The sequence below is a fragment of the Eriocheir sinensis genome, chromosome 28 (genome assembly GCF_024679095.1).
Source record: "Eriocheir sinensis breed Jianghai 21 chromosome 28, ASM2467909v1, whole genome shotgun sequence".
Taxonomy (NCBI): Eukaryota; Metazoa; Arthropoda; class Malacostraca; order Decapoda; family Varunidae; genus Eriocheir; species Eriocheir sinensis.
In genome coordinates, this window is record NC_066536.1 from 1,125,356 (window position 1) to 1,268,664 (window position 143,309).

The window sequence follows — 143,309 nt, forward strand, 5'->3', positions numbered from 1 at the left end:
TTGCTCTCCCTCCCTTCTCTCCCTTCTGCTACATGTCCTCCTTTTCTTCTCATAACATTTCCTTCTTATCCCTGCCTTCCATCCCTTTAAGTTGTGTCTTTCCTCGAGGTCTGCCCTACCTTTATTTCCTACGTAGTCTTAATTTACAGTATTCCTGTTGACTAACCGGCAAGCTGCTCCCTCCTTCCGCTGCACCTGCCTCTCCTCATCTTAATAAAAATGTAGAAAAGAGAACTGCGATGATGATACGAAAGATAATAATAATAGCAATAATAATAATAATAATAATAATAATAATAATAATAATAATAATAATAATAATAATAATAATAACAATAATAATGATAATAATAATAATGATAATAGTAATAGTGATAATAATAATAATAATAATAATAATAATAATAATAATAATAATAATAATAATAATAATAATAATAATAATAATAATAATAATAATAATAATAATAATAATAATAATAATAATAATAATAAGGATAATGATACTAATCATGATTATAAAGGATGTGAATACATAGCAATTACAATAATAAAACATGACACAATAAAAATATATAAAAGAAATACACGTATATACGTACCCTCTTTCATCATCACCATCCCCCCCACCACACCACCACACCACCATCTCTACCTCCACCACCACCACCACCACCGTCGCTTCAGCTACAAATGTGGAGAATGGCAGTGCAGTTAAATTCGTTAATCCAGATGCAAATTCAATTTTCGACTCGCAATACAAATTTATTTTACTCTAGTTAAGGGATTCGCTTGTCCATTAAAACACTCCCTCGTCTTAAATTGGTTGCAATGAGGCGCGCGAGTGTGGGTGTTGCTGCTGCTGTTGTTGTTGTTGTTGTTGTTGTTGTTGGGGTTCTTGTTGTTAATATTGCTGTTGATTGTGTTTTCATTGTCTGCTTTTGATATTTTCATAGTTGTTGTTGTTGTTGTTGAGGTTCTAGTTGTTAATATTGCTGTTGATTGTGTTTTAATTGTCTGCTTTTGATTTTATTTATTTTTTTTATTTTTTACGTTGAGGCCTATTGCGCCGGTAGGCTTCTTCCCGGTGGGTCCTGATGGTCGGCCCAGCCCGTTCTGGCGCAGGCGAGTGTTTATAGTGGCGCCATCTTGCACTGGCTCATGCTGCCCTCCCGGAGCTCATCTTTAATCCTAGAATCTAGAGTCCGGGTTGATAGGTGGTCTTCTGGACAGCATGTGGGTAGTTTTAAGCCACTCGGCGGCGGTTGAAAAATCCCAGCTTGGTGGCACCGGTCGGGGATTGAACTCGCGTCCTCCTGAACGCGGGGCCGTCTTGCTATCCATTCAGCCATTCAGCTGTTGTTGTTGTTGTTGTTGTTGTTGGTGGTGGTGGTGGTGGTGTTATACGTAGTTGTTATGTGAATTATTTACCGTGCACCCATTGTCCGGGGTATTAACAATTTTTTTTCAGTTGCTGTAAGTACTTTTTGAACGTTACCACTGTTAATCGCTTCTACACATTTGAAATACTTCATGCAGGTCACATCTCACACTCCTCTTTCTCCTCCTCCTATTTTTTTCGTCCTCCTCTTCTCTTCCTGCTCTTCTTCCTCCTCCGTGATATCACCAAGCGCTGCCCTCTTTTTTAATTGACGTGAGACCTTAACAATTTTGTGGCCGTGTTAGGGAAGGAGGGTAGGAAAGAGGCATCGCAGAAGAGAAAGAAAGAGAGGAGAAAGGGAAAAGATAGAAGGAAGAAGCAAGAAGCAAGGGAGAGGATGGATAAAACTTAGACGAAAGGAAAGGAGAACGTTACGCGTCTTACGTGCTGCTCATAGCGGCTCTTGAAGGCACTCTTGAGGGACCTCTGGTGCATAGCACGAGCCTGTTAGTGGCGCATGTGAATTTTAAGTTGCTGGCGTGATATTTGACTTGCGTGACCCATGCTGACTCCCGGTGCTCCTCCTAATCAAAGTCGCTGAAGCTAGGGTTGATCTGGACAGCAGGAGGGAGAAGTGAGGAACGATTGAAGTGAGGAGAATTGCTCCATGAGGAAATTGTTTATGTCAGTGTTTGTCAGGGTCGAAATTTAGACATTGCTCATGGTCATGAGGCAGGTGTTTCTCTGGGCCATAACGCAGCTGTTCCGCTAGCCGTAATTTAGATGCTCCGTGAGGCAGGTGCTCCACAGTGTTGTAATGCAGGTGTTTGGTGAGGCAGGTGTTCTGCAGGGCCGTAACGCAGGTGTTCGCTCCGCCACTGTTTTGTCAGTTTTGCAAAAGGCTGACTCGTATTTGGAGTGAATATTGGACACGGAAATTATTGACAGGCTGTGAGCGCCGGGCCACGCTCAGCCCCTCGTTGTGCGCCCCCACACATGCCTCCCCCTCCACGCTTCACCCCTGTTCTCCCACGCCTCCTTCACTCCTCACCAACATTATCCCTCCACCCCCTTTGTTCTCCCAACACCCATGCATTCCTCCCTTGCTCGTTCCTCCATGCCCCCCATCTCTCCCCCCATCCCCCATGCACAAGCAACCCCACTCCTAAACGCCCCATTCTGTATATACTCCTCTCATACACGCCTCCCTTGTACCCCCATCCTCGTTTGCCTCGCCCCGCACGCACCCATTCACGCCTCCCAGCCCCCCCTCCCCCCCTCCCCTCGCGCGCATCGTCCCCGGCCATGTCGCTGCTGCCTCGCCTGCACGACACAACACCAAATAGAAATTCATTGGCTTTTCGCTTTTATGCTTTTGTGAACATTTGTCTGTGTATGTTTTCCTTTCTGAGTGTCGTGTGACGCAATTTCATATCCACTTTGCAAGCGGTTCTCAAGGGAGGGAGGGAGGGAGAAGGGAGGGAGCAGGACAGGGCTGATCATGGACACAGGCAGCTGACCATCCCCCCCCCTGTCCTCCCTTCCCCTTCCCGCTGTCCCATCCTCTTCATTTTTCTCTCCTTCAATCCCCTTCTTCTTTCATGCCTCATCCTACCTACCTTCTCCTGTCTTCCTTATCTATCTCTCCCACTTAACTTATCGTGCCTCCTCTCTCTCCTCCCCTGCTTACCCTCCTTCACTCTCCCTCCTCTCTCTCTTCTCCTCCAACCAGCCTTCCTTGTGCCCTCCACCCTCATCCTTCCTTTCTACTCTCCCACTCTTACTCTCTCAGTTTTCATCATTCCTTTACTCTCCCTCAGTTCTCTCTCCCGTCCCTCTTCTTGCTTCTCCCTCTGCCTCCCTTCCCTCATCCTGCCTCCCACTCGATCTTCCCCTCCTCCCTCCTCTCCCTCACCCTGCCTTGTCCGCCCGTCCGTCCACCCGTCCGTCCGCCCGCCTCTTTTATTCACAAAATGGGATGCCCGCGACCCTGCGTCCGGCCAAAAACAGCGTCAATTTGCTGGAAAATGACGAGGGTATTGACCATTAGAATTACGGGACACACACACACACACACACACACACACACACACACACACACACACACACACACACACACACACACACACACACACACAGAGGGAGAGTCAGGCCACATACAGATCCTCCAGCCCGGGTCATTAGCGGTCCACTATGTTTCTGTTTCCAATGAGTTTCCTTGCCAGCGAGTCTCTCTTTTATGGCTTATGTCTACTAAATTGAAAAACATACACGGGAGAGAGCGAGAGACAGGGAGGGAGAGGGGACGAGGGATGGAGGGGAAGGAGGAGAGAGAGAGAGGAAGTGAAAAAAAGGACATGGGGGGGGGGGGGGGGGCATAGAAAGGGGGCTACAGGGAGTGAGGGTGAAAGTTAAAAAGGGAGATAGGGAGCAACGGAGAAAAGGAGGCAGGGAGGGAGGTCGTATAGGGAGAAAGAGTGGAAGGGAGATAGGGAGAGACGTAGGAATGGAGAGAGAGAGAGAGAGAGAGAGAGAGAGAGAGAGAGAGAGAGAGAGAGAGAGAGAGAAAAGAGCAGCTTAATAAGGCAACTGTCAGAGTGAACACACACACACACGCACACACACACAGACACACACACACACACACACACACACACACACACACACACACACACACACACACACACACACACACACATGTATTTTTTTTCCTTAAGCTTCTCTTCAGCCTGCTTCACAGGCTAACTCCCAGCCTGCCTCACAGGACAACTTCCAGCCTGCCCCACTTAACGTTTCTCTTCCTGCTTCACAGGATGTCGGGTTCCAACCTGTAAGGAATGGAGCCAAACCGAAGCAGGCAACCAAGGATTTACTGACCCCCACTACCTTCAATAGGTTCCAGGTGCTGGCTGACACCATGGAGGATGAGTTTGAGACTCGCCTAGTTGGGGACTCTATGGTGCGTGGCCAGGTGGTTGAGCTCTGTGGTCGTTCATCAAACGGCCGCAGAAAACGTTGCTGGTATCCAGGTGCCAGACTGGACCTCAAGGATCAGTACTTGGCCCCATGCTCTTAATTTATGTTATTGATATTGATGATGGGCTCACTTGCAAAGTATCAAAATTTGCTGATGACACAAAAATTGCCAGTAAAGTAACTGCGACACTCGACGAAGAAGCTTTACAATCAGATCTACATAGATCGACTTGCACGCTGGGCCAATCAATGGCAAATGAAATTTAACGTTGACAAATGTAAAGTGCTGCACATCGGAAAAAATAACAATCGCGTTCGGTACGTAATGAATGGCCAACAACTTTCTGCAGTAAGTAAAGAAAAGGATCTTGGAATCACTATTTCAAGCAATTTAAAGCCCGGTCAGCATTGTTCAGAGGTAGTTAAAACTGCAAACAAATTGGTTGGCTTCATCGGACGAGTCTTTAATAATAAATCGGAAAAAGTAATATTAAAACTGTATAATTCGTTGGTTCGACCCCGTCTAGAGTACTGTGTACAGTTTTGGTCTCCCTATTACAGAAAAGACAGAAAAGTTGGAACGGGTTCAACGAAGAGTAACAAAGATGATTCCTAGGTTGAGAAATTTATCATATGAACAAAGGCTTAAAGAAGTAAATTTATTCAACCTATCAAAACGAAGAAAGAGAGGCGATCTAATAGAAGTGTTTAAAATGTTTAAAGGATTCAGTGATATTAATGCGGAAGATTACTTTACAATTGATCGATCAAATAGAACAAGAAGAAATCACAATTTGAAGATAAGTGGTAAAAGATTCTCGTCGCACGAAGATAAACACTTCTTCAATCGAGTTGTTAATGTTTGGAACTCTCTACCCTGTGATGTCGTTGATAGTACAACAGTTACGGCCTTCAAGAATAGATTAGACAAGTATTTTGAATCCAACCAGCAACTAAGATATTACTCATTGTCGTAATAACGTTAAGTTCTTTCGAATACTAGTGTCCTTGTCCGCTTTTATCGCCCGGTTAGTGGTAGCAGTAATGGTAGTTCTTTCCTCTTTCCTACAAATTTCCATGCAGTTTTTCCATGCTGCATGGTTCTTTTTCCTTTCCTGCCAGCTTTGGCTGGAGGGATGGGGGGGTGGGGAGGAGCCTTCGCCTTTGCTGTCGTTCATCTTCCACCTTTGATTCGACAGTTAGTGTAGCTTGTCACAAACAGCCTCGTAAGGACCAGCAGGTCTGCTGTTGTTTGTTCTTCCTTTGTGTTCCTTTGTTTTCCTACACCCCTACCCATCAGTGACCCTTCCTTTATCCGTGTTTCTATCCTTCCCCTGACCCCATGCCCGTCAATGACCCTTCTACTATCCTTAGCCCTACTTCCCCATCAATGACCCTTTATCCGTACAACTATCCTCCCCCCTACCCGCTGCCCGTCAATGACCCCAGCACTAGCTTTACTCCAGTCCTCCCTGACTTCCTGCCTGTCAATTACCCTTCCACTCTCCTTATTCCTACTACCCCTCCTTTTCCCCTGCCTCTCAGTGACCCTTCCGCTATCCTCCCCCTTATCCCCTGCCTGTCAATGACCCTTCCACTATCCTAACTTCCCCCCTGCCCCCCCCCCCTTACCCCAGCGTTGGCAATACCCGCCGCAGAATTATATTTCACCGAATTCGCAGGCAATTCAGGCTTTTGCCATGGACAAGCCAATCTCGCCATGGCCTGCCCGCTGTCCCCCCGCACCGCGCGCGCACACACACACACACACACACACACACACACACACACACACACACACATACACACACACACACACACACATCACTATACAGGCCAAGGGTTAGGGTTAGATTCCTCCTTTTTTTTTTCCCTCCTCCCTTCCCTCTCTCTCTCTTTCTGCCATCATGGTTTGATACCAGACTGGGCGGGGTGGCGAGGACAAACACCCACAGTCACTTTCACTCACTTGGCACCTTCCTTACCACCACCACCACCACCTTATCACCCTTATACTCCCTCCTATCCTTTGCTCGTTTTTGGCCTTTTCAATACCACTTTCAGTACCATCATTATCTCTTCTCCCACCAGCAATACACAGCCTCTTTTAACCTCCTGTACCAACCAAGCCTTTGTCAGTCTGGGTTTTCTTCCCCACTACAGTCATCAACATCATCAACTCTTTAGTCTGTCTACACCCCCACAATCTCTATCACTACCATCTTCAGCATCCAGACCCCTTGCTTGTGCCTTCATCTCTCTCCATCTCTGCTGGTTTCCCTCTCCCTGCCCCTCCCTTCTCCTAGCAGGCTCTCATCTTATTCCGGGATACACACACACACACACACACACACACACACACACACACACACACACACACACACACACACACACACACACACACACACACACACACACACACACACACAAACACACACATGATTTAAACGCCCATTACCTGCCGGTTTCCTCCTCCTCCTCCTCCTCCTCCTCCTCCTCCTCCTCTACTCCAGCACTGTCTTAATTGTTCCTGCTTCCAAATAATTTCTCTCCATCCTCCCCTTCCACCCCTTGACCACCCTTCCCCTTCTCTACCTCTCCTCTCCCTCTCCTCACAATTCTACGTAGGAGGAGGTGGAATTTCAGGTAGAGGAGAATTAAGCACATGAGCAGGAGGAAGATGAGGATTCTACGTATAGGGATGAGGTAGAAGTGCACAGGTTGAGGGGGGTGAAACAGGAGGAAGAGGAGGGGAGGATAAAAGAAGAAGAGGAGGAGGAGGAGGAGGAGGAGGGGAGGCAGGGTGACACCAATAAAACAGTCATGTGTGTAATCATATAAAGATCGTGGCGGAAAAGTATTTCATTATGTCATTCTGGGATTAATTGGCCATCGCGCAGCCGGCCATTTCAAAATATCCGTCTGTTTGTATCTGTTTCCTTACCTCTCTCTGTCAGTCTCTACCATGCCCTGTCTCCTTCCCTTTCTGTCTGTCTGCCTGTATGTCTGTGTGTATGTATGCTTTTTCCTATCTTACTGTCCCTTACATTTAATTATTCTATTTTGGTATGCCTTTAAAGAGTTATGGCTGTCTACTTTTCTGTATGTTTATCTGTCTTTCTTTGTCTGTCTATACTTGTCCTGTTTCGCCACTTGGTCTGGTCGCATGCTTGTTTATTTCCGTCTTTCTGTTCATTTATCTGTCTGTCTCTGTCTTTCTGTTTATCTGTGTATGTCTATCTGCCTGTTTGTCTCTGTCCGTCCGTTTCTCTGTTTCTCTCGATATGTTTTTTTGTCTGTTTAGTTGTTTGTTTGTTTGTTTGTTGGTCTGAATCTATTTGCCGTGGATCTATCGGTGTCTCCTCTTTTGTGCCTGTCTTCCGGCTTGTCTGTATCTGTAAATTTATCTTTGTGTATATGTCAACCCCTCTCTTTGCCTGTCTTTGTCTGTTGCATGTCGATACGTTCTCCGTTTTTGATTGGACATCGCCTATCTTAACCATTTATCCTCTCTCTCTCTCTCTCTCTCTCTCTCTCTCTCTCTCTCACCCCGTCCGCGCCAGTTTTATACATATTCTAACCCATAGCACCAAAGGAAAGAGAGAAAAAATAAATAGAGGACACACTGTGAGGGGAAAAAAATATATAGTGGAACACGATAGGCGTTTTTATTATTTTTCCTGCGAAGTCACGAAAAAAAAAAAGAGCGGGAATAAAATATAACAGTGAACGAGCGTCTTTTGTTGTTGATTGAAAAAGAAAGATAAAACACACGCACATTTAAAAACAAAAAAGTTATTGCGTGCGAATACGAAAGGTGAGCGTACGATGTGTATCTTGAAATTAATCTAAAACTTTGATGTATTGTTTTATTAACCCGGTAGCAGCAACGGGCCAAATTTGTGGCTTTACCGTGTACCAGCGACGGGCCACATTTTTGCCATGATATAAACCCCCCAAAATAGATGATGCATAAACTGATCACAAATGCATTGATATATTATGAAAAGGTTTGCGTGAGTGATGATTTTTTCTCATTTTTCTCGCTTAGAGGAGCCTTTAAGAAACATGATCCCTGCGGCTACCAGATTAATATTATTGTTATCACTATTGTTATTTCTATTCTTGAAGTGGTGAGGCGGGACACGACGCCAACCATTTTCAACTTCGGTGCTGGGTAGTTTGCAATCAGCCTTTTTAGTGACATTCTTATTTTTATTCGTATTATTATCATTATCAGTATTACAAGGAGTGTGCTATACCTCTTCTGTGGGTTTGTGTGTGTGGAGAAGGAGGAGAAGCAGGAGGAGAAAGAGGAGGAGGAAAGTTAGAGGAGGAGCATAGGATGGAAAAATGAAGTCGAGTTAATAATGGATTGGAGGTAGGAACGGACGGATGGAGAGAGGGGAATAGTAAAAGGTATGTATGGATCGCCCCTACGCTACCCTTCCCTCCCGTGTGCCGTGTAAACAGGTATATATACAAATAAATACATAAATAAAACAAATAAATACATTTAGGCAAACACAAATACAGCATATAGACCCATAGCTTATCACAACACACACACACACACACACACACACACATAACGTATAAAAATGTGCCTTTAGTCATTTATCTACCGATCCATCACCTCCCCTTCCCTCGTCTCTCTCTCTCTCTCTCTCTCTCTCTCTCTCTCTCTCTCTCTCTCTCAATTTTCTTTTTATAATATATTCCCACATATTTCACACAGTCTTCACACTCTTGTCTCCACGCTATTTCCCTTCATTCTCTCCTCTCCATCTCTCCCTCTCCTCCTCCCCTGTCCACCCTGTCCCTATTCCTTCCTGTTAGCCATCCTCCCTCCCTCCCTGCCCTGCCTTTCCTCCCCACGCTCTGTCTTTACATCCATCCTTCCTTTCTTTGTTCCTCCTTTCTTTCACACCGTCCAGCTTTTCCACCCTCCCACCCATCCTCCCTTCCTTCCTCCCCCCCTCGTTTCCTCCGTCCCTCCTTCCTTCCTACCGTCAACCCCTCGCTCCCTTCCTCCCTCTCTTTCTCTCTGCTTGCCTACTTCTTTCTCCTTCCTCCTCCCTCCTTGCCTCCCTCGCTGCACACCTACCACCCTCCCTCCCTACCTTTCCTCCAGGTGAAAGACGTGACACTCATGGCCAGTTTGTTCTCCTCAAGCCACTACGTTTTTTCCTCCCTCCAAGCCAAACCTTTTCCTCCCACCGACTCGATCCGTTTTTTCCTTCTTCTCTTTCTTCCACCAACTCAAATCCTTTCTTTCGCATGTCCCTCCGGAACCCCACGTCCAGTATTTCCTAAGTTATGTCTCATTTTTTCATTTTATTATTGCTTTTTTATTTTACATTCAGAATTCTGCATTTTTATGCCATTTCTTTCATACAAGATCTCGATTATTTTTTTGGGGGGGGGTACGTTTACCAGTGCGTGTGTGTGTGTGTGTGTGTGTGTGTGTGTGTATGCTTGGTTGTTTGTGTGTGTGTGATGTGTGCGTGTATGTGTGTGTGTGTGTGTGTAATTCACCTCTTGGTCTGCTGCGGGTCTCTCTCGAGACAGCCAGCGTTCCCCTACGGAAGAGCACAGAGATCGTAGTACCGATCTTTGGGTAGGACTGAGACCACTCACACACAACACACCGCGACAACGAGGTCACAACTCCTTGCCTGACGTCGCGTACCTACTCACTGCTAGGTGAACAGGGGCTACACGTGAAAGAAGACAAACCCAACTTATCTTCACCCGGCCGGGGAATTGAACCCCGGTCCTTCTGGTTGTGAGCCAAACGCTCTACCCCTGAGCTACCGGGCCGTGTGTGTGTGTGTGTGTGTGTGTGTTCAATATGTAGTAGTTTCAATGTAGTTTACCCTCGCAGCTGGTGTAGTCAGTGACCCAAGGATTTATGTAAAAGGTTCATGTCAGGCAGTACAGTTTCCTCATTTGTGTGTTTTGGGTGTGCTATTCAACTTTTCCCTGAAATGGCGAAGTGGGCGAAGCTTTTTTTGTGGGGGTCTTATCAAAAACAGAATAAGAAAAATAAAATAGAATAAAATATTATTTACTAACAAACATACAGACATGGGAGTTAATATGCGTACTACAATATATGAACAAATGTTATCCACGTTTGTATTCATGCATACAGTTACTCAGTTCTATAGCACAAACACATATCTGCTAACTATCGTGCAAGTCACAAGGGTAGTCTCGTAGAAACCTGAATTTTAGGCGCAAAAGGGGAATGTAGATAGGCGAGAGTGTAGGGGTAAAGTAGGGGTGAGTGGACTGACTAGGGTATACTAAACTGGATTGTGTTGGTGGGAGCGGTGGGGTGCTGTAATAGGTTGAGCGTCCTTTGGGTAGGAGTATGAAAGGGTGGAGACTGTAAGGGCCAAGGTTGGTGGAGGAACTGTGGAGTGGATGATGGTAAGGATGAGGGAGGGGGGGGCTGGAGGAGCTACGGGCGTCAAGTAATTAACGGCAGAAACATTAAGTAAATACACAGCGCTGGGAGGAATTAGTGAGCAGCGGAACGTGAGGGTGTTGGCGACGGGAGACACGAGGGGGGGGAAGGGCGGGGCGTAGACACGGGTAGGAGGTTGGATGGGTGGGAAGGACAGGGTGTAGACTTGTGTGTGTCGGGGTGTGGGGGGGTGGGGGGGGAGTACAACAGGACGTAAACAAGGGTAGGCAGTAGGTGGGTGGGTAGGTAGGCAGTGACGAAAAGAAAGTGAGGACGTTACCGACAGCACTATTACCTGTGTGTACCAAGGTTGTAATATTTAAAGGCCAGCGCCAGGTAGCCACGGACACCTGAAAGGGCTGAGTTGCATGGTGGGCAGCAGCAGAGGAGTAGTAGTGAGGACGTTACTCAAAGCATACTTACCTGTGTGTGTGTGTGTGTGTGTGTGTGTGTGTGTGTGTACCTTTAAGCGTAGGGAGATGGTACAGCTTTCGAGATAATTAACAGCAACAGAAGAAAAGACAACCTTTGTATGTAGAGTGACGATACTTTTGGGCAATCAACACCGGCGTAGTCAACGAATATTTAGCCAGGAAGAATATCTTGTCTATCTGTACGGTAAATATTTTGATTAGCAAGCATCAGGTGGCAAACGATTGATTAGCCAAATAGAACTGTCAGTTGAAATATTTATCTACACACATTTGGGCAAACATTTACATAGATAATACCAATAAAGACTTTCATATTGAGCTGCAAGAGGTATAGCTCTTTAAAGTTTCCTTTTCTTTCAATTAGCGTGGTAATAAAAGAAATACCGCATTAATGTACATCGGGCTACATGATAACTTCCCTCCTAAGCAGCCTGCCGGATGGTAATGCCGTAGTGCTAATACATATCCAGATTCGTGTTAATATAGCAGTCGTGTTAATGAACGAGTGTTTGAGGGATCAAAGTCAGGGTGGGAGGATGAAGTTTGGCTCACCTGGAGTTGGTTCTCGCCACTGAAGTCATTTAGCAGACCTGCAAGGGGGCTGATTTGTCCCTTTTGGCAGTAATGTGCGAGGCAGTTGTTAGATCAGGTAATGTCAAAGGACTGGATATGTTTTAAGTCTTTTTGTTGATTAAAGATATTAAATGGAAACACACATGCGAAATCTATATCTATCAGTCTGTCTATCTATCTGTCTATCTATCTATTTATCTATCTATCTATCTCTCTATCTCTATCTATCTATCTATCTGTCTCTATAAGTCTTTCGTGAATGCGTATGTATGACAAAGATAATTATGAAGAAAACGAAAAGAATAGTAGGCAAAGAACAAAAAATAGTGGCATCATACTTGTGCTCCTCCTCCTCCTCTTCATCATCATCTTTCTCCTTCTCTTCCATCTTGAAATTCTGCCTTCTCCTTTCTTGCCTCTCCTGCATCTCCCGTTCTTAATGCTAAACCTTCTTAAAAATCACCAGCACCACCACCACCGCCCACCCATCCACAGACTCACCCACCCGCCCGCCGCCCACCGCCGCGCGCCGCACACGCCACCCACCCGTGAAAACACCCAACAAAGGCCTTTTTATGTCCTGGTTCCATAAAATCCCGAGGCCATTAGGTTGAAGGAGACTTTTCTGAGGCTTGGCGGATCGACCGGACGCTGGGTGGATTAATTCACTTTTTTATATATATTTAGACATAAGATCAATAAACGCTGAGAGGGAGGATAGGAAAAGGATGAAGAAGCAGAATTAGAAGTATGAGGAGAAGAAAAAGATGGAAGGGAAGAAATAAAAAAGAAGAAAAGAAGAAGAAAAAATATATGTAGAAGATGAAGAAAACGGGCAAGAAGAAGAAGAAAAAGAAGAAGGAGAAGGAGAAGAAGAAGAAGAAGGAGAAAGAAGAAGAAAAAGAAGAAAGAGAAAAAAAAAAGATGGAGAGGAAAGAGAAGATGATGATGGGGAAGAGGGAGAGATTGGTGCATTAAAAGATAGGCAGATAAATGGAAATGTATAGAAATAGATAATTATACTGATGGATAGAAAAAGATTGGTAAATATACATATTGAAGAAGACAATTAGGTAGATAGATTTTTATTGATAATTGGATCGGCTAATAAATAAACAAATAGACATAGAAAAATAGATTACTAGACAGATGGAATGTAGATGCGATGGATAGATAGATAGATAGAAATAAAAACAAGCGGCAGATAGACCAAAGAAATAATACAGTGACGGATGATACTTAGATGGATGCAGATATGGATTAAAATTATGTTTGAAGACAGAAAGATTTCCCTCCCCACACAGTAAGCCTCAATGATTGCCGGAGAAATGATGATATTGAAGAGGGAGAAAGATGTAAGAGAAATCGTGGAAGACCGGATGATGGGAGGGAGCCAAGGAGGAAGGTAACGATGGAAGAGACGAAGGAGGGAATAATCTTGTTTTTCTGTGACGGTTCATTGCTTGCGCTTTGGAGTTGTGGATGAGAGCTGGATCGTAAAGGTGATTGTAATAATGATCGTAGGGAGGAGGAGGAGGAAGAGGAGGAGGAGGAGGAGGAGAAGGAGGAGGAGGAAGAAGATGATAAAGAAGATGCAGAAGGAAAAGAAGGAAAAAAAGGAAGAAGAATAAGTAAAAGAGGGAGAAAAAGAAGTAGAAAAAGATGGAGATGACGAAGAAGAAAGAAGAAGAAGAAATAGAAGAAAAAGAAAAAGAAGAAGAAGAAGAAGAAGAAGAAAAATAATTATAATAACAGCAATATATTTCTTATGCTCCCAAAGTAATCTCCTCCGTCAGTAATGTTGTAGGCTTCTGCGTCTTTTCTTCATCTATTTTTTGTACCTAAAGTCTTTTATCCCCTTCCCTCCTTCCCATCCTTCCTCTCTCCCTCCCTCTTCTCCCTCCCTCCCTCCCGCTCTGTATCCATCCCTCCCTCCTACCTCCTTCCCCTCTCTTTAGAACATAAGATGATCACAATGAATTTTGTGACTCGGAATAAGCCAATGAGAAACCGACCTGATGAATGTGTGTGTGTGTGTGTGTGTGTGAGAGAGAGAGAGAGAGAGAGAGAGAGAGAGAGAGAGAGAGAGAGAGAGAGAGAGAGAGAGAGAGATCCGTTAGTTATATCATCTCCCGTTCCCTTCACTTCCCCTGCGCGCTGGTTATCATGACAGCAAGTAAGTGAAAACAGGGTGACGGGACCGTAGAGTTCCTGCCGCTGTAGAGGATTTTTGGCTATTGTTTAGATTTCTTGGGACCTACTGTAACGGAGAAGGAAGAAGAGGAGAGAGAAGAAACAGAAGAGGAGGAGGAGGAGGAAAAGGAGGAAAAGGAGGAGGAGGAGGAGGAGGACTAGGTGGTGGAGGAGGAAGAACAGGAGTTGGAGAAGGAGGATTTCCTTAGAAAGTGCAATGGTAGTTTGTCACGAGGAGTAGGAAGAGTAGGAGGAGGAGAAGACGGAAACGAGCAATAGAAGGATTAGGAGGAGGAAGAGGAGGAGAAGCAGGGAGAGGATGGAGGCGTAGTAGGAAGAAGACGGAGGAGGAAGAAGACTGAAGAGGAGGAGGTGGTAGAGAAGGAGGAGGAGGAGGAGGAGGAGAAGTCTGAAGCTCAACAAGACACGATAAATTCACAACCAATCTACGAGACTTTGGAAATGTTACCCCGTTGGAGAGGAAGATCCTACAAGAGATAGTGGATGTTAGAAGAAGGGGAGGGAGAGGGGGAGGAGGGAGAGGAATAGCTAAGCAGACCGCCGCCCTCCGAAGCAGCCCCTCGCCGCCCTTGATCCCACTCTAATGTTTACGGCGTCCTCATCCCCTTACGCTCGCCGATAAGTCCAGAGTGCGGGGAAGTAACGCGATCGAGGAGGAGATACGCGGCGAACTGTGACAACGCGGTAACTGGGCGTAGTCGTCATGGTGGTGGTTGGTTGGGAGGGGTCATAGGGTGTGGTTGGACAGTGATGTGGACGTGGTGGATAGTTTGGTAGTTGATACATCTATTATAGAAATGGGTCAGATGGATGGCATGGTGACTGGATGAAGTGGTCGTAGTGATGGATGTCGTAGTGATGGTTGTCGTAGTAATGGGGTGTGGTGGGAGGCCTAGTAGGAGGTAGGCCTACTACCTTGGGTACTAGGAGGTAGCCCTTAGTTAATGGTTTAGTAGATGACACATTTATTATAGCCATTTTTCTCGAGGGCAGACGAAAAAAATGAATGAAAGATAATAAAGGATAACAAGAAGGAAGGAAGAAGAAAGAAGAAAGGAATGAGGAAAGAAGGAAAGGAAGGCAGGGAGGAAAGAAGGAAGGAAGGAATGAAGGAGGAGGAGGGTGAACCTTTCATAAGAGTTGCTCAAACTTGCGTTCTTGGGTCTAACGAGGCGGAGCCAAATACTCGTTAGCAGCGTCTTGAGAAACTCTTTAAGAAAGTCTCCGTTAAGGGAGTAACGAAGTAAATGAGGTAAACGACAGGCGATCGTTAGGAGAGAAGGATTAATATACAGGTACAGGAAGGAAGGAACGAAGGAAGACAGGGGAAGAGAGAGGAGAAGGAGGAGGAGGAGGATGAAGATGAGGAGAACACTCACCGCCTCCACTTCCACCCTTACCTCCGCCCGTCACAAGGCTTGATACGGATCCTCCTTTAGATGCGATTTTATGCAAGATTGGCAATGATTAGATTTCCCAAGTTCATTTTCTGAATAATTGCCCGATTTCCCCGACATCAGAGGAAGGCAGGCGGCGGCGGCGGCGACGGCGGCGGCGGTGGCGGTGGCGGTAGCAGCATCTTCGGCAAGACACGAGGCGGAGGCGATACTCGTGAGAAACACCTTAGATGGCGGTGATTATTGCATGGCGGGCACTGGTGGCAGGGATGGTGTTGGTGGTGTTGGTGGTGTTGGTTGTTGTAGTAGTAGTAATGACAGCAGTTTGGGTGGTGTTGCAAGTGATGGTATTGCCTACCTCGTAGTGTCTTAGAAAAAATAAATAGGCGAATAAACTGATCAAGAATAAAAAAATAAAATTCATACCGTCTCCACGTTCCAAAGAAGATTACTCCCTTCTCTCTCTCTCTCTCTCTCTCTCTCTCTCTCTCTCTCTCTCTCTCTCTCTCTCTCTCTCTCTCTCTCTCTCTCTCTCTCTCTCTCTCTCTCTCTCTCTCTCTCTCTCTCTCTCGAAAAGTGTGTCTGAGAGTATTTTGCGCCTGTCCATCTGTCAGTCTGCCCATCCGTCTGTCTGTTAGGTTTAGTGTGTATCCGTCCACCCATCTTGCTGTCTGCATGTATGTGTTATTGTCCGTGTGTGTGTTTGTGTGTGTGTGTGTGTGTGTAGTTGTCGGTATGTCCGTACATATCGGTGTCTGTGTGTCTGTGTTTACTTGTTAGTGTCCTGTTCATGACTATGTGTGTGTATATAAAGGTGTCTGTATCCGAGTGTCTGTATGTCCGTTTCGGTGTGTGTGTGTGTGTGTGTGTGTGTGTGTGTGTGTGTGTGTGTGTGTAGATCCGCGTCGACGTCTGGGTGTCTGGCTTTCCTAAAATCCCTTGTAAGTAGCGCCAGGCAGCCAACTTAGGAGAGAAGGCACGTGGGGAGCATCAAAGACGGACGGTAATTGCGGTATCCTCTCTGAGCACGATGCAGAAAAATGATTTGCAGCTCAAACAGCCGACCCGCGGACCGCACCCTCGCACACACACACTCACACACACACACACACACACACACACACACACACACACACACACACACGGTAGTAGCAATGTAAGGAATGTACGTACGAATGAAATAAAAACAGCTCCGAGTCGCGTCTGTGTCCTTCGTCGACGTAGAGTGAAATGGAAGAAAAGAGAAGAGGACACACGCTTTCCTCTCCCTCTCTCTCTCTCTCTCTCTCTCTCTCTCTCTCTCTCTCTCTCTCTCTCTCTCTCTCTCTCTCTCTCTCTCTCTCTCTCTCTCTCTCTCATCTCTTCCTCCTATCAACCATTCCCGTATTTACCGTCCGTCTCTTCTTACTCTCACTCAGTCTTTTTTTACTCCATTTTCTACTCCAGATTAATTTTCTTCTATTCCCTCTCTCCCACTCTCTCCATATTGGCTCTTCCTTTCATAGATGGTGATAAGGGAAGCATGAAGAGGGGCGAAGGTACAGAATGCGTCGTGACTGATGAGGGTATGGGTGAGGCTTGATTGGTGATGATGGTGATGGTGGTGATGGTGATAATGGTGTTCGTGTATTTTTTTTTTGTTCTTAGATCTTTTCTTTCCTACGAACTGATATCACATTGCCCATCTCAGACCCTCTTTCTCCCTCCCTCCCTTTCAACTCCTCATTCATCATCCATGTTCAATTCCTCATTCATCATCCATGTTCAACTCCTCATTCATCACCCCTGGTCAACTCCTCATTCATCATCCCTATTCAACTCCTTCCTCTCACCCCATCTAGTCAATCGTCTTCGTCCAGTCTCCAGCCTTTCATGATTCTCTTCTATTCTACTCTTTATCATTTTCTTGTAAGTGTGTATTTACCTCCACTTCCTCAATCCATTCTTCTCTCATACATTTACTTCTTCTCCTCCATGTTCATTGTCATCTCCTCGGCCCTGTATCATCCGGTCTCTTCTTCTACCTCTCCAATTTATCTTTTTTCCTCTACTTCCTCTACCTTTTATTAATTACTCGCTGCCTCCAACTATCCAATCATTTTATATTTATTCCATCCATCTGCTTTACCCTATATGTTTCACCTGACACCTCCTCTCCAACCTTTATCCACCCCTTTATCACATTCCACTCACATATATCAATCATCCACCCCTCAACTTTGCTTCTATCGCCCATACTACTTTTTTCTTATCAGTCTCCGCTTCCCTTTTATCTGTGTCTCCATCTCTCCACCGTTGTTCCACCATGCTCCCATCCTTTCCCCCCCTCCTCCTCCGCGCGTCTCCTCCACCCTCCACTCTCCACCACCCTGACCACATGACGCTTCTGCTCAAACAAATCCTAAATACACACAGACTGGTGAATTGTGGTTAGTGGTTAGTGGAGAGAGAGAGAGAGAGAGAGAGAGAGAGAGAGAGAGAGAGAGAGAGAGAGAGAGAGAGAGAGAGAGAGAGAGAGAGAGAGAGAGAGAGAGAGAGAGAGAGAGAGAGAGAGAGAGAGACCAGAGGCTCAGATGTTTCACCAATTAACATTCGCACAGAGCCCGAACACTATTGATCACACACACACACACACACACACACACACACACACATGGTGGCCGAGTGGTCAGCGTGCGGGCGTGATGAGCCGGTGTACCTAGGTTCGAGTTCCATCGAAACTCCGTGATTTTTCAACAGTTGCCGAGTGGCGGAAGATTAGCCCCATGCTGCACACACACACACACACACACACACACACACACACACACACACACACACACACACACACAAATGCACACAATACCTAATCAGAATATATGGCATTTGTTTGAGGACTAGGCGGTGACTGAGTGGTTAGCGTGCGGGCGCCGCATCCAGGAGTACGCTGATTCGCCTCCCGTCCGCCCCCACTAGCTGGGATTTTTCAGTCACCGCCGAGTGGCTGTCTTGAAGACCACCTATCAACTCGGACTCTTGATTCTCTTTCAAAACAGAGGATCAAAGATGAGCTCCGGGGGGTAACGTGAGCCAAGCAAAATGGCGCTACTGTAAACACTTGCCTGCGCCATAACGGGCTGGTGCCGATGATCAAGCCCCTCCAAGAAAGCCTACCGGCGCCATAGGCAGAAACGTTGAAAAAAAGAAGGAAGCTCTCCAAGACTATAGGAATGTATGTGTGTGTGTGTGTGTGTGTGTGTGTGTGTGTGTGTGTGTTTACTTTCAGTTAACTCTCGTCTTTCTTCCGCCTTATTATAGATTACACTCAGTCACAACAGCGGCGCACAAAAAAAAATGACGAAGAATCGCAAGCCAATCGTACCACTTCTAACCATCGTGCCGGGGTCAGTTCACCTTTTGTTTATAAGCTGAGGGTGTATGGCAACATTACTTTTGCAGGTGTGGAGATGCGAGGAGAGGGATGCCTCGGGGCCTCTCCGTTATTTAAAGAGAGGCTTGTAGTGGGAGGCGATGGTGGCGGTGGTGGTGGCGGCGGGTCGCGGGGCGTGGCGTGAGCTGCGTTTTGATCTTTTCTTGCTGTAACGAGACGCTGAATGAAGGCAATACCGGGGGCGATTTCTGTGCTGTTGTTATCTCTCTCTCTCTCTCTCTCTCTCTCTCTCTCTCTCTCTCTCTCTCTCTCTCTCTCTCTCTCTCTCTCTCTCTCTCTCTCTCTCTCTCTCTCTCTCTCTCTCTCTCTTTATAAATATATATATATATATATATATATATATATATATATATATATATATATAGAAAGAGAGAGAGAGAGAGAGAGAGAGAGAGAGAGAGAGAGAGAGAGAGAGAGAGAGAGAGAGAGAGAGAGAGAGAGAGGTTAGCCACGGTTCTAACCTTGCATTGAACGGCTAGATAATAATTTTTTACAATGTGTGGGGGAGATAGGTGTTGGTGAGGGAGGGGAGGGGGAGTGGCGGGGGAGGGGAGGGGAGACATGCAGCTGCTGTACCGTGCGTAATTACAGCAATTCATAATTTTAAAAGAATTCATAATATATAATAATTAAAAACACCACACATTCCCTGCTTCCCTCCCACCCTGTTTCCTCCCATCCTCCATCCCTTCCCTTTCTTCCACATTCCATCAGCCCCCTCATATCTACCTCCCTCCCTTCCACCTGCCCTTCCCTTCCTTTCCCTTTCATTTTTTTATCCTTACTATAACTTATTCTCCCTTTCCTATCTTCTCCTTTCCTGCCTTTTCTTTTATCTCATTTCTACATTATTTTATTTCACTTCCCTTCATCTTCCCTTTCACTTTCCTCCTCTTCACTTCCGTTCCCTTATCTTCTATTCCTTTCACTTTTCATTTAATTTGTCACAGCATCTTCACTTTCTTTTCCTCTCTCTTTTCTTCCCTCTCCCTATTTCTTTCTCCTCCCTTATATCTTTCCCTTCCTTACCTTTCCTTTCCAATCTCTCTTTCCTTTCCTCTCCTTTCCTTTCCTTTCCCTTCCCTTCCTTTCTTTTTCTTTCCTTTCTTTTCCTTTCCTTCCCTTTGGTTTATCTTCTTCTCCCTTCCCTTTTCTTCGCTTTCCTTTATTTCCCTTCAATTTTCTCACCTCCCTTCCCATCCCTTTCCTTCTTTTCCCTTCCTTCCCTTCCCTTCCCTTTCCTTCCCTTCCCTTCCCTTTCTTTCCTTTCCTTTCCCTTCCCTCCCTTTCCCTTCCCTTCCCTTCCCTTCCCTTTTCTTCGCTTCCCTTTCCTTCCCTTCAATTTTCTCACCTCCCTTCCCATCCCTTCCTTTCTATTTCCTTCTTTTCCCTTCCCTTCCCTTCCCTTTCTTTCCTTTCACTTCCTTCCCTTCCCTTCTCTTCTCTTCTCTTCTCTTCCTCTCCATCCAACACACCCGTTAACCATCACTCTGCCAAATGCACTCACCCTTTTCACTCTTTCATACACACCACCGAACTCTCATTTTTCCCCGTCAAATACTACCCAGCATCACTCCAAACCAAATGAAAAAAAAGTGCAGGTCTGATAATATGGACCTATTGCCGCTTTTCCTCCCCTCCCACCACCTGCCTGCCCCCTCCCCTTAACCCCTTACCGTCTCCCCTACAACTCAACCCCTGCCCAGTTTTGCAATCAACCCTAGTTCTCTTGCGTATGCCTCTTGCTTCACACTCCCTTGCCCTCCTACCCTACCACACCCATCCCCCTTTTACCCTTCCCCCTCCCTTCCCCTCCCCTCTTGCTTCACGCCCCTTACCCTCCCACCCCACCACCCCATTGCCCTCCTCCCTATCCATCCTCCCTTTCCCCTTGCCCCTCCCCTTCCCCCTCGTTCTCTCCCCTTCCCTTCAGTTTAATGGGGAATGATGTAACTTCGATCGTAACACAGCTTTTATGTTAGTATTTGCGCGGAATCGTTAGCGACGGGGCATCAGGCTTCACCTAGTGTTAAAAATGTATAAATATGAGGAACGGATGCGAGAGGGGGGAAGGGAGGAGGACGTGGAGGGTGAGGGAGGGTGGGGAAGGGGTCTAGTATGTTTGTATGTATGTCCGGAGGTTAACATGGGGAATATGCTTGTGTGTGTGTGTGTGTGTGTGTGTGTGTGTGTGTGAGAGAGAGAGAGAGAGAGAGAGAGAGAGAGAGAGAGAGAGAGAGAGAGAGAGAGAGAGAGAGAGAGAGAGAGAGAGAGAGAGAGAGAGAGAGAGACGGGCAGGCTTCTTAACTAATATTACGTAGATAATTGAGAAACGTAACTACCTGAGATTGCCATTTACAGGAGAACAAGGAGTTAGTTTCTGTAGCTTTTCACTTTCCATCACCACCACCACCACCACCGCTACCTCCCTTCCCTTGCCTCTCCACCCACATTTTTTCCCTTTTTTTCTATTACCCTTGCAACCGCCATCCCATCCATTGCATTTCCCATCCATTGCATTTTCTCCCCTTCATTTTTTCATACCCTTACTCTCTTACCTTTACCACCACCACCACCACCGCCTTCCTTTGCCTTCTCATCTATTACATTTCCTCCCCTTCTTTTTTATTTACCCTTACCACCACCACCATCACCACTACCACCACCACCACCACCACCACCACCACCACCACCAAGACCACCTCATTTCTCCTCTACGATCTTCGAGGCGACATTTCCCAATTCCATTTCCATTTCTCAGCAGTAATTTCCCTACATTCACCCTTCCTTCCCCTTGTATAACCCCTTACCCCCCTCTTAGCATATGAAGTCACCCCTCCCCTCTCCCCCGCACCAACACCATCACCGCCATCTAGAGCAACCACGACCCTCTCACAAGATGCAATTAGACTGAACCATCCATCTCGCCCATTCCAATTATAGCATCGGAACGCCGCTAACTTACATACATGCGGACTCACACCATCACGCGGGGCATACTAATGGGCAAAGGGCAGGCAGCAGGAGGAGGAGGAGAAGAAAGGGGTGGATGGGGGAATGGCGTGGACTAAAGAAGAATAGGGGATATTGTGTGGCGAGAAGCTGAGAGAGAAAAAAATGGGGTAGGGGGAGGAAGACTATCTGAGAGGAAATGGAGAAGGCGAAATGGGAGAGGGATATCGGGAAGTTAGAGAGAAGGAAGTGAGGGACAAAACGCTAATAGAAGTAAAGAGAAGCGAGACAGGATGAAGGAGTACTGGAAGATGAAGGACACGGGGAGGAGCTAAAAGAAAAAGGAGAGCGAAAGGGTCACGTAGGGGAGAGGAGAGTTGAGGCATGAAAAGTAGCAGCAAATGAAAAAAAAGTGAGAGCTTGATGGAGATGAAAGGACGTGGAAGGGTTCAGAAAGGGTCTCGGAGGAGGTGAAGAAGGACAGGAAAGGGACGAGGGGATGTTAAGGGAAAGGAGAACGGGAGAGAGTATGAAGGTAGAAGGAGTAGGAATGACGAGAAATTGTGAGGAAATGAATGCAAGAAAAAAAAACCCGACCAAGAAGAATGGGAGTGTAGGGAGGGGTAAGATTCGAAGTAAGGAAGGCTGGGGTAAGGATGAAGGGAAGAGGAATAGGCGAGGGAAGTGTAGAGTAAGGACTAAGTGGGTGCAGGATGGGAAGAGAAATGGGTGAATAAAGGATGCGACAAAGGTGGAATATGTATGGGAGGCAAGCATAGAGTATTAAGAAGAATGGACCTTGAAAAGAAAGATAATTTAGAGAGATAGAAGAGAGGAAGGACATTTTCAACAAGTTCTTGAGTTTGATAATGTTTTTTTGTTGTTGTGAGTATACGAGGAAAAGTGTAAGTGATCCTAGAGGTCGTTCAGCTTATTGTCATCGTGTACAGTTCTGTGTCTGAGGTTCACTGCGCTTTTTATAGTCTTGAAAACTAAGGACAATAAGCCTTACCCCAGCCCCTCTTCAGTCATCTCTATCCCTTTCCAAGAGTCGTATCTCCTTAAACTTGTTCCATCTCTCTCCAATGCTTCTCCAGCCCCATTCTTCCCTCGTCCCTTGTCCCATCTCTTTCCAATGCTTCTTTAGCCCCATTCTTCCCTTGTCCCTTGTCCCATCTCTTTCCAATGCTTCTCCATTCCCATTCTTCCCATGTCCCTTGTCCCATCTCTTTCCAATGCTTCTCCATCCCCATTCTTCCCATGTCCTTTGATCCTAGCATCTCTCCAAAGAAAACTACCCCACCCTGCCCCGCCCCGCCCCGCCCTTTATAATATCAGGGTCGAGGGTGCAGGGCGACACGAGCGTCCCGGCCTCACATACGCGCCAAGACAGAGACAAATAGAGGGAGGAACACAGCCGGCGCCTCACAATAACGCCCTCGGCTGGGAGTTAATTGCGCACCAGCACCACCACCACCACCACCACCACACATGCAGATGATGCCACCTCCATCACTTTCTCCCTTCCTCACCCCCTTTCCGCCTCCATTACCATCTTCCCTTCACGTTTCATTTCATTACTATCTCCTTCCTCTGCCGTCTGCCACCATCTCTTCGCATTCCTTTTCATTATACCAGCTTCTAACTGTTCTTCTCTTCTTTAACTGTTCCCTTCACACATTTCCATTCAGTAGCATTCTCTTTAACTGTCTCCGTTTCCACAGTACAAGCTCCCTGATTTTCATCCGCATTGCCTTCTTAAACTAACATAGTCCCGGCCCACCAGCTTATTCACTTTTATATTTTTCAAACATTTTTTCCTATTTTGTTTACCAATATATCACTTCCTACTCTTTACACCCCCTTTCATCACCTTAATCCTCTTTCCAGTTTTATTTAGTCTCCTATTTGCGCATCCTTTCTTCCCGTCATCCTTCCCATGTCTCCAGCATTTACACTTGCCTTTCCTTCCCTGTGTACCATCGTCGCTCAGCACTGGTACCTTCCTCCTTTCACGCAGCCTCTCCAAGGGTTTGATTTTCATATTTTTTCCCCAGCTCGCCAATCGTTAGGGTGAGAGTTTGACATGTGGCACGTGTGTGTGTGTGTGTGTGTGTGTGTGTGTGTGTGTGTGTGTGTGTGTGTGTGTCCCTCCCGTCTGGGTGTTCCCCTTCTGTCCCTCCGTGTGTGTCCACGTCTATGTGTGTCCCCGTCTGCGTGTGTCCCCGTCTGCGTGTGCCCCCGTCTGCGTGTGCCCCCGTCTGCGTGTGCCCCCGTCTGCGTGTGCCCCCGTCTGCGTGTGCCCCCGTCTGCGTGTGCCCCCGTCTGCGTGTGTCCCCGTCTGCGTGTGTCGGCGTCTGCGTGTGTCCCCGTCTGCGTGTGTCGGCGTCTGCGTGTGTCGGCGTCTGCGTGTGTCGGCGTCTGCGTGTGTCGGCGTCTGCGTGTGTCGGCGTCTGCGTGTGTCGGCGTCTGCGTGTGTCGGCGTCTGCGTGTGTCGGCGTCTGCGTGTGTCGGCGTCTGCGTGTGTCGGCGTCTGCGTGTGTCGGCGTCTGCGTGTGTCGGCGTCTGCGTGTGTCGGCGTCTGCGTGTGTATACTTCAATATCTCTAATTATTAGTGTCTGTGCCTTTGTTCCTACTGGCGGTATATTGGGGCTATGCAGAAATACCGTGCTGTTAAATCTTTAATAATTTGGAATAGATAGAAAAAACGTGAAAACAGCTTATCTCACCTGCCTTTTGTAGCTTTAAATAACACCTACACTTTACCTCATAATAATAAACGCGTCGCTCTAAAACGATAACAATACGTCAACAATTAACATATCTACAATTAGCTTTATAATATTTTCATTCATACGGCATAATAATTAATTAAATAACTTCTGCATTGGGTTACATACGAACATATAATCTATTCTATATTAATTTTGTCCTTAAGATTTAAAATAAAGATGCGATACTAACAATTAGCGTCTGTCTCTGACTACTATACCGAACAGTGCAAATTAGTCTGTGAAGCAGCCATCGTCTGTAGAGCGTGAGCACGCAATAAACTGACTTTTTCCAGACCTGAGCGAGAGAGAAAAGGATAGCAATGTACGCAAAAAGTGCCCAAGCGGCGTGAGTGGGCGGCCCGGGGGGAGGCTGCCGCGGCCCCGACCAGCCCGGCGCCCTGCTTGTTGTTGGACTGTTATAAACTCATGTTGGACTTGGTAATGACTTCAGGCTGGACTTCCAGACTCGAGTTAGATTTGCTGATCACAAGTTTGACCTTAATGGATGACGGGAGGACCCACGACGGGAGGACCCGGCCTAAAGTTGGCCTCTAGGATCTCCGCGTCCTCCCGCCTCCTCTCGTTACAGGTCTCCTCCCGGCACCAGGTCCCCGCCAGAGCTAGGTTGATGGACACTCTGCCGCCCTCCTCCACACACACCCACACGTCCACCTCCTGCCTGCCTGGCGCATGGTACAACCCTTCCTCTGCGAATCTGAAAGAAAAGCGACAAAAATCATATCTATAAATAGTTACGCTCGCAAAAAAGTTTATCAATACTTCCTTCATCGTGTCAATACTTCCCCCGCTAACTTTTCAACACTGACCAAAAAAATCCACGGTTGCTCTCTTCAGTATGAGAAGACTTTCGCTTCAGAGTGTCATGCCTGAGAAACTTACCTGTGGACCCCCTTTTGGGTGAATCGAGTGATGTTGCCGTGCTGCCCCACCGCCAATAGGTAGAGAGGGCCGGAGGGGACGGCGGCGAAGTGGGCTTGAAGTGGCATTATAATCCTCAGTGTTTGTAGGTGGACGAGTTGGTTTGGGAGGTGGCGGCGTGTTGAGTACAGCTTCTCCGGGGCGGGGGAGGCAGCGGGTCGTGGGGCGCCGAAGTACGGGGACGAAGAAATATCGTCAACCTTCAGCTCCACCCTAAAAGAAGAAGCGAGTGAGTGTGGGTATGTGAGCAAGTGAGTGTGTGTGTAGTAATAATAATAATAATAATAATAATAATAATAATAATAATAATAATAATAATAATAATAATAATAATAATAAACGGTTTATTTAGTTGCGGCAGCCGTCAGGCTGAAAATTTACATATTATAAATACAATTTTATTTCGCTAATGAAACAAGTCCAAAAAGAAGGGGGGCGCGGAATGGGGGTCTGATATGTGTGGAAGGGTTGGGGGACAGAGGTTGGGGTGGGAGAGCGGGGGAGGTGGGGGGAGTGCAGTGTGGTGGTGCCGAGAGGGGGGGTAAAGGTGCGGTCTCTTCAGATGACGGTGAGGTCAGGTTACGTGTTAATCCTCAGGTCAGACGCTGGGTTCAGGTGGCAGTCGATGGTGGGGGTGCAGGTGGGCAGTTTATAGGGCGGGGGATCACTTAGGTATACCCAGGCTTAGTAAGGAGATGTTAAGCTCCTGGGGCGGCGAGACACTGGTGGTGGGTGCTGCCCGGCTAGTTGATGTAGTCGTGGGAACAAGTGCACAGCGTTGATATAGTTGCCGTACATCTTGCTCCAAACCTGAGTGACTTGGCCGTCACACTGCCTGCCACCTGAACTGACCTTCCCCTGCTGCTGGGTGACCTAGATGATGGTATCCTTCGGATCTTGAGGGTGTCGGCGGGGACGCTGTACGTAGATGACGAGGCGTTGGCGACACACAGCTCACTACCCTTCCAGCACCACTAACACACTGCACTCACTGTATGTCTAAGTTACAACATTTCACAAAAAGTTCTTTGGAGTAATGAGTTCCTCGAATGAATGAGAAGGGGCGGAGAATGGGGAACGAAGGAAAAGGAAAAGGGTCAACAGGCTGACCTTGTGGCTGCTATGGGGAGCGCCATGTGACACGTCTTGACCCCGTGAGGGTCAGGACAGGTGAGTGAGTGAGTGAGTGTGTGTGTGTGTGTGTGTGTGTGTGTGTGTGTGTGTGTGTGTGTGTGTGTGTGTGTGTGTGTGTGTGTGTGTGTATATATATAATTCACCACGGCCTGATCACGAGTTGGACTCGCTTTCGCCAGCAGGTACCCTCCCGACGTGAGCAAGTGCTCATTATCGTCAATCTCCGAGTACTGCCAGGACCTCACACACCACACACCTCATCCCCGTTGCTCAAGGGGGGACAGTAATCACTCCTAGTCAATGGAAAAAATCCGGCCTGAGTGGGGCTCGAACCGCCGCCTGTTTGGCTGTGAAGCCTTGCAGCGCGGCGCTCTAATCGATTGAGCAACCGGAGCGGAGTGTGTGTGTGTGTGTGTGTGTGTGTGTGTGTGTGTGGGGATTAGAGTAATGTCATAACTTTTTCACGGTTCCTGCACTTCCCTCACCGGTATACAATCACCCTGCCCGTCATGTCGCCGCTGAACGCCCGGGTCACCGCCACCAGGAAGAGGTCGGTGCCATGTGAAGTCATGTCCACCCACAGCACGCCTCGCAGGGCCTTCCTCTGGCGGGACGGAACAGTACAGTGGCTTATATAAATCTCACGAGACATTACTTTTGTGTCTTTTAAAGACTTTGCATCCTCCTCCTGCCCCTCCCAGCTTTACAGTTACCCTCTAATGCTAGTTAATTGCTGCCGGTACATTTAAAATAAGAGATTTGAATAAAGATTAGGTAAAAACTTTAAGATCATGTGTGTGGATTGAGAGAGAACGGTGTCTTTTTCAATGGTCGAGGTTAGTATAAGGTCTCTACACTTAGTCTTATAATAAATCACTGACCTAGAGAAATTATGCTCTACAAACTTAAGTACAGCTCTAAAAGTCTTAAAATAATGAGACTACAGATATTGAAGACGAATCTCTAAGTAACAAATTTAAAACTAAGTAAAGAAACAAACGCAGTATTACGAGGTGGTATTTTAGTTTGTTACTGGGTCACGTGTCGCCACCAGTTGTCGCAAAGAACGAAGGCAAGCACTCACCTGCACCAAGAGGAACTCGTCCTGCTCGGCGTCGTGCAGCCATAGCGAGAGGGCGTCGTTATGCGGGTCGTGGTGGACTTGTCCCGCTACGGCCACCAGGTTCACCACACGTCCACGGGAGTCCCGATGCTGCACAGCGGACACCTGCCGAGAAAGAAGGAAGGTGGGACACGTTAGGTGAGACAGTTGTACACAGCGGCGGTAACACCAGGCATTGGAAGGGTAAAGAATAACACAACGGACTGGAGGAGGGAAAGTTATACACAGCAACTGAAACATTGAAGACAGAGGGAAGGAAGTGCACAGTGGATTGAATGAAAGTAAACTGTACACAGCGACCGAAAGCTTGAAGACAAAGTGATAGAAAAATATGATGGAATATAGGAAAGAAAATCGAACACGGCAACTAAAACACTAAAGCTGCTCCTACTTTACATATTTAAATTTCTCATCCCATTTGAGTGACTTTCATCCCTCTCAAAGGAAGTTATCTCCTCTTCCTTCCTTCCCTCCCTTCCTCCCCCTACTCACCTTGGCGGAGCACCCGGTGGCCAGCCGTCTCGGCTCCGAGAAGGCCCCCCTCATGGCGTCCCAGCAGAAGATCAGTGTCGCGTTGCTCTTCGAGACTGCCACCACAAGACACACGCGCTCCCCAGCCTCCGCCACCTGGACGCCGGATGTAGTTACAAACATTACTACCCTTGATTCTACAACCATTACTACAGTTTTTTTGTATCATTTTACCCTTCATCATTTATATATCAATCTCCATCACTGCTTTGTACTATTACCACTGCTGCTACTACCATTGTCACCATTTTCACTACTTCAATAACATACAGTTACAATTTCCATCACCCTCCAAATCAATAACTATAATAATTTTTGGAGCCAAATCTATCATTACAGCACGCAATCAATGCCTTTGTGTTTAATACAGACCCAGGAACTCTACCATCACGACCGTAACACAATCACTGCCATTGAGACGAATTGATTAATTAAATCGCAGTAAAAGTACAGTGCAAGAACAGCCACCACTAATTCATTTGCCATACTGCTACAACCATCATCACCCCCCTCCACCATTATACCTTGACGTCCGTGGCACCAATAGGGATGCCTTGGACCAGCTGTGGGCCACTTGTTGTCACTCGCCACACCTGTACAGCCTCCAGTCCATCAGCCACCTGTTATCAGTCACCGCCACAAAAGTGTCGCAGAGTTAATGTCAGAGTTCATATTTTAGATAGTGTTAGAGATAAATGTCACAGTGTCAGTTACATACGTGCCACAGTGCATGGCGTATAGTCAAAATCATTGTTATGTGTGTTCCCAGCGTCGTTGTAAAGGAATGATGGATCAAAGTAGTTACTTTCACTCACGGGCCCATACAGATTGCCGTAGGGGTCTGAGGAGTCATCAGTGCAAGTATGTGCCGTCACCACATGGTCCTCGCCGTCCGCCCTGTACCCTGCCACTGCCCTCACGCAGCCCCCACGCAGCACCACTCCTGAATGGGAAGAGTCGGCTCCAACATACTGCATGATTGTTTTTGGATTTCTAAACCACACGATCAAATCAGTCAGTGAGGGCATACGCCGGGGGGCGCGTCGCCTCACCCACCCTACGACGCCATGCCCGGGGTCCCGCCGGGCGAGTCTCCATGCAGGCTCCCTTCCCATCCTGAGTACCTCCTGGCAGGATCTGTCGACTTGCTCAGGTCACGAACTCCGTGGGCGTCCCTTTGGCCTCCTCCACTCGGGATTGTCTCTTACAGAGACAACCCGATGAGCAGGATCAGCTTTAGGGTAACGTGCCACGTGCCCGTATAGCCGTGCCACGTGCCCGTATAGCCGGAGTTGGCGTTGACGGGCTGTGCAGGTAATATATGTCGATCAGTCTCACGGAGTAGTCGCCGGTTTGACACAGTCATTTCAGCGATATCCCATGATTCTGAGTAGATATTTATTACCAAAGACAACAATCCGCCTCTCCAAGTCCCCATTTAGTGTTCATGTCTCACAACCATAGAGAAAGACAGGGAGCACAAGGGACTTGAAGATCCGGATTTTTGTCCTTCTGCACAGGTATGGACACGCTATATACTCGTGATGAGCGAGTCCATAACACCGTGGATTTTGGTCAATCCTCCGTAAGACTACCTGGCGAGACTCACCGTTGTTATGAGCTACGCTACCAAGATACGTGAAGCTTTCCGAGATCTCAGTGTCCTCGCTACACGCATGAAGACAGTATTGTTTCATCTAGCAAGCCTCCTAACACCTGTACCTTGGTCTTGGCCCAGGAGACCTGAAGTCCCAAGGGCTTCACCTCCTCGTGCAGTGCCTCGAAAGCCATCACCAAAACCTCCAGCGACTCTCCCAGGATTACTGCATCATCGGCAAAAACAAGGAGTGTGACCCTGTTATTGCCAATGGATGCTCCGCAATGACTCTGGTCCATAACTCTGCCTAGTACCCAGTCCGTACAAGTGTTGCAAAGTGATGGGACAAGGACACAGCCCTGCCTCACTCCAGCAATCACGGGAAAGAAGCTGGAGGTATCCCACAGTTCTATAGGGTCCTCCAGGGTGCTGAACACATCGAACCGATTTGAGACTGTCACTGTATACTCCTGAGCACATGCCAGGTCCTTCAGCCTCTCGAGATGGAACACAGTATTGTTGCATCTCGAGATTCTTCTTGACCTGAAATGAAGCTTGTTGAGTGTTGCAACAACAAGCCTGTGGTCAGTTGCAATGAACTCAGCATTCCGGCAAACCCTGCAGTTCTGAAGGGTCCTCCAACGAGTACTTACGAGAATGTGGTCAGTCTCCTTAGCTACCTTTTCGGCATCGCTATACCAAGTTCAGCGGTGCAGCTCTGGTCTCTGGTACCAGGAACCCGCAATTCTCAACCTCCTGGATCTTGCAAAATTCAAGAGGACAGAGCTGTTGATGTTCCTGGTACCAGAACCATGGGTAGCCAACCCTGTCAGTGCCAGTAGTAGCATTGAAGTCGCCCAGGACAATGAGTGTGTCCCGAGGAGGGCACTGGTCTAAGTCGAGTTTGGCGTAGAACATCTACTTCTCTTCAGTTTCACGCATCTCGGTAGGAGCGTACGCTGCAACAAGAGACATGAGAGGCTCCGGACGTTCCAGGAGCCCACACGCAGAGCCCTCCGAATTTTAACCCCGGGCCTGGTTTTGCGGGCGGGCGCAGCCTCTGCACCCCCCCGGCCACCCCCAAAGCAAAAAAGAGGGGCTAGGGGCCCTTCCTCCTTCGAGATGCAGGGGTCCCGTGGGCCGTAGGCTTTGCCCTGCACCCGTCACTAACGGCAGGCTCCCCGGGTGCGGATGCATCGTGGAAGCATGCCGCGCGGTCGGGCCCCCTTGCGAGACCGGACCGGGATCGAGGCTCGCACACATACTACATCCCTAAAATTCCCAAATCAGGTAATGCAGACCTCTCCCACGCACCTGTGTTCCTGTACTTCCTTTGACCATCATCGTAGATTAGGAGTCTTGCGTGTCCTGTACGAGATAAAACAACCAAGTAACGTGGGCAGGACACAGTGTTAAGGGGTCCGCCCACCATACCGAGGGGCACCAATCGTGCTGCATGGCCTGGGAATGCCTGTATGTTCCTCCACCCCCACAGCTCACTCACTGACCCTGTAAGGAGAGGGTTCCTTGGTGAAGTGCAGGCCACCGATAGTTTAGTCATTATGGAGATCAAATAAAAGTGCTTCCACTGAATGCAGGAACAAGACCGCTCAAATATTCCCCATGGCACACATGAAGTATAATATTCACTGACCACCGACTGCCAGTGTAGTGTCCTGGGAGAGGTTGTCCAGGTAATGGAACCTCAGGTGTGGCAGCCCTTTCAACCTCTCAGAGCTCCACGGCCGACTAGCGACGTTCTGGAAGTTGACGAAGTCCTGGAAGATCACTGGCTTCCGCACTATTATGTCTTGGTCACGTTGGAACTGTTCGGGGCGAGGAGACACTATAGTACTGTGCTGGCATGGCAATGACAAGGGTTTACAGTGTTGCAGGATAGTTAGTGTGTAAATAGTCGGATCAACGATTCACTCACCCCGCGTTGCCAGCGCTCACTCAGATTCCAGCCGTTGAAGAGGCCGTCGAGAGCTTGGAAGGAGGGCGCCGCCGCCACCACCACCCCTGCCGGCATACGATACCCGTCACCACTACTACCACCACAGGAGAGGCTCTCAGATCGCCCAGTCACGCATTATTTTATTGAAATTATATGTGGGGCTCACTCATTATAAATACTGAGCACTTCACTTACCCTCCTTGGCTTTGATGGTCAGCTGCCCCACCATGACCTGTGCACCGGAGCTGGTGAGGAGGTCCTTGGAAGTGACCTTAACCTCGTCCACAACCCCGTGCACCCTATGAGAAGCAAACGTCAATACCTTTAGAAAACTTAGACGTTTTAGTTCAGTAAGAGAACTACGTTAGCTCGAAGTTTGAACTATCTCACCCTAATAAAGTATAAGCTCTGCTGTCTGATGGCACGCTACAGCAAGCACTGCTGTGTGATGACACGCTACAACAGGAAAAATAATATTGCCGACTTCAAGATGATCGTCAATCACAATCAACACGAAAAACAACACTGCCACAGAGTCCTCGCCTGGGGGGGGGACCATAAATTCTCCCAGGGAGGACTCCCCTTCTGGCTGCCGACTTGAGAGGTGTCATAACTCCTCGAACCTCCTCCTTATCAATTTCTGCAACATTCGTGGTCTTCGTTCTAATTTTCATTCTGTGGAACACCATCTCTCCTCCTCTAAACCTCACCTTCTCTTCCTCACCGAAACACAGGTTTCTGCGGCTACTGACAGCAACCTCTACTCTGTTCCCTCCTACTATCTCTATCCTAAATTTCAATCCAAAGCTGGATGTTGCGCCTACGTGCGCAACAACATCACTTGCTCTCGTGCCCACGACCTTGACTCTTCTGAATTTTTCACCATCTGGCTAAGACTTCATTGTCATTCTATTACTAAATACATCTGTGCTGTTTATCTCTCACCTAACTCTGCTAACTATGTAAAATTCTTTGACTATTTGAATTCTAAAGTGGAGCACATCTTGTCTCACTCTCCCTTCGCTGAAATCTCCATCTTGGGATGGAGGACCGGAGGAAAAATGATTAAAATCAATTCAGACGTCGATAAGAAACAACTGTTGACAGCAGAAAGATAAAATTGGAAAGAATTTAACTTCGACAAAAATAAACCAGGTTACTCACACGAGATGGGAGACAGTTAGGTTTCCAGTGATGGTGGTGAGGCCGGGCACTGGACCGCAGGTGGTGCTGGTGGGGACATTCCGTAGCTCCTCCGACACATCCACGCCCTGCACTGTACTGCGGAGTTGTAGAAACATTTTACCATCACTGGATACTTTAGGTGTTCAAAACAACCTTTTCCAATTGTAATTTTCTTGTCCAGTAAAGTGATTTGTTCCCTTGAATACAACTTTCCATTCACTGCCCATCGTTCCCACTACGTGGTTCACTACACGGCGCTTGAGGCGCCACATATCTCACTACCTACGTACAAGACATGACAGCTGACGAGAAGATTTTATCTGCCCTACCTCCCGGCCTGGACGTGTAGATCTCCCTTGATGGTCAGGTCACGGGCGAAGGTTTTCTTGGCAGTAATGGTGCAGGGTTTATCGAACACGCACATGTCGGTCATGCGGATGCCGTTGACGCCACCAGAGGTGATCACAGATCCTGGTGTGTGCACCCGCGGGAGCGTCCACCTACCTCGAATAGTCTGATTACCATCACGGGTAAAAATGTTCTCCATGTCACTCACGGGATGGTCGTTCAGCAGAGTGGTCTGAAAGTAAGTTACAAATGCAAGACGGGGTTGATGGCATTTCGAGGTAATGCATTAATCCTATTTCGCATAACATAATACTTTGCTAGAGTCCATATATATTTCGCATGTTACATAATCCTGTTCAGGGAGATTGTAAACGAGACTCACCGCGATGCGGGGGGTGAAGAGGCTCTGCACCACGAGGAAAGCCGCGGAAAAGTTGCCGCTGACCACCTGCCGCTCGCCATGCATGCACGTCCGACGCAGAACGTCACGGGACAGCTTGCTGATGTCCTCTCCGTTCACTAGGTCCGCCTTCACGTGCGTCGCTCTCAGTTCTTGAAACGTAATGTGGCTGGGCAGGACAGCGCTGTGGTTCATTCGCCAATAGCCGTCTATCGAGTCTTTTTCAAGGACGTGGCGGCCGAGGTGCACAACGTCGCTGGACGATGGTCTTGTGAGCTGCATTTCGCCTGGCAAGCAATAAAATTAGCCATTAGAGCATTTTGAGCGTCACGGGATGCCGCCATCTTTAACTGTAGGCCTGTTATAAACGAGGGAACTTAGATAGCTGCTCATGCGTGTGTGTGTGTGTGTGTTTGTTATGTGTGTGTGTGTGTGTTTGTTATGTGTGTGTGTGTGTTTGTTATGTGTTTGTTATGTGTGTGTGTGTGTGTGTGTGTGTGTCGTGTGTGTCGTGTGTGAGAGAGAGAGAGAGAGAGAGAGAGAGAGAGAGAGAGAGAGAGAGAGAGAGAGAGAGAGAGAGAGAGAGAGAGAGAGAGAGAGAGAGAGAGAGAGAGAGAGAGAGACTGGGGGATTTTCACGAACTGTTTAGGAGGATCTAGATGAAAGTTCTGTTTATAAATGTAAGCAACACATGATATATAGATACACGCAATCGCAGTGACCCACAGCTTCGGCAGTGTGTGCTTTTGAGAGAGAAATACACACCGACAAGGAGGAGCCTTTCCATATGATTTCCTCTGCACAACCTGGACCACGCTGCCGAACCGAGGTCCGGGGCGCTGAGTGAGCCGCTCACGTGGAAGTCGCCCACGAACTTCTTTGGGGCTGTGAAAACGACGTCGGAAGAGTTTTGATGTATCGCTGCCGTTGAGAGGTTCCAGCCCTGCACTGTGCCGCCCACCCGCACACTCTCTGCCCACACGTCGCCGCTCATCTTTACAGGCGTGGCCACCACCTTGTCCTCATTTACTTTCATAGTCGCTTTGAACAGGCGATTTATGTCTACGCCTTTAAGTTTAGCCCCAGGAGAGACCGTGACACTCTGGGCCTTCACCTTGGCCAACGCGACGAGACCGGTGAGACTCTGGGAAGACATCTTCAGCAGCCAGTCCGAGTCATACATGGCGGCTGGGACAGAGTCGAAGCTGTCTGGAACACGCAGGGCAAGGTTCGAAGTATTGTGTAAAATTTCTAATTTATAATGATTAGGTTACTATAAAACGAAGTCTTCTTGACATGTATGTTACTGGCAAAGCTGAGAAGATTATAGTCTGATGCACACATTCTCAGATTATTGAAGTGACTCTTTTACACCAAATTATGGTATGCAGCTAATTAATGATAACACTACCGCGGAAGATGAGGTTGTTGACGCCGGCGCTGCCCCTGAGAAGCAAGTTGCCCGTCACGTTTGCATCCTGGTCACGGTACACCACCCGGCTTGCCACCCTTAGAAAATGATCTTAATTACATGGGGTGTCTGAGTATTAATGGTAAATCACGTCACTACTAAGTAATTGACTTCCCTTTAAGTTTACTCTGGCCAATAAAACACAACATACATTTAGCATGGCACGGAGCTATAAACAGATTGCTTCACCTGTCTATACGTAGTGTTTGCGTCCCGCTGGTGTCTGGGAGAGTAAAGCCTTGCGAGGTGGTGACGTTCCCAAGGACATTTAAAGCATTGAATGAGATTGCTCCCTTGATGACCAGCGGCCGACCTGAAGAAAAGAGGAAAATTACAAGCACTGAAGAACATTGTGCTTCAGAGATTTCAGTTGTTGTTGCCCTGTAGCATTTAGACCCTCATTTTACGACACTTCGGGGCTTTTACATACACATTTGATAAGGCTTTCGTGGAGGTTGTGGGTATTTTCGTGGGGAGTTGTGATAGTTTGACATAGCTTATGAACCTTAAACTTGAACCCGACTAACATCCTTTGTGGCGCAGTGGCAGTATCGTAACCAATGAGGTTCATCCGATTAGAAAGCAAAGACTTGTGCCAGACTCTATCGAGAGCTTTTGATATGTCTAGCGCAACTGAGTAAGTTTCACCGAAACGGCTAAGAGAGGATGACCAAAATTCAATTAAGAGAGCAAGAAGATCGCCAGTAGAACGCCCCTTGCTGAACCCATACTGGCGATCAGATAGAAGGTCAGAAGTGGAAAGGTGCTTTTGAATCTTCCGGTTAAGACTTGATTCAAAAGCTCCCTGTTTGCGGTTGCTGGATGCGCAAGGAAGAGCGCACATCCTCCAGATTAAGTTTTCTCACCTGGGTTCTTGGTGAGGGAATTAAAGAAGAGGTCGGTGAGGTTGACGTCGTTGACGAAGTGAGACTTGAGGTCGGTGATTCGTGTCTCTCCTACCCTTACCGTAAGCTGCTTGAAAGTCATCCTTCCTATTGGGAGAGGAGGGTATGACATGGTTGTGGGATATTCAATATATAATATTCATGCTGGGCAGAGAAAGACGGGGATGTCAATGTACGAGAAATAGGGCTTGTCAATAATAGGAGGCAGAGGTCACTTCGGTGCCTTAGCGCGACTCACCCGTGATGGCTGCGGGGCGGTCCAGTCGCACCAAGTCCTCCAGAGGCACGTCTCTCACCCGGCCGTGTGCGAAAACCACGCTGGGAGAAGAAGGAGGGAGTGAGGGGGCGGCACATACCAGCGGCGGACACGTTCTCCTCGCCCACTTGAGGCACTCACCTAATACTTACCTGGCCGCGGACACCCTGGCAAAGGTGACGGGCTGCAGCAGCTTCTGGCTTGCCACTGGGGACGTCACCGCCACGCTCCGGCTCAGCAGAGCCAGGTCAACGCCGCTCACCTCGCCCCGCACCTGCACGTGAGCCGCCGCCGTGACGGAACCCTGCGGGGAGAGGTGGTCTCTGAGGACGCCCGGTGAGAAGCCCCGCGGAGAGGGGAGGACAGAGGACTGTGACAAAGAGCAGCAAGGCAGGGAGAGATTTGTGTTTAAGACGGGGAAAGGAAGAGACAGGAAAATAGGAACATGGAGGACCTATAGTCCGACTCTGCTGTGAAGTCAGTTTGGGCGGGGTCCGCTCGGGGAGTTCCCTGGCCATAGCCCTGCCAAATCTTATTTAATATATACAGGATATCTGATACATAATTTCAAATAGTATTACATAGATGACACATGAAGGAGAGAATGATGTACTGGTGGTGTTGCAGCAGCGCTGACTGATTTCATACTTGTATCTGACTTTACCTGCGTGGAGTCCCTTAGCCTGGTATAATTGTGTGTAAAGAGGAAGGGGCAGGTGAGACTGAACGTAGCAAGAGGGAGAGGCGGCGGACGCCACATACCGTGAAGACGAAGGGCTGTGGCAGCACGTGGTGACCGGCCAGGGTGACGAAGGCGGCGGCGGGCGTCCCATTGATGGCAGACGCCTTCACCGGCCCGACCACCTGCATGATTATTATGTTGATGAAATTTTCTTATCACACTTGTATATACCGCGAATGACGGAGTTGGAATACACCCGAAGACTGAAAATCTGAAACTTCACAGTCTGACAATATTAAATAACTGACCATGATCACAAAAAGAAACTCTCTCTTCCACCATCACCAGTGACCCACCAGTGATGGTAGTCAGGCTATTCCACCCTCTCCCCTTCCAATTTTCAAGTACAGTAACTTCATCAGTTTGGTAAACCGGGTATTCTTACCTGGACAGGGCGGGAGAAGGCGAGGCTGGTGTGGACGGTCGCGGCGTGTTGAGGCACTCCGTGACGCAGCAGGCGGCCCATGTCCACGTTCTGCACCCGTCGCACCCACAACCCGGCGCTGAAGGTGACGTTGTTGATCCGCCCCATGTTGTTCACTACACGGAGACATGGAGGGACAGGAGCATTACGAATATTTGGTCACCCACTTAATAATTCAACATATTTGATTTAGATGGCAAAAAAAAAAAAACACTAGAAGCCTTTAAATATTTCATATATAGTCTACTGCCAAGTCTGTGGGAGACTAACAAATAAAGACGGGAGCCCCCCCTCGTGTAGGGAGGTGGGAAGATGAACGGTGAATCAAGTCTTGCAGCCTGTGTCCAGCCACGCGTCCCAGCACCCACAGTCCATGGGTGCTTGTCGCAGGATGTCGCATGCCGGGGAAAAACTTCTTGCGTGTGGATGGGGGTATCGTATTAATCTCCTTCCATGAGCTGCCGGGCTTTCTGTCACGTGTCAGTGCCTCTCTACCATAGTCCTGTGTGACAGTCATTTCTGTAGCACCATAGTCCTGTGTGACAGTCATTTCTGTAGCACCATAGTCCTGTGTGACAGTCATTTCTGTGGCACTATAATCCTGTGTGACAGTCATTTCTGTGGCTGCTGAGTGCCCATCAGTCCGAACCCGTGGCCTCAAGGATGGAGTGACGCTTGCTTGAGTAACACTTGGCCAGTACCCATCCGTTGCGCCAGGGATAATGGGGCTTAGGTCTGGAGTGGCAGGGGCTCTTGGGGTGGTGATGCAGGTGGTCGTGATATTGGTGGTTTGGGTGAGAGTTTTCCTGGTGCTGATGCTGAGAGTGGTTTCAGGAGTGGTGATGGCAGTGGCTTCGGGGATGGCTGTTCCTGTGAGAGCGGGGGTCCTAGGGGTGGTGGTCGTAGTACTGCCGTAATAATCTGACGATGAACTTGAAATGGTAAGTGGCTGGGATATAATTTGATCAGTTCTCTTAAGCCCGGTCTCCGAGATTGTGCTCCCTTCGTATCGACTTGTGGACCATCTCGGAGAAGTCATGGTCACATCTCCAAAGCTTTGAGATGCGTGCGTGGCTTTCCTGCCTGCAGGTGGAACGGTGGGCAGATTAGTATCCACATCGCCTATGGTCTCTTCATCGCCATCTTCGTTATCTTGTCCTTCCTCCAGTGTCTTGTACTTGCGTTCTTCCCCTAAGCACTGCAGCGCTGAAACTACACTTTCCTCACCAGAGACAGTAAGATTCCTCAGCTCATTCATCTTGACTTGGAATTCGTCTGGCAAACTTTTCAACATTCCAAGATGCAATCTCATGTTTGTACGGAATCTTTCAGACTCAATGATCAACTTTTGCTCATTGGTCTTCAAGCTGTGGAACAAATTATTTATTATCTGTCTTACGATGTGAATGGTATCCTCCACAACTTTGTTGAGTCTTCCCAAAGTGTTTTTTTCACTTTGTTCAGGTTTTACCCGCATTCGGTCCTGAAGTACCAGTGGCTCGACAGTTTGAATTTCCTTTAAGTAAAGGAGGACAACCTCGAGCCGTGCCACGAGGGAGTCCTTCTGGACAGAATCTTCATAGTAGTCAGTGGGTATGTGGCTGCACTCAGGGTCTGACTGGCGAGGTAATGTGGGTGTCTTGGACGAGGACGATTCATGTGTATGTTCAGAATCACTCGCTAGTGTTTGGAGTTCTGGTTTTCCACGAGAGAAAGTCTCTGGATCCTCACGAGGCCCTACACCAAAAGTTCTGCCATCGTATTGTGGATGGAAAGGACTGCTCACGATGGCATTGGACCAGGTTAAGACACTACTCGGTGATGGGGAGATCATTGTGGTTGACATTTGCCTCGTCACCGTTGAGCCTGACACACACACGTATGACGTGCACTCCGTTCCTGGCACCTCAGGCTGGGTTGTATAAATCTGGTATTGGAAGGCGCAGTTGGTACAGTCGATGCTAGTCAAAGAGGATGACATCACTATGGTCAGAGTCTTCTGCGTCACGGTACAAGCTGTCATCCAAGGTGATGATACACGCTCTGTTGAAGGTAGCACAGGTTGAGTTTGAAATATCTGGTACTGAAACATACAGTTTGTGCAGTCAATATTGGTGGTAAGATGCTGTACCACCGTGACTGTAGTGACACCGCTTGCCACACCCGTCGCAAGGGACGAGGCCTCAACTATTGCTTCTCGTCTCCTCAAACTCTTGGTTTCCTCTGGGGTTGTCCAAGGCTCTCCCGTCACATCACTGCTTTGAAAATGGTCTAAATTCAGGGTGGGTGACGATGTACCTCCTTGGGAAGACAAATATGTCTCTGATGTGTCGTCGTGCTGTCTGGCTGAAGGCATAGCCACTGTTGGTACGGCTGTATCGTACAGTGCATTAGAGTTAGTAACTGGCAAAATGTTTGCATATTTATTTTCCGGGGTGACTAGTAACCCGTTAGGGGCAGAAAACTCGTGGTTTTCAATATTCCTTGTCAGGTGTCTCTTCAGCCTGTTCCAGTTGTTGGGGAGTGGCGCAATCTCTGGTGGAGTCATCTCATTCTCCCTCTTTACTTGTATCTGTAATAATGCAACAGTTGCATCTTCCCCCAAGATGGAGATATTCTCATTTACCTGGGCAAGGCTATCAGCCTGTGTTTGGGTAAGGAGAGGCGTAGCTGTGAGGGAGGGCCGACTATCCCATGCATTAGGTGTCGAGAAAGAGGCCTCAAGGGCAGCCGTTGTCTTTCTAACCTGATGTAGACGAGTGTTCTCGTCTGGAGTCTCTCTTTTAAGCTTTGTACAGTTCTCTTCGTTCAAACAAGAGGCATGTCTGGGTTCCTCGACCTTTTCTTTACTCCATACCCAATCAAGGCTAATTAGATTGTCTACAAAATCAAAGAACGAGGGTACTAACTGGGGTTTATTTTGGAGCGCGTCCCCTTCCTCCGCCTCCTCATACGGACTGTTCTCTTGCGACAGCCTCGTAACCTGAGCCTGTGCGTTGCTCGCCACTGCCATAAAGTTTGCTTTAGCCTGAGAGTCACGATTTCCATCTTGTACTTCTTCAAACGATATCATCTTTGCCATAGAGTTTGTTGTAGAAGGAAGTCTTGGTTTACCATCAGCGTTCGTTGACACGTGAGTGGTAACATATAAATTTCCACCGATGTGATATTCATCAACAGATGATTGTTCCAACGCAATGCCAGAGGATTTTTCGTTAACAGCAGATACCCGATTATTTTTAACAGAAGACTGTCCAGTAGTGGATTCTAAAATAACAATAGCAGACGAGCCTGCTGTAGCAGAATCGAAAGATTCTGTTCTGAAATAATCATATTCAATGGTAACTTCTTTAGTAGCGACAAAAGGTTGCCCAATATTAGATTCGACCGTAGAAACGGCAGGAGAGTCTCCAAGAGGTAATTCATCAATTGCAACGCTGGAGTACTTATTTGGAATGAAGGTTAATGAGTCCTCGAGTATAAATTTATGAGTAGGAAACGCAGAATACTCTTCACTAGGAGAGTCTATAGTAGAAATAGAGGAAGATTTTTCAGTAGGAATGAAAGATTCATCTTTAGCAACGGAGAAAGATCCTTCTGGTGAAATCGTAAGTGAAGATATTTCTTTGGCAAGAGTAATTATATTTTTACTAGATCTCTTCTCGTTGGCATTTGAAAAAATCCTATACTCTGATGTTTCTCCATTTTCACCATAATTTAATTCCTCGTCTGCAATATATTGAGGCTTTTCATTTTCGACAAATAATGAAGCTTCAGCTGCAACCAAAGTATATTCCTCAGATCCAATGTACCCCGATCCGTCAGTTTCCTCCGCCACGGGTGGAGATTTATCAGTTTCTGCTTCAATGGTCGCCAGAGATTTTTCATTTGAAATATATACCAATTCTTTAGTTAGAGTAAGAGATGATTCTTCAGTCGCAACGGGTGACTTTTCTGTTAGAACACTGTATGATTGTTGTGTAGCAGTATAGTCTTCTTCAGCTGAACCCTCAGGTACATTAAAGAAGGATTCTCCGGGGACAGTAGATGATCCTTCAGTTTCTGAAGATGTTAAAGGTGCTGAAGGTGATCCTGAAGTTGCTGTGGATGACTTTTCAGTTTCTTCATCTTCAATAGACGATTTAGTATCAATTGGAAATTCTCCAGCTTCAAATAAATTATTAGTTTCATGAACAATTGATTTTTCAATAATAAAATTTGCTTCTTCTGCAAAAAATGCAGGCTCCCCAGAATTTTCCAGCGTGGAAGGTTCCACCCCACCAGAGGCGGCGTTGAGGGTGCTGTGCGTGGCGGGGCTCGGCGGAATAAGAGAGTTTGTGCCGTCAGATGAATTTTTCTCTCTCCCCGCCAGCCCCGCCTGGTCGTCGCTCGAGTTCAGGCCTCCGTCAGGATGTTGCATACTCTCTGAAACATTTGAAATGAACTTAGGGCACATATATTCAATTAAGTTTCTGTTGCTTCATATTTAAATTTAGTCATAAAATTGAAACCATGCGCAGCCTATGATTAACCATGTACATTTACCATCTCTTGAAATGTCATCGTCTTTGTCCATATACGTGGCTCTGAAGAGTAGTGTCCTCTCGTAATCTTCCAGCATTTCTAAGACTACTCCATCATAGTTTTGCCCACGAGGAGTCAGGCCGCAATAGAGGGCGGCGCGCAGGACGGCCAACAGTCCGTCCTCCGCACCCAGGAACTCTACGAGCCTTCCAAGGTCGTGCTGTACAGCCGCGTCAAGCAACAGTTGACGCTGCTCCTTGGACAACTGCATCAGGCCGGATCCCAACACCGGGTAGCGGGAAATTCTCTGCCCCGCCAGCAACGTGAGTGTCGCGGCTTGAGTGCAGTTTGCCAACCCTGCCATTTCGCTCTGTGGTGCGGCACAGAGCCAGCGGCAGTGGTCGGAGCTTTCTGGCGTCATCGTGTAGTCAGTAATAATCAGCTCCGTTAGAATTTTCACTATATTTAAACTGGTACGGATATCACTCACTTTTCGCACTGCCTTACTGACCAACGAAAAACGGTCAGTCCATCTAAACTGAATGCTATGAAGCCAACTGGTCATTTCTGTTATGTAGTTTTCCACTTCTGTTAGCATATTTGTCAAGTCTTTATGGCTAAGCACCATCACAGTCTCGTTGTCCTCATTCCTCCAGTCGTTGGTCACGATGTCAAAAAACATGAGCATGTTAGTGTCTTCCAAGAGAATGAAGGCACAGTTTACATCCATTTTAAGGAGAGTGTAGAAAAGCCAGGTTCTCCACGGAACAATGAATTGTCCTGGCTGTGCCTTTGCCAGTAAATCGCGGAGGTCCTGGGCGGCTGCCACGCCCCGCAGAGCTATCAGCAATGCTTCGCTGCGATCTTTTGGGTTCATCGACTCCCGTGTTTTGGGCGAGCCGCAGATTCCACTAGACCACCGCCGCCGCCGCACGCCGACATGACCATAGCCAGAAGAGTCTCGTTGCAGCATGTGGAGTGATGAGAAGGTCTTGGGAGCCGTCACCTTCTGGTTCCCTGTCAGCAGCAAAATATCCAGGCTGCCTTCAGTGATCTGGCGCAGAACAATGCGAGTTAGTGTAAGAGATAACCCCATCAACCCCCCCCCCCCTCTCCCCCTCACTCCTGCAGCTTGCACCCACCATAAGGAGGGTGGGTCCGGAAGGAACTTTTTATACTGGCATGATGAAAATTTAACATTGACAATAATAACAACAATAACATACTAAGGTATCTGTCCAGGACACGTACATATCCAGGCACAGATGTAGCCAGCCGCCGGGACTCACCGTGATGGTGTTGAGTGATCGGGTCACAGAGAGTGAATCGGCTCGCAAGTTTCTGAAGGCGGCCCGGGGCACGTCGTACGAGTACTGCTTACCGTTGAGGAACACATTGGCGGGAACCCGCACTCCGTTGACTCGCCCCTCTACCGCCATCGCCTGCGTCGCCAGCATACCAACCTGGTGATCACCTGCAAATATTTAAGTAAAATTCTTAAGCACAGTTTGCTCTGGTACTGGACTTCGTGCGGCCACTTACTTCAGAGGAACTTTTTACACTGTTTTGTGTCATGACATTTTCTCTCATCCCGTTATCAACAGCTTTTTGATTATTTTTTATCCCAACCTCTCCCAATCTCAATCTCAATTTGTTATGCGTATGGCAAGTTCGCACAAATCACGCCTATTAGTTGATTAATGTGGGAAAAATAGACAGGCTTGGGAACCCTAAGGTGACCATATTATTTGTGTCTTTTATAACTGTTGTGAAAGGTATTATTGTACACTTTCTGAATCAGGTAATTTGTTAATGATCTGTTGGGTTCTACCGTATTAGGAAAGAGGAAGAGGGGGTGGGGGGGATGAAGGGGGACAGCAGAACAGTAAGTCAGGAGTACACAACTTTCATATTTTCTGAACTTCCATCTTCACTTCGATCACTAATACGAGAATTAAGGGAGGCTGTACCACTTACATGTGACACACGATCACTACGCCGTATCTTGCCCCACTAATACTGCACGTACCGGTTATCACCTGCTGCTGACGTTCGTTCGTTAGCAGTGGGTTAACGAGGTCCAGGTTGGTTAAGTCCTTGACCCACACACTTCCGCTGTGCACAAGGTCACCCATCACTCGCAGTGGCCCTGAAGGGAAGTGAAGTGTTTTACTGCCGTCAATGCATAGCAGCTCCGAGCAGCGTACACACAACACAGCGAAACAGAAGTCAGGTGACACTAAGGAACTAACCGGTTATTGTGACATTGGCATTGTGTGTGACGAGGCGAGGCAGCAGCTCGGCCAGGGGGACGCCGTTGACGGAGGAGACGTCGAGGATGTCCGTTACTAGGCTGCGACACTTCAGGGATCCTGCGAGAACAGTCATTTAAAGGGTCAACTAGAGGGTGGCTCTGCGTCAGTGGCGGGAGGCTTCCACAAAACTTTAGACTTGTGCTTCAAAAATGACATCGTTCAGCTCAAAATTTAGATTCTTGCCGGAATGTAACAGCTTTAGTAGTTTTTTGTACAAGAAGATGACGTTTTCGCTGCTGTCACGATTCGACAACTTTAGGTTTTCTTGAAATGATCATACATAGATTTTTTTGTCTCACAGGCTTTAATTTAGCATTCAACTCCGATGTAGAAATTCTAATATTTTTATAGGAACTTATTTTTGTCAGCGTGGTTGAGGTTTTATTTTTACAGCGAGGGAGAAAAAAAAAAAAAAAAGCCCGCTGGGCGCTGCTCCAGTAAAAGGAAGAAAAAGAATGAGACCAGAAGAGAGGTCAATTTCGGAAGGAGAGAAGTCTTGATAATCTCCTCTTGAAGGAATTTAAGTCGTAGGCAGAAGGAAATAAAGAAGGAGGAAGGCTGTTCCAGAGTTTACCAGCAGAAAGGATGAAAGAATGAAGATGCTGGTTAACTCTTGCATAAGGGATTATTTGGAGTGAATAGGGATGAGTAAGAGTAGAAAGTCGTGTGCAGGAGGGTCGCGTGAATGGGGGGGGGGGGGGGGGTGCAGTTAGCAATTTCAGAAGAGCAGTTGGCACAAAAATATCGATAGAAGATAGAAAAGAGATACAACACTGCTGCGGGACTCAAGAGAGGAGATGAACTGATAAGAAGAACCTTTCACTCAACTCTGTCTACCAGAAATGTGTATGTGGAGCCCCCCCACACATGAGATGCATACGATGCATACGAGGGCGGGCAAGACCCTTGTGTATGGACAGCATCTAAAAAGCGAAAAAGAACTGGTGAAGACGATACTAAACGCCTAACCTCAAGGAAGATCATTTAGCAAGAGAGGTGATATAAGGTTTTCAGTCATGTTTTTGAGTGAAGGATAGACCGTGAATGTTTACTATAGAAGAAGAGGATAGCCGAGTGTTATCGGAGAATAGGGGACAGGTGTTTGGAAGATGTCGAGTTGACAGGTAGAGAAACTGAGTTTTGAGGCATTAAAGGACATTAGTTCCTTCTGCTCCATTCAGAAATGATAGTTAGATAAATAATAATGTTAAGCTTTCTGTAGCGTCAAGTTTAGATTCTTGTAATTACTGTAGGGAGGGTATTCTGTTGAAAGATGTTGAGTAATGTAGGGCAGAGTCATCAGCGTGGGAGTGAATAGGACAGCTTGTTTTGGAAAGAATATCATCAATGAACAACAGAGTGGGAGATAGAACAGAGCCCTACAGGACGCCATCTTTCAAAGGTTTAGACCGTCATTCACAGCAGATATAGATTGGTTGGAAAATAAACTGGAGATAAAAGGTAGACAGGGAGGAGTAGAATCCGTAGGGATGTAGTTTAGAAAGCAACGATTTGTGCCACACTGTCAATAGCATTCGAGATGTCTAAGGCAACTGTAAAAGTTTCACCGAAAAGGCTAATAGAGGATGACCAGGAGTCAGTTAGAAAGGCAAGAGCACCAATAGGACGTCTATTGCGGAACCCATACTGGTGATCAGAGAGGTCAGGAGATAGATGCTTACTTTCCTACCAAATATGGATTCAAAAGCTTTAGAAAGACAAGACATTAAAGTTTTAGGACGGTAGTCTGAGGGATTGGAACGGTCACCCTTCTTAGGCACAGGCTGTATATAGGCGTACTTCCAGTAGGAAGGAAAGGTAAATGTTGAAAAGGTGGGATGCATAGTGGAAGGCAACAAAGTAGAGATTACTGTCTGTAGCCTCAGAAACAGGCATTTTGGTTAGGAAGTGAAGAGGAAAGTTGGTGTTCCACAGAATGGGACGAAGATCGCGAATATTGCATTAGCTGATGCAGGAAAAGTTGGAAGATCTATCAAGACACCTCTTGGGTCTGCAGCCAAAGGTGAAGTCCGATCTCAGTGGTCCCCTCCACCAGAGGGGAACTCCGAGGCGGTTTATTTCATCGCCATTATGAATTTTGATAGTTTTGAGGAAATGGTGTTTAAGTATTGCGTGCATTTAGTGTAGAAAACACAATGTGAAACAAATTATGAGACAATTGTGAATCCTTACTGATCAAAGATCAAATAGTGAATCCTTACTAACCAAAGATCAGAGAGAGAGAGAGAGAGAGAGAGAGAGAGAGAGAGAGAGAGAGAGAGAGAGAGAGAGAGAGAGAGAGAGAGAGAGAGAGAGAGAGAGAGAGAGAGAGAGAGAGAGAGAGAGAGAGAGAGAGAGAGAGAGAGAATTACCTGCATGAGTCTGGGAGTGGGTGGTGAGGAGGGAGGAGCGATGGCCCACCAGCACACCGTCTAGCGTGTTGGTGACCGCCACACTCCGAGCCATCAGCGGCCCCTGAAAGGTTATGTTTCCGCCAAGCTCATGGCGGCCGTTGAGGGTCACGTAGGCTGTGACAGGCAGGCCGTTGAGACGGTCAGCGGAGGTTGGGGCCTGTTGGGGGAGGCACCATGGCTTTTGTATATACTGGTCACGGCTCATGGCATGCGGATAGCTAGACAGCGTAAGATAACCCCAGTCCAAAACGAAACAAAACTGATTAATGCATGGTGAATAGAAGTAATAAATAAAACTTCTTGCTAACAAAATAAGCAAAGTTGTGTCCTGCAAATCCCGCTACATCTTTATTTTCTTTCTTCTAGCCATCCAGGGTACACACTCAAAAAACTATCGCTACAGTGGGGTCTGACGAATTTCATACTGAGCAACCCGGTAATCTCGGCAGGGTTGGTAAGAGTGCGATCACCCCCACCACCTCAGTAGGGGTGGGCAGGTACCGGTGCCAGTACCGGTACTAACGGTACCAGCTAAACGGTACGGTACCGGTACCAGATTGCTCGGATTTATTTATTGGATTTATTGATAATTCTTCATGTCCGATTTTTTTTTTTAGGTTGCTAATAAATATTTTATTGTTATTAGACTATGATGGAGTACATCCATAATAACTACACATGCTATTTTTTTATCGAAAAAATTAAATATACACTTCATTCAGAGAGAGAGAGAGAGAGAGAGAGAGAGAGAGAGAGAGAGAGAGAGAGAGAGAGAGAGATCACCACTCAGTGAGTGGATATCTCGGTGATATGGGTACTCGATCAAAGTCTAATAACAATAACTATTTATTAGCAACCTAAAAAAGAAAAAGAATCGGACATCAAGAATTATCCAGTAACTCCAATAAATAAATAAAATAATAAAATAATGGAAACGGGAGCTGTGATGGAAACGAAAAGCAGAACAAAATGGTGGGAACTTGGGAGGTCAGCGAGGCAGTGACTCAGCGTCTCCACACAGGGCCCATACCGGGTGATACCGCATGGAGGCGGGCGAGCGCCGAGCGTCACTAAGATCCAAACGGTACCGGTATTAGCGGCAATGCTCAGTGCCGAGTGATCATGAGGCTTCGCGGCACCAGGTACCGGTACCGGGTGCCGGCTGAATCGATTCTTCTCGGCACCCGGTACCGGTACCTGTGCCGAGAAGAATCTATGCTGAATGTGTAACAATAGTTTTTGGAGTGTGTGTACATCAATCTTTTTGCCTCCTCACCTGAAGGTTGACGTGAGCGAATGTCAGAGAGGAGAAATGATTCGCACCGTGGAGTGGCACCACCTCCTCGGGGTCCGGAGTGCGTCGCCCGTTGATCCACGTCGCCTGCACCTGCCCCACCAAGGATGCATGGCCACCCTCCACCCGCACGTCGGCAAAGTGGAGGTCTGCAAAAGAAAGAAAAACACAGTCTGCTACAGATTTCATGCTCTTCCAGAAATGTGCATTAAACTTTGATCATTATGATAATTCGATAACAATTCTTGAGACTTTCTTTACTATTACTTCATGCGCTTTTTTCTCTCTAACCGCAATACATAAACTTCCGGCAGCCTGCGCGACGCACCGGGCCATGTGGCAGGTCCAGTGGCGAGGACGGCTGTGCCGAGACGTTGATGTGCTTGCCTCGCCGCCTCCTCCAGCTCCGAAACCCGATCCTCAAGCCGACCACTACCACCGCTGTTGGGGATCCATTGGCCGCTGCTTCGAACGAAAATCTCCACACACACACAAAAAGGAATTAGAGTGTGGACTGCGCCCCGCCAACACTCAAATACACTCAAAGAGGCTCGTGGCCAGTGATTCATGAATATGTGGGAACCATACATTAGAGTACACAAGGATATGAAACTATAAATGGCCAGTCGGTCCACTCGTATTAGCTCCTGAGAAAGTTATATTTACCAACTGCTCTCCCCATTCACAATCTGTTATCTGACTGACTCTGATTGATTATAAATGTACGTTGCCCTCTTGCCTACCTTCGAGACCGTGCTGGATGCGAACACCGTAAGGTTGCCCCTGATGGTGATGTGGTTTGGGAAGGTGTGAGCCCCCGTAGTCGTGAGGGAGGTAGGGACGAGCCGCATTAGCTCCATAACCTCGGTCCTGTTCACCCGCCGCCGCAGGTCTTCACACCAGCCCTTCACCTCCTGATACACCTCCTACGGGTTATTGCGGCTAGACACGGGTACACAGTAACAGACGCAAGATTGTTTTCTTAAAACTAGACATAACTGAACAGTGAAAAGTTGCCTGACCCACCTTGAGTTTGTCACTGGAGGTGAAGGAGACTGAGTAGAGGCTGGGCTTCCCAGCGGCTTTCTCGTCGTCTCTGTTCGTCACGCCTGTGGCAAGGGTGAAGGAACAAGTCACTCACACATAATACATCACAATTGTCTTTGGTAAGTCAGTGTAGACAATGTACATTATCTGTAGTATTAAGTCATATTAAGACTCACCAAGGACTAACCGGCCGTCCCAGTTGGCGGTGACCAAGCTGGTGACGCCCGCCGAGAAGGGGTGGTGTTGGGGCTGGTGCGGGGCCGGCACGAACTTCCAGCCGTTGTACTGATAGAAGGTGACCCCCTGCACGGTGGAGGCGAGGGCGAGCAGCGCCGTGGCGTTAACCTGTTGTACTCGCGGCGCAATGAAGGGTTAATAACTTCATCTGTTAGTTATATGAGCTTCTGTGAACATACATTACTAGGTTAGCGTTACAGCGTTAACTCATTTTATAATCTTCTCATTCAGCTTACCTGGACAGCCATCCACTGTACTGCGTAGGCGGTCTTGATCTCCTGGAAGAGCACGAACTTGCCGAGGTGGTACAGGTAGATTTCGGAGGCGGTGTGGTGGGTGCATGTACCTGCCGGAGGGAGGAGAGCATCTAGAGGTGATGGGTCTAGATAAGCAAATGTGGAATGAACTATAGGATGATGTTATGACGAAAAAGAGGTCGAGATTCATTATCATTCCAACTGCCCAGTCTGCCCCCTCTGCTACACCTTCATGGTTCACACCTGTTTGTGTGTCTTCGCAAAAGTTAGCGATGGCCAGGAAGGTGTTGTGGAGGGGCCTGCTGCCGAGGGTGAAGCTGTGCATGTGTCTGGCCCCTCGTGTCTTCACGGCCTGGAAGGGTATGTAGTGTTCTCGGTCCACGCAGAAGCGGAAGATCAAACTGTCACAATTGTGGCGTCCTGCAACAGGTGGCAGCGTTAGAATGAAGCAAATTCTCGAAACATTCATATTTCACTACAGGCTCTCCTTCCGTGTCCTAGGGACACCCTGTCTCACCTTTGTTATCCTGGTAGTTTGCAAACGCCAAGTAATGAAATTCGTTGACCTCGAAATGGTGGGCGGCGACGGGGTTGGTTCCAGGCAGCAACTCGTATCTGTCAAAGTGCGTGCCCCTCAAGCGGTAGACGGTGGAGCTGGTGTGGAGGTTGAAGTGGTCCTGCTGACCCGCCACGTGCACCATCGCTTCGCCGCTCACAATCACGCAAAAGGTCTCATTTCTTTGTGTCCTGTAGATAATACATACACAACACTTGTACCTAGAATTACTGACCTGGAAACATTTCTTTATAAAAACACAGCATTTGTAGTCACGTGGGTCAAGAATGTTGCTGACGTACCAGATTTCCACGTCGCGTGGTCCCTCCACACCGATGTCGTCAACAACGTGAAAGCTCAGGTATCTGCCACCTGATGTCATCGGGTTATCCTTGATCTCGTACACCGTCACTTTGCCCTTCGTGTTGGTCTGGTTCCCGAACACCTCCTCAAACTGCTCGGGCTCCCCGGCGGTGATGCACACCAACAGTAAGGGACCCCCGGCCACCGGGGCGAACTCGCAGTCGTGTCTGCCTCGAGGCCCCATCGTCGAGTGCACCTGCAGGGAGAGCCGGTGCCAAGTCAAGAGCAGTAAGAGGTACATAATGTGTTACTGTTTATTACACTGTGTGCCAGGGGTTGGTACCTTCCCTGACCAGCCCATGCACCCACCTTGTGTGTGCCTGGTTCGACTACATGGAGAGAGACACTCGCTGACTCTATGACTGCAAGGATGAGGCGGCCGCGCCACTGCGTCATATGCACCTTCTGGGCACCGCGCACCCCGAGGAACGCCAGCTCCTCGACGCCATGCACGATATCCACGCCTGTTGGGCACCGCGAGGTGAAAAGTAATGGCGCTGCCACGACACAAACATCAATACCTACCACTTTCATAATATAATTATGATATAATGAAGGTATATGATATAATGATAATACTACAACTACAACTATGGTTTCTACTACTACTACGACTAATATTAATAATAAATGATAATACAATTTACTTCGCAGCAAAGGAAGATGAAATATTATTGTTAATCATGTATTCCGTGCTGACCCGGTTGTCACGTCGTTTTTCAACATTTCCACGCGCCGTCACGCGACACGCAACTTACTCGTGTTCGCGTTGAAAAAGGAAAGGTCGAGACGAGCGAGGGCGTTGCCCAAGTACCGCAAACCCCCGCGTTGGGCAAGTGCTTTCTTCGTCCTTGGCGGGCCTGCTGTTGGGAAACACTCATGAGAACACGACCTACATGTTCATAACTTTTTATCCATCTCACTACATATACCACGCCACCTGTCCTCCTCATGCCCACCTGCCACGATCCCTCCAACAGCGGTAGAGGCGTACCGTCTTGTGACGGCCTCCGCCTCCGCCAGCAGCCGCCTTTTGATGGCCATGGAGAGACGGTCTGTGGAGAGGGAGCCAAGGCGTGGCCTGAATGCAACGGTCTCACTCAAAAGCGATAGGCAACCCTAAACCAATGAACAGACTGGCAAACAAACAAACTCATATGCTGATGCACAAACGAACAAACAAATATACATATATATGGTCAGACGGACATGCACTGATTAGCATAGACTTACAGCAGACTTGACATAGAACAGACATGCACTCAATCAAAAGGACAGGCAATCACATGGAGAGAGAGACGTACCCGAGGCGCCGGTGTTTGGCTGCACCGTCGTCCACACTCCACTGACGGACGTGCCTAGCAGCCTCGCAGCGCCGCTCTCTGCTGTGAACTCCCTGGTGGCTGCATCCCCTCCAGGGGCTCCTTCTTCATGCACGGGCCTGTGGCGGTGAAAGATGTTGCGATGGCCTTTTTTTATTATTATTATTATTTTTTTCACTGTTCTGTGTGTTTAGTGTAGCCGCCGATTATGACTCACCAATACTATTTTTTCTCCAGATTCATGCAGATGGCAGTAAACTATTCAGTTCATCACCCCCAGACCCACGAGTATATACTGGAGTCGGAAATGCTCTCAAGTCTTTCCCACTCCTCTCTCCGGCACACTACATTTTTCTCGGTCTAATCTTGTTTTTCCCCTTCTCCTCCCTCCATCATAGACGACTCTTTACTCCTCCTTCCCCATACCGTAACCCTCTTCCTTTTTCCCACATTGCTAGTATACAACTCTTTCTCTCATTCCTCTAGAAGATCCTCTCCTCTGCCCCCTTTTAGGTAACCTTTCTCTTCCTCTTCCTATCATCCTGCTCCACGATCCTCCCCTCCTTTGCCCCTCCCGGCTACCTTCCGCTGCCCCTTCCTCTCATCCCTCTCTTCACAATCCTACCCCTCCTCCTCCTCCATCCTGGTAACCCTCCCTCCTCGCTCACTCACGCCGGCCTGCCTAATATGCAAATCCATGAAATTCTCCATTAAGACCAGAAGATTTGTGACCGACTGAGGCTCTCCCGGCATAGTCTCTAAAAAGATTCTAGCCTCCCCCGAGAACAATGAGGAGAGTAGATCCCGTTACTCCCGACCATCACCCTCCCCTCTAGTGGATGAAGGTTTCACGCCTCCCCCCTCCTTTCCTCCCCCCCTGCCTCCATCCCCCGTCCCCGTTCCCCCTCCCTTGTTTCTCCAATACCCCGACGCGTTTATGAATCATGCTCTTTTATACGTCTTCACTTGCGTCTCAATCTGTTCTCGTTCAGCGTATGACTGGAATCGCTATGATGGCCCTTTGGTGAGGGTGTACAGGGGGGTTTAATTTACTTTCCCTAATATTTCTTTACCTTTGCAATAGATTTCCACTACGCCTCCCTAGTACTTTTTTTAACATTTTTCCCTCAGTTCTTCAGTGTATCCTTCATAGTTTGATGGTTGGGTGGTTCGGGGAAAAAAAATCCCAACTCGTGTTTCATCACTTTCACGATTAGCAGGCTTTGTCGGGTTTCTAATACGAATGAAAAGATAAGTAACAGAACAGTCCTTAACGTTTTGTAAATGTTTTATGTCATAACGGCAGTAGTTACAAGGTGACTGAACCACAGTGAATCCATTTAGTGGAAGTAGCCGTAATCTCAAAACAAAGCTGCATTCGTATTATTACTTGTTAATTGCTTTTAGTACTATGGTCCAATCTAATGTTCCTGTTCCGTCCTGTTGCCACACCACAGTGGTACACTGAACACTTTGTTCCTCCCCTCGCCAGTCCACCACGACACCTGCATCACCTTTGCCGGCCTTACCTGATGTTCAAGAAGTCACCAGCCATCATTAAGGTCGGTAGCAGCAGGAGCAACAGCCACGTCATGGCATCGCCGCCACCCGCCGCCATCTTCAGAGTCACACGTGCGATGCAGCAGACTCACGGCAACTCGACTAACGCACGCACGAGGCTGGTCAGGGAAGTTCAGGTTACGGAGATGGAAAATAAGTTTGGCTAAGATAGATAATGACGAGTGCTCGAAAGTACAGCCTACAAACTATGAAAATATGGCTTTTAGTAAAATTGTTCGGGGAAAAAAACCTTGTACGGAAGTGAGGGCAAAATATGAACAAGGAAGAAATGTCAACAAAATATTACTCGGGAGAGGCATAAAAAAACAAGACAGCATAGGTGTGAAAGGATAAAGAACAGTCCGTGAAAAAGGAAGTTAGAGACGAGTAAAATGTGGCAAACTTCAGTTTACCATTCCTGGCAAGTAGCGTCGCTGATGTTGGTACTATGACTAAAGAATGAAGGTTCTTTACAGATTTAGCGTAGGCATTGTCAGTGCAATGTTACAGGCTAGCTTTGCTTACGGTGAAATAGATTTTTTTGCATTTCATTTCAAAATGTACACTAGAAAGTTTGTTACCACAAACAGCATAAAAAGACCTGCTGAAAAAATTGTATTCTCTGTTAAAGTACGAAGCACTTCCTCTGCCTCTGTGAATACCTTAACACCACCACCAGGCGTTAACTCCCTGGCTTGCCCTTTCTTGCTTTGCCCTTCTCGCCCCTCGCCTACCATGCCGCCCAGTCCTGCTCAACCATCTAACCATCCATTTTCTTGCTTATCATGCTCACCATTTCATCATCACCTGCGTTACTCAAGAGTACACACACACACACACACACACACACACACACACACACACACACACACACACACACACACAAAGACAGCCGATAAAATTTCATGTGGAGTGAGTGTGAGTGACAGTGTGTGACTGAGTAAGTGAGTGAGTAAGTGAGTGACTGAGTGAGTGACTGAGTAAATGAGTGACTAAGTGAGTGACTAAGTGAGTGACTAAGTGAGTGACTGTGACTGTGTGTGTGAGTGACTGTGACTGTGTGTGTGAGTGACTGTGACTGAGTGACTGTGACTGAGTGACTGTGACTGATTGAGTGACTGTGACTGATTGAGTGACTGTGACTGTGTGAGTGACTGTGACTGTGTGTGTGAGTGACTGTGACTCTGTGTGTGAGTGACTGTGACTCTGTGTGTGAGTGACTGTGACTCTGTGTGTGAGTGACTGTGACTCTGTGTGTGAGTGACTGTGACTCTGTGTGTGAGTGACTGTGACTGTGTGTGTGAGTGACTGTGACTGTGTGTGTGAGTGACTGTGTGTGTGAGTGACTGTGACTGTGTGTGAGTGACTGTGACTGTGTGTGAGTGACTGTGACTGTGTGTGAGTGACTGTGACTGTGTGTGAGTGACTGTGACTGAGTGTGTGAGTGACTGTGACAATGTGTGAGTGACTGTGACTGAGTGTGTGAGTGACTGTGACTGAGTGTGTGAGTGACTGTGACTGTGTGTGTGAGTGACTGTGACTGTGTGTGAGTGACTGTGACTGTGTGTGTGAGTGACTGTGACTGTGTGTGTGAGTGACTGTGACTGTGTGTGTGAGTGACTGTGACTGTGTGTGTGAGTGACTGTGACTGTGTGTGTGAGTGACTGTGACTGTGTGTGTGAGTGACTGTGACTGAGTGAGTGACTGTGACTGTGTGTGTGAGTGACTGTGACTGTGTGTGTGAGTGACTGTGACTGTGTGTGTGAGTGACTGTGACTGTGTGTGTGAGTGACTGTGACTGTGTGTGTGAGTGACTGTGACCGAGTGTGTGAGTGACTGTGACCGAGTGTGTGAGTGACTGTGACCGAGTGTGTGAGTGACTGTGACCGAGTGTGTGAGTGACTGTGACTGTGTGTGAGTGACTGTGTGTGTGAGTGACTGTGACTGAGTGTGTGAGTGACTGTGACTGTGTGTGTGTGTGTGTGTGTGTGTGTGTGTGTGTGTGTGTGTGTGTGTGTGTGTGTGTGTGTGTGTGTGTGTGTGTGTAAATTGCACCAACACTCCAATCTTCCTTTAGCACCTGTCAGGAGAATGAACAAAGGGAAAATACTTTAAAATTGCATTCCTCCAAAGACCCTCATCAGGCGCATCACGACACCCGTGGCAAAAAGCGTCCGGCAAATGAGTAAATTGGATACTTCGTGTGTTTGCCCAAATCCCTTGCCCTTGGTGCTGCAGTGTAACTTTGATTCATTACGGCACACGAAAACACGGTCTCTACGTAAATGCACAAAGAACAGACATGCGCTTGGACAACGTTGTGTACGTGTTATTGGTCGTTCCTGACTCAGGCTTTTCACTTTCGTCTAAGCTAATTGTTTCCGGGGGCTTTTGAACGAGCTTTGTCTGTTTCCGTTAACTTTCATTATGGTGTTACTTAGCCTTCCCTGTGACTCTTTGCTAACCCATCTTCCATTCCTCTTCTTTTGTTCTCTTTTCAGTATGTCGGTTTCGCTTCCCTTCCATTTTCTCTCATTTTTTCAGTCCAATCTTCAAAGTTCCACTCTTCCTTCCCTCTCACAAAATGTCCCCTTTTTCTTATTAAGGATTGTCTCCTTCCCGTCTTGAGACCGTCGCCAGGTACGGCCATTGGCGGATAATACGCACTGTCCAAAGTACAACACTCACTTCGACTTTTAAGCCTAACCACCGCTCGAGCCACACACACTGTCCCGGTACCTTAAAATTGCCATCTGTAAATTATATCCTGTGCGTTCACATTTTTATAATGCGTATTAGTGTATAACGCCAATTATTCGTTAATTAGCGGTCTCATTATCTAGACCCGGCGTCGGCAAGCCAGATAGTTTAGTTGAAATAGTTCATCTAATCAGTTCAGAAGCTTTGGTCTGTAAAGAAAATCGACTTCGGAAATATGAAAATACTTCTAAACAATCCAGAACCTTTGACCAAGTTTGTCCAGTATTTTATATATAATCATGAATACTGATTAGAAAAAAAAAGTTATTCAATTTTCTCGAGAATATTCGACAAAGATAACTTACTTGGAGACTTTAAACTTTAAAATCATAAGGATTACGAAGTTTACTTTGATGCCTAGAGATATTTAGATTAAAGGAATCAAATATTGCCCTGGGTGATAATATTGTTATGATGTCTGTTTTGAATTAGTGAATATATTTCTATAAGATTTAACAGCCGCAGAGGTGACCTGAAAAAGCCGCATGGCTTCTGGAGCTGAAGGTTGCCGATTCCTGATCTAGATTTTCCTGCCGAAATCATCAGCAACGAATCAGTGTTCATTATATTATAATAGATAAAAAGCATTTCGACAAATTGAAATAAAATGAATTAAATGAATTAATTATTACATACGTAATATCTGACTGCTTTCGGAAATACAGAACGGTATTAGCTGGGGGCGCCTCCCCCAGCCCCGCTGTGCCATCACCCACCTGCCAGCCGCCGCCGACATCGCCTCGCCCCCACTCTCCCCACAGTTCCGTGTCTCGCCACTAACTCAATCCGCCACACCCAATATCCCAGATTATTCCATTCTTTATAGAGCGGAGTAACTTTTTAAAACCGCGAAATCTAATTTACAGAATAACAGTAGAAAAGTCCACTCACCAGCGAGTCTCGTGGTGGTGGTGGCGGTGGTCGCAGCGTGACTGCCGCCTCTCTGGCCGCTGCCTGCCGCCCCTGGCAATGTGGTGAGGGCGCTGGGATCAGAACAGCTTCTTCCTGTACTGCTTTGAAACCCTAGGTGGTGTTTACAGTACTTAATTCTCTCCCCGTCCTCCATCCCCCTTCCCAGTCTTTGCCCTCTTTCCACCCCCTCCCCCCTTCCTAACTTTCGTATACATAACTTGATTCTCTCTCTCTTTTCTCCCTTCCCCTTTCCTGCCATATCCTTCATTCCCTCCCCCATTCTATAGTGTAAGTATACTACATGATTTCTTTTCTTTTCTCCCTCTTCCTCGTCTGGGTCTTCGTCCCCTCCCTCCTTCCCTGGTGTAAGTTGCGTCGCAAGCCATGATGATTTGAATCTATATTTCAGAGTTTATTCAGAAAAGCTGACGCCACTCCCTCAACTTACATGGCACCCCTTCCGAGGGTCGAACACTTGACCCTTAAATCAGGGCTCTCAGATCCTACGACAACTAACCCTGGCCCCGCCCCCTGCCCCCTCCCACAAGCTTGTTTAATGATGTGACGGTAGCTGCTAGAGCATTATTTCCAAGGGATCGAGTTGCCTCCATTTACCAACATATTCCTATCTTTCAGTTATTTGACTCGGGCATTATGAATAAGATAAGTTAACTCCCTCCTGTTATATAGAATAAAAAATTCACAAATGACTGAAGTCACCCATGATGCTCATTTCAACGAACCAAAAATATATCAGCACTTGGCAACTCAATTCTCGAGATAAAACTTCAAGTGAGTGTTTGGGTTAACCTTTTTTCTCCTGCTCTTGCTTATTGCCTTACTTACGAATAACAAATATATTATCATCAGGCATTCTCATCGTAAGACAAAATTTTATTATAAAGTAAAAAGGAAAACTTAAATACGTTTATTTCTACCTACTGTAAATAATTGCCCCTATGATAACTAGAGTGATTGAAGAGGTGTCAAATGTGCTTTGTTTGCGTGTTGTGAGTCGGCGCTTCACGCGGGATGCATCGAGGGTTGCCTGGACTCGACCCTCAGCCTCCTGGGTCTGGAAGCACGTCGGTGTATTTAAACGACACCGAAGACGTCATATTTCCTAATTAGGACATACAAAAGTTTTTAGTAGTAAAAAACTCGGGAAGGATTCATGTTTAAAAAACAATAGATATAGAGAGCCGAATTTTCATAAGATTCTATTTCATGAGCCGTGAACGAGTGAGTGGTGGACCAACCTGATTAAATGATTGACCGACTGTCTGACTGGCCCCGCGCCTCCCCCCGCCCAAGCTCCCATCCACTCCTGTGTGCCTGTTTCCGTCAACCAGGGCGAGCGTCCCTCAGCTCTTCCCAGTTGTCTGGCTGTGAGTGTGTCGACTAATGGAACATTTCACACTTTGAGCACGATATAATTTACCCTTTCATCAGTTCATTGCCATAATTCCCAACAAACTGCAGACGGTGATTTTGCTTTTTGTGTGCTCATCAAATTAATCTTTTTGAAGTTTTAAACCTTTTTACTTTTTTATATACTGGTTCCCGATATTTCAATACGTGGTTCTTTCTTTCTCAACGCTACCTACGTGTGGTGCAGGCCGCCAGGAGCAATCAATCGTTGGCACAGCTATTTCCAGGGAGAGATACAGGCAGTGAGGAGCGGTCGGAGTACCCCCAGAGCCACAGGTGGTGGTGACACGACCATTGAAGGGCCATACCACGTCTTCCAGACATCAGAAAAAAATAGGCGAACTTTGAACTATTTGTGTGAGAGGTGTAGGTAGGTTGTTGAACCGAGTTCCCTCACTCGCCTCAGTGGCTGCCCGGCATGGAGGGACAGCACATCGGACACGTGCTGAGGCGCCACTCTTAACACTCGCAAAAATGAGTAGTGTGTAGTTATCTGAAATACTATTGAGTTTAGAGTTGTTCGTAACTGAGAGTTGTAAAGAATTCGAGACATTAGTTCTCTGGCCCCAGTCAGGGCAGAAGTCCCTGACCACCCACCAGGCACAGACCGCTGCCGCGCCCGCGTCCCCACGACAATGGCCGGGCCTCGACTCCCGCTGCTGCTCACCTTGACGCTGCTCCTCACGCCGCTGAGCCTCACCGACACAAGGTTAGATAACATCTGTTGCCCCGTTAATTGGTTGCACATCAGTGAACATCCTGTATTTAGCAGTACTTGTTAACACGTCAACCCTTCGAAATGCTATGTAATCAATGTAACAACAGCACCCAGACTTCCTTCGGAGAAAATTCTACTGCCGAGACTGTGCGGTCTGCGAAACACAACGACGAGGGTGGTGGCGACGGTGACGGCGGTGATGGCGGCGTGGAGGGTGAAGTCAGAGGTCAAAAGGGTGTCGTGGGCTCTGCTGCGACGGCTCTTTGGGAAAAGCTCCGTCCTTTCGTTGACGGGGAATACACCGACGGTACTGGTGAGATTATAATTTCGTTTTTTTTTCTTAAATACATCCTTGGATGGTCGAGGGTAGATGGACTGCTCGTTATAATATTAATGTTTAGAAAATATTACTAACGAGATATATTCTAATTATGTTAAGAGTGTTATCTAGACTAATTTCCCATTTCTATTTCCCAATATTATTTTCTGGAGGAGTTAGGTACATATACATTTTTAATATCAAATGGTGGAGACAAAGTGTGTAGTCCCCCACTAGTCAGAGGTGACCATGATGGGTAGTCTGCATTCTAGTTGTTTTGGTTTTCTCTGCTGGAGCAACGTCGCATGTGGCTATACAGACCGATGCGAGAGTGAAGGCGCGGTCACACGAGCATTTTTTTCGAGAATATTCATCCGGCAATATCCAGATAAGCCGCATTCAAACCACTTTCTGGTCAAACGGAGTTAGACGAGTTCCAACGCCAACTTCGGTTTTTCGTTCTAATTGTCGAGGGAGCTGAGCCGTATCTGACCAGCTAACAACAGCAGACTACACCCTCAAGTCAGTTTCAAGGTGGCAAGACCAGATGAACGAAGATATTGCACTATGTACAGCACTGGCTTGCTGACTTAAGAAAAGAAGCAGGAAGAACCGTCTCAGAAGTCGTCAGTAGCTACAGAGAAGAAAGTGTGGCTGTCCGATTGCTGCGGGAGCTGCGGGAGGAGGAAGAGGAGGAGGAGGAGGAGGAGGAGGAGGAGGAGGAGGAGGAGGAGGAGGACCACGTCACTGAGGCATTTAACTCGACTGGAGCAGCAGCAGTTCCAAGATCTTTTGGCCCTCGTCACCCCTCTCAGCAAGGAGCAAGACACATATATGCGCCAGGCAATTGTTCCTTCAGAACGTCTTATTTTGGCTCTACGATGTTTAGCAACAGGTATGTACTTTGGGTTATATTTTTGATAAAGTTTCAGTGTTATGTGGCAGGGTGTTTCTTCTCAATTGCTGGCCTATGTCGTTGATACATCCTCACTCTTCGTCATTCGTGAACCTCAAAGTAGATCTCTTGCAACCACTCAATTGAATACTAATTTTGAATGTTTTTCCATTCGGCCGGTCCTCCACATCCGGATGTTTTAATAAAAAAAACAAGTAATCCACTCATGTGACTCTTAAATGTACTAAAAGTAACGCCATATTCCAAACCAACCCTAGAGAACCAAACCAGGAAGACCGCTTATCTAATTTTCCAGAAGGCTGGTCTGCTAAGGAAATCCTGTGCCTATTTTAGTGATGATAAGATTGTAGTATCATTTCATTTACGTAAAGATTTCAACCTAAAGTTACGCAAATTTGCCATTTTTACACAAGTCAACTAGTTGTGAAGTCTATGAGATTGTTTTAAAAATATTTCCTTCATTTTGAGCAATTTTTGGGGGGTACTGTTGTTCAGTTTTGATCTCGGCTGCTCCGTCTCATCTCAAGCTTTTGGATAACTCTTTTCACCTAATTTGATTGTATTATTTTGGTAAATAACATTCACCAGTTAGGCAATTCTTATTTATCACCTAGTGTAGATCTTGTCGTTTTCGATCTTTTGTACCCTTTACCTCTATCTCTATTTATCTATCCGTATGTATGTATCTACATATCTATCTATCTATCTATCTATTTATCTATCTATCTATGGGACAATTTGGTATTAACGTGGCTAGGGATTTATTTCCGTTTAATGTATTTTGGCAGCGGGGCACCGCTCAGGTCAGGTTAGGTTACATTTAGTTTAGTTGGGTTAGATCAGATTAGGTTAGCTTATAGTTTTGTTAGATTAGTTGATTTTCGTTGTTTTCCATACGTATGAGGAAAATAAGAGAAGGAAAGTAATCTAGATTACTATAGTCAGCATTTGATGACCGGTGTCGAGTGGAACTGAATCTGTTAGCCATTTTTCTTAAAAGGGTCAGTGCTTCAGAACATGTGCTAACATTTTTTTGCATGGATGTTATTGAGTTTGGGTTCAGTATTGGGTAAATACATTTTTTCCATTTTTCAGATGGTCTTCAGGCAAGGATCAGGCGTCGGCTGCTGAGGGTGGCCGAGGAGGAGGTCAGTCTGTACAGTCGCTCCGCCGCCTACACGTGGCCAGGTGGGTGTGCAAGTGTTAGAGGTGGGGAGGAGGTGAAGGGTGTCGCGCATAACCTGCCATGCGGGGTTATTTGTCAATTATTATAATAATTTTCAGTACTTATGTAAAGTCGGAGGAAGTATCAAAGCGAAATACAGAATATGCTCGTAAACATTCTTTTTGAAAACAGTTTATTTTTTCACTAAAGCTTAATTTTTCGGTTATATTTTTTTCCGGATGTAATTAGCCATTGCAACGGTGCATACACATCGGCGAACCTTCCCCATTAAGTTTAACCATAAGATAAACATTGAATTAATAATAAATTCCATATGCCTCCAGACGATCACTCAAGAGCAGCAAACCAAACCAAGGCAGCCAGTGCAGCAGGCGACGAGGACAACAGCCACGACGACGATGTTGGGAGCGACATGGAATATGATATCCCCCGCGATGTTGGTGACGAAGACCCGTGCGGCTACGATGACTACTGTGACAATGACGACGACGTGCGACGAAGCAAGAGAGACCACCCTCAGGAACGACCCCAGGCTTATGACATGCGCGGTGAGTGTGATGGGAACAGGAATGAAAGGAAAGTGAGACCTAAGGAGAATTAGAAGAGGGTAAGACAAAATAAGAATAGTTTCTCCTATTTTCCTTTCCTCTTTTTCTCTAGTGACATTGTACTGCAATTCATTCCTTAGTTCTGCTTCACCCCTTCTTCCCCACCCCGTCCACTACTGCCCCTCGCGTCCCGCAATCACTGCTAAACAAGTGTGTATTCAGGGGCGGTGCTGCTGGAGCGGGTGGAAGGCATGGTGTCGCTGGGGGCATGGGTATCCCTGGGCGTGCACGTGACACAGTGGCACGGCCGCCTCATCCTTGCCGTCCTTGACACCAGTATGAGGGTCACCCTGCACGCTGTCAGCCCGGGGACGCTTGAGGTGAGCGATGCACATAACTCGTACTTATGATCATCTGTCTTACATGTTTTATGTTATTTTTAATCACTCCAACTTTACCTTTGTGACGCCTTGCTTTACGTCTTTTTGAGCGATATTCCTTCACACTACCTAAGTTATGAGGCCTACCTGTCTTACTTATTTCAAAGTCCTTGCACACTTCTACTTCGGCCTTCATACCACCGCCCGAGTGATATCACCTAGCAGTATGGTACAAAATTCCTTACTCGAGTCGGTTGATCTAATTTCCCGGTCACCTATTTGAGCATCAACTCCATGAGGGGCATTGACGAAAAGCCTGCCGAAATGAGTTTTTTACGTCGATGTAAAATGAAGAAAATATGATGAGTATAACTCTAACGAAGCTATCATGTCTGTAGACAGACCCTAAAAATAACACGGATAACATTCAAAAGTTTCACTACTAAAAATTGTCAATGCAAACACAAATAAACAAATAAAAAGTGATTAATTTATTTCGGTTCAGGTCGCGTCGTCGCCGTCCTTCCCTGCCCTGCACAGCTGCAGCTTTGCGGTGGTGCCCGTTGATCGGCTCCTCCTGGCCTGCATCTCGCCCAACGGGAGCTCTGTGGTCCACGGTGTGCAGCAGGCGGCGGGGCGCGAAGTGGCGGTGTACAAGGTGAGTGAGGAAACATTCGGCGCCGGGAAGCTCGCCGTGAAACACCACCAAAGCGTCGAAGCGAAGAACCCCGTTGACCTCGAGTTGTGGTATGGCCTGGCTTAATTAATTTTCCGGAGCTGCTTATGTCAGCTCGAATTAATTTCTTTACCTATTGATAAATTCTTAGTGATCCATACTCTGTTGGCATTTTTTTCGCCTCAAGTCATATGGAATGTTTTTACTTGGCATAATTATTGTTTATATAAGAAAAATCTTCCACTGCTCCTGTATTTTGAGGAAAGTTAATATTTCCTCCACTTTTGATATACAAATCTTGACGATATTTTAACCGAAATCTCACTGACTTGGTTGTTCACCCTCACGCAAAAATTTTCAGTTACCTCTTCCGTAGCAACACACGCTCATCATTCTCCACTATACTCTTCACAACACAGGAGCAGAGGCCAAGAGAACTACCTGCTTATTGCCAACGCGGAGGAGGCCGTGGAGGCGTACAGCCCGTGGGGGGAAGAGCTGACCAACAGGACCACCTACCACACCTCCTCTCTCCTCTATCACTGGAATGATCACTACTTCGACGGCCTCCAGCAGCGGGTCCTGCCGGGCACCAACCCACACGCCGTCACTCATTTCACCATCGGCCGCCAACACTTCGTCGCCATGGCCAACTTCCAGAACAACAAAGGTACGTTAAGAAAGACTGTGCTTTTTATTAGCATTTCCTTGTTTCATCCTACTCTTTCTTCTTTGTTTTACTTTAACCTACTTTTTTTTTTATAAAGTATTGACAACTCACTTCAACCTGATTTCATTTTAATTATTCACTGACAACTTCATAGATACTATTGAACATCGACCCTATGGCATCTTGAAGTTTTACCCTCTTTTCCCTTATTTGCGACCCATTACTGTCTTCCTTGTCAACCGTTCTCTTCTCGCACACAACGCATGGTCTTATCTTTCATTCTCCTGTCTTTGTAAAAATAATCCTTCACTTTTAACTCGTTCCTTCTTTCCTTCAATAAATACCTATTCTTCTCTCTTCCCTCTCTTCCGTGCCTCCCTCAGGCCAGCACAACGTCGACAGCTACGTCTTCCAATACTCCCTGGAGGAAGAGCATTTCGTCCTTTTCCAGCGCCTCGCCACGAGGGGCGCTCGCCACTTCGCCAGTTTCACTCTTGGACGGCACCCCTTCGCCGACACTTTCCTCGTCGTAGCAAACTTCTGCGAGGACAATATAGGAGGTGCGTTTTGAGACTAACAAATGAGGAAGGAGGGGGGGGGGGGGTTAGTAAAGGAGGTTTAAGAACGTCCCGAGTAAGAAAATGGGTCTGAAAGGGATGTTGGGCGAAATGGTCGAAACTGAACGAAATAGCCGCATTCTCCCGTCCCGAGAAGATGGGGCCATGGTACCTAGTTTTTTTTCTCATTTAATTTCTAGTATTTCATCATGTATTCAATCTGTTTCGAGGAGCTTAAATGAGTGATTTGCCTCATACGTCTTTTGGAAAGGCTAGCAGCTTTGTAGCCATCGGAGTCATTGTTCTGTTATATTTCTTACTCCTGTCTCCATTTGGCGTGTGAATCAACAGGAGAAGCAGAAGCAAAACTGAAACGCTCATGTACTTTCCTGCATGTCTTCAGGCGCGTGCGATACCTTCACACGGTCTTCGATCTACCGCTACGCCCAGAGGAAGTTCGTGCTGTTCCAGGAGGTGGCCACCGCGTACGCTGTGCAGTGGCAGGCCGTGCAGGTGGAGGACACTGTGCTGCTGGCGGTGGCGCAGCTGGTGGAGGGTGTGAAGCTGTTTCAGTATGATGGGTGGAGATTCGTGGCGGCCCCTGTGCAGCACTACGAGGGTCGTTTTGGCCCGGGGGTGACGGGGCTGGCGGCGGCACGATGGAACGGCACCTATGTCCTCGGTGAGAGTCAAGACGGAGCAATGGGGAGGAGGGATATAGAATGTGTTGGTGGTGGGGAGGAGAGTGAGGAAAGAATCCAGGGGAAGGAGGTGGAGGAAGGAGTGAACCTGAATGCCACTAAATACTTACCACCTCCGCAGTCACTTCGAGTCGCGAGATTGTACTCTAGCCTTTGAAAATTATACTCATATAGGAATGAAGGACAGTTTGGATATGGTAGTAAGTTTGTTCTCTCATGTTCGCAGCCGTGTCCAACCGGGAACCTGAGAACTCGCCGGCTCAATCTCCTGACGTCTTTAATCTTACCTTCAGGGAGAACACGTGGCTGCAGGTGAGTCAGCCGCCCCCTGCATCAGTTTTGTCAGGGACACCTTCAGGAGGATAGAAATGGGTGTTACAAGGTAACATTTCTTTCGTGAATATTTTTTTCCTATGATCTAGCCTCGCTTGTCCTAAGGCAAGAGTACTTTATATTGCGTATCTTTTATCATTTTGATTTTACCTAATAAAATTAGACTAACAATAATTTCATATATATATATATATATATATATATATATATATATATATATATATATATATATATATATATATATATATATATATATATGCATGCATGCATGCATGCCTATGTATATTGTTACCACCGTCACCGCTCTCCCCTTTTTTTATGTGATGCCACAGAAAGTCCACCTCGAGCACCATGCGTGGTGTGAGGCTGCCCGCGAGGAGGTGGCCCGCGTGGGGGATTTGTCGTCGCTGATTCAGCAGGTGCATTCCGCCCCGACCAACGGCCAGCCCCACGTGTTCACCCAATACTCCATCATCCGCGGCCACCTCACGGTCCAACGCAACAGCTCCGTAACACAGGTGGGCCTCCAGCGACAACTCGGCGTCATTGCTGCCTGGATGGAATGGTTTAAGAAAGTCTGTGGATATTAACCGACAAGGGATAAGCCACGCAACAGTTATAACTGTGTTGAAGTTCGATATTTTTTTTTTTGTGCTTAACATTATGTCATGGTGAGTCGGAGAAGGTTCCCACCCGTAGTCTTGGCTCAGGCTAGTGCCATGACTGAGCACCGCAGCGGCACACAAGGTTCTCAGGTTGGTTGACCTCCAGGTGTTCGAACGGAGGACGGGCAGTAGGATGCCTGTCATGCTGGACAGCCTCACCCAGACGCTGGTGGCCATGGAGCAGGAGGTGCAGCGGGCGGCGACCAGGCTGTCTCACGCCATCAGCCTCACCAGTCCCTACCCTTGGCCAGGTAAGCAGAGAGCGGGGGGCGTCGCCCCACACACAGTTGCGCGGGTGTGCTGTGGGAAGGTTCATCCACAATCGAGGTTTTCAACACCACCTCGATCACTGCTTAGGTGTCTCGGCCAGAGCCATTGGAATGACGTAGGAAGATTGCTGACACTCACGAGCTCGTATCTGATTGGCTGTTGGCCAGCGAGGTGTGATGTCTCCGTCGCCTAACACCCGCGTTTGAAACTGCGTCCATTGTGATACCCATGGTCTGCGTTCAACACAGCCGTCAGCCTAGTGCACGCAGTCTGTACGAGGCACCGTGTGGACGAGGCTTGAGGCTTGAGGCTGGTAGCCTGATGGGTGACGCAGGGAATATTTCACGTTGTTTCATTTAAAAGACTTTGCGGTTGTCACCGATAATGTTGTTAATTGATGACGTATACGTATAGATTTATTGTGACCTGTCTGATATTAGTCCGCATACTGTGCCCTTATAGTCAAACCATTTCAAATAGTCCTTTTGGGCGTTCGATTCTGCTGGTCCTTTCCTCCCCTCTGCTTTGGCACACAGTCTCAACACCTATTTTTCTCTCTCATGTGTTACATATAGGTAACTTATGAGAGGAAGGAATAAGTGCTGGGACCGTGTGGCAGAGCAGAGGGGAGGAAAGGACCTGCAGAATCGAACGCCTAAACGGACTATTTGAAATGGTTTGACTATAGTTGGTATTAATTTAAGTAAATAATTTGGTACAATTCATGGTTTAGCGCGGGCGCTCTCGTCATGGAAATACAAGGCCGCAGCGCTGTGCTTGGTGCTTCTTCTCATTGTTACTGGGACTTCATCTCCACTACACAGCCGAACTTCACTTGGCTCATCTGTCCGCGGGCTGGGCCTCGGTGGAGCACGTGGAGGCGCTGCAGTTGAATCAACGGCGGGTGTCATTCGAGGACGCAGTCACGCTGGACGAGGCTGGGGCACAGCACTTGGCAGGCCTCAGTCTGGCTCACGTGGAGATCCAGGTGACCTTTAATGATGCACAGGGAAGCCTGTCTTAGGTGTTGTGTTGTACCGATGATTGATACTTTGATTCATGTCTGTAGCCTCCTTACCCTGGATAAACCCGTTAACATCAGAATTGAACATTGACTGATTAATCAAGTGCTTTGATCAAACATTACTAGGTCATCTAAAGTGCACCACAACGGGGCTGAGTACAGGAAAATAGGATAAATTAAAAAGGTACAACTTAATGGCGGATGAAACTATTTTGCTGGTATGTGAACTTTTCCCATCAGAAATCATTAATTTAATGAATTAGGCACCCTTTACCACCTCCCCAAAATTAGTTATTTGCAGGAAAAAATAAGCTAATCAAAAACACGCAAATCAGAACTCGGCATCTGTGAGTTAAATTAAAGGAAAAATTTTATTATCACAGAGAAGAGCAATTCCCGACGGAAAATGTTATGATGAAGTATGAATTGTACGTTAAAATTTATTAGAAAACGGTGTCAAACACCGTAGTTGGGTATAAATCGGCATAAATATCGTAAAAATACAGTTCCGAGACAGGGGTTGCATGGAGTGGCGGGATTAGGAGATCGGGAAGAAGAATGAACCTTGCTTCTTGAGACTGTGACAGCTCGAGCCTTCCTGTCGTGCCACCAGGCCCCTGCGAGGATTACGATGCTGGCAGGCGTTCCCTTCTCTTCCTACGTTACGCTGAGTGGCCGCCACACCCTCCACGGGCAAGTTACCATCCTCGCCAACGTTAGCGCCGCCGGCCTGCTCGCTCTGTCTGTTGACGGTGTCCACATCACTCGAAAATCCGTTCTTACCGCCAACGAGTACCAGTACCTGAAAGGTAATGCATCGTGCCAGACCCTGCATGCTGCTCAGCATTGGCCATTGGCTTTGCAGGTGTCTACTGAAACATGAAATATCATTTGAGTATCTACACCGAGAAAATTTACGATTATGACACGCAAACTTTTCTTCCCCTTCTCCTCCCAGGTCTCCTCACCTGTCAGCACTTGAGCGTCGATTCCATGGAGGTGATCACCATCAACAGCATACCGCTCTCGCCGCTCCTCTCCACACTAGTATTCAGGGACGGCCGCCACACAGTCAGCGGTAGGTTACGTACAAATGTCGTTGCTGTTGCCAAACACTTTCATAACTCGTTATTATGCATTTACCTACAGACGCTGTTGGTTTCTCAAAGCTTGCCCTGTTATTATACCTGATGCTTTTTTTTAACATTGTTGCAAAATAATAGATATTTGAGGAGGTGGACCAAGTAGCCTTTACAGTGATGCAAGTAACCACACGCGGCCCAAGCGTTACCGTCTGAGACTGTTGTGTTGCAGGTTTGGTGCGCGTGAGGGGCGACTTAGCCTACTATGGGAACCTGAAGATCAACCTCACTACGCACCTCGACCTAGAGAATCCGCTACGAACTGACTACACTGGACTGCAGGTCATCACAAGTGAGTGATGCACGTGAAGGGACGTTCGATAATCCACGAACACCACTCTGTCATGGCACAGAGCTAAATTTACGTCAGAAAACAACAATGAGTATAAAATAACATCAATTCACTTAAATGAGCGACCCTGAGCCTGTCCTCTTTGGAATAAAGTGGCATCATCTTGCCCAACAATGCCATTGGCGGAATGCACCGTCCCTTATACTGTGCTCCACAGGGTCCACGTCAGTCTCCGTGACTTAGGTTTTCCTTTGACGTGACTGCCGTTATAAGTTTTTGGAAAAAGCTTGATCCACGTGAAGGTGCCACAACATTAGAGAGTTTATTATGTGATTTATAGGTAAAATTGCCACTGTAATGAAGAGTCATGAGCCACTACGTGTTCAACAAGCATTTTCAGTTGCTGAACGCGTACGGTGCCACGTCTCCTTCAGGGAAGAGAGAGCACTCAAGTGCCTCCCACGGGGTGGGCATAGATGGGCATGAACGCTCACTCACTGCTCATTGGTTAAAGTTTCCATAGGGATTGGAAATCACACTTCACCGTGATAAATAGACATCCGAGACTCGGATCTATTTGAAAGTGTTTTTAGACTTCTCACCTGTTTCTACAAATAGTAACAAAAGAAAGTATGTATCATGGCATCACTGAGGCGCCAGCTAATTTTACCCTGTCGCACACTAAAAAGCAAGTCGCTGTATGGAATATTAAAAAGATACCGAGAATATTTTAACATCCGACGTAAGAGTGAAAGTGCAGTGTCGGACGAAGCCATGCTGAGGTAGTACCTCAGGAAGGGTAAGGAATGTGCAGGTGCGAGGGACAGGTCAGATCAGGTGAGAAGGGTGGTGGCTATAATTACTGTTTTGTAATTACAAAACTCACTACTCCGGCACCCCCCCACCACCCCATCAGCAGCCAACCACGTCCTGAGATGAATTCCACACTCTCAGGCCTATTGGGAAGCGCGTTACGCATGCGTTGAGCACACTGAGTATAGTACCTATACGTACGTTGTATATAATAAATCGGTGACACTACGCCATGCCAGAATGATAGTCATTACATGTGAGAAAACATATTTTCCTACATTACCCAGCAGCTTTATGATTGTGCCCCTAAGCTTTGTTTACACTTGTGCAGGTGATCACCAGGCTGGGGGGCTGGCGACGCAGGTAATGGCGGTAGAGGGGCGCGTCAACGGAGTGCGGGTTCCCGCCGACGTGTTCCTCAACGGCAGGCAGTACTCGTACAACGTGCCCCGGGCCGCCTTCAGAAACGTGCGAGCCGATTTACTCTCCGTGACCCGGGCACTCAACAGCCTCACGGTGAGTCCCGGCGGCTGGCCACACCTGTGCCTAATCAGCAGGCGTGCTAGACCGTTCATTCATAGCATTATTATATCAGTGATTTGTGAGACAGGTGAGTTCCCCCAACGTGTCTTCTAATGGCTGCTAGCCGCGTAAGTAAAGGGGGTGAGGGCAGTGACCACCAAAGTCTAACATGATTCATTCTGCCACAGGTGAGCGAGGGACGCCTGGACGTGTTGCTACTGTCGGGGGATCAGCAGGTGACAGCCCACAAGATGTTATCGTCGCTTCATGTGTTGCGGAGCGATTCGCCTGATGTCGGCACGCGACGGCGTCGGTGGTCCAGTGAAAGCTGTGGCTCCTCGAAGGCCAACAAACCGAAGACCCCGAAGGACCGCAGCGAGGCGTTGCTGTTGTCTCTGAAGGGCGTGGCTGCTGCACGGCATCTCCTTAGCTATCTTGTGAAGGCACCGCAAGGCATCTTGCTTGTTCCGGGACATAGCTTGCACTTTTTTAAGGCACTAACACAAAACGTAGCCTGCGCTATTTCATCACTTGAGGATGACTCCTGCTTTAAGCTTTATAACATTTTGCAGGAGGTAGAGTGGATTAACAGCACTACACAGGATGGAACTCTCTTGACAAGGAAAACTGTTTTGGAAATCATCAGTAATGTGAAGCGGTATATCGTTAAAGAGGAGAGGGAACTTAAGAAAATTAGATTAACTTCAAATGATTTGTTGAAGATACGTGACGTCACTGGACGAAACACACCAACCAGACAAGACATCGTCATTCTTAGTTCTCTTATATCTGTAGCAAGAAACCACGAGTTGCATCATCTGCCACCTGACATATTGTTTAACAACTGCGTGTTAGTTTGCCCAGAAATTCGGGAGAATATGGCAGTGGACAAAAATTTGCAAAAAACTTGCACCCCAAGTATCACGCCAATATTTAAGGCGCTAAGAAGCATGTCTCAATATTCGTCCATCATCAGAAGAATGTGGCACCTTTCAACTCGCCATTTCGGGATGCTAGAAACCGGCGTAATACACCATCTCTTAGGGCGGCTACTGCAGACAGTGAGGATGCATAAACAGCTTAGGAAACAGATCTATGCAGCAGCTGTGTGCGGCATATCCCCTGAAGGAGGGAAGCAGAGTCTCCAGGTGCTCATAAAGTATCGACAAGAGGTGCATCGTGAGGCTTTAAATCTCTTCGTCTCCAGGACCAAGAGGGAAGCACCAGTTGCAAGTAATATGATGTTTCGTACAGTTTAAAAATGTGTTACTAGCTATGTGAATGAGATATTTTTTCATACTTTGAAGCATTTACCGTCTTGCCTGTTATGTCATGAATCGTTATTTGATTTTATGAAGGGTCTTACACTTGTTGATTGTGATGTCTAGTATTACGATGGGTCCTAACTTGCCATTTTTTCTTTGTAGATGATGAACTGGCAGAGACAACTAATAGTCCATCGACTACTGAGTCTTTGTCCACTGGCGATAACTCCACCGCTTCTCCATCTCCGTCCTCATTCACTGGAAATCTAACAACTTCCACTGAGGACCAAACCATTTCTCTACCCTCCACCACCCAGACCACAACCATCTCCAATGAAGACTCTACAACGTTTCCATCCTCCACAGTCAATGGCCCGGTCATTTCCAGCGAGGAATCCACTTTCTTTCCTTTTACCACTGCCACTAATTTGACTATTTCCGGTGAGGACTCGAGCACTTCATCCTTTATCAATGAAGACACGACCATTTCCTTTGAAGATTTGACCGAAGCTCCGCCATCCACCGTACTGCTGACCGGTTCGAATCTGACATTTACCCCTCATCCACCCTCCACTACTGAAGATGTTACCATTTTCAGCGACAGCTCTACGACTTCTCCATCCTTCACCACCAAAGATTCGAACATTTCCAGTGAGATATCGACCATTCCATCCTCTACTCCTGAAGATTCAACCATTTTCAGTGAGATATCGACCATTTCATCCTCTACTCCTGAAGATTCAACCATTTCCAGTGAGATATCGACCACTTCATCCTCTACTCCTGAAAACTCAACCATTTCCAGTGAGATATCGACCACTTCATCCTCCAATACCGAAGATTCAACCATTTCCAGTGAGATATCGATCACTTCATCCTCTAACCCTGATGATTCAACCATTTTCAGTGAGATATCGACCACTTCATTCTTTCCCCTTGAAGATTCAACCATTTCCAGTGAGATATCGGTTACTTCATCCTCTACCCCTGAGGATTCAACCATTTTCAGTGAGATATCGACCACTTCATTCTTTCCCCCTGAAGATTCAACCATTTCCAGTGAGATATCGATTACTTCATCCTCTACCCCTGAGGATTCAACCATTTTCAGTGAGATATCGACCACTTCATTCTTTCCCCCTGAAGATTCAACCATTTCCAGTGAGATATCGGCTACTTCATCCTCCACCACTGAAGATTCAACCATTTTCAGTGAGATATCGACCACTTCATCCTCCAATACCGAAGATTCATCCATTTCCAGTGAGATATCGATCACTTCATCCTCTAACCCTGAGGATTCAACCATTTTCAGTGAGATATCGACCACTTCATTCTTTCCCCCTGAAGATTCAACCATTTCCAGTGAGATATCGATCACTTCATCCTCTCCCTCTGAGGATTCAACCATTTTCAGTGAGATATCGACCACTTCATTCTTTCCCCCTGAAGATTCAACCATTTCCAGTGAGATATCGGCTACTTCATCCTCCACCACCGAAGATTCATCCATTTCCAGTGAGATATCGATCAATTCATCCTCTAACCCTGAGGATTCAACCATTTTCAGTGAGATATCGACCACTTCATTCTTTCCCCCTGAAGATTCAACCATTTCCAGTGAGATATCGGCTACTTCATCCTCCACCACCGAAGATTCAACCATTTTCAGTGAGATATCGGCCACTTTATTCTCCACCACCGAAGATTCAACCATATCTAGTGAGATATCGACCGTTTCATCCTCCGCCACCGTAGATTCAACCATTTCCAGTGAGATATCAACCGCTTCATCGTCCACCAACGAAGATTCAACCATTGCCAGTGAGATATCAACCGCTTCATCCTCCACCCCTGAAGATTCAACCATTTCCCGTGAGATATCGACCACTTTATTCTTCACCTCTGAAGATTCAATCATTTCCAGTGAGATATCAACCGCTTCGTTCTCCTCCACCGAAGATTCTACCAAGATTTCCGGTGAAATCTTGACCAGTTTATCTTCCACAACCGAAGATAATTCGACTTTCAGTGAAGAGCCTTCCGTTTCTTCTTCCATCAGCCATCGTCCGACCACTTATAGTGAGAACTCTACTACTCCAGTTTCCATCACTGAAGACCTGACCGCTACTATAACAGTGCGTGAAGACCCAATTCCTTCCCTAACTTTTGCCACAGCGGACCCTGCCACCTCCCCTACCTCTACCACTGAGGACTCGACTACCTCCCTAACGTCTTCCCTCCACTATGCAACTCCCAGTACATCCCTGGTTCCTTTGGAAGAAATATTGGCTCGTTCTTTTGGTTCTTTTTCATCTGGTTCTGAAGGAGAGACCATTAATGAGGACAGCAGTGCTGATATTAATAACTTCTTTAATGCATTATTGAATCTTACAACGACTCTCCATACAGAAATGGCAACGCCCTCAACGTCTACTTCTGAAGAACCTGTGGATGAAGACAATCTTGGCGGCATTTTTGATGCAATAAAAAACCTTGCAACGACGACTCCTGCAGAAGAGACAACTCTCGTAACGACTGATTCTTCTGAGAGCACTCCAAATGAAGACGAAAATGGTGGCTTAGATGATATTAATGGATCAGAGAATCAAACGACTACTCGACCTGCTGAGGTCACAACTCTGGAAACTGATGTTTCTGAAGGCACCATGGTTGGGGACAGTAACGGTGACTCATTACTTGGTGCAATAAAAGACCTTGCAACGACTGGTTCTTCAGAAGTGCAAACTCACAAAACTGATGATTTTATTGAAGATACAACTCATTTAACAACTGATACGACAGAAAACACAACAAAGGTAACGACTGATCCTGTACGAGACACAACCCCCTGCATCGACTGTCCTGTGTTGGAGAGCAACTCGTCGGTCGACACAGACAACAATATTTTGAACTACACAACTTCTTCAAATGCAACTCCCTGTTTCGAATGTAATGAGGTCACAACTCTGGAAACTGATGTTTCTGAAGGCACTTTGGTTGGGGGCAGTAACGGTGACTCTTTACTTGGTGCAATAAAAGACCTTGCAACGACTGATGCCTCAGTCGACGAATCAGCCACAACTGTCCAGCGACTCCTTACTACATCAGAGGAAGATACAACAACCGAAACGGCGGTTGACGGTTCAACGCAAAGTATCACTACAAATACCTTCGAAGAGGGTTCACACAACGTAACTACGGAGACATCAACAGCACACTCATCCTCAGGAGGTGAAACAACCCACTCTACAAAAGAGGCTGCAACGCCAACTTTGGTATCGCAAGACATCACCTGCGCTATTATCACAGAAAGTCCACCCACAGACCCGGAAGAGCCACTGGAAGTCATGATTAAATTTTCCGATGAAAACAGCGCCATGGAAGTGCGTCGCTCTGTCACCAAGGCCGACCCGATGCTTGTGCCTTTGTCGATTTCGCTGAACTATGACAATTGCAGCAGCCTGTCTCTGGCTCTTTTGCAAGACTCTGACCACCTAATGTATTTGTACCCCCGGCTGCAGATGACTTCCCACTACCTCTTCACTGTGTTGCAGTCGCAAGGCAACGTTGATTCAACGGAGACATCAGAGTATGACGTTGGCTTGGAGGGAAGCATGTTCGATGGTTTTGGCTTCATAATTGATACTCTCAAGAAATTCGTTCTGGACCCCATCAAATTCCTAGAAACATTGGATAGTGAGAGACTACAGAGTGATTTCGAGTTTTTGGATTTTGTGTTCAGTTTCGCTTCGTCCTCGCACTACCACTATTGGTCCGACAGGTTGCGATATAGGGCGTTGTACTTAGAGAGACTTTTGGATGTCGGCATAACGATCGTTGACAAACTTAAGAAATGCTTTGAATTTCTTTCTCCAGTTTCTACTTCTGTCACTGAAACGACGACGGTGTACTTCGTTGATCCCGAAGAAATGCCCGAGATTATGCATGATCTTGAACGACAACTCGTGAGTAATGAGGAATTGATAGAGAGTTTGACTATCCTGCTGAACTTTACTCGAGACGTTCAAGCGTTCAATCCTTACCTGAACCCGAGGTGTCCCTCGCCACACACCATCGACCACGAGTTTGTAGCCTACGCAATCGAGGCGGCAAGAGAGACACTTGATATGATATTGGCGGACGAGCTCAAGTTTGTATCAGAATATAACTCCAGCGTTTTGGCCAATCAGCTTTTGCAGCTGAGAGATGCTATGCAGCTGTGCCTGATGGCAGATAAACTTTCTCCTGAAATTGAGGCGTACCTTAGTCTTCTCTACAACAAGAATGGATCACCGATGGCAAGAGACTCCGAGAAACTGCTGTCTGTTCGTATTTACTATCTACTGAGAGCCACTCACGGCCTAGTGGACTACATGAATGTCATTACTGAAGAACACACCATTAAGCACGAGGTTTCAAGTTACCCTCCCAACGTCGTCCCCTTGACCGACTGGAACTGGGACGGTCTTTGGTTAGCGGGTCGTCTTGAGGGCTATTCCATCTCCCAGTTACTTGAGGATGCGAAGCTTCACCCTACTCTTCAAAAAGAATACACTGCTTATTTCGATCCTGCCTTCTCCAGCTACTCAAGCTTCATAGGTATGTGTGGGGGGGCATGAGTGCGTTTGGTGTGGGTGGGTAGGGGGTTGGTTGGGTATGGGTGGGTGGGGGGTTCATGGGGTGTGGGTGGGCGGCATTTATTTAGTAAGAGTATACAGAATTTTAATTAAGCTCATGCTTTATTGTCTCCATATCTCCTTTTGTCTAACTTTGCTTGCTCTTGTTCAACAAAGAGTCAGTGGAAGTCTTAATTTAAATATCCGCGCGAGATCAAGAGATAAAGCGCGTGTCTTTACTTTCTCCTCTTGTCAGCGGAACACAGGGAGAAGGTGCGGCACCTCGTGTTTCGGGCAGGGCTGGGCACGGTCTCCGTGCAGGAACATGGGGTGATGCGGGTGGTGCAACACGCCCTGTGGCTCACCACTACTCCCGCCACCTCACTCACCTTCGCCGCACCCGTCACGGTTAGCCAGGCATACCGTTTATGAAATGTTCATTTAAAGTTTGCCGTAAATTAACTTACATACGTACATCAGCAATTCACGACAAAGTTGAGAAGTTGGAAATACAAGTAAATTTAAATTTGATGTAAGTAGATTAAAATTTTGATATTTGGATCGATGGTCTCAGGTGGTCGGGTCAGTGACGGCATCTGTTATTAATGGAACGCCTGCCGATGCCTTCGTCACCCTGGGTGGCCAACACGTCCTTCCACAGCCCTTTGTTTTCACGGTACGTGGCGAGCGCTGTCTCTCCTTCTCTAGATTTTCTCTAGACCTCTACCTCTCAACAAGTTCACTTTCACCCTGCCCATCTTGCAGTGATTAGTCAGTCTCTCTCTCTCTCTCTCTCTCTCTCTCTCTCTCTCTCTCTCTCTCTCTCTCTCTCTCTCTCTCTCTCTCTCTCTCTCTCTCTCTCTCTCTCTCTCTCTCTCTCTCTCTCTCTCTCTCTCTCTCTCTCTCTCTTTCTCTCTCTCTCTCTCTCTCTCTTTCTCTTTTTCTCTCTCTCTTTTTCTCTTTCTTTTTCTCTTTCTTTCTCTCTCTCCCCCCCCCCCGGCATGGTCTCCCTGCCTTGCTGCTCTTTATCACAGTCCTCTGTCCTCCCCTCTCCGCGGGGCTTCTCACCGGGCGTCCTCAGAGACCACCTTTTCCCGCAGGGTTCCGTTACGGCGGCGGCTCACGTGCTTTTGCGGGGCGAGGTGAGCGGCGTTGACCTGGCCCTGCTGAGCCGGAGCGTGGCGGTGACGTCCCCAGTGGCGAGCCAGAAGCTGCTGCAGCCCGTCACCTTTGCCAGGGTGTCCGCGGCCAGGTATGTATCGGGTGAGTGCCTCGTGTGGGCGAAGAGCACGTGTCCGCCGCTGGGATGTGCCGCCCCCTCACTCCCTCCTTCTTCCCCCAGCGTGGTGTTCGCACATGGCCGGGTGAGAGACGTGCCTCTGGAGGACTTGGTGCGGCTGGACCGCCCCGCAGCCATCACGGGTGAGTCGCGCTAAGGCACACACACTCCACCTTACTCTTTTATCTCGTTGAATTACATTTTATCGAATACTTTGTTTTTGTCACCTGATTTTCACTTTTTTCGTTCTCTCCCTTACTGACACATTCATAATCATATTCATTTATCCATCATAGCTTTATCCGCCTTTAATCTAACATCCAGATTTCTTTTATCCCTTTCGCTGGTAGACTCTCTAGGAGCTTTCCTTCGTCTGTATTTCCTTCTGCCCATAACTAAAACTCATCCAAGAGGAGAGTATCAAAACACCTCTTCACTCGAAATTGACTTCTCTTTCGGCCTCTTATCATTCTGTTTTTGTTCAGAGCAGCGTCTAGCAGACTTTTTTTGTTGTTTTTGCCATTGAGTTCCCTGCCTTGCTGAAAAAAAAAAAAATTAGGCATCCTCTGCCAATTTCTCATTACTCAGTTCGTTTGTTCCCTCCTGCTCCGGTCTCTGCGCGCCTCTCTTAACTTTTTTGTCATTCCTCCCCGAGCAGGGATAAAAACCTTCACCGAGCTGACGGTGCGGCTGGGCGGGACGAGGGCCTCCAACCTCATTGCCCAATTCATCAGCGGCGTCAATGTCACCGACCTCTTCTTCAACTCGCTTACCACAAACCCAGGTACGAGTATGTGAATTTTTCTCATGCTAGGGCATATTTGCTACTCTGGGTTATCTGGTCATGTTATTCAAAAGATTTTTCATTATGTTTTTTTGTGTGTGTGCGTGTGCGTGTGTGTGTGTGTGTGTGTGTGTGTGTGTGTGTGTGTGTGTTGGCTGAGGGTGGTGGTGGTTGTTCCCAGGTGGGCCGCAGGTGGTCACGGGAGCCCTGCACCTGCGACACCTGGTTGTGCGGCGTAACGTCACCACCCACAGACTCGTCTACCTGGATCCCCTCGGCACCCCCCACACTCTCAACCTTCCCAGGTGATAAAGCCTTTCCCATCCTTTTCCTTCTCCTTTTCTTTCTGCGGACCGTCATACATTTATCTATGCTCATAAAAACTGCGAACTAATGTTATCTTAGTACACATGTAAGGTTATTTTGGTGTTGGTGGCTGTGGGGCAATGGTATGGCTGTTAGTAGTCAAAGTCAAAGGCACGTGCACATCTACTTTCACTCACCCATATATACACATACATTTGCGCGCGCTCGCGCAAACACACACACACACACACACACACACACACACACACACACACACACTGTGTGGGTGCGTGCGTGCGTGCGTGTGTGTATTGCGTTGGGAGTGGGATCTAAGGACCCGTGTTGATGGCAGCCGCGTTTCCGCGGACTACGGCCATGCTGATCCTCTGCCGGAGCCAGCAGGTCTCACGCTGCTCATCCGTCTGCTCCGTCATCCTGCGTCCTATTTCTTGGAGCAGATTGGCGAATGCGGGGCCAAGGGTACCCATGGTCTCTATCGCTAGCGACTCGAAGCGATAGCGCTGGGCGAGTTCGGCGTAACGTTGTCTTTTCTGTTGTTCACATACCCTACTGTCCAAGACATAGGTTGCACGTCACAGCAGTCTGCGGAAAGGTGGGGGCAGCTGCCATCACACTTTTCGTGATGCCGAAGAAATAAATACTGGTGGAGACGTCAGAAACACACACACACACACACACACACACACACACACACACACACACACACACACACACACACACACACACACACACACACACACACACACACCGTTGTCATCATTACATATGTTTTCCTTGATTGTTGTAACAATAGTAGCAGCGGTGATAGTGTTTGTGGTGGCAGTAGTAGTAGTGCTATAATATATCTTTTGGTATATATATCTTCATTTCCAAACCACACACCGGGTGGGGTATTTAGTACTTCGTCGGTAGCCTCTCAAAATGTGTGTGAATAAACCGATAACAAACCTAATCCCCTAGTCGCTTGAATCTCCCCGTCCCTCCTGTCCAGCCTCGCCAGCCGTATGGTGCCCCTGCACGGCGATACCATCCTCACGGGAAGCCTCAACTTCACTGGTGTCGTGTACGTGAGCGCACTACTCTTTAGAGGTGAGGCAATACCTGACTTCACCTGTACTTGCCTGGCCATGTCGACACCCTCACGCTCTGTCAGGAGCAAACCATTCAGTTTCTTCATCCCACAGATTCGCTTGATAGGGTGTCCGCCGCCCAGTTCCGGGACGGATGGCTCTTGAGAGCCGGCGACCAAGACATCCTGGGTCCCGTGTCCTTCCTCAACATCACTATCTACAAGGCAACAGTGCTCCACGGGGCCACGCTGCAGGGCGTTGACCTCACCCGCCTGTTTGGGGCCACTTTCCTGACCACGCAGCCCGTCACTCTTCACGCCACCTTCGCCTTCCGTAAGCATCAACCACCACCATTGCTCAGTCACCTTCGACCTCCTTGTTACACCTATTATTGTGCAGCATGCCAACCTATAGCCGAACTTTACATTAGGTAAACTCCACCCATGTCTGGTCTTGTGTGTGTCTTTGAAAGGTGGGCTTGTGTGGGCGGCGTGGACGATGGTGGATGGTCTGGTGCAGGGGTGGGACCTTGGCACCCACGCCGTCTTGCAACACTCGTCCGGCGTGGTGTTCACTGCCGCCAAGACCTTCCTGGGCAACATGCATGTCTCCGGCGCCATCACGTCTGGCAGTCGCGCGGACCACTGCCCTTACTTCCCCATCAAGAACTTCACCATCCAAGGTAAGATGTCTGTTAGAACTCCTGGGCCAACTTCAAAAGCTAGTGAATTAGGTTTCTAAAACCTAGCCTGACCAAGTTTTTGAGATTATTATTTTGTTTTAATTTGTGGATCTCCTCCTCCACGCCGCCTTCCTCAGGCCAGGTGTTGGCGAATAATGCTCTGAACGCCGGCTCGGCGGTGATGTCGAGCCACGAGGTGACCGCCGAGGCTGCGACGCAGTACTGGCTGGCGGACACTTCCGCGAAAGTTGCCGTGTCCACACTGAGGGTGGTCAAGCTCAACTACTCCACGGCGACCAAGGTACGCTCGCACATCTAGACTAATGTGTGTATATATATATATATATATATATATATATATATATATATATATATATATATATATATATATATATATATATATATATTAATGAGGAAAAAAATATTTGTTCTTACTTCTATCAACACAGCACCAATTAGAAACAAAAGTATGCAAAAGGAATGGTTGTATTAATGAAACGACAATATAAAGTCGAAACCAAATATAATAATGATAACCCCTTGAGCCTTGACTTTAGGAGTTATAATTTTAGTTTTCAACATTTTATTTTTTCAAGAATACAACCATCCATTTTGTGTGTGTGTGTGCGTGCGTGTGCACGCGTGTGTTATGTGTGTGTGTGTGTGTGTGTGTGTGTGTGTGTGTGTGTGTGTGTGTGTGTGTGTGTGCGCGTGTGCGTGCGTGCCAACTTAACAGTACTTGTGTCTTGACCCATGCAGGTTAATGGCGAGGATCTACAGGACCTTCGCTCAGACTTGCTGCAAAAGTACTGTGACACTGGCGAGGTGCAGAGGGTGGTGGGCAACTACACCTTCAGCAGTCTGGAGGTTGACGCGCTCTACACTCCCGCCATTAACGTGAGGAGGCACTCATTGTGCTGACGTGAATGTTTTTATGATGTTGTTTATTTTTAGCAGCTAGTTAGTTACAAATGGTCGAAGGTGTTCTGGAAGTTTTTGTAGATTTTTTTTAAGGAGAATTTGCACATTTTCCTCAGAGTTCCTTCATCAACGGCGAGCCGGGTAACAGTTTGCAGCAGGTGTTGTTCTCGGGCGGCACCCAGGTTTTCACCGGCCACCCAACCTTCGCCAGCCTCCACTCTGAAGGTACAATGGTTGTCAGGACCTGCATCCCTAGACGCGGCCACTGATGTACCGCCTCTTGGCTTCTCTTCCAGATGTCGAACTCTTCCATTATCCATCCTCTTTGCTCCTGAACCTAGCACCCTACTCTCCCAACCTCCCCCTCATCCCCCGCCTCCCCCTCCTCCCTCTCCTCCCCCGCCTCCCCCACCACCTCCTCCGCCACCTCCTCCTTCTCCTCCTCCTTCTCCTCTCCCCCTTCCCCGTCGACGTCACCCCCTCCTCTCTCTCCTTCTCCCACTCATCGTCATTCCCCTCCTCCTCCTCTTCCCCTGTTGCCGCCCCTCCCTTTCCTCCTGTAGCGTGGCTTAGTGGTAGGAAGCAGAGAGTGCAAATCAATGGTAAAAAATCTGAGTGGGGCAGTGTTACGAGTGGAGTCCCACAGGGGTCGGTGCTGGGTCCGCTGTTTTTTTATCATTTACATCAATGAATTGGACACAGGAATTAGTAGTGATGTCAGTAAGTTCGCAGATGATACCAAGATCGGTAGAGTAATCCAATCAGACCAGGACGTTAACGTTCTCCAGGATGAGCTTGACAGACTTTATGATTGGGCGGGAAAGTGGCAAATGGAATTCAATGTCGGGAAGTGTAGCATTCTGAGTGTAGGTAGGAATAACCACTCACATAATTACTCCTTAAATGACACTTCTCTAAGCAGGTCTGGGTGTGAGAGTGACTTAGGAGTCTTAGTGAGCACTGACCTTCGTCCAAGGGCCCAATGCATATAGGCTAAGAATCGTGCAAACAGGGTACTGGGTTTCATCTCAAGGAGCGTAAGCAATAGGAGCGCTGAGGTCACCCTACGATAGGATGGATATCAATATGTTAGAATCTGTACAGAAAAGGATGACAAAAATGATTCAAGGTGTGAGAAACTTGCCCTATGAGGATAGACTTAAACATTTAAATCTACACTCACTACAAAGGCGAAGGTTGCGAGGAGACCTTATCGAGGTCTATAAATGGATGAAGGGCTCTAATAAAGGGGATGTCAACAGCGTTTTGGTAGTAAAAGAGCCAGGTAGGACACGTAGCAATCAAATTCAGATTCAGCGAAGAAGTAGACAAGAATTGGTTCACAAATAGAGTGGTGGATGAATGGAACAGGCTTGGCAGTCATGTTGTGGGTGCCAATACCATAGATACATTCAAGAAGAGGTTGGATAAATTCATGGATAGTGAGGTAAGGTGGGGTTAGGATAACAGGAGCTGCCTTCTATAGGCCAATCGGCCTCTTGCAGACTCCTTTATGTTTTTTTACCAACACTACTTAGGGTGATTCTTTTTTAAATAAGATAAATATTCATATTTAACGTGTCGTTGCTTTGCAAAAACAAATGTTTACAAAAAAATGTTTTATAGATCAGTGGGCTCGTCGATACTAACGTAATTAATTTAATCTGTATCTCGTTGTTATGCCCCAATGTGTAACGCCGGAGAGGCCATTCTATCTCACCGGTAGGCAGTGTGGCCACCTCGGAAGCCGTGAACAATGGCCTGAAGGGCAGTCAGCTGTGCCGCCACTCCCAGCGCTGTGTTGTCCGCAGTCCAAAGAACTTCCTGCAAGACCTGATTATCCTCAGAAACCTGACTGTGCTAGAGAACAGGTATGGCCAATATTTGCTTTCCATGTCAACTGTTGGCTTTAGATATGAGTTTTCAAGCTCAGTTTGGTGGGGAGACGGTGGCTGAATGGTTAGCGTGGCGGCGCCGTGTCCTGGACGACGCGGGCTCGCGCCCCGCCCGGTGCCACAAGATGGGATTTTTCAGTCACTGCCGAGTGGCCTAAGACTACCTACATACTGTCCAGAAGACCACCTATCAACCCGGAGTCTAAATTATCTCTCTAAGAGAGAGGGTCATTGATAAGCTCTGGGGGGTATCATGAGCTAATCAAGATGGCGCCACTATAAACACTTGCCTGCGCCACAACGGGCTGGGGCCGACCATCATGCCCCACCAAGAAAGCCTATCGGCGCCATAGGCGGAAACGTAAAAAAAGTGCCAAAAAGGAGATCAATTAACATTCCAGTCTTTTATTGAGTCGAGTTAACCATCGACGGTTTGAAATATTAACTGCTTAATGCTTTGAGATTTCTGTACAACTAAGTTTTTTTCAATCCTCCACCATTTTGTTGTGGCAGCTTGGTGCAAGGCGTGGATGTGTCTCGTGCCCTGCAAAGCTGGGTGCCACAAGACTCGTGCGGTCACGTCCCGGGTCTCACTACCATCACTGGAAACCTCATCGTGGCCAGCATTCCTTCCGTCATCAGGTTGGTGCATCTTACCCACCCATTTCTTTACTCTCCTTTTGGAGTCCTCTCTTCCCTGATGCCCCTCTAGTTATATCATCATGCCAGCGGAAAATGTGAGGTATCTGCCCTCTGAAAACTATGTTGTACTATTGTTAACGTTTTGAAAACGATGATTTACTGATAGTCGTCATTACGAGTGTCTAACCTGATGCTTGATGGCCGAGGTCAGCGTGGGAGGCCTGGTGGACGGGGTCGAATTCACAAGTCGTCACGTCATGACCCGTACGGGACGCCAGACATTGACGAAAACTTTCCTCGTGAACCAGCCCCACGGTGAGTCCTTTACCTTGTCCTCGTCCTCGCTGCTTCCTCCACGTTACGATAGGTTCCCGTGGTGTTGGTCAGACTGCTACTGGAAGGCGCCACTGAACCTTCTGATGACTTGTCTTTAGGTGCTCTTTACATTTTTGTATTACACTTCGATATAAACTGATCGAAATTTCAGGTACTGTAATTGTATTATGTTTTTCTTGACCATGTTTGGCTTTTGCCTTTTAAATTTTTCTAAACAGACCACATTACTAGCTTGAGTCGCTTTGATATTCTGTGAGGCCGATGAAATCGAACTCTTGCCCTTATAACACGTAGCTTTGTCCGGCCACATGTTTTCTTCTAATTCGCCAGGTGTCGCCTTGGAGAGCCTTGCTGGTCTGACTGCCTTGGACGGCCTGTTCAATGGTTACAGCTTGTCGGACGCATGGCGGCGGGCGGTGAGTCTGCAGGAGTTGGCCATTTGGGATGAACATGAATACTTTATATATTTTTTACTCTCTTCGCTCTCGACCACTTGTATCTCAAATGAATCGTCGAAACTTTGCCGGAATTGGTGGTATAAGGGTGGAGGGAAGTTATTCTCTATCTAATCGTCAAGGGTTTGAACCTCGCATATATTAGGAGTAAGAGTAAAGCTGGTCTCACACGGCGTTTTTCCTCCAACCGCGTTGGAGGCAGGCACAACCACAACTTCAACTTTTCTGGGTGTCCCTCACACGACCAAGGTCGGCTTCTTGTATCCAAAACGTAAACAAACCAGTTGCCCTGTATCGACATGGCGCCGTGTTGTGAAGACCGGGAGTCCTAAAATTTTCAGTGAATAGAGAAAAAAGTTTTTTGAACTATTATAAATGGTAGCCCCACTCACATCCAACCACGCAAGACACCAGAATGAGAAATCCACTTCACGAACTGGCGATGCAGATATGACAGAATTCTCTTGGTAGGCCATCATAACCAGGAAATAAGATAGAAAGCTGAATAGAATATACAATGTGGCGACACACACCGGTTCTTCCGCTACTCCTCAGCCATTACCGTCGTCAGTTTGTTTACATATAGCAGCGTGGTTGCTCATACCTACAACCGCTTTCCATCCGTACGGACAACCTACAACTTGCTCCAGGTTGGGGGAACCTGCAGCCGTGGTTGCGCCTAGCTCCAACATTTGGAGGAAAAACGCCTATGTGAGCCCTGCTTAAGGTGTAGCTGTATCAATGCCCAAATGAGATTGGTCTACTAGTGTTGTATAGGTGTGTGGGAAACAATATATTCACGAAACAATATTCACGCATGGAAACTAATGGGGAGTCTTAGCTGAATCATGACATCAAAATCTTCCTCTACATCAACATTTTCACCTTGCCGTCGACACGCGGCACGGGTCATCCAGAGTAACGCTCACCTCTCTCGCCTCCACAGTTTCTTAGTAATGCCTCCGTGGTGGTTAAGGCACCGGTCGTCTTCAAGGAGATTGTGGTGTTTAAGGACGCCATCAGCCTCCAGACTCAAGACCCCGCGCCCTTGCCTAACTTCGGTGACTTCAAGCACTTCTTTGGCGACTTTTCTCGTCTGCACAGCCTCAGCGTCTTGAGCGAGCGCGCCCAGCTTGGTAAGGTGCCGTTTGGCATTGTCGTGGGTGGAGGAATCTGGACGTGTTATACTGTGTTACCGGAGGGGGGCGGCCGTGTTGTAATTTGATGGCTGTTGTACTCGGTGTATTTGTGTGGTTACTATCGATCTATCCATTTATGTTGTTGAGGTGTGTCGTGTCCCCCCACAGGCCGAGTCAGGGAAAACTGGGGATGGCGCGTTGTGCAGGAACTAGACCCGCACCTGGAACGACTCTTGCCTCTCACTATGGGAGCAGCAGCACCGAGGCCCCTCACCACGGCGCCCCTCTCCCCGAACCATCACCTTGCCCTCCTCTCGGGGAGTGGCAGCGTCCCCGTCCTGCAACGAGATCCTCACGCTGACCGCTACGCCCACTCCGGTGAGACGCCAGCCTGACCGTAGTCGTTGTCCTTACATTACCGAAGGAACCTTAAAAACGGAAGCGGGGATCAGGTTTTGTGTGATTTACTGCAAATTAGGGTGATGTTTTACCGTGGATGCATTAATTTATACTGACCATATGTGTGTGTGTGTGTGTGTGTGTGTGTGTGTGTGTGTGTGTGTGTGTGTACATAGGTGTGGTGCTGGCGGGCAGGTGTACCACTGGCCTCGTCAGCTACGCCTCTGAGGGTCGCAACTTCTTGGTGACGACACACGCCTGCCGCGATGACCACACCACCGACGTCACCACCTCCGCCATCCCCGACCCTGAGGTAAGGCCGCCCTCCTTCCAGCAGCAATACTTTTCAGTGGTTGCCGATTTATAACTACCATTTCAATTTGTATCCAAGCTGAGAAAGAAACTACACAGGAATACTGAGGCTTGGCATGGAATAAAATGTCAAAATAAGGACTGACAAACCTTATTTATTACAATAGTTTTTGGCGTCACCTAAATTTTTTAGTATATTTTTTTCCTGGCATGAGTACTGATTGAACGGGTGTGTGTGAGGTGGTGAACATACCTTAGTGTTTGTGTTAACGGCCAGTGTCGTGCCTCCTCTGCAGACTGACGAGAACCTGCACGTGTGGGAGGCGACACCCCAAGGAGCTGTCCTCAGGACCGTCCTCGGCGTACCCGGCGCCGTGGATATCCAGGTGAGGCTCACACCATCCCTCTCATCCCTACTAGGTGCTGAGGCCGGTAATGAAGCCTGTCACGCGTCCAGAGGGTGGTGACTGATGTATGAAGGGTGTCCTCAGTTGTGCTGTGTAGAGAATTTCATGGTTGGTTATTTTCGTGTTTTATTATTATTTTTTGTTATGCCCAGCACACTCTATTTTATCATTTACTTCTCCTTTTTCTTTCCTTTCTTTTTCACTCCTTTCTCTTTACTCCACAAGTATTTTGTTAGTCCAGTCTACTCGTCCATACCCATACTCTTTATTTTATATTCAACCTTCCTCTCCATCATCTTTTCTATCCTCACCTTCGCTCTGACTTGGCATACCACTTCTTATGCAATTCTCCTATTTCTTACCCTCATTATCTCTCCTGCTAAACTTAATCGTTCTGTCTTTCCTGTAGAAGCACTACCCAATTATTCGCCCTTATTCCTAATACTTCGTCTGGCCAGGTGGTGTGGCCTGAGGATGACGGGAATGTGTGCCTGGTGGTGGTGGAGGCGCGGGGCACGGACGTTGTGGTGCTGTGCGAGCGGCAGGCGGGCGTCTTTGCGGAGCACCAGCGACTCAACCTCACCAAGCCCACAAAGGTAAGGAAGTTTTTATTTCCATTTCCTCATCAATTTTCCTCTTTCTCCACGCCATCTTCCTCTCTCTCCTGGTACATGAAGCCTTTTATTCCCTCTTCCTCCAATTTTCCTTTTTCCTTACCCTTGAACTTTTTTCTCCTCCCCACACTCTCTCCCCCTTTTTTCAACTCTCCCCACTTCACCAGCATCCCTTTTCTATCCACAGCAACCCTCCACTTTTCTCTCCACACCGCCAACCTCCTCCACCATCTCACTACCCTCCCCTACCTGTCCTCTCCTCCCCCCAAGACATACACAATCCTCCTCTCATAATTTCTTCACGAGCCAGCAGGCAGAGAAAATAATGAAAGTCTCACAGGACATTAAGACATTATTGCATAACCATAATTATTGTAAATGATGTTAGAGGATACTCTAATGAGCTGCATTGTCTCCGCCCTGCCGCCACGTCTTGCCACGCCTTGCCACGCCACGCCCTGGCACGCCACACCTTGCCCTTCTTCCCAACGCCACGCCCTGTCACGCCCTGCACCATCACGTCACCCCACGTCACTGGATGACTTCTGACGCCCTGTGGCGCAACACCACGCCCTGCAACACCTTCCCCACTCCAGGTGTCCGCCGCCATACACACGCCTCCCGTCGGAAGCAGCGGCCTCACCCTCGCTGTGGCGGACCCCGGGAGGACGGCGCTGAAGGGCGGAGGAATCTCTCTCTTCCAGTATGATAAGGAACGCAGGGAATTCCGCCTCTTACAGGTGTGTGCGTGTGTGTGTGTGTGTGCGTGTGTGTGTGGTGTGTGTGTGTGTGTGCGCGCGCGTCTGTGCGCGCGCGCGTGTGTGTGGGAAGGGGGGTATAGGAGTGGTGGCTAGTAGTGATAATTGTTGGGGGGAGGAAACTAGTAGTGGGTGTGGTCGACGGTGGGCGTGTGGTAGTGGTTTTGTATTAACAGCAGCAGTGAAATGAATGTACTCTCCAAATTAAATGTCGTCCCGCAGGAAGAGTTCCTGGAGGACGTGGTGTTTGTGGAGATGGTGTCCCGCGGCACAGACTTACTGCTGGTGGCCGTGACAGAGGGCCACAGAGCGGGGCTGCGGGCCGGGCGCGTCTGTATCTACAGGTGGGTGGCTGTTTAAGGCAGAGGGAACGAAAACTTAATAAGATGCAACACGCCAGCACACTGCTGAGCGTTTTAGGGATTAAAATCAATGCAATACTTGAGGGATCAGGGAAGTCAGAGATATAACATGGTACCATTATTGAACGTATTTAGTATTTTGTTGAATAATTTTCTTTTATCGTACCATTCTGAGGTGCGTTCTTTTAGTAGCCTTTGCTTCATCTTTTCATTTATTGCTTTTGCTTGACCGTTTACTTTTTTTTTTAATTACATGCTGCTCCTTACACGACCCTTCCTAAATACGAACAGAACATTGTCACATCATAATATCATTGCCTTTTCAAACCTGATATAGTATGTTTATAAATTGCCTAGGTTAGGGATATTACTAGTAAAATACAATTTGTTGAAGTCGTTGTATTTCGTTTTACTAAGTTTATTTGCCGTGCACGGTGCCACAGAGTTGACTGGTACAGCTTGGACGGCCTCACACCCCTGGGCCACCGCGGGAGGCTGGTCAAGAGTGCTACTCCCTCGCCCAGGGTGGCCCGCCTTCCCCTCACGCCGCAGCTGTTCCCCGTGCAGGAGGTGCCCATCGAGGCCCCCAGCGAGGCCAGGTTCCTAGCCGGTCCCTCAGGCGGCCTTTACCTGTATGTCATCAGCCACAGCGGCCTCGTCACCTGGTTCTCCCAAAAGGGCATCCAAATGTGAGTAATCATTGGGAGGCTGCAGGTAGGGGGCGGCATCGGACTGGCGGGCTGGGTTAGGCTGGGCGGGGCGGTACACAGCGGAGTACTGCTTAGGGGAGTGGGGCAGAACATAAGAACATAAGGAAACTGCAAGAGGCCGGGTGGCCTACACAGGGCAGCTCCAGAATCCCCCCCTACTACTCACGATGGGTGAGGTGTAGTTACAGGGGTTACAGGGGTTACAGCTATTATTGACTCAATCATTTTACCTATAACTGACGTCAAACTAATCGGCCTATAGTTCTCCATAGAAGACTTGTCTCATTCTTAAATATTGGAATAACGTGTGCTTGCCTCCATGAAACGGGCACCACCCCTGTGTCTAGTGACTAACTAAATACTTCTGTTAACTGCCCACTTATTTCAGTTTCACATTCCTTTATTACCCTGGGGAAAAGTTCATCTGGCCCTGGCGCCTTAGTGACTTTAAGTCTATCTATCTGTCTAATCACGAGCTCCCTACTTATGTTGATGTCGGTTAATTCTTCTACCTCTTCTCCCGTTATTCTTCTACCTCTTCTCCCGTTATTCTTCTACCTCTTCTCCCCTAATTCCTCTGAAGCGGAATATATCTACGAGTAGTGCTGTGAAGTCGAACGAGGTATGGGGAGGTGAAGGAGAATATGCTGAGCTCGGTGGAGTGAGACTAGAGGTTCAGAATGGAATGAAACTGATGGTAGCGTAGCGAAGTGGGACGAAGCGTGATTGAACGTAGAGCAGCGTTGCCTTATGGAGTGAGACGGGGCAAGGCGCAGCGCAGGGTAGAGTGGCTTGTAGAGTGGGACGAGAGAGAGCGTAATGAAGGGCAGGGCAGGTTAAAGTGGAAGGTAGAGCTGCTGACAGGGATGAGTCCGAGCCAAGGAGAGGCTAGCGTTGGAGGGCGGCGTGACTCACTTGTGGTGTTCTTCAGGTTTCAGAAGGAGGGAGAGATGCGGGTGTTACGCAGGCTGACGCTGGAGGTGTGGGCTATGGCTGGTGGGGAGTGGGCTCCCAGGATGTCCTTGGCGGGCGGCAGGTGTCCACGCGGCAGCCACGAGGCCCCTAACCTGCCCACGCTCGTGCTGGAGATGATGTTCCGTGGCGGCAATGCGACAGTGACGACGCCTTGAGAATAGACGCACACACGTACACGCACACACGCACACACGCATACAAGCACGCACACGCACACGTAAGCGCGCGCACACGAGTCAAAAGCGCCTGGAAATTAATCCACAATATCGCCTTGTCTTGACTGTTGTTGATGTTCCCTTCTGACGATGGCCAGTTGCGTTGACTGATCATATTTTTGTTCTTTTCAACGCTCAGCAGCCACACACAAAAACACTAATCATCCACTCAATGTAACTCTTAGGGCACATTTTTCGCTCTATTGATGTGACGCCCGGCAGCCCCGCGCAAGAAGAAAACTAAAACGAAGCGAAAAACTACAACGCACGTTCAGCCTCCTTCGGCCGAGCACAGTCATTTGTTTTCCATTAAATGATCTGGAGTGAGGAGTGAGTGAGTGAGGAATTAAATGTTAAGAAAATCCATTTTGTGTTTACATGATTAGTTTTCCTCCTCTTACCCTCCTTTATTCCCCACCTCTCCAAATTAACTACCTTTTTATTCTTCTTGCATCTCTTTGTCCCTTTATTCCTCTCTAACTCGCTCAGTTACAGATATATTCCATCACACACCCCTCTGCTGTCCCCTCTGTTCTCTCTCTCCCACCTCTGTTTAACCCCAGTTAGTGTCTCCTTCACTCACACACACTTCCTTTGTCGAAATAAATGACGTTGGTGTTGTTTATTTTTGTGGTAGTTACGTGTTTGCGGGCTGTGCTTGAGTTCTTTGAGAGCGCTGCTACCTTCTACGGGTGTTTGATAAATAAAATATTTACCCATATCCCCGCTTTCCAACTTCACCCTCGCCATCCTTTCTTTATCTGCCTCCTTCCTACTTTCCAAGAACTCCATAGCTCTTTCCTTTCACCTTCCAAACATCCAATTTATCTGGGGTTCCCTCCCTCGTGTCCATTTTTCTAGGTTCTGTCCATCCTCCACCACCAACACTGCCTTTTTCCCTTCACTCTCCCCTTTTCTCTTCATTAGTTTCCTCTCGTTTGCTACCTCCAGGCACTAAAATTTCTGGAATTCTTTCCCTCTATCTTTTTTTTCTCAGCTTATTTCTTTTTCATTTTTTCTTTTAATTAGTACACTTCTCACGCATCCTCTATACCCATATTTGTTTACAGTACACTTATCTAGTCTTTTCCTGAACTGATTTAACATACTGTTTCACCAGTGCCCTTCCTCTCCTGGGACACTCACTTGGTGCTCGGCGGCGCTGCGGCCAAAGAGGGACAAACGTTTCTCGGCCCCGCATTGCCGGCGATTTTCCAACACTTTACCTTCTTCGTCAGTAGCCTACACACGTCTTTTCTTTGCTGCCTTTTTCCGTCTGGACACCTCCTTTCGCTTCCCACAGTCTTTCGTACTTCCTTCTGACTTCAGCTCATCGCCGCCATCACTCCCACATTTTCTTCTCTTCACTACGCCAAGAGACTTCCAGAGTGCTCTTGGCGGGTTTGTTTTCTGGGCCCGTGGTCGCAGCCAGATGTCGTACAGCTAGTGGGTGATGTTATCTCTTCTTTACGATCTAAGGGATTAATTTTGAGAACTGTGTCAAATAACTGATGATTTCGCGGTCACATAACATCAGCTTGGTGGTGGTGGTTTTGGGGAGATTGCAGATGTCAGAGTTAGAAAATGAGTTAGTATTCCATCACGTCACTCCCTGTACTGAACGAGGCCTGCCAGAAGTCCACCAGCAGGTCCACGCGGTGCACCCCCACGGGCAGCTTATATAAATTTCACACACACACACACACACACACACACACACACACACACACACGGGTTGGAAGAGTATAGGGAAGAAGAAGAGGAAGGGAATAAGTGGAAGGAATAAGTGCTGGATGTAGCAAAGATAAAGTTTAAAGAGAAGGATGATGAGTAGAAGAGCGGAGTAGCAACCCATGAAGTGTGGAGGAAAGGGAAGAGGTGGAGAACAGGAGAGGGGGAAGAGGAGGAGGAGCAGGAAGAGGAGGGGATAGTAGTGATAGTGACAATAAATGGAGGGAGTGATGATGAGTGGAAAGGAAGGAGGGGATAGTTGGAGGCATGGATAGAGGCTGAGGTGGAGGGAGGAGGAAGAGAGGAAGAGGAGGGGAGGGTGGAGGGGAGGACAGGTGACAATGTGGATGAGTGACAACCTGGGAAAGAGAGTGGAGTGGTGTGTCGCCTCGTGCGCACACACACACACACACACACACACACACACACACACACACACACACACACACACACACACACACACACACAGTTTTTCTAACTCAAACTGTTTGGAGGAAAACAAACAAAAAAAAAAACATGCAAATCGAAACACATATACACCTCTCTACCCCCAACCCCCTCCCACACACTCACACTTCCCATATGAACTGGAGAGGAAAGTAACGCGGGTAATCACTTTGGAACTGTGAAGTGCTAATTGATTGATAAGAAGTTTTCGCAGTCTTCACTTATTGTGACGATTGTGCTGGTTTCATTTTTCATTAACGTAATTGATCTTGTATGTGCGTCTGTCATCCTTCAGTCCGTATCGTCATGCTGTTACAACGCCGTGGTCACCTGTCTCTCCAAATTTTAATCCCTCATGTTCCACTGGCTCTTGTTCCTCCTCCTCCTTCCTCCCCCCCCTTCCTTTCCTTACCCTCCTTCCTCCCTTTCCCGCCTATCCTCCACACGATACGAGGGTTCACATTACATGCCAGTGAGGTAAAGGGAGGGAGGAGGAGGAGGAGGAGGAGGAGAAGGAGGAGGAAAGGAGGAGGGGAGGGATAGGGAGTGGCGGGTGGAGGAGGGAGGGAGTCGAGATGGCTAATCCAGTTTATATCGCTAATTACCCAGCACGCAGCTCCCTCAACAATTTTCGAGGGGGATAATTCCATTACAAGCCCCAGGGGGAAGAGGGTGCTATGCTGGCTTCGAAGGGGAGTAGTCTCTCTCTCTCTCTCTCTCTCTCTCTCTCTCTCTCTCTCTCTCTCTCTCTCTCTCTCTCTCGCTAATGGCGTTTTGAATTATTGAGATCAGGAACCACGCCATAGCTCACTGACTTTTAGGGTATTCTTTATTTGTCTTATCTCTCTCTCTCTCTCTCTCTCTCTCTCTCTCTCTCTCTCTCTCTCTCTCTCTCTCTCTCTCTCTCTCTCTCTCTCTCTCCCCCCCCCCTAACATGACCCCTTTGCCATACCACTTCCCCATTCCCTGTGTCGCACACGTTTCATTTCTCCTCTCGTTCCTTCTTTACTAGATTCCCATTTCACCAGTTCCATCCCTCCCCCTTTTCTTTCTGTCCTTGTTTTCCTTACCCATTCCACCTCTTTCATTCCCCCGTCCCTGTTTGACCTTCCCTCGTTCTCCTTTCCTATTCCACCTCTTTCATCCCTCCTTTCCCCCTTGCTCTTTTCTCAGCGTGGGCCGGCCGTTTAGCTATCCCTTCACGTTCCTCTTCCCTCTCTTTGTATCTCCCCGACGCCGCTAAACCCGCCGTCAGAAGGCCAGAGCAGCCACGAAAGGGCGCGGTAATTGTAAGGGTGATAGTGAGCCGTGTTGCGCCCATAATACCTCCATGGTTTCCTCCGCCTCAGGGGTCGAAGTCCCCGTCGTCTGCACCACCACCATCGCCGCCGCCGCCTGTAGTAGTAGCGTCGTTATCTCGGTCGGAATATTCTCTCTGTGGCAAGGCTTATTCGTTTGGTTGGCTGACTATACTAGATATACTGACTCTTACTAGATTACTTGTTTGCCTCTTACCTTGCAGGCTGAATGAGCTGTATGTCTGAATGGTTTGTTTTTATACTGCTAGGCTACTGGATGTTTAAGTTGCTTGATGGTTGAAGGAAAGAACTGCTGGCCAAAAGGGTTACGTGATGACCAACTGGCTTAGTGGCTACATGGCTGGGTGACCGGGTGACTTGCTGGTTGGGTGATAGGCGGAACGGCTGGCTGAGGGGCTGAGTTTCCTCTTCTCGACTGAGCCATTGGCAAGGCGGTGGTCCCATTGCGTCCGTTTGATCCGGCGTGCAAGTTGTTGTCTCTGGGAACTGTTGCGTCGTGTTGACGAGGGATGCGTTGACCTGCTACTGCTGCTTGTGTTGTTGGCTCCTCCGTCTCTCTCGCCTCGTCGCCTATCTCATCGTCTCACCTCGTCTCGTCTTGTTTTCTATCATCGTCTCGTCTCACTTCATCTATCATTTCGTCTTGTTCCGTCTCTTATCGTCTCATCGTCTCGTCTCGTCTTCTCTCCTATCATCTCGTCTCGTCTCATTTCATCTTTAATTTCGTCTTGTTCCGTCATTTCGTTTTGTTCCGTCTCTTATCGTCTCATCGTCTCGTTTCGCCTCCTGCCATCTCTTCTCGTCTCGTCTCCTGCCATCTTTTCTCGTCTCGTCTCCTGTCATACGTTCTCGTCTCGTCATTCGCCCTCTTCACTACAATTCATACGTGACTGGCCTTAATGAAACAAGTTGGGACAAGGATAGTAACTCTCCCCCCACACACGTAAATCTTAAAAGCAAATTATTAACTAGATATTCAAGGGCGATTCCTAAAGTGAAGAGCCAACAGGACCGTTTACCTCCCCTCCCCACACACCGTTGCAACGCTGATATCTGTTGTGCTATCTTCTTCCCTTCAATCTCAAATCCTCTCATCCCACTCCTTAGCATTCTCAAGCTCTCGTAGCTTTCCCCTTAACCCCAAATTTTCTTTTTTAACCTCGTAATTCTCTTCCACACTATCTTCCTCTTAAACCTTTCGCCCTCTCTTTAATTCCCTTCCCCTCCTTCCCATCCTCCCTCCTTCCCATCCTCCCTCCTTCCCTCTCCCTCCCGCTTTCCCACCATTTCTCTCCTCTCTCACGCTCGCATTGTTTTCTTTCCCCGCTGTAATGTTCCTCCTTTCCACCCATTGTCTTTTTTTTTTTCTTTTTTTTTTTGCGCAAAACAACGCCGCTCCAATTTCTCCCAACATTCCCCATTTCTCCCGCCGGCCCCCCGCCGCCTCCATCCTTGACCTTATCTCCCTCAAAAAGTGAGCGGAGGGGGAGTGGGCTGGCATGGCTAGGGGCGAAGGGGGGCGGCAGCGAGTGGAGGGAGCGCACTGGGGGCGGCGTAGTGAAGGGTGAAGGGGGCGGCGTGGTCAGGGGCGGCACACGTGGACATTCGCCCCTGTGGCCTCCCGCCCTTGGGTCTGTCTGCGGCGTTGCTTTCATGATAATTTTAATCAACACTCTGACAATCGACTGTCTTCTCCGTTTTCATTTGTATGTTAATTTCGTCCCTGACGCGCCCGGTATTGCCATACAAGGAGCGGATGTTTTCTCGTTTTTAACTCGAAATTGTAGACGTCGCGGAGTGTGAATTTGGGCGTAGTGGCTCCGGCGTCTCATCGTGGCCTGGCAAGAGCACAACCCTTGCTGCCGCAGGGCGTGGGCCTGTTTTCCGCTCCTTTCTTTTTGCCTTAATGAGCCTCTCCCGGAGAGCAGGCGTGGCGAAGGGGACTCACGTAACCTTGCACGCCCGCCGCGACGCAGGGCTGAGCGAGGGGCACGCCGGGAGTACGGGCGGCGAGACACCCACCGGCATGCACCGTGTGTTAGACAAACAGGACGTGACTGATGGTACAGCCGACGAGAAGAAAAGTATTGAAAATGACTACAATGAAGAATAAAAATGATGAATAAACAGAAGAATGAAAGAGGGGGGAAGAAGGGAGAAAAGAGTTGTTCAACAGAGCATAAAGTAATAAATCGAGTCCAGGGCGGGCCGCCGCGCGATGGGCGAGCTTGAAATATTCTCCCCGAGGCTGTGTTTGCATTAAGGGAGCGAGGGAGCCGCGCCGACAAAAACGGAGGGGAGCCAGATTAAAAATAGGAAAAGAATGTTTATCGAACATAAAACTAATTTGTTTTCAAAGTGTGTGTTTGGGTATATATATATATATATATATATATATATATATATATATATATATATATATAGATAGATAGATAGAGATAGATAGAGTGAGAGAGAGAGAGAGAGAGAGAGAGAGAGAGAGAGAGAGAGAGAGAGAGAGAGAGAGAGAGAGAGAGAGAGAGAGTCCTCAACAACAATACAAGAAACAGTAAATATAAAATCATTGATCCTCGCCCATCCCGTGGGCCGAAGGAGACTTGCGGCCCCCAAATGCGATTAGGCGGCGCCCAACACCATTATGTAAAGTCCACGGAGCCGCCGCCGCACGCCAGCAGCTGAACGGCGGCACCTCCAGCTACGGGCCAGACTAATGGCGTTTTTCATTTCTACTGCGCGTCAATTAAGAGAAAGGAATTATGGGGAATGTCATGTTAATTACCATTATTAGGTTAGGCAGGAGGAAAACTGAGGAAGGAGGGCCGGAGAAAAGGAAAGGTGGAGAGGAATGTTAAGGAGAAAGAGCTAATAGGAGGCAGGAAAGCAAGGTGAATGGAAGGAAGGAGACATGCTTTAAAGCGTGAGGCCGAGGAATGAATGTGTAGGCTGCGGGGAGGGGCGAGGCGCTGAGGAATGAAATCTGTCGGAGAGAGAACAAACCTCGATGACGGAGGGGGACACAGTTAACACACACACACACACACACACACACACACACACACACACACACACACACACACACACACACACACACACACACACACACACACACACACACACACACACACACACACACACACACACTGTAGGAACAATAAAAACGGGGTAGAGACTGGACACTGGAGTCGTCCTCAGAGACACACCAAAGGCCTTGAAAGGTAACCAGATACCTTCCTCCTCCTCCTCCTCCTCCTCCTCCTCCTCCTCCTCCTCCTCTTCCTCCTCCTCTTCATTCTCCTCCTTCTCCTCCTCCTCCTCCTCCTCCTCCTCCTCCTCCTCCTCTTGTTACTTTTCCTCCCTTCTCTCCTTTTCTTCTCAACATCAACTTTCGTATTTTTCTTTCCTTTCATCTTTTTTTTTGTGCGTTCATTCTGTCGTTTTATTTTTATTTTTACTCTTTGTTTTCTAATCACCTCTAAACACCATCTCCCCTCCTCTCCTCTTCCCCCCTCTTTCTTTTTTTCCTCTTTATTTTTGCCTCCACCTCTCCCTTTCTTTAACTCCTGTCCCCACTCACCTTTCTCCTTCCAAAATCATCATGCCACACTTCAACTCCTTTCCTTTCCTCCTTCTCTTCCTCTTCCTCTTCGCTTACCTCTTTTATTTTATTGTCTTTGTACTACTGTTGTTTTTTTGTTTGATTTTTTCCCCTCAGGACCATATCATTAAACATATATTTTTTTCCCTTTGCTTTCGTATCTATTTTTTTTTCCCTGTTTTGCTGTATTTAACTTTTATTTGCTTCTCATTTCCACTTTTTCGTGTTCTCATTTTTATCTCACCATCCCTCGTTTGTTAGTTTCTGATACCTCTTTTCTTATCTTATTCATATCATTTACACGTGATTATTCATTCCTTCATAATTTCCATCCCTTCCCCCTTGTCCATTTTTTCCTCTTCTCCCTCCATCTTCAACCCACTCCTTTCTTTCTTTCATTCGTCTCCCTTCTCTTTCTCCTTCTCCTCCCTCTCCTCCTTCTCCTCCTCCTTCTCCTCCTCCTCCTCCTCCTCCTCCTCCTCCTCAAACGTCTCACTACTTCTTTTCCTCATCAAATCCTCCCTCTCCTGGAACCCTTTTCTCTAGTCCGTTTTTCTTTCCCTCATCTTAACTCCTCCTCCTCCTCCTCCTCCTCCTCTTGGATAGCTTACGTCAGGCCGTCCGAAGTGGCTCTATGTTTCTCGAGGCCGCTGACCACTCGCCTGCGTCTCCTTGTTCTTCCCGCCCTTGTTCCAAATTATGTTGAGGGTCGCTTTTCCTGAGAGAGAGAGAGAGAGAGAGAGAGAGAGAGAGAGAGAGAGAGAGAGAGAGAGAGAGAGAGAGAGAGAGAGAGAGAGAGAGAGAGAGAGAGAGAGAGGTAAAAAAGGCTTGGATGTAGCCAGATGCTCATGTGAAATTCAGTGACCTTTTGGGACACTGGCGGCCGTCGCTCCAGGGCTCGGTAAGGTCCATTGTGACGTGCGTTTAAGCCGGCCACTTGGGATCTATGGCCTCCAATGGCTCTCTCTCTTCTCCTCTTCCTCCTTTCAGATCCTCCTCCTCCTCCTCTCTCTCTCTCTCTCTCTCTCTCTCTCTCTCTCTCTCTCTCTCTCTCTCTCTCTCTCTCTCTCTCTCTCTCTTCCTTTACCTCTACCATTCCACCCCCTCTCCATCTCCTTTTCTCGATCTCCCATTTCTCCCTTTTCTTTTTCTCCTTTCAAATTTGCTTCTTCCTCCTTCTCCCTTTTTCTTTATGTCCATCCGTTTCCTTTATCTCCTGTTTTTCCCATTTCCATTTCTCCTTTCGAATCCATCTCCTCCACTTCCTTCTCGCTCCTACTTTATTTCAACCATTCCATCCCATCTCCTTTCCCTTTTCTCGATCTCCCAGTTCTTCCTTTTCCTCTGCTCCTTTCAAATTCCCTTCCTCCTTCTCCTCCTCTCTTCCTTTATCTCCACCATTCCATCCACTCTCCATCCCCTTTCCTCGGTCTCCCGTTTCTCCCTTTCTCTTTACGGCTGGCACGAAGAGAAGGAGGAGGAGGAGGAGGAGGAGGAAGAAGGGGGTCCGGAGGAGGCTTCTACCCGCGCCCTCATTAGTATTCGGGGTCGAGATGCGCTAATTCTGGCAGTCACTCCCTCGGGTAGGATTTGTGAGACTTAATCGGTTTTCCGGATGTGCACGGAGCCGGCCGGGTAAAGGACGTGCCTTGGGGGGGAGGGGGGTAGTGGGGAGGGCGAGGGGGGTTCTGGCGAGGCATGAGGTAACGCGGGGGAGTATGGGGAGGGGATACGAAACTTGGGTCTGGGAAGGTGGGGGTGTGGAGGAACAAAGGGTAAAGGATGAAAGGAGGAAAGGAGGGGGAGCACGAGTCAAGGGTCAAGGGGAAACAAGGGGAAAGGAGTGAAGGTTAGGGGAAGTTAGGGAGGAGGAAGACTGAGGGAAAAAGGGCAGCAGAGATGGAAGGGAATGGTGTGGAGGAAAGGTGGAATGAGACGGGAGAGTAAGACGAATGGAAGGAAAGAGAACAAGAGGAAAAGAGTGAAGGTTAAGGGAGGATAGGGGATGAGGGTGGACGGAACTAAAATTAAGGGGGTAAACAAGTGGGCAGGGATAGTAAAGGCGATGGAAAGTTGCGCTAAGGGAGATAAGTGGTAAGGGGAGGATGGCATGGATACAGGAGAAGGTATGGGTAGTGATGGTAGGCAGAGGTTAAGAGTCGATGAAAAGGGCGATCGAAAGGTAGGTAGGGAAAGGGAAGGGTCAAGCCAAGGGAGAGATAGGTGGTAATGGGAAGACGGCAAGGGTATAGGAGCAGGAATGGGTAGTGATGGTAGGCAGAGGTTAAGGTAGACGAAAAGGGCGATCGAAAGGTAGGTAGGGAGACGGAAGGTAGGTATTAGGGGGTGCACAGACAGGGGGACTGAGGGAAGGTTGATGCCTGGGAAGTAGTGAGAAAGGGTAACATAGAGTTTATCAAAAGAAGGGAGGCTAGGCAAGGGATTCCGATGCTATGGGATGGGGGGTATGGGGAGTGAGGGAGGGATGATGGCAGGGAGACAATGGAGGGAGGGGTAAAGGCTGTAAGTAGGGTAAGTAGGGTCGAGAAGGCTAGATATAAGGGATTTTAAGGGAATGAATGCTACAGGGTATAAGACAAGCGAGGGAGAGGGATGGGACGAAGGAGAGGTGAACAGGAAGGAAGGGTTGGGAGGGGAGGTTGGCTGCAGGGAAGATGCCAAAGGAGGAGAGCTAGGGTTGTAAGGGTAGGGAGCTTTTTTTTTCATAACAAAGGAGACAGCTCAAGGGCACAAAAAAGGAAACAATAGTAAAAAAAGACCGCTACTTGCTGCTCCTACAAAAAGAATCAAAAGAGGTGGCCGAAAGAGAGGTCAATTTCGGGAGGAGAGATTAAAAGAAAGGGTAAGGAAAAGGAAAGATGGATATTAGTGGGAAGTAAGATCTCTCTCTCTCTCTCTCTCTCTCTCTCTCTCTCTCTCTCTCTCTCTCTCTCTCTCTCTCCGTTTGGGTCGGCGTCGTGCCCCGAGCAGCAAGGTTCGGGGCTTCACGGAGCAGTGACGTCAGCGCCGCGCGTCCCGTTGGTCTGAACTGGTTCGTGGGTTCAGTGGAACGCTTTTTATGCTTTATCTTTTTACTTTTTTTTTCTCGCTTGGCCTTGTGTGGTTATCGCCTTGTTGTTGTGGTGGTGGCGGTGTGCGTGTGTGTGTGCGTGTGTGTGTGAAGAAGGATGAAGAGGGAACGACCATGTGAATAGATAACAGTGGACATGGCACACACACACACACACACACACACACACACTACAATATATATATTTATATTTTCCGTAATCCCATGAACAAGCACATTGAAAACTTTTTAGCCGACATTCATCGCTTTTGATTATCAAAGAATTTAATATTATAAACAGTCGTTTGTCCACCCTGTTATAATTATAATAAATTTAATTGCGGCCACTTGACAGCCGCGATAGAATATTATGGAGTTCAAGCCCCTCCATATCTGCGGCTGTAAAATAGCAACGAGGGAACACCGAGGCGATTACATGTCCAATTAAGCAATAAAAATTAGATTCAGGCATTAGCGTGTCGGCCTGCCCCATTCACCCATTGGTTTGGGGTCGCGGCTGTGTGTGTGTGTGTGTGTGTGTGTTTTCTATATAATATTGCGTCAAAAGCGAGTGAAATTAAATTTTCATATTACAAGTTAAATTACGGGTATTTGCATCTGTTAAACTGTTTACACGCCGGGCGTACACAAACACGAACACCCGGAGGACCGAGCCACGCATTCGGACGAGTTACAACAGCATGGCGGACGGACGCGTGTTGGAGGACGGGTCTGCCGGGCACTCGCCAACGTGGGGACTTTTGAGGGTCATACCGCGCTCACTGGCTGCCTCACCAATGGTGAGTGTATTAAATGTTCGCCTTTTGATGTCCGTCGGAGGCAACGTGTGGCTTAAAGTTACGGAAATGCGTTCACACCACGTTTCTGGGAAGGGTTAGTGGTGCAGGGCGGTGAGGCAGGGTAGGGAGAGGTGGGTGGGTGGTCCTCCTCCTGCATTACCTCCATGCCCCCCCACCCCACCATTACCCCCCTCCGCCTGCTGCCTCCACGCCCCCTACCCCACCATTACCCCCCCCTCCGCCTGCTGCTTCTCACTCAGCTCCTCAAGGCACTCTGATGTAATTCTTTGCCTTTAAAATGTTGACGCAATCAGGCAGTGACCAGAATTTTTGCTCGTAGGCTCATTCATTCCGTGTGTATGTGTGTGTGTGTGTTCTAAGAAGCCCAGAATGGCGGGGGAGTGGACTGAGCATGAGGATGAAGTGTTCTCAAGTAGGCTGTACAATTCCTGGCGTCAAGAAGTCCGTGAATGGAAATTGAATGTTGATTTTTTATGGTTTCTGTGAACTCACCTATTCAGGTTATTTTTGGATCTTTAAATCAGACAATAGGAACACCCAACACTGACGTACTGCATTTTTTTTTAATGGAAGTGATACTGTACTTAGTAGCATAGCTTTGCTTGATTTGAATATACAAAGAATGATGGACTTGACAAAATTATGCACCGCTATTTAGGTGGACGACGCTGCCGTATCTAGGGACTACTTGATGCTTTTGTTTGGTTGCTTCTCGACACCGTTGTATGCTCGTACCCTTCTGTGCTCGCCTCTCTGACGTGACCCGTGGTAGTGCAGGTGACGGGAATGCCTTAATTAACCTACTGAACACCTCACCCTCGCCCTACTTACCACTGCTCGTGGAGTTTTGTCTTCACAGAGTATGAACAGTCACCACCACCACCACCACCACCACCACAACTGATATCATCTCAGCAGAAAGCTTAATTCCCCTTTTTCTCACGACTCCGTGTAAATTTATTTTCTTTGCTTAAAAAGTAAATGACAATAATATGCACGGGTATCCACAGATTCCTATTATGTAACCATATCATAAGATTCGTGCCCCTCCCTCTTCTCTATTTTTTTGTGGGGAGGCGGTGGCCGAGTGGTCAGCGTGCGGGTGTGGTGAGCCCGAGGACCTTGGGTTAGAGTCTCACTGATGCACGCTGACAGTTTTCACCATCGCAAAGTGGCGGAAGATTATCAATATGAAGGGCAGATTTTCAATCAACCCTAACTTTAACGATTTCATTGAAGAGGAGCACCGGCGGGGCAGCGTGGGCCAAGCAGGAGTCATGCCACGGCGGCCACTATATAGAAAATTCCCCTGCGCCACTAACGGGCTGAGGCCGTCCAAGAGGTCCCTCAAGAAAGCCTACCGGCGCTTTAGGCAGCACTTAAAATAAAAAAAGAAAGAAAATCTGAAGAGCGTACACTTGAGAAGCGACCTTTATCTGTATCAAACCAAATTACCAAGCAAGCACAGCAGCAGAAACAGCAACAGCAGCACAACTTTCATCTAATGAAAGTGTGGCGGCGCAATCCGAGCAGCACAAGGTAATATTGCCGCCGTAAGTTTTCTCTAAATAGTAATAAAAAGGGAAGGTAAAGTGCACCCTGCAGCGGATAATGAATTCAGAAACAAACAGCGCTCCGGCATTTTAATTCGGAGGACGACTTCTTAATGCCATTACTCCATTCGGAGGCACGACACGCACGCACGCACGCACCCACGCACACGCACACACGCATGCAGTGCTGGCACGGGGAATGTGGAATATAATTATATGTTGTATTAAATAAATCTAGAGCCTCGGGTAATTGCAAACGCAAGTTGCCTTCTCCCTTTTGGGCACACACACACACACACACACACACACACACACACACACACACAAGTGCGCGCGCGCGTTTGCTTGGCCTTACCTCTGGTTTTAATTTTATTGGTGCTGTCTTATAATTTTGTTTGTCTCTCTTGGTATGCAGATAAAAGAATAACAGTATTTTTATAACTGGTAAACGTTATTATTTTATCATATCATTGATAATGACAATGACAATAATAATAATAATAATAATAATAATAATAATAATAATAATAATAATAATAATGATAATTTTGATACTACTACTACTACTACTACTACTACTACTACTACTACTACTAATTATAATGGCCAAAGAAAGACAGGTTGATTATACTCCAGCCAGGACTCGAACCGCAGCAGCGGTGCACGCTGTCTTCCACTTCACACGGCGTGGGTAGCAACGTCCGGCGCTGCTGCGGTTCGAGCCCTGGGTGGGATATAATCAATAATTATAATACTAGTAGCAATAATAATAATAATAGTAATATATTTTTATTATTATTTCAAGTTGCTCGTTACAGCAACTACAACATCAAAAACAACAACAGCAACAACAACAACAACTACTACTACTACTACTACTACTACTACTACTACTACTACTACTACTACGACTATTTTCTTCTATTCATTATTATTACCGGAAGAATAAATAGTCAAAATAATAAGTAGAGTTGGCAGTGTTAGCGCTGAGGGCAGGAATGGGGCGTGGGTGAGCGAGCAGGGGCGAGCTGGAGAAGGACAAGTTTGTAATAGAGGACGAATGGCAAAGTAAATGAACCAGAGTTGCACAGTGCACTCCCTTCTTAGTCTTTAACGTCTCTCATTGCCTCAGACCTTGCTTGGTGTTAGTGGAGATTCTACTCATAAATATCACACGGGGGTCATTTACATCATTATTATAGTTTCTCTTTTCCACCATAATAGCATCATAATCGTAGGTTGTCGAGATTAAAATTAACTTATATTAACATTTCTTCTGTGTGTGTGTGTGTGTGTGTGTGTGTGTGTGTGTGTGTGTGTAAGGAGTATGTAGGTGTTAAGGAGATATTTACTTAGGCCACTCACAATAGGAGGCCGTGAATGGCAGCGTGGACGTGTGTGGCGAGGTGGGTGGAGAGCAGGATAAACTGGAGAGGGAGGGCACGGTGGAGGAGTGTGGTTCGGCGATGGTTGAAAATTGGCAACGTGAATCGGTGGGACTCCAAGCAGGGTCCCCGGGTTCACCTCGCTCGGAGGTAGTGACATAACAGGATGAATAACGAATATGACAGGACGAAGTTGATTGAGTAAAAAAAATGAATAGGAGTAAAATAGACATAAAAATAATTAATCAGAGAAAAAGTGAGCCGTATACACTAGACGACAGCTCATGAGAGGACACAAGGGAGAAAAAAGGAAAGATAAAAAGAGGTAATGAGAAAAGGGCGACATGAATGAAAAATAGAATAGATAAGAAAAAAAAATAAGGCAGAGACATTAGAGGATAGACAGAGAAAGAGGACAGGAGAGGGAGGGAAGGAAAGATAAGGGGAGGAGGGTGAGACAAGGGGAGGAGAGAGAGGAGAGACAGGAGGGAGAGGAGGAGGACACGAAGGGAGGGAGGAAGAGTGGGTGAGGAGGAGGAGTGAGAGAGAGAGAGAGAGAGAGAGAGAGAGAGAGAGAGAGAGAGAGAGAGAGAGAGAGAGAGAGAGAGAGAGAGAGTTATGGTACAGAGAAGATGAGGCGTCAGAGTATTTTTTTCTCCTTTTTCATACTGTTTAATAAAGACGAAAATTTATAGTGACATACTTCGGGTGCTATCTTGCTTTAGGAGAGAGAGAGAGAGAGAGAGAGAGAGAGAGAGAGAGAGAGAGAGAGAGAGAGAGAGAGAGAGAGAGAGAGAGTTTAAAAAGATACATTTGGCCAGGTAGAAAAGCTAGTTTACACACCATTAGGCGACGCACGTACACACACACACACACACACACACACACACAGGAACAGACCCACTGAATAGCGATGAAAAGACTCCAACATACAAAAAAAGTAGCGGCGAAGAATGAGGGCAAAGAGTAAGTACATGTCAGGCTTGTTGGGCCGAGGAATAAGTACTGAGGCGGAATTAAAAACGTGCCGGGCATGGACAAAGTGATAACAAAGAGGCGGGACAAAGGGGGGGAGGGAGGGACGGCAGAGCAGAGGAGGGAGGGGGGGAGAGAGCGAGGGGGTGCGTGAGGATGGAAAGAAGGGGGAGGGAGAGAGGGAGGGGGTGTGTTAGACAGGACAGAGGGGGGAGGGAAGGAGAGAGGGGGTGCGTGAGGCAGAACAGAAAGGAGTGAAGGGAGGAAGAGTGGGAGGGGGTGCGTGAGACAGGATACAGGGAGGAGAGAGGAAAGGAGGGGGTGCGTGAGGTAGGACAGAAAGGGGTGAAGGGAGGAAGAGTGGGAAAGGGTGCGTGAGGTAGGACAGAAAGGGGTGAAGGGAGGAAGAGTGGGAGGAGGTGCGTGAGGCAGGATAGAGAGGGGAGTGAGGGAGGGAGAGCGAGGGGGTGCGTGAATACTGGTGCCTGTGTGTGTGTGTGTGTGTGTGTGTGTTTCAAAGCTTCGCGTCCTTAGTGGTGAAGCGCCAGTTCGTTCCTCACCAGATACCAACAACTTGTCTCCTCGTATGAACGAAAATATCTTATGTATCAGAGGAAACATATCAGGAGGGAAAGGTGAATAGGAAGGAAAGCAGGGGAGGGGAGGTTGGCTGCAGGGGATGGGTGCCAAGGGAGGAGGGCTATAGGGTAGGGGGATTAAAATAAAGAGTAAAGAAATGGGGGAAATTAGGTGGGAGGGAGTTGTAAAAATCTTCTCTCATTTTAGAGGATGATATAATAGAAAAGTGCCTTCCGTCTTGCAGTAAAATGAATATCAATACCACTGGAGCCACTATAAAAACTCTAATCCAAGAAAGTCGCACCTCCTCCCCTCTAAAAAAAAAAAATGTGTACTCGATCAAACGACAAACCTATTTCTCGTTCCCTGAGTAGCATGAGAAGGCCTAAGGCATAACACACACACACACACACACACACACACAGACTAGCTTCAGCCTTGCCCCTCACGCACGGGGTCTCGGACGTGTCGTTGTGTGGGCGGACGCTGAGTTATGCTCCCCCTCGAGGTCATGGTTGCGAGATTCCGGCGGCCTCCATCCTGACTCCCGCCGCTGTACGAGACTCTGGAGCTTAGTGGGCCGGGAAGGAAGTGGTGGGAAGGGGATGAAAAATAGGAGAGGGAAGAGAGAAGTAAGAAAGACCAATGTAAATAATGTGGGGGAGGGACAATTTGGGGTTAAGAGGCAAAGAGACCGGTAGGAACCATATAGTGCAATGTCATGAAGTGTGTGTGTGTGTGTGCGTGTGTGTGTGTGTGGGTGGGTGGGGGGGGTGGGGGGGGGATGGCATAAGAAAAAGAGACGTAGGAACAGGACATAAGGGAAAGAGACGGGGCGACATGGTGGGAGGAATGAAAAGGTGAGGAGACGGTCAGGGATATTGGGCAAAGGGGGTTGGAGTGATAGGTAGATTAGGGAACTAGAGAAGCAAGGGAAATAGAAGCTTGGGGATGTGAAGCGTTGGGTAGAGTGGGTGTTGGGTGAAGTGTAGCTAGGATGTGCTTTTATGGTTTTGGGGCGTTGGGAAATGTGGTGATAGGTAGGTTAGGAAAACAGAGAAGCAAAGGAAATATAAACTTGGGGTTATGAGAAGTTGAGTGAATGTGGTGTGGGGGTGGGAAACTGAAGCGAGAGGGTGTGTCTAATGTGGCTTTCTCGACAATTAAGCAGCTATGTAGAAAGCTGTGTTTATATACAGGAAACGGAAAAACACAATTATTGACAGACTCACCTACACGAACGGCTGAATTATAGAACTGATACTGCCATCACTGTTTCTGCTATTGCTCTTAAAATGTGCAAATGCTGTACTAAAATGTTCCTCTTTTCCTGTTGTACGTTGTCAATGCAATATTTATTTGTGGAGGAGGGGTGTGCTTACATGCGTTTGTGTGTGCCTGCTCATTTATTTTCCTAAAAACTTGCATCTTTCCTTATAGCTGATTAATTATTAACCAGAAAGTCTCAACAAGTCACTCTCCAATCTCCACCTAAGTTAACCAGATTCACTCCACCACCATCACTAGCAAACCTCACCCCATTCACCTCACACGTCAGGACACCTCCACCTCAACTCCTCAACCCCTCAACCCACCCCATCACAACCTAATACTCTTAATTTCCCTCATCATATCAGTAATGCCCGAAGCTTATCTCCCACTAATGTAAAGATGGAGAGGTTGAATTTCTCACTGGTTCTATTGCAGTGAAGAGAGAGGAGGAAGGGAGATAAGGGTGAGGCAAGAGAGGAGAGAGAGAGAGAGAAGGGGAAGAGGGAGGAGAGGGTAGTTGGTCCTTCCCTGTGACAAACCCTATTCGGTTAAAAGCCTTCGTTTGATCACTTTATGGCGCGACCCTCCCCTCGCTTGTCACTCGGCGGAGAGAGAGAGAGAGAGAGAGAGAGAGAGAGAGAGAGAGAGAGAGAGAGTTAAATTATGTAGGTATTTATTTAAGAACGATTTGGAGGGACTAAATTTATTGATTCATATTTAAGACTGTTGGTGACTTTATTGGCTTTAGCAATATGTCTATGATTTTTATTTATTTATTTAAACATATATACAAATATAATATGTACAGACCCAAAGGTGCACTGTCGTGTGCTGCCTATTCAAAGGTCAGTATAAAATCTATACTACATAAAGTATAAAATAAATAAAAAAAAGCATACAATACAGTATACACAATACATGTATGTACACACTGCACTCAAGTGCCACTGCTCCACCACGAGTGTCAGTGGAGTGAGGAGTGAGCCCCTCCAGTGGTGGGCCGACAGTTTTATTTTTTAGGTGTTCATCTCCCGGATGTTTGGTACACAGGCCGTGAACATGTTCCACATCCGGCAGGCTCTTCTCGCAAAGGTGCGCTGGTGCTGGCTGGTACGAGACCGCGGCACCTCCACTGCGTCACCACGGGATAGCACCATTCTCGTGTCCCGCGTGGCGACTTTCTGAGGCTGGCGTAGGTCTGCCAGGCGTGACACTCCTTGCACTTGTGCCTTATGAAACACCACAAGAGTAGCTACGTCCCAGCGGTGTTTCAAGGAGTCGACGGAGCTGAGAGTCTCCGGCCCGGTTGGGAGGTCTGCATCATCCATCAGTCGCAGTGCCCGTCGCTGGATGCCGTCGAGTCTTCCGCTGTGCGAGGCAGCACGCGACATCCAAGAGAGGGCAGCATACTCTAAGTAAGGCCATATCTGGGCCTTGTAGAGCAACAGCCTCCCTTTTCTGTCGAGGAAGCTGGCCACCCTTCGCAGGCAGGAGACTCTGTGGGAGACCTTTTGGGCAATGTGTTTGATGTGGCTGTCAAACCGTAGCCCTCGATCCACTTCCACTCCCAAAATATTGACGGATTCCTGGAGTGGGAGGGGGATGCCACCAAAGCTTAGCTTCCCCTCCATTGCTGGCTCGGCAGTGAGGGATCGAGAGATCACCATTGCCTGGGTCTTTTCTGGGGCAAAGGTCACCTGCCAGCGGGCACCCCACTCCTGTAGCACCCTCAGCTGCTGATTGATCTCGTCAGCAGCTCGCTAACTGTCTTGTCGGGGGTAGGTGCAGGAGAGAGTGCAATCATCAGCGTAAGCTGATACTGCTGGCCGTTGCCGGAGAAGGTCGTCCATATATACGTTCCACAGAACTTGCCCCAGCACTGAGCCCTGTGGCACTGATGCCTCCACTGGCAAGGACTCAGACGCCTGCCCGTTGACGACAACCTGGATGATCCTTCCTTGAAGATAGTCTCCCAGGCCTGAAGGAGGTCACCTTGAATGCCCTTAGCACGGAGTTTCTCAAGGAGGCCTCCGTGCCACACCCTGTCAAAGGCACCCGCTATGTCCAGGGCTACCACGACAGTGTCCAGGCCGTCGTCAAGGGCGTCCTGCCAGCTCTTGGTGAGGAGCATCAGCAGATCGGAGGTGGACCGGCCAGGTCTGAACCCATACTGCTGGCCTGAGAGGAGGTAGTTGTCCTTGAGGTGGCAACAGACTACGTCTGCCACGACCCTCTCGAACACTTTCCCCACCACAGACACCAGGGAGATGGGCCGGTAGTTTTTGGGGTCAGACCTGGAGCTCCTCTTGTGGACGGGAACCACCCGAGCCTCTTTCCACGCCGATGGCCAGGTGTTTTCCCGGATACAGGCAGAGAAGACTGTGGTGAGAGGGGCAGCTAGCTCGTGAGCACACTGCTTCAGCAGGTGCAAGATGATATATATATATATATATATATATATATATATATATATATATATATATATATATATATATATATATATATATATATATATATATATATATATATATATATATATATATATATATATATATAATAAATAATAAGCTCACCAAAGAATGAGTGTTTTCCAGTGCTGAAGCTAATTCACACAGGAGGGTTAGAATTTGTTTAGTCCAAACGAGATTATCAGGATACAGTTCTCCTAAAATAATTGGTTTCCGTTGTGGTGTCATGAGACATCCCAAGATCATGAGATCCCATCCTGAATACATATATGAATTTCGACACGGTACCGTGTCTTTTGTCGACTGCTTGTCGGGATCTGCCCCACCCAAGTTTATTTATACTATTATGAAGGCAAATCATGACGTATGCATGTATATAACTTGGATATTAACAATCACTCTTCTTCTTGTGACCTGTTCCGCTTTGCATCGCTTTTTAGGACCTCCTTGGTACTTTTTTACACTTAGATGGTTCACTTAGTTACTCTGTGATGGTAAAGATTGGGTTCTGCGATGCGAAATTAAGGATGGGATGTCTTAGGATACCGGATGACAGATGACACCACACCGGGAAAAGACCTCTACACAAACACACAAAGAACATGGTTCAGTACTCGCTCGAGGAGAATGAACGCAATCTCCGGGCAGGCAGCGCATGCAGGTCTTCTTGTAACAGGCTCTGCACGGTACCTCTCGCCTTGTTTGTCACGAAAACTATTCCTGCATGGCCCTGCTGAAATTTCTTAAAGAATTCATTGTCGCTATTCCTAAGCGCCTTTTTTGTGCCCGATAATTTCTGAGGTGGCGTTTACTGTGGCGCTGAAGGTCATTGTTTTGCTATCTTTTATTACTTTTGTTGTTAGTTCTTATGGTCTTTCCTATTTTATTTTTCATGATTCACCTTATTTTATCCGCTGCCTTTTGTATTGTATCCAATGTTATTTTTTACTACATGCTTTTTTGTGTGTTTGTTTGGAGGCGATGACGCGTAACAAGGACATCCTTTGTTTTATTGTGTGTGTGTGTGTGTGTGTGTGTGTGTGTGTGTGTGTGTGTGTGTGTGTGTGTGTGTGTGTGTGTGTTACTATTGTTGTGAGTTCTGTGCGCGTCTGTCTGTTCGCCTTTCTTCTTTTATGACACGTTGACATTGTCTGTTTTCCTTTAATTTTTCTGTGTCCGTAATTCTACTTTCATCTGTGTATGTTTGTCTGTTTGGTTTCCAACTGCATAGCATTTTTTTGGTGCGAGATCTTTATTGTCTGTGTGTCTGTCTCCCTGTCCTTCATGTCTGTCTGTTTTGCTTCGTGTCTATCTGTTTGCCTGAATTCGCCCGTCTGTCTGTCCACACGTCAGGCGACCATCACTATTTTTTTTTCCAACTGACAGTAAAGGAAGAATGACTCGCGGGAACACACTTTGAAAAGCTTCCTCTTTCACCTAAAAAAAAAAAAAAAAAACAATAGAACCCAAACCTTTTTATTCCAACTCTGAAACATTTGTCAGTAAATCTCCCGTGACTGTTTGCATTTTTCTCTCCCTCTTTTATTCTCTACATTTGTTTATTTTCTCAGTCCCCTTTTTTTTTAACCACCTGCGTCCTGGCACGTATTTGGATAACTTATATTTATTCATTTTCATCCAAGCTGTGTCTTTCTTTTGTTTGAACTTACGTGCACATAGTTTTTGGGTGTACATGTATTTGCTTTATTATTATTATTATTATTATTATTATTATTATTATTTTTTTTTTACATTATTCTGTCTTTGTATTTCTAGAACATAAACTTCCGATTTTTTCATCCAAGGTTCCGTTTTCTTTTCCCTTTTATAGTGTTCAGATTTTTGTCTGAATTTTTAAAAGTACTCAAGTTTTCATGGAGAGAGAGAGAGAGAGAGAGAGAGAGCGCGTTGGCCTTGGGGAGGGAGGGAAAACGAAGAGAAAGCATGGCTATTGTTGTTTCGAGCCTTCTCTCTCTCTCTCTCTCTCTCTCTCTCTCTCTCTCTCTCTGTGCTGTGAGCGAGTAGCAAATATAAACAAAATACCCTTGGCTGACAAAAAACACTTATTTATTTATTTTTTTGGTGTACACACACGCACACACACACACACACACACACACACACACACACGCTAGTCTGGTAGAGAAAAAAAGGATGAAAAGAAAGAATGTAAGAAGAAAGAAAGAGGAGGAAAGGAGGGACGGAGGACTCATTTTCTTCACCATTACCACCTCATAAACCTGCATTAGCTTTTCTCTCTTTCCTCCCTCCCTCCCTTCCTACAGCTCCCGTCTCTCTCTCTCTCTCTCTCTCTCTCTCTCTCTCTCTCTCTCTCTCTCTCTCTCTCTCTCTCTCTCTCTCTCTCTCTTTTCTTCTTTCTCGGCTCCCCCTTTCCTCCTCCTCCTCCTCCTCCTCCTCCTCCTCCTCCTCCTCCTCCTTCTCCTCCTCTTCCTCCTCCTCCTGTCTTTCTTCTCGTCCTTTCCAAAACTCCCCCTTCCTCCTCCTCCTCCTCCTTCTCTTCCTTCTCCTTAATAAACAAACACAAACTGCCATCTTATCTTCGGGCAGTTTTGGAATAGTTGAAAAAAAGCGCGTCAGTATTTTGTGCATTAATTTCTACAATTCTGTTTACGACTTTGTGGTTAGCTTGGTTCTGGGATATTCATTAATAGAAGGACTCGATAGTCTTATGTGGAATGCCTCATAAGGGAAAGGAAGGGAGGTTGGGGAAGGAAAGGAAAGAGAAGGTGAAGAGGGGAGAAGGGAGCCACATATGGACATCAGATTGGAGAGAAGGAAAATATAGGAAGGGTAAGGGTCTGAGGGGGACGGAGAAAGAGTATATAAAAACCTTATGAAACTACTGGAAAGAAAGGGAGAGGGTCGTAGGCGCCAACAGGGAGAGCGAGAGAAGGGGGAGGTAAGAGGAAGGGAATAAAAAGAGAGAGGAGGAAGTAGTAGCGGGGGTGGGTGGGGGGGAGGGGATGAGAGAGGTCTTATTAACAGGAGAAGGGAAGGGAAGGGGCATAAAAATTTGTATGGCATCGAGAGAGAGAGAGAGAGAGAGAGAGAGAGAGAGAGAGAGAGAGAGAGAGAGAGAGAGAGAGAGAGTCTTACAAAATCTACTACAGAAGGAGGAAAAAAAAAACAAGAAAAGAAAAACGTATGGGAAGAGGAAACGGAAAGCGAAGGGAAAATGTTAGACGTGGTAGGAAGTAGATGAGGAGAAAAAGGGAAGAGGAAGAAGAAGAAAGGAGGGAACCCATGAAGAAGCAAGTGTCAGGGGAATCGTATAAGAAGGGAATAAAGGGGAAGGAAGGATGTCGCAAAATTATACGGGAGAAGGAGAAGGAAGGGGAGCTACGTGTTTGGGGAAATGGACTGAGGAGAAGAGGAAGAAAGAAAGAGAGAATGGGAGGTCCAGAGGATGTATGGGAGGGAGAGATAAGGAAGGGAAAGATGGGTTTTAAAAATTCATACCGGAAGAGAAGAAGAAGATGGAGGGGTGAGATGCGAGGAGGAAGAAAGGAAGGATAGGAGGAAGTAGAAATTTGTGTGTGTGTATGTGTGTGTGAGAGAGAGAGAGAGAGAGAGAGAGAGAGAGAGAGAGAGAGAGAATATGAAAAAAAGTGATTCAGGCATGTTACAAAATCGTATTGTTTATTCCTTGTTATCGTCGTCGTCAGTAAAGAGCGGAGGAGTAGGAGGGGGAGGAGGAGGAGGAGTAGGAGGAGGAATAAAAGAATGGAATTTGTGGAGGTGAAGTGGTGAGTAAGGGCAAAATGCGAGGGGGAGGTAAGGAGGGAGTGAGGGCAGGGAAGAGTGAGAGTGACGGCGGGAAAGGCGGGGAAAGGGCGGGGGTGAGGGCGGGAAGGGCAAGGGGGTGGGAGTGGGGCGTCATAATTATATACCCGTCTCGGCTCCCCCTCCGTCAGGCCGACACCCGCTCGCCGAGGCCGCAATAAACAGCCATGGAAGCGGATTGTGAAGATAGATGGCGCCGCTATCTCCTCCTCGAGCATTCAGCCGCGGCACAATCGGTCCGCGATGCTCCGGCCCGCGTTATTTTCCTCTTTTTGTCGCCCCCTGTCAGTTTTTTCCTCTCACTCTCCCGCGCTCGCTCTCGTTCTCTCTCGCAGGGCCAGAGTTAAACCTCGACTTTTATTTCATTGAGATATATTGTTGTCGGGGCAGTAGAGCCTTACGCCGCCTGCTGAACGCCGCGGAAGAAGAAGCCTTACCACTAGGCATGCCAAGGGCCGCCCAGAGTGGTCCCATGCGCTGCCGGGTATATTTCCTTCCCGACGGGCAGACTCCGGGATTATAGGTCAGACGGGAGCTGCGTCTGGCTGATAAGTCAAAACAGTCTCCTTATCAACGGCACTCCTACTTGGAGGGGCGGGGGGCAAGAAGCAGAGGGCCAGGGGGAGAGGGTCAGGAGGGGTGGAGGGAGAGCCGCGTCCACTACAGAGGAAATGAAAGTGGTGATGACTGAAGACCTTGAAGGAGAGGAAGAGGGAGGGACTGTGTTTGGGGTGGTGGTGGTGCATGGTGATAGGCATGTGTTAAGGGTTGAGGGTGTGTGTCAGGGGTGATGGGCGATGATGGCTGGGGAGAGTTGGATTGTGGCAGGGTGAGGTAGGACTATTGAAAGGGTGTAAAGGGACAGAAGAGGGAAATGAAAAGGGGAAGGAGGAGGAAGAGAAACGAAAACTGTTGAAACTGTGCAAGGTATAGGAGAGGAAGACTGGAGCTGGGGAACAGGGAGAGAGGAGCTGTTGTGAGGGAGTAGGGTGGTAGGCGGGGAAGACTTGAAGTCGGAGAGGGAGAAAAGAGCTCTCAATGCGAAACGGCGATGGTTGGGGAGAGAGGAGCAGAAAAGAAAGACGAAGTAGTAAAGAAAAAGAAAAAAAGTGAACACGGTGAAGCTGAAGAAGAACAAGAAGAACACGCAGAAGAGGAGGAAAAAGAACAAGAAAAGCAAGAGGATGTTGGACAGTAGGATAAAGAGGAGAAAGAACAAGACAAGAAGGAACACAAAAAAACACAAAGGAAAAACAAACAACAGCAGACCTGCTGGTCCTTACGAGGCTGTTTGTGACAAGTTACACTAATTATCTAATCAAAGGTGGAAGATGAAGGACAGCAAAGGCGAAGGCTCCTCTCCCCCCTCCCATCCCTCCAGCCAAAGCTGGCAGGAGAGGAAAAAGAACCATGCAGCATGGAAAAACTGCATGGAAGTAGGAAAGAGGAAATAACTACCATTAATGCTACCACTAACCGGGCGTTAAAATGGACAAGGACACCAGTATTCGAAAGAACTTAACGTTATTACGACAATGAGTAATATCTTAGTTGCTGGTTGGATTCAAAATTCTTGTCTAATCTATTCTTGAAGGCCGTAACTGTTGTACTATCAACGATATCATAGGGTAGAAAATTTCAAATATTAACGACTCGATTGAAGAAGTGTTTAGCTTCGTGCGACGAGAATCTTTTACCACTTATCTTGAAATTGTTATTTCTTCTTATTCTATTTGATCTTTCAATTGTAAACTAATCTCCCGCATTAATATCACTGAATCCTTTAAACATTTTAAACACTTCTATTAGATTGCCTCGCATTCTTCGTATTGATAGGCTGAATAAATTTGCTTCTTTCCAGTCTTTGTTCATAAGATAAATTTCTCAATCTAGGAATCATTTTTATTATTCTCCGTTGAATTCTGTCCAACTCTAGTTTGTCAGCCTCACTCTGGGTTGATATGTATCTACTGTATACGCGTTTTTTAAGAGAGAGGCTATTTTTAATATCGTTATTCCACCATTTGGGTCCCTTCTTAAAAGCTGAACGTCTGTTACGATGGGGTACGCATATGTTTATGGTACTGTTCAATATTGTGGTGAAGGCCTCCCGCGATTTATCAATATGTTTCCGTCGATATTACAGCCAGTCAGAATTATGTAAAATTGATCGGAGTCTTACGAAATTCGCTCTGATAATCTGGTATTTTTTCTTTACTAGCAGTTACTTTACTTTCATTCATCTTGATGCTGAATGTGATTATTTGGTGATCGCTAGAACTAAAAACTGGACTGGCGGAGGAAGAGGAGGAGGAAGGGGGGTGGGTGGGGGGGGGGCAGGAGGATCGGTTATCTTCCACATTCTCTAGGCGCAGCAGCGGAGGTGGTAACTGTCGTATTTAATGGGGGGCAAAAAGTGTAACCATTATATATCTGAGAGGGAGGCGTTAGGCATGGGAAAGGGGTTGTAGGGGTAATTGGCTAATGGAAAGGGGAGGGAAGGGGGAGCGGGGGTATTAGGTGTATGTATAGGAAGTACCTGAACGGGGTGGGTGGGTGGGGGTGGGGGGGGGGGCAGGTGTATATATGTAGGGGGCCAACGTGTAATAAGGTTGGCTAGACTAGTTTTATGGCTAATTGGTTATCTGCTACACTGAGGAACAGGGGCAGGGAAGGAGACGGAGGGAGGGAGTGGTGGGTGGCGGAGGAGTGTGAGACGGGGGTGGTCCGGGTAAAGGGGAGGAAAAATGTATGTACGTGGGGGGCGTGTTTAAAGGGGGGAGGGGGGGAGTGTGTGAGTGGCTGCGTTGGGTAGATGCAAATATTAATTACTCGAAGCTTGAAAAAAAGGAGGAAGGTTACTTTTTTTTTTACTACATGTTGAAAGTGGAAGCAAGGAAGGGGGAGAGGTGCGAGGGGTTGGGGAGGGTACGTTGGGGGGTGAGGGGCGGTTGGTGTTGAGGGGAGGAGGGGGTTGCTGTGGTAGGTGAGGTTGTTTGGGTTGATTCTGTGTATGTTTTTTATTCTTTTTTTTTACATTCCTTTATCTTCACAAAATCCTCCTCCTCCTCCTCTTCCTCTTCCTCCTCCTCCAAATCATCATCCTTATCATCTTTATCATCATCATCATCATCATCATGTTCTTCTTCTTCTTCTTCTTCCCACATTACCGTTTTTTTAATCTGTTTCTCATTATTAAGAGAGAGAGAGAGAGAGAGAGAGAGCCACTTGGGATCTCTTGTACAAGCAAATGAGGAGAAAGAGGCTGCAAATAAAGAGGAAGAGGAGGAGGAAGAGGAACGAGAAGAAAAGAAGCAGGAAGAGGAGGAGGAGGAGGAGGAGGAGGAGGAGGAGGAGGAAAGAAGAAAGCAAGGACGTGTAATGCTCTTATTCCTCGTCCTCTTTGTCTTCCTCCTCCTCCTCCTCCTCCTCCTCCTCTACTTCCTCCTTCCATTTCCCATCATTCCTTGACAATGTTTCCCACTTCCTTCCATTCTTCCTTACCTCCCCATCAATTCCTCTTCCTCTTTCTCTTAATCTTCCTCTTCCTCCACATATTCCTCTTCTTCGTCGTCCTCTTTTTCCACCTCCTCTTGCTTCTGCTCCTCCTTCTTTTCTCCATTTTCCCTTTACCCTCCTCCTCCTCCTCCTCTTCCTTCTCCTTTTTCTCCTCCTCCAGAACATAAAATCCTAGCGCCCTCTGCCATCATTCTTCCCTACCTCCATCTTCCTCCCTCCCTCCTCCCTTCCCATTCCCCTCACCTCCTCCCTCTCCCTTCCTCCCTTCACGTTTCCTCCCTCGCTCCTCTCTCCACTTTTACTTCCTTTCCTCCCCCTCATTGAAGAGGAGGGTGAGGGGGTGAGGGGGAGGTGAGGGGAAGGGCTGGGGAGGGGGAGATGTAGGGGAGGAGTCGGATTACCCATAACTCCGTACACCCTTCCCCACTTTCCCCCCCCTCCCCGCCTCCCCCCCTTCCCCCCCCTCCTCTTTGACGACCACCCTGGGATCTCGGCGGTTAATGAGGGAGTGAGGGGATCAGCACCTTCCTCTTCCTCTTCCTCCTCCTCCTTCTCCTCATCCTGTTCCTCTTCCTCCTCCCCTTACTTCACACTTTCCTCTCCCTCCAAATCTTCCTCTTTTTAGTCGTCGACCTCCTCCTCTTCCTCCTCCTCCTCCTCGTTTTCTTGCCTTTGCTCTTTCTTATTCTCTCTCTCTCTCTCTCTCTCTCTCTCTCTCTCTCTCTCTCTCTCTCTCTCTCATACATAGAGATTCCATTAATTTTCTTTTTATCCATCCTTTATGTGTTGCTTATCACCATCCATTATCCCTATTATTATTTATCTTCTTTACCAGCCCCTCCTCTCTCTCTCTCTCTCTCTCTCTCTCTCTCTCTCTCTCTCTCTCTCTCTCTCTCTCTCTCTCTCTCTCTCTCTCTCTCTCTCTCTCTCTTTTCATATTTTTGTTTCCTATTTTTTTATCTTGTTCTCTTTTTATCGTTTTTTCAGTACTTATTTTTCCTCTTTTGGCAGCTTCATTTTCTTATTTATTTCCTCACTCTCTTCCCCTTCTTTCATCCTTTCCCTTTCCTCTCCTCTTCCTTGTCTTCTTTTCCTCCCCTTCTTTTAATCCTCTCCTTATTCTCATCACCTCTCCTTTTCCTTATCCTCCTCTTCCTCCTCCTCTTCCTCCTCCTCCTCCTCCTTTTATTAGTCTTTGTATGTATTGATAGTTTGTTATTTGCTAAACCATCTTCTTTAATTATTCCTCCTCCTCCTCCTCCTCCTCCTCCTCCTCCTCCTCCTCCTCTCATTAACATTTTCTCATTACCTCGTTAATTGCCGTGATTACCTCAGCGTTTGATCTTTTATTCCACTGTTTCCTGATTTACATTTTCTTTCCCGTCATGTATGTGTTGTTTTATCTTCCAGAGTTTTTTTTAATGATTTTTCGCCTTTTACGTTTCATTCTTCAATTCCTGTCATTTTTGGTTTTATTTTTTTCATAACTTTTATCATCTTTATCAACATTTTCTTTCACACCACTTACTTTTTGTCTCTCCTCCTCCTCCTCCTCCTTTTCTTCCTCCTCCTTCTGTTCTACTCCCTTGCTTTGCTCTTCCCTTCCTTTGTCTGTCGTGCCCTCTCTCCTTTTCCCCTCTAACCTTGCCCTTACTCCCCTTGGCTTCCTCCTCCCCCTCTCCCTTTATCCTATGCCCCTCTCCCTTTATCCTATCCCCCTCTCCCTTTCTCTTATCCCATTTTCCCTTCTGCTCTTTCTTCATCCTTTCATTCGTTCTTACTTCCTTTCTCTCATTCCCTTTGTAACTTTTCCCTGTATATTCTTCTGCTTTTCTGCGCCCTCCCCTCTTTTATCTATTGCTCTTACTGTTCTTTTTTTTATTTCTCTTGTGGACTTCCTTCCCCTCCTCCTTCGTCTTTTTATCTTCGTCTTCCTCTTCTTCTATTTTTCTGATGCTATCATCCCCACTGTATTTCTTCCCTTCCACCGTCTTCCCCTCCTCCTTTCCTCCTCCTCTTTCTCCTCCTTTTCGTCTTCCTCTTTTTTTTTTCTCATCCTATTATCCTCACTATATTTCTTCCTTACCTCCTCCTCCTCCTCCTCCTCCTCCTCCTCCTCCTCCTCCTCTTCCTCCTCCTCCTCCTCCTCCTCCTCCACCTTCAACCCGAAGCAGGCAACGAAACATTTACTGAACCCCACTACCTTCAGTTGGTTCCAGGTGCTGACAGACACCATGGAGGATGAGTTTGAGACTCGCCTAGTTGGGGACTCCATGGTGCGTGGCCAGCTGGTTGAGTTCTGTGGTCGTTCATCAAACGGCCGCAGAAAACGTTACTGCTATCCAGGTGCCAGACTGGACGACATCACCGCAGCGTGCGATGATATCAAGGGTAATGCCGACCGAAACACCCTCTTTGTCATTCACGCGGGCACAAATGACGTAAGGACAACCCGTTCTGAGGAACTGCTTGAAAAATACCGCCGCATGATCAAGCAGTATAAACGAAAACCGGATGCCAGTAACATCATAATCCCTGGAATCCTCCCAAGGGTCGGTGCCGAACCTAGCTTTTACAGACTTCAGTCCCTTTGCTCGCAAGAAAACGTCCAGTTCGTTAACTTGTGAAACAATTTTTACTACGATTCGGACTTGTTCCTCGCCTATGGCATCCACTTAAACCCTATTGGAGCAGCCTGTTTCGGGAGGCTGCTCTGTGACCAAGTGGCTCTTCGAAAGCCAAAAAACGCCAAGGTGAGAACACCAGCAGCTCCACCGTGAGGGAGCACTCAACCCGCGCAACCCCTGACTCGAATCACATTAAAGCTTGCTATATAAACGCTCGTAGCCTGCCAGCTTTGGCTGGAGGAATAAGGAAGGTGGGGAGGAGCCTTCGCCTTTGCTGTCCTTCATCTTCCACCTTTGATTAGATAGTTAGTGAAGTTTGTCACAAACAGCCTCGTGAGGATCATCAGGTCTGCTGATGTTTGTTCTTCCTTTGTATTTCTTTGTGTTACTCCTCTCCTCTCCTCCTCCTCCCGAAGAAAGACGCTGAGTAAGTTCATTTTGAAGGCGAGGTTTGGGAGTTTCACACTTTCAAATATATTCCGACGCTTCTCTCTCTCTCTCTCTCTCTCTCTCCGGTTATCATATTTTCTTGTTTCTGCGTCTTTGTCTTTCCTTTCTTCTGCGGTGTTTTCTTCCTCTCGTTTTCTTTATGTTGTTTTGTTTGTCTCTTTCCTGTTTTGTTCTGTTTTATTGATTACGGTTTTTTTTTTCGATTCCTTTCCTTTCATTTTCTTTCCGTTTCCTTACCTTGCTTACCTTACCACTCTCCTTTTCCTTCATCTATCCTTTTCTTTTCGCTTTTCCTTTTTCGCTATTTACCTTTCTCTTCTTTTCCTTGCTTCTCTATTCCTTTCCTTTTCTTGACTTTCTTTTCCTTAGCTTACGTTTCTCTTTTTCTACTTTCTCGCCTTCCTGCTCCTTCCCTTTCCCTTTCCTTTCCTTTCCTCTCTAGTTTCCTTCTGTTTTTTTTTTATTTATTATCTATTTGTTTGTTTTATTTTTTCTGTGTATTTTTCATTCGTTAGTTTTCCCATTTTTCTTTTATTTTTATTACACGAATCAAACACGTCATCTATTATCTTTTCTTTTATTCATCCGTGTCTTATCTGGTCTTCCCGTTGTCTGCTTTATCCTATCATTCCTCTATCATCGTCCGCCTCCATGTTTTTTCTCTCCCTATAACCCTAATTCCCTCTTCCTTCCCTTCCCTTACATCCATCGCCTTCGCATCTCACCTCTCATTTGTCTCCCTTGTACCTCCCCCACCCACCTACCTACCTATCTCCCTCCTCCACCCTCTATTTTCTTTTCGCATTCCCTGTCTCTCTCCCTTCATCATCGTCCCTGCCTCCTTCCCTTACCCACCGACCCACCACCCTCCCTTTCTCCCTAACACTTGTCGCTCTCATCGCCCTGTTTCCGTCCCTTACTCCGCTTACTCCCATTCTTTCTTCCCATTCCCCGTCCCTATACCTCCCCCTCTTCCTGCTTTTCTCTCTCATTACACCCCTTACCTCCCTCTCCTTATTTATTCTACCCCCTGCAGTCCCCTTCACCCTCAACCCACTAAACAACCCCGCACACACCCTGCTATTTCCCCTGCTAACCCTGCCCTCCTTTCCCCATTATCTCCGCTTCTTTCTCCCTCCTTCCTCTCTCCTCTCCCCTACCCAAACCACCCTTCCACCTGCACCCAGACATTTTTTACCACCCTGCCACCCTGTTAACTCCTACTGCACCTTTACCACGCTGGCACAGACCTCCCATTGCTGTTTCCCCTGTCTCCCTGCCTCGAAGAATCCCCTACCTGACCTACCACCTTCTCCCTTCCTCCTCCCCTTTCCCTTTAGCCGTTCTTTTCCTTCCGTTCTCCCTTCCCCTCTTCATCCTCGCCTGTCCTCCCTGCCGCCCCTTCCCACTTACTGACTCCCCTTCTTTCCTTGCCATTCTGTTCATTGATTCTTCTCTCTCTATCCCAACTCATCCCCTGTCCCCCTTCACCCTCGCCCCTGAACTACCGGCCGGCCTCTCCCCTTCCCTCACAATTCCCGTAGCTGCCGTTTTCCCTTATCCACTCAGCCACCTTGCCCCCCCTTGCCCCCCGTTTGACTTCTCCTCCTGCCCCCCACCCCTCCCCTCCCCCCCTCGGGTCGTCACACATGCAGGCCTCGTCCCGCAGCATCACTCGGGGCCCTGGCAATTTGCTCCCGGCCAGACCGAGGATACTCCAGGGACGCGCCGCTGCTGCCACGCCCTCACGCCCCCCTTCATGCCCCCCTACGCGTCCTTTCTCTTGCCCTCACTCCCCTACACTCCCCTATAGCCCCACGCCTCCCCTCCAGCTCTCCACGTCCTTACATGTCCTCTACATGCCTCCTATCCCCTCCCCTACACCCCCTCACACGCCCCCCACACTACCGAATGCCTCCCTACAATCTTCCATGCTATCCACGCTCCTACACCCCCCCTTCATTTCCCCTACACACTCCCTCTTGCCCTCACTCCCTCCCCTACACCCCCCAACACACCATCTATACCCCCCTTCATTTCCCCTAAACACTCCCTCTCGCCCTCCCTCACTTCCCTACACCCCCCAACACACCACCTACACCCCCCCTTCATTTCCCCTACACACTCCCTCTCGCCCTCACTCCCCTACACCCCCCAACACATCACCTACCCCCCCCCCCCTGCTTCCCCTCCCCTCCAATCCTTCACGTTTCCGATCTCTCTCCGATCCTCTCCCTCACGCACCATACACCCTCCCTTGCCCCTCCGCGCCCCTCCACGCCTCCATTCTTGTCCTCACGTCCTCCTGTCCTTCCTTCCCTTCCTGCCCCTCCACTAGTGTCATGCCTCTGTTCCTCCTTTATTCTCCACTTCTCCCTCTATATTCTCTCCTCCACTCCTTCACGCCTCCACGCCTCCCTTCAATTCCTCACGCTCCTCCATACATCAATTTTCTTACTTCCTCTTTTCGTTCTCCAATTCTTCCTCCATTCCTAGGTTTTTATTATCATTTGTTCCTTCCTTTTAATTCTTCACCCCCTTCCATACATCAGTTTATCCTATTTCCTTTTTTCCTCCTCCATTTCTTCCTCCATTCCTATCTTATTATTATTCTATTTCCTTTTTATTTCCTTTGTTTCTTCCTCCATTTCTATCTTCTTATTATCCCTTCCTTCCCTTCCTTCCTTCCTTCCCTTTAATTCTTCAAACCCTTCCATACATCAGTTTATCCTATTTCTTCTTTTCTTCCTTAATTTATTTCTCCATTCATATCTTCTTATTTTATTTCCTTTTTACTTCCTTTATTTCTTCCTCCATTTCTGTCTTATTATCCCTTCCTTCCTTTCAATTCCTACCGCCCTTCCATACACTAATTCATCCTATTTTCCCTTTTTTTCTCATATTCTTCTTCCATTCCTACTCTCTTCTCTTTTCTTCCTGCCCTTGTGACTCCCTCCCTTTCTGAACTTCCTTCTTTCTCTTCCACATCTTTCATGCTTCAATTCTTCACCTCTCTTTCTTTCCTTCCGTCCATCCTTCCTCCATTCCTCCCTGATGGCCCACCGATCCACCTCCACTTTCCTCCCTCCCTTCCCTTCCACCCTACGCCTCTCCCTTTGGTGATGGCCGCTCTTATTGTCTCCCTTCCCTTTCTCTGTTATTCCCTCAGCCTCTTCCTTCTCCCCTTTGCCCAGCTCTTGCTCCCTATTCCGTCCTCTCCCACCCTCTCCTCCTCCATGGGCCTCCTCCTCCTCCTCCTCCTCCTCCCTATTATTGTGTTTTCTCCCTATCTCTCTGCCTCCCTCCCTCCCTCCCTCCCAGCTCTACGTCAATTTCTCCCTCATTCCTCACTTATTTCCCTTCTCTCCCTTGTTCCATCATTCCTCTCGCATTCCTTCTTACTTCTTTATTTTCATCCCTTTCACTCCTTATTTATCTTCCTATTCTTTTTCTTTACTTCTATAATTTTCTGTCCTCACTACAATTGTTCCTCTTTTCCTCCTTTCTACTTTTCCTTTCCCTTCTTTTCCACTCACTTCCGTTCCCCTTCTCGCCTTATCTCCTCTCCCTCTTCACTCCTGCTCTCCTCCCATCTCCCCCTTCCCTCCTCCCCCTCCCTTCTCCCCTTCCCCTCTCCTCCGTTCTCCCCATCCCCTCTTCCCCTCTCGTCTCTCCCCCACCCATCCTATCTTCTCTCTCCCTCTTGGATAAAGTTTATAAGGCGTGTGATGGTCGAGGGACACACACACACACACACACACACACACACACACACACACACACACGAAACAATGTTCACCAAATTTTCACCATTAAATTTTATTGCTAGAGTGGATCTGATGGATGAGGCGGAGGAGGGGAAGGAGGGAAGGAGGGGAGGGGGATGAAGGAAGATGGAGGGGAGTTTGTAGGGGTGAAGGGAAGTGAGGAAAATAGTGTAGGGGCGGAGGAGGAAAGGAAGGAGGGAGGGGAGGAACCTGAGGGGAGAAGTGTGTGTAGGGGTGAAGGGAGATGAGGAAAATAGTATAGGGGTGGAGGATGGAAGGCAGGAAGGGAGAAGGAGGAAAAGAAGAAGGGGAGAGATGTAGGCCTGGAGAGATGTGAGGAAAATAGTCTAGGAAAGGAGGAGGAAAGGAATGAAGGGAGGATGGTTTGTAAGGGTGAGGGGAGGAAGGGAGAAAGTGTGTGTAGGGAAGGTAGAGGAGAAAAATAATGCAAGGGAGAATGAGGAAAGGAAGAGATGTTTGTAGGGGTGGAGGAAGGGGAGGGAAACAGTGCAGGGGTGGAGGAGGAAACGAAGGAAGGGAGGAATGCTTGTAGGGCCGAAGGATGGTGAGGAAATAGTGGAAGGGTCGACGGAGATGGAAGGAGGGAAGAAAAGTTTATGTTGAGGTAGAGGTGTGGGTGAAGGAACAGTGGGTAAAGTGTCGCAATGTGTATTATTTAGAGAGTGTGAGAGTAGGAGGAAGGAGAGGGAGGACAGGGAGGGGAGGAAAACTGAGAAGTGAAAGGGAAAGGAAATGGTAGTGAAGAGGAAAGAGGAAAGGAAAAGGAAAAGTGTAAATAGAAAAATGGATGGGAAGTATTGGGAAAAATGAGGTAAACTATACGAAGGGGAAATAAATAAAAGTTCAAAGGTTAAGACAAAAAGAAGGAAATGGGTAAGAGGAGTATAGGGAAGAAGAAGAGGAAGGGAAAAAGGGGAAGGAATAAGTGAGGGATGTATCAAAGATAAAGCTTAAGGAGGAGGAGGAGGAGTAGAAGAGGGGAGTAGCAACCCATGAAGTGTGGAGGAAAGGGAAGAGGTGGAGAACAGAAAAGAGGGAAGAGAAGGAGGAGCAGGAAGAGGAGGGAATAGTAGTGATAGTGACAATAAATGGAGGGAGGGATGATGAGTGGACAGGAAGGAGGGGATAGTTGGAGGCATGGCTAGAGGCTGAGGTGGAGGGAGGAAGAAGAGAGGAAGAGGAGGGGAGGGTGGAGGGGAGGACAGGTGACAATGTGGATGAGTGACAACTTGGGAATGAGTGAGGAGTGGTTTGTCGCCTCGTGGGCGCACACACACACACACACACACACACACACACACACACACACACACACACCACTCCGTGGCGCAACTGGTAGAGCGCTGCGCTGCTAGGCTTCACGGTCTGACTGGGCGGCAGTTCGAGTCCGCTCAGGTCGGATTCTTTCTGTTGACTAGGAGTGGTTACTGTCCCCCCTTGAGCAAGGGGTATTGGGGGTGTGGTGTGTGAGGTCCTGGCAGTACCCATAGATCGACGATAAAGAGTACTTGCTCATGTCGGGAGGGTACCTGCTGGCGATTACGAGTCCAACACGTGATCTGGCCGTGGTGAATTACACACACACACACACACACACACACACACACACACACACAGAGAGAGAGAGAGAGAGAGAGAGAGAGAGAGAGAGAGAGAGAGAGAGAGAGAGAGAGAGAGAGAGAGAGAGAGAGAGAGATACATCGCGATCCTGAACACTGATATTCCATTATACTCGCAGGCGTTGACGGAGGAAGGAGGAGGAAGAGGAAGGAGAGGAGGGAGGGAAGGAGGGGAGGTTTAACATAGGCGATGGAGGAAACAAGAGAGCGAGAGAATGAGGAGGGGAAAGTGATGGGAAGTATCATGATGCGTTTGAGGAGACACTAGATGGATGGAAGGAGGGAGGGAGGGGAAGATGAGACACGAGATAAATGGAGGGCAAGGAGAGAAGGAGTTAGATGGGGAAGGTGGGAGAGAGCTGGAGAGAAGGAGGGAACAGAACAATAAGGGAAGGAGGGAGGGAGGTATAGTGTAAGGAGAAATGGATAAAGAAACTGCGTGTTAAAATAAAGAAGGAGATAGGGAGATGAAGCCTGAGCATCGGAGAGATAGAGATAAAGGAAAAGAGAGGGAGGGGGGGAGGGGAGGATAATGTGAGGGAAGGAATCAGGGACGGAGTGCATGGTAGGAAGGAACCATGCGTAGGTGGGAGGAAAGGAAAGAGTGTGATGGAAAAAAGAAGTAAAACGAGAGAAAAGAACGCAAGAAGAGAGGGTTTGTGCATGGGATGGAGGGACTTTGTGTAGGAGAGACTTAAATGAGAAATAAAAAAAGTGAAACTGTTGAAAGAAGTGGACAGGAAACGAATAATAAATGATGTATACGTGTGGAAAGAAAGAAAAGGGAAAACCAAGGGAGATGAAAGGAGGGAGGTGCTGTATTTGAAAGAATAACCAGATAATAAAGTAGGGAGTGAAGGGAACGTAGAGTTGAATAAGAGAGAGAGAGAGAGAGAGAGAGAGAGAGAGAGAGATTAAAGAAAAACAAACCTGTGAGAATGCGAAGGAGGAGCAGGAAGGAGAGAGAGAAGAGTAAGATGGAGGAGGGGGAAGGGGGTAGGGAGGGAAACGTATAAAAGGCATGAAATGAAAGAAGACAGAGACAGAGGGAGGAAGAGAGGGAGGGAGGGAGAAGGGGAGAGAAGGAGGGAGGGAGGAAAGGAGCGATGGAAGCCTTCTCCAAGTGAGTATTTACATTTTATTGAGGCGCCAACAGTCACACTTTCCGACAGTCCATTGGCCACGGGGGGAGGAGTGTGACGTGCCCTCCCTCCCTCCCTGCCTCCGAAAGTCCCTCCCGCTCCCTGCCTCTATCCATCCGTCCAAGAAGAGAGGAGAGCAAGGAAGGGAGAGAGGAGAGGAAGGCAAAGAGCAGAATTAATATAAGCCAGACTGTTTTTGATGGTTTGTTGATGACATGTTATTTGTTTTCTTTTGTTGGTGTCGTTGTTGGGTCTTCTGGAGAATTGTATGGTTATTTGTATTATCATTACTGTTATTATTATTATTATTATTATTATTATTATTATTATTATTATTATTATTATTATTATTATTATTATTATTATTATTATTATTATTATTACTTATATCGTCATCATCAATTTTTTTTAATAAATTTACATTGACAATAAAACAGTAGTAGTAGTAGAAGTGATAGTAGTAGTAGTAGTAGTAGTAGTAGTAGTAGTAGTACTGTAGTAGTAGTAGTAGTAGTAGTAGTAGTAGTAGTAGTAGTAGTAGCAGATTTAATTGTAAAACATAATGTATTAAGAAATAAATGAAAATAAAACATATTAAGTAAACAAACCAATAAATGAAAAGATGAATAACCTGACAAAGAAGTGCACACAAAATGGCAAGACCGGAGACCGAGAGGGGAAGAAAACCATTTTAATTTTAACTCCTCCAAATGTTCCCCTTGACACCTCTGCACCCCCCCCCCCTCTCCGTCTACCCCTTCCCTCCCTCCCTCTTCCTCCCCTCTCCTCCTTGCTTTCCTCCATTCCTCTTTCCCTTTGTTGTAATCATCACGACCGCTTTTTCCTTCCTTCCCTCACTCCTCCCCCTTCTCCTCTCCTCCTATTTCTCTCCTCCTATTAAAAGCTCATCCATCTCTCTGTTCCCTTTCCTCCCCTCCTTCCTATCTTCCTCTCCCCAGTCTTTCCTCTTTCCTGCTCATTTCCTCGTCCGCCTTTTACTATTTTTCTCCACCTCCTCTCCTCCTTCCCCCCCCCCCCCCCACCCTCTTCCTCTCCTTCCTCTCCTTCCTCTCCGCGCTCTCCTTCTCTCTCCTGCATAAGCCAAACAAACTCATCACCTCTAATTACTGACTGTCTGAAGTGGCGTGAGAGAGGAAGAGGAGAGAGGAGGGGAGAGGAGGGGAGAGGTAGGGAGAGGAGAGACGGGGAGAGGGGAGGGGGAGAGAGGAGTTGAGAGGAGGTAGGAATTTGTTGAAAAAAATGAGATACTAATTGTCTCTTTTTCTTTTAGGAATTACTGAATTATTATTATTATTATTATTATTATTATTATTATTATTATTATTATTATTAGTTGTAGCAGTAGTAATAGAAGTAGTAGTAGTAGTAGTAGTAGTAGTAGTAGTAGTAGTAGTAGTAGTAGTAGTAGTAGTAGTAGTAGTAGTAGTAGTAGTAGTAGTGTTGGTAAGAATGATAACAATAATAGTAATAATAATGATTCTCTCTCTCTCTCTCTCTCTCAACGGTCGCACGTCCTCGCACAGTCTCGTCACGTCCTCGCCTTGGCCGTAATCATATTTATATTCACAGAAGTCTTGGTAGTTTCTGATCATTATGTGGGTACTAATATCTCTCTCTCTCTCTCTCTCTCTCTCTCTCTCTCTCTCTCACACACATCTACTATTCCGAGCCGCTTGCCGCACACGCCTGGCCAACACTGCTGCTTGAAATTCACACGCGGCCGAAGGGTAACAAATGCATCCATTCCTTGACTTGAGGCGACGGTGGTGGTGGTGGTGGTGACGGTGGTGGTGGCGGTGTTGACGGTGGTGGTGGTGGTAGTGGCGGTGGTGACGGTGGTGGTGGTGGTGGTGGGGGTGGTGGTGACGGTGGTGGTGGTATATATATATATATATATATATATATATATATATATATAGATATATCGATATATATCTATATATATATATAAATATATTTATATATATATATATAACTTCTTACTGACTACAAATATGGTTAGAATTTTATGTTGTATATCACCAACCACTAATGTAAATTATTGACAGGGTGCTTAAATTCAGGTCGGGGCGAACCGGGCGGTGTTCTTGCCCCTTCCAATGGCGTCTTGCGGCTTGCAGGAACCCAACTCATGGCCCCCGGTTGGTGGTTGTGATGGTGGTGGAGAGGGTGATGGTGATGGTGATGGTGGTGGTGATGGTGGTTTGGAGGATGGTGGAGATGAGAGAGGAACACACACACTCACCCGTAGCCCACACCGCTGCGGTAGCTCAGTGGTAAATCTCTGCGCTCCCAGGTTCCGCGGCCTAGCAGGCGGAGGTTCCAGCCCCGCTCAGGCATGGATTTTTCCACTGACAAGTAGTTACTGGCCCCCGCTTGCGCAAGGGGGATGGGGGGTGTGGTGTGTGAAGATCCCGGTAGTACCCAGAGGTCGACTAATGAACCTTGCTCTAATCAGGAGGGTATTAGCTGGGGATGACGAGTCCAGCTCGTGATCAGGCCGTGGTGAATTACACACACACACACACACACACACACACACACACACACACACACACACACACACACACACACACACACACACACACACACATACGCACACACAGGCAGCAGTAATTGAGCTCATATTGCATTCTCGGGTTATGAAAATTGACCACTTTGTATTCCAGCAGAAGAGTCACATTATGCCTCCCTAGATTTATGACCGTCCTCTTAATTCCCTCCGCTGCCCTCTCTTATACCTCTATCCCTCCCTCCCCCCCCCCACTCTCTCTCTCTCTCTCTCTCTCTCTCTCTCTCTCTCTCTCTCTCTCTCTCTCCTATCCCTCCCTTCCCCTCACTCACTCCCCTACCCTCTCATATTTTACTGTCCCTCCCTCCATCTGCTTCCCTCTCCTAGGACCCAATCTCTTCCTCCCTCTCTCTCCCTCAGTTACCCTCTCCTAAAGCCCTATCCCTTCTTCCCTCTCTTCACTTCGCTTCCCTCTCATATTCCCCTATCCCTCGCTTCCTCTCCACTTCCTTCTCATATACCTTTATCTCTTCCTCTTTCTCCCCTTCCCTCCCTCTTTAGAGTTGGTATACCTGCACCCTGTTTTAGCTCCCTCTCACCCACCCCTTGTCCTTCCTGATGGTCTACTCCCTTACTGTGTCCCGGTTCTGTGCACACTCTCCCTGGCTTCTCCTTTCACTCTATAACCACTGCCCTTTAGAACGCCACAACAAAGCCTTTTCCATACCACCAACCACCTTTTGTTCTTCTCCTGTTATCATTCCGCGTATTTTTTTTTGTTTCACTTCTTTTTTTTCCTTTTTTGTTTCGTTTGCGTTTGTTCTCCTAATCTTGTGTTTGAATTATTGTTTCGTTATTTTAAATTTTTCTCTTCTTTATCTTTTCTCAACTTCCATCTCAATTTTTTTCTTCTGTCCTTTTTTTTCTAGTATCCTGCTTTTCGCTCTCTTATTCTGCCATTCATTGTTTTTAATCAGCCTTCCTGTTCCTGTCTAGAATCTCCATCAATTCCTTCTGTTCTTCCAATCACCTCCGCCACCCAATACAAATTTTTTTTCCCCCATTTTCAACTGTTTAATTTATATTTTTATTGATGTACCGTGATTTATTGTTTTCATGAGTGTTCCTGTCCCAATGAATGACTTTTCTCGTTTCGCTTTTGACATTCTCTCTCTCTCTCTCTCTCTCTCTCTCTCTCTCTCTCTCTCTCTCTCTCTCTCTCTCTCTCTCTCTCTCTCTCTCCCACGGGGCTAATGAGAACACTTGGTCTGATTCGCCATTCAGTCAATTCACATCACGAATGATCGAGGCGAAACATAATGAAGATCTTGGACAATTTCTAACAAAACCGCACATCGGGGAGTCGTGGCGGGGCTTGGGGGAGAAGTGGGAGGGGCTGGGGGATGATGGGGAGAGCAGGGGGAGTAATAAAGGGTCTGGGAGAGGGGAAGAGGCGGGGAGGGGAGCGAATAGGGGAGTGGGTGGAGTGAGGAAGCCTGGAGGGGTGACCACGGGAGTAATCTTATATAAAAGGCAAGATATTGAGTCCATAAATCAGTGTTGTATTGTAGTGATTCTTAGTGAAGGGTGGAAGAGAGACTGCGGTTAGGGGAGGAAGGAGGAGAAGGAGGAGGAAAAAGAGGAGGAGGAGGAAGAGGAGGGAAGTTGGAAGAGAAGAAGTATTAAAGTGATTAAGGAGAGAAATCATGAGAAGAAACAAAAGGCAAATATGAACTTGAAAAGATATTTGAAAGAGAAGGAAAAAAAACGGGAATGATATGAGGCTTATGGAAAGTGCAGGATGTTTAAGGAAACAGACGAGATGAATGAAATACCGGTTAAGGAAAACGGCAGAGCGAAGAGAAAGAGAGGGAAATTTGTGAGGCAGTAATACGTTTTAATGGAAAAAGAGGGAAAATAAAGTCGAAAAAGAAATTATTTAAGGAATATGGATGAAGGAGGAGGAGGAGGAAAGATTGAAAGACAGGGAATAAGAGGAAGGAATAGCCACGGAAGGGAATAGAATGAAAAGTTTGAAGCCGTATTTGTAACACACACACACACACACACACACACACACACACACACACACACACACACACACACACACACACATGAAAACCAAATTAACAAAACGGAAGCTGTCGTTAGTTCATGATTTTAAACTCTATTTTGGCAGTATTTTCGTACTGTACATTCATTGTTATCTAGTTTATATGGGCTTACTCTCTGATGTATTTTATTTGTTGTTTTTGCATTATTTATTCCACTTTGTATCTTCGAAAATAATGTAAAAGGTTTGCTTATTTATGTAGAGTGATTTACTAAACCCTCTGATATATTTATAAAATCCATAACACGTGCATTCACTAAAGTAAATCAGCTGCCATATTCACACAAATACATCGATAAAGCAGCTATTTCAAAGCATCAGGTTTGTTATTCGTAATTCTTGATACTGTGAATTCCCATTGATAGCAGGGAATGTCAGTTTCCTAATTTCTTTTCTTTTCCGCCTCCCACATCAACTATTTTCAAAGGCCGAAAATGAACTTAATTAGGTTCTCAAGAGTATTTTTTTTCACTTTCATGGTACATAGCTTTGACAAACTACCACCACAGGTCGGATGCTCAAAACTTTAGTCTCGGTATTTTTTTCACTAAATATTATGTTAAGCTTTCTGCATCACTTGTAAACAACAGCTGCTCCGAAGTCTCTTGCTTCTTGCTTCACCTTTCATTCCCTCCTTGTGGTCCTAACAGTGGTAGGCGTGTGGGGTGTAGTTGTATACAAACGGCCTCCTTGATTTTGGCTGTGTCCTTTACTTCATAATTATATTTTCACTGCTTGCTATCATATCAATTGGTGAGCTGCCCACCCTCTACCGCTTCACTCATGAACCATGGGACCAACGCTTAGTCCAGCTTTATGACAGACCGCGGCTCGGCTGAACATCGATGGAGGTGGTCAGTCGTAAGGAAGGAATACCTTCCGACGAGACTGAGATATGACCAGTTTTGAGCATCCGGAGCCAGGGTGATAAAACTACCCGTGAAAAAACCTACAACTTCTACGAAAGCCTAATCAAATGCGTGTGCTTGTGCGCCAAAATGTTTTAGAATATGACCTTTAATTAAAGCCTACGCAGCCAAACGCCAGAGGATATCACACTACAACCTCACACCAGCATACACACGTCAATATCCACCCTCATGGCGTCACTGAGCTAAATCCGCCTGAATCCGACTTCATCTTGCACGAACGTAAACAAACACGCAGCGTCAACTTGGGCTCAGCTCCCGCAAGCAACTCATGCAAATAAGACAAATAAGTAATTCTGCTTCCATTCCCTCCATCTAATCATGATTCATTGAGATTATCCAGTCGTTTGTCTTCGGATTAGAGCCAGCAGGGGAAGAGAGAGAGAGAGAGAGAGAGAGAGAGAGCAGGGAAGGGAAGGGTAGAGCAGGCCGGAGGAGCAGGAGTAAGAGAGCGAGAGACAGAGAACGGGATTGTAAGAAGGGAGACTGTTAATAAACGCCGCTGTCCTTCCGCGGCGAGGAGAGGAGGAGGAAACAGCAGAGGAGAGAGAGGAAAGAGAACGAGAGGGAGAGAGTGAGAAGAAGGAGGGAGAAGATTGAAAAGAAGAATGGGAAAAGGAGAAGGGTCAGTAAGAAGGGAAGAAAGAAAAGCTGAGAAGAAAAGAAAGGTTATAAAAAATACTCTGAATATTTACGTATTTTTTTGCTCATGAAATTTCCAGACATTAATCTCTTTGAACGTGACAGTGATTTAGTAGTGTGTGTGTGTGTGTGTGTGTGTGTGTGTGTGTGTGTGTGTGTGTGTGTGTGTGTGTGTGGAGAGAGAGAGAGAGAGAGAGAGAGAGAGAGAGAGAGAGAGAGAGAGTATATAAGTAGAGTGAAAGACGGGGGAAGCAGAGGGGGGTGGGGGTTAGGAGGAGTAAGGAACGTCATCTCGGGGACTAATTTCCATACATAATTACATCCGCGTCTGGTGTCCTTCAGAAGTGACGTATAAGTGAGGGGAGGAGGAGGCGTCCCTGTAGCAGCTGCCTTATTTCTGAATGATTTTATTCCTGCCTGGGGGGGGGGGGGGGACGAGGAGGAAGATGACTGGCTCCCGGAAGAAAAGCGCCGGGTTTGAAAATAATTATAGGTAACAGTTGAAAAAAATATAATCTAGGTGAGAGAGAGAGAGAGAGAGAGATATTCGAAGGGTGGAAATTAGGGGGGGGGGGGTGCGAAGGGAGAGACGAATGGAGGGAGAGCTAGGGAGAGGGAGGAAAGGAAACATTTGTATGGGTGGAGGGTAGAGAGACGGAGGAAGAGAAAGGGGGAGGGAGGGACGGAGGAAACCACCATATTGTAAGGAAGGGAGGGACAGATATTAGTATTTTTATGATTGTTATTATTATTATTACTGCTATTATTATTATTATTATTATCATTATTATTATTATTATTATTATTATTATTATTATTATTATTATTATTATTATTATTATTATTATTTGCATTTTTATGATCATTGTTATTATTATATTATTTATTATTATTATACTTATTATTATCATTCTTCTTCTTCTTCTTCTTTTTTTTTTCTTTTCTTCTTCTTCTTCTTCCTCTTTTTTTTCTTTTCTTCTTCTTCTTCTTCATCTTCTTATAATTATTATTATTATTATTATTATTATTATTATTATTATTATTATTATTATTATTATTATTATAAATAGTATTAGTAGTAGTAGTAGTGACTGCAACAGCAAGATGAAGGTGAAAGAGCAGTAATAGCAGTTAGTAGACAGCTCATCAACAGCAACAACAGCAGGTCGGATCAGTAACATCAGGGAAAGTATTAGCAACCCTCAAAGTTTATAATTCTACGCAGGTGACGAGAAGCCTTTAAGTCCCTATTGTAGCACTGTGATTAGCACCTGCGACTCACCTGGCTGGCGGGGGGAGAAGGTGTGAAGTGGTGAGGGAGCAACAGGGGATGTGAGCGTGATTCACTGGAAAGAGGAAAGGGAATGGGAGGAGACAGGTTGGGACAGAGATGTCAACGAGAGGAAAGATGAGAGAGCAACAAGGGATGTGACCGAATGGAGATAGGGAAGAGAAGGGGGGGATAGAGGCTGGGGAAGATGAACTGGTGGGGATAAAGAGGAAAGAAGAGGTGAAGGAGGAAAAGGGGGTGTGATCGAAGGGAAAGAGGAAAGGGAAGGGGAGAAGGTATGTTGGGGAAGAGGCAATGATGGGGATGAGAAGAAAAGAAGTTCATGCATCTCTGACTTCACTTCCCCTACTTCCCCTTTACTCCTTGACGCTGAAGAAGGGGAAGAGGGGAAGAGGTCGTAAGGTGTAGAGCAGGGGTTCCCAACCAGGGGTACATGTACCCCCAGTGGTACATTTGCACTTTTCGGGGGGTACATTGGGTCCGAGAGAATAACCACTATTGTACAATACGTGGTGTTGTAATCTGCATTCAAATTGCACAGTCATGTTTTTTTTTTTCAATTTTCTCAACTAAGTAAGCAAACTGTTACTTAAATTTTACCATCAGTCTACACATACAGATTTCATTATAAAATAATATAAAAAAATTACAATTTCATCGTTTTTTTATCCTAAATTTTTAGGGGTACACGGGAACCTATAAAAATCCCCAAGGGTTACAGAGGAACAAAAAGGCTGGGAACCCCTGGTGTAGAGGGAAAAAAAGGGTAATGATGATGATGATGAGAGAGAGAGAGAGAGAGAGAGAGAGAGAGAGAGAGAGAGAGAGAGAGAAACACGTGGCAGTCTATTAGCCAAACAACAGAAGGAGTGTCACGCAGTCATCACTCACTCCTCCCAATAAACCTCCTCCTTCTTTTATTCCTCCTCCTCCTCCTCCTCCTCCCCTGTTGATGACGTCACTGACCCACGTGCGCTATCCTGTTGGTGAGGGGGGAGAAAGGGAAGGAGGAAAATGATAATGATAGACCTCCCTTCATTACTTCCCTCGGGTGGTGGTGGTGATGATATTGGTAGTGGTGGTGGTAATGGCAGTGGTGGCGATGGGGGGTAGTGGGTGGTGATACTGGTGGTGGAATGTTGATAGTCTTTAATTTCTGTCGTATTAATTTTGATTATCATTGTTTTCCTCATCCTTTTCATCATTAGTATCATCTCTATTACAACTATCATTATCACCATCTTCCTCATCACTATCATCACCATCATCTTCGTCATTACTATCATCATCATTATCATCATCCCCATCACCATCCCCATCATCATCATCATAATCATCATCATAATCATCATCATCTTTATCATCATCATCATCATCACTATCATCATCCTCATCACCATCCCCATCATCATCGTCGTCATCATCATCATCATCATCATCATATAATCGCCATCAACAAACCAATTAAATGGGAAAAGCGAATTACGGAACTAATCTTTCTTTTCCATCATTCTCTCTCTCTCTCCCTCCCTCTCCTCCCTCCCTCTCCTCCTTCCTCCCTCTCTTCCCTTTTTCGAGATTAAGGGAGAGAGAGAGAGAGAGCTAAGACTTTTACTTTTATTTTCTTTGACATTTGGAAAGAAAGAAATTATAATAGGGGTCTCTCTCTCTCTCTCTCTCTCTCTCTCTCTCTCTCTCTCTCTCTCTCTCTCTCTCTCTCTCTCTCTCTCTCTCTCAATCTGTGTCTACTCTGACATTTGGTTCAGAACGACTTAAAATTAGTGAGGATTTAGGAGGCTTGGTGCGAATTAAGGGGTGGGGAGAGAGAGAGAGAGAGAGAGAGAGAGAGAGAGAGAGAGAGAGAGAGAGAGAGAGAGAGAGAGAATGTCAGCGGTTATAATCACGTTCTGCTCTCTTTTTCTTCTTATGGATACCGAGCAGAAGAGGGTGAGGGCAGCTGCAATTCATCTCTCATCTTGCCCTCCCTCCTCTCTCTGCCTGCCTCCCCCAAAGCCTACCTTTTCACTTTGTTTTCTGTCCTTACCCTGTTATTCTACCTTCTATAACCTACCTCCCTCCCCAGCCTGCCACCTTACCAAGTCTCCTTTCCTCCTTTAGTTTACTCTCTTCTCTCCCTGCCTGCCTCTCCCTAGCCTGCCTTTTTACCCTGTCTTCTGTCCTCACCCTATCCTTTTACCTCCTCAAGCCTGCCTCGTTCTCCATCCCACCATTTAACCTATCCTTCTCTTCCTTCTAGTCTACCTCTTCTCTCCCTGCCTGCCTCTCCCTAGCCTGCCTTTTTCACCCTGTCTTCTGTCCTCACTCTATCCTTCTACCTCCTCAAGCCTGCCTCGTTCCCCATCCCACCACTTGACCTCTCCTTCTCTTCCTTCTAGTCTACCCTCTGCTCTCCCTGCCTGCCTCTCCCTAGCCTGCCTTTTCTCCCTGTCTTCTGTCCTCACCCTATCCTTCTACCTCCTCAAGTCTGCTTCGTTCCCCATCCCACCACTTAATCTCCTTCTCTTCCTTCTAGTCTACCCTCTTCTCTCCCTGTCTGCCTCTCCCTGCCTGCTTCCACTTCTAGTTTGTTTCCACTGTCTGTTTTCTCCTTCAGCCTTCCTCCTCTCTCAGCCTTCTTTCCTTCCACTCAGCCTGTTTTCCTTTCTCTCAGCCTGCTTTTCTTCCTCTCAGTCTGATTTCCTTCCTCAGCCTGCGTCCTTCTACCAATGCTATCATCTTCCTATTCTTTCTTCTTTCTCTCAGCCTTTTCTTTCTATTGCATTCAACTTCCACCCTCTTCTTCCTGCCTCCTGCCCCTCAATCAGTCTCATGTTACTTCCTTCAACTCTGAGAACACTCCTTGTTGCTTCTTGTTCTAATTTTCCCCTTTTTTTCCTATTTATATTGCGTTTTATTTGATCGTTTTTTTTTATTGTTCTAGTTAAAGTATGGTTTCTCTTTCATTATCAGCCCTTCTAGTTTTTTTTATATTGATTTGTTACTTTTCAGCGCTCGTGACGTCGCTTTTATTTCCGTTTGTGGTCTCCTTTATTCCTTCCTCTTCCCCCTTTTTGTCTTTCCTCTCATTTAATTCCACCTCCCATTACTTTATTTCTTCTTCTTTTTCTTCTTCTTCTTCTTTCTTTTTTTCTTCTTCTTCTTCTTCTTCTTCTTCTTCTTCTTCTTCTTCTTCTTCTCAAATTTCCTCCTCCTCCTCCTCCTCCTCTCCTCCTCACGTGTGTTAGCGACGAGGAGGGAGGGATGGCAAATAATTGACAGGATGATGGGTAGTGTTTTCCCTCCAATGACGATGGGTTTGACAGCTCTGGCGCCACCACCACCACCACCACCACCACCATCACCATCACCACCACCACCACCACCATCACCATCACCATCATAATCTCACCACCACCACCACCACCACCAGTATCACGCGTATCACCACCACCACCACCACCATCACCACCACCACCACCACCAGTACCACCAGTATCACGCGTATCACCACCACCACCACCACCACCACCACTGTCATCATATCGCTCCCTTTACTGTTCATTCTCTCTCTCTCTCTCTCTCTCTCTCTCTCTCTTTTATAGATATAGTTCGCTCCCCCTCCATCCGACACACGCATCTCCCTCTCGCTCCATTCCGCTTGTGCTGCTCCCTTCCCATCATTCCACCCTTGCCTCTCTACAACCCATCCACATCCCCTCCCTTATCCCAGCACTCCCCTTCACACCACTTCCCGTCCATCCTCACGTTATTTTTTCCCATTTACAAGCCACAACTGAGCCTTCCTAGTTCTTCACTGAGCCCACATATAGCTCATTCCCTGTTCCTTTTTTTATTCCTTTATCCCCTTCATTGCGTATCACACAACTATTCCATCCCCTTTCATCCTCTCATGGCTTCCCTTTCCGTGGCTGACACCCTGTACAACATTACACCCACATAATTCTCTTTTATCCCACATCCATACCACACTTGAACACATATTTTGTATTTACTCCACATCTCTGTTCACCTAGTCTCTTGCCACCATTTACCAGTAGCGTTATTTTGTACTTTGCAGACCTGCCGTGGGTGAAGGGAATGACGGAGGGGAGCACAGATGGAGCACTAGGAAAGGACTTATCTAGACAGGCAGGACCCCGCCACCCCCGCCCTCACAATAAATGGGAAACGACGAAGACGCTGCTTTAGTCTGGCATTGTTACCTTTACATCCCGGCCGTACACGTGGCCAACAAACACCATGCGCCAAGGGAACACGTGAGTACATACCGACTTACTTATGTTTATCAGGACGATACCAGAGTCACACTAGACCAGGGAGAAGATGGTGTATTAGTACTTTCTTAACGCGTTGCTGTCTTAATAATTTCCTGGGTGACGTCTTCTTCTTCTTCTTCTTCTACGAGGTAAGTCTAATGTTTATCAGGGCAAACTCGGCGTCACACTGGACCAGATGGGACAATTGTGTAATGTGTGACGTCCTTTCGGTATAGTGTTATACAGTTATAGGTACAGTGGAAGGTATGCTATAGAAGTATTATCGTTTACACTAGTAATTGACTCTTGCAATACATAGAGCCTTTTATTTATATAGCTTCCCCCTCTACCGTCACCGTGTTTTCGTGTACTCGTCCGCTGCCTGGGTTGAGCGGCGGCCGGGCGGACTCTACACATTATCAGGCAATCTTCATAAATTCGCCGAACGCTCATTACCGGCGCAAGTTATTATCCGTAACTATTATAATTACCGTTGCCTGAAGACCACGCGGGACTCCATTACACTTTTACATCGACTGTTATAATTTTTTGCCCCTGTAGCATTATCATTATTAGCATCATTGTTATCATTCTTCTTCTTCTTCTTCTTCATCTAATTATATATATATATATATATATATATATATATATATATATATATATATATATATATATATATATATATATTATATTTTTTTTCTTTTCGTCTTAGCCTATAGCGCCGGTAGGCTTTCTTGAGGGGCCTGGAGGTCGGCCCGAGCCCGTCTTGGTGAAGGCAAATGCATTTAAAAATACATTTATATAAACCTATAAATAAATAAATTAATAAATAAATAAATAAATAAATAAATAAATAAATAAATAAATGTGAAAAGGAAAGAAAGGAATACACAACGAAAGCGAGGCGAAGCGAGTAAAGTTGATGAAGTAGATTAGTAAAGAAAGAAATACACATGAAGGAGCAGGTAAACAAGTAAATGATGAAAAAGAAAAAGACTGACAGAAAAAAATGACTGAACAAGCGAGTAAATAACAAATGCAGGAAAGAAATTCAAGAAATAACTGAATAAGCAAGGCGAGTGTAAAAGTTCCAAGAAAGGAAGTGTAGCATTTTCTCCTTTACCTTGCCTGCTGCTGCTCCTCATTCCCCTTGAGGCCGTGCAGCCCCTTGAGCAGCGGAAACAGGGCAGAGGAAGCGCTGGGCGGGGCAGTGGGCTTTGGGGCGGGGTAGAGAAGAAACGGTGAGGGGAAGGGGAAGTATGAAGCAGCGGGGAGAAGGGGAAGGGAACATGTAAGGGAGGGAGGGTCGAGAGAAGGAGTAGAGAGTAGGGGGCATGTGAGAGGAGAGGAGAGGGGTGGGGAGAAATAGGAAGGGAGGGAGGGTCGGGGAGAGGGGGTAGAGAGGAGCAGGGGAAAGGAGAAGGAACTGAAGGGAGAGGACGAGCGATGTGGGGCAGGAATAAACAGGAAGGGGCAGGGAGGGAACGCACGGCAGGGCAAGGTAGGGACAGGGGCAGGTAGCATTCCCATGAAGGTGTACTGGGGAGGGGAGGAGATGGGTTAGGTTGGTGAAGAGGGAAGGGTGGGGGGGGGGAGTAAGGATAGCTTGCTTCTTGCCGGAACAAAAGGTTTCTCAGGATTCTGGCTCAGGAAACTTTGGTCCTAAATATCCTGAAGGTCTCGGAAGTCCCGCCTAATTACGTCAGCGGCAACTCTCTACCTGGGCGTGTCTGCCGGCCCACCTGTGCTGACCAAAAAGGAAGAGGAACACCCGTTATTTTTTTCTTATTTATTTATGTGGGCGCGTATGTATTACTTTTGGTATGTAAAGTGTGGGTAGCAGTTTACGAAGACTATTTTTTTAGAGCACGTCAGTTAGCACAAAACGTTATATCTGGTTATGTTATTAGGGTTTGTTCGTTTGATGTAGCGAAGGTTAAGAGCAGAAATTGATACGAAACCTGAAGTGAATGCTTTTTTATTTAGTTATTTGTTTTTTGAAGTACGATGAAAATTAATCTGGATGTTTACTCAATCACTTGTCCATTGTGTGTGTGTGTGTGTGTGTGTGTGTGTGTGTGTGTGTGTGTGTGTGTGTGTGTGTGTGTGTGTGTGTGTGTGTGTGTGTGTGTGTGTGTGTGTGTGTGTGTGTGTGTGTGCGTGTTTGCTTGTCTGTCTTTCTGTCTGTCTGTCTGTATGTATATGTATGTATGCCTATGTATCTTTTGTGGTCACATGTATACAACAAATATGCACCCGTAGGTCCACATGCACACCTGTGATTAGTGTCTTTCAGCAGGTGTTTCGTGCCGAGAATTCAATTAGTCGCTCCTGATGATGATTCATTGTAAAGATAAACCGGCGGTGTGATCACGAACCGCCCCTGAACGTGTGATGCAATGCGACACGCACACACACACACAAAGAAGATTAGCAGCGGTGCGGCAGACACAAGGGGGACGCAACGGTGTGTGTTTGTGTCTGTGTGTGTGTGTGTGTGTGTGTGTGTGTGTGTGTGTGTGTGTGTGTGTGTGTGTGTGTGTGTGATTTATTTTTGAGTTTACTTTATTCTGCATACTTTCTCTTCTTATTGAATGATTTTTTTTATTTAAATTTTGCGTAAGATTTATATATTTGCTTTGATATATATTTTCAGTTTTACCTTCTCTTTTATTTCAATGTATTCTTCCCCTCTTATTTTCTATTTATTTTACTGTACTTTTATGGTCTGTTTTTCTTTACCTGAACATATTTTCATTTACTAACCCTCTGTTTTATATTCAACTTCATGCAATCTTTATTTAGTTGTGTTTTTCTTTCCCTATACTTTTAGCTTTTGTTTTATTTGATTTCACTTTTACTTTTTACTATTTTCGTCCCTTGGGAGTGGCGAGGTGTGGATTCCGTTAGGCAGCGTGTTGATCTGCAGGGACGAGTTGACATGAGCGGGGGAGGGCGGGGGGGGGGGAGGGGGGAGCGGGATGGCTTGGGGCGTAGGAAGGATGGGCGCAGAGGTGGAGGGCTTGGTGGGGTGAGGGAGGGAAGGGCGTAGCAGCTGTTGTTTTTATTGTTATTGTTATTGTTATATATTAAAGTGAGCAAACAGTCGACCCTCTCTCTCTCTCTCTCTCTCTCTCTCTCTCTCTCTCTCTCTCTCTCTCTCTCTCTCTCTCTCTCTGTGTGTGTGTGTGTGTGTGTGTGTGTGTGTGTGTGTGTGTGTGTGTGTGTGTGTGTGTGTGTGTGTGTGTGTGTGTGTGTGTCTCATCTATTTTTCTTTTTTTATCTTCTACTCACATACATTATTCTTTTCCCTTCGCCTTAACCCGTTTTTAATTATTTCCCTCCATCTCTATTCACTCCTGCGTTCCTTTTAACAAGTTCCCTCCTTGCATATGATAGTCTCACTCTCCTTCCCCGCCTCTTTCTTTTCTTCTTCGCTTCCTCAACGGGCGGACAAAGAGAGGCTGGCGGTGGAGGAGGGGGGGGGGGGTGGAGGTATTCGGTAAAGACTTGCAAAATATCGTGATCATTATCCACGTTTCCTCGTCTTTCATTACAGTTAAATTAGCGGCAGTTTTTCTCCTTTCCTCTTCTTCTTCCTCCTCCTCCTCCTCCTCTCGTGTTCGCTTAATTGGAGAGTAAAAGAAAAAAAAGCTTCCCGACGATTTATTAGTTTGTTCACTCCTATGCTCTTTTTCTTCTAATTATTATTATTCTAAAGTTTTTGTTGTTGAAAGTCATAATAACAAGAATAATTCATCTATAATAATCTCAGATCCTTTGTACCTTCTCATACTATACCGTCTTTGTTTTTTTTGTTTAATTATTTTTCTTCCAAATTATATAATCTGATTTTCTTTCCCTAATCTGTTGTCTGTTCTACTTTACGTTTGTCCATTTTTCTTTTCTTCATTCTGTTTCTCTATCCGTCCCCCTCCTCCTTTTTCTTCTCCTCTTCCTCCTCCTCCTCCTCCTCCTCCTCCTCCTCCTCCTCCTCCTCCTCCTCCTCCTCCTCTTCCTCCTCCTACTCCTCCTCCTCCTCCTCCTCCTCCTCCTCCTCCTCCTCCTCCTCCTCCTCCTCCTCCTCCTCCTCCTCCTCCTCCTCCTCCCATCTCCGCACTCATCCTCCCAATGTTATTTTCAAACCCGTGTTCCCGTCTGTCATCGCCCTTCCCCCCACCTACTAACCCCCCTTTGCTGGACCCCAAGAGACTTCCCGCCCCCCCCCCCCCCCCCTGATCCAGCGAGGGAGAGAAAGAGGAAAAAAATATAACATTCAAATATCAAAGAAAGTTTCATTAAGACTCGGATGAAAGATGGCCACGTCTGCCCTTTCTTAATTTCCTCGGAGGCACGCCGGAGGGAGGGAAAGGAGGGAAGGAATGGGAGAGGGAGGAGGTTTAAAAGGGAAAGAAGGGGAGGTATGGGGAGGGGAGGAAGTTTAAGAGGGAAAGGAGGGGAGGTATGGGGAGGGTATGAGGTTTACGGGGAAGAGAAAGGGAGGTATGGGAAGGGATGGGGTCTAAAAGGGAAGAGGAGGGTAGGGAAGGGAGAGAAAGGAAGGAAGTTGTGGGAGAACATGAGGTTGGAGAGAAAGGGAAGGCATAGGGAGGGATAAAGTCTAAGAAGGGAAAGTGGGAAGCTATGGAAGACGATGAGGTTTAAAAAGGAGAGGAGAAGGGATATAGAGGGGAATGAGATTATAGAAAGGAGGGGGTGTATGGGTAGAGAAGGAGGCCTTAGAAAGAAATGATGGTAGGTATGGAGAGGGGATGGAATTAAAGAAATGGAGAAGGGGGTAGGATGGAAGGAAGTTTAGAATAGAAAGGGTAGCAGAAGGAAAGGAAAGGA

At 47.2% G+C, this 143,309-nt stretch overlaps 2 protein-coding genes across 7 annotated transcripts; one reads left to right on the forward strand and one right to left on the reverse strand.

The window, feature by feature from the left end:
• Positions 1-24,501: 24,501 nt before the first annotated feature.
• LOC127004357 (uncharacterized) lies at positions 24,502-57,245 on the reverse strand. Of its 3 annotated transcripts, none has more exons than XM_050871956.1 (43): positions 57,160-57,245; positions 53,478-53,627; positions 51,931-52,067; positions 51,586-51,681; positions 51,385-51,486; positions 50,936-51,090; positions 50,566-50,822; positions 50,225-50,454; positions 49,951-50,127; positions 49,687-49,796; positions 49,390-49,558; positions 49,193-49,275; positions 48,910-49,092; positions 48,495-48,645; positions 48,149-48,315; positions 46,831-47,029; positions 44,396-44,515; positions 44,173-44,292; positions 43,433-43,617; positions 42,165-43,197; positions 37,890-42,044; positions 37,581-37,735; positions 37,216-37,317; positions 36,606-36,757; positions 36,436-36,515; positions 36,159-36,284; positions 35,482-35,605; positions 35,233-35,330; positions 34,587-35,030; positions 33,804-34,108; positions 33,403-33,653; positions 33,053-33,169; positions 32,084-32,187; positions 31,868-31,953; positions 31,586-31,757; positions 31,246-31,440; positions 29,150-29,277; positions 28,859-28,954; positions 28,296-28,430; positions 27,765-27,908; positions 27,166-27,284; positions 25,508-25,759; positions 24,502-25,322 (listed from the first exon to the last, which is right to left on the reverse strand). In XM_050871956.1, the coding sequence occupies exons 2-43, from the start codon at positions 53,564-53,566 to the stop codon at positions 25,106-25,108; spliced, it is 11,520 nt and encodes a 3,839-aa protein (XP_050727913.1). In that variant the 5' UTR covers positions 53,567-53,627; positions 57,160-57,245; the 3' UTR covers positions 24,502-25,105. The 3 variants fall into 3 exon arrangements, with proteins under 3 accessions (XP_050727913.1, XP_050727914.1, XP_050727912.1); XM_050871957.1 differs by having other exon boundaries at positions 48,910-49,080; positions 51,385-51,489; XM_050871955.1 differs by having other exon boundaries at positions 51,385-51,489.
• Positions 57,246-58,495: 1,250 nt separating this feature from the next.
• On the forward strand, positions 58,496-90,875 carry LOC127004358 (uncharacterized). 4 transcript variants are annotated; one of them, XM_050871959.1, is made up of 46 exons: positions 58,496-58,568; positions 58,799-58,981; positions 59,182-59,320; positions 59,437-59,642; positions 61,660-61,752; positions 62,074-62,298; positions 62,521-62,678; positions 63,184-63,425; positions 63,774-64,024; positions 64,408-64,584; positions 64,985-65,263; positions 65,509-65,594; positions 65,948-66,133; positions 66,387-66,531; positions 67,375-67,538; positions 68,188-68,383; positions 68,533-68,652; positions 68,889-69,008; positions 70,153-70,337; positions 70,532-71,576; positions 71,771-76,210; positions 76,484-76,635; positions 76,802-76,903; positions 77,328-77,479; positions 77,570-77,649; positions 78,165-78,290; positions 78,472-78,595; positions 79,609-79,706; positions 79,802-80,020; positions 80,160-80,369; positions 80,507-80,670; positions 81,129-81,266; positions 81,407-81,515; positions 83,017-83,161; positions 83,699-83,827; positions 84,039-84,142; positions 84,494-84,579; positions 85,565-85,754; positions 85,926-86,135; positions 86,333-86,469; positions 86,765-86,854; positions 87,334-87,471; positions 88,086-88,229; positions 88,470-88,591; positions 89,053-89,298; positions 90,251-90,875. In XM_050871959.1, the coding sequence occupies exons 3-46, from the start codon at positions 59,247-59,249 to the stop codon at positions 90,447-90,449; spliced, it is 12,006 nt and encodes a 4,001-aa protein (XP_050727916.1). In that variant the 5' UTR covers positions 58,496-58,568; positions 58,799-58,981; positions 59,182-59,246; the 3' UTR covers positions 90,450-90,875. The 4 variants fall into 4 exon arrangements, with proteins under 4 accessions (XP_050727916.1, XP_050727915.1, XP_050727917.1 ...); XM_050871958.1 differs by having other exon boundaries at positions 58,799-59,320; XM_050871960.1 differs by having other exon boundaries at positions 58,799-59,320; positions 59,437-59,636.
• The last annotated feature ends 52,434 nt before the right edge of the window (positions 90,876-143,309 follow it).

Excerpts from the sequence above, each read along its gene's own strand:
- LOC127004358 (XM_050871958.1), top strand. The coding sequence starts at position 59,247 with ATGGCCGGGCCTCGACTCCCGCTGCTGCTCACCTTGACGCTGCTCCTC. Across the intron at positions 59,321-59,436 it reads CTGAGCCTCACCGACACAAG|CACCCAGACTTCCTTCGGAG; the intron begins GTTAGATAACAT and ends ATGTAACAACAG. Across the intron at positions 65,595-65,947 it reads GGGAGAACACGTGGCTGCAG|AAAGTCCACCTCGAGCACCA; the intron begins GTGAGTCAGCCG and ends GTGATGCCACAG.
- LOC127004357 (XM_050871955.1), bottom strand. The coding sequence starts at position 53,566 with ATGGCGGCGGGTGGCGGCGATGCCATGACGTGGCTGTTGCTCCTGCTG. Across the intron at positions 48,316-48,494 it reads TGGACCTGCCACATGGCCCG|ACCTCCACTTTGCCGACGTG; the intron begins GTGCGTCGCGCA and ends TTTCTTTTGCAG. Across the intron at positions 42,045-42,164 it reads CGATGACATTTCAAGAGATG|AGAGTATGCAACATCCTGAC; the intron begins GTAAATGTACAT and ends CAAATGTTTCAG.